Raw genomic sequence first — 144,179 nt, 5'->3', positions numbered from 1 at the left:
ACACAATTCATCTTTCACAAAGTCAGGTTGTCTTTGCCTGATCACATTATGATTCAAGTACTATACTCTAACCTCCTTAATAATGGATTCCACCAGTTTCCCTACGACAGATGTTAGGCTGACTGGCTTGTAGTTTCCTGCTTACTGTCTCCCTCCTTTCTTGATTAAGGAGTGTTACATTAGCTATTTTCAAATTTGATTTGATTTATTGTCACATGTATTAACATTCAGTGAAAAGTATTGTTTCTTGTGCGCTATGCAAACAAAGCATACTGTTCATAAAGAAGGAAACGAGAGAGTGCAGAATGTAGTGTTACAGTCATAGCTAGGGTGTAGAGAAAGATCAACTTAATATAAGGTAAGTCCATTCAAAGTCTGACAGCAGCAGGGAAGAAGCTGTTCTTGAGTCGGTTGGTACGTGACCTCAGACTTTTGTACCTTTTTCCCAACGGAAGAAGGTGGGAGAGAGAATATCCGGGTGCATGGACTCCTTAATTATGCTGGCTGCTTTGCTGAGGCAGCGGGAAGTGTAGACAGAGTCAATGGATGGGAGGCTGGTTTGCGTGATGGATTGGGCTACATTCACGACCTTTTGTAGTTCCTTGCGGTCTTGGGCAGAGCAGGAGCCATACCAAGCTGTGATACAACCAGAAAGAATGCTTTCTATGGTGCATCTGTAAAAGTTGGTGAGTCGTAGCTGACATGCCACATTTCCTTAGTCTTCTGAGAAAGTAGAGGCATTGGTGGGCTTTCTTAACTATAGTGTCAGCATGGGGGGACCAGGACAGGTTTTTGGTGATCTGGACACCTAAAAGCTTGAAGCTCTCGACCCTTTCTACTTCGTCCCTGTTGATATAGACAGGGGCATGTTCTCCTTTACGCTTCCTGAAGTCAATGACAATCTCCTTCATTTTGTTGACATTGAGGGAGAGATTATTGTTGCCACACCAGTTCACCAGATTCTCTATCTCATTCCATACTCCGTCTCATTGTTGTTTGAGATCTGACCCACTACGGTGGTGTCATCAGCAAATTTGAAAATTAAATTGAAGGGGAATTTGGCTACACAGTCGTAGATGTATAAGGAGTATAGTAGGGGCTGAGAACACAGCCTAGTGGGACACCGGTGTTGAGGATGATCGTGGAGGAGATGTAGTTGCCTATCCTTACTGATTGTGGTCTGAGAGTCTGTTCAAATCCACTACATTGTAGAATCTAAGCAATTTTTGAAAATTATAACCAATGCTTCTACTATCTCTGCACCCACTTCTTTTAAGACCCTACAATGCAGGTCATCTGGTCCTGGGGACTTATCAGACTAAGTGATAATGATTATTTTAACTAAAGAACCATAGAAAAGTTATGGCACAGAAAGCAGCCATTCAGCCCTTTGTGTCTGTGTTGGCAGTTTCTCCCTCTTATCGATCTTTTGATTATCAAGTATCTTTGAGTAGTTTTCTAAGCCATCTAGGTGGCAGATGGTCATGGGTTTGGAAGGTATGGTCAAAAGAGACTTAGTGATTTGCCGGAGTGTTGTGCCACTGTGCTTCAGCGGAGGGAGTGAATATTTAAGATGGTGTATGGGTTGCGGATCAAGCAGACTGCTTTGTCCTGAATGGTGTTGAGCTTAGAGTGTTGTTGGAGCTACACTCAGCCAGTCAGGTGGGGAATACTCCCATCACATTCCTGACTTGTGCCTTGATGAACAAGCTTCGGGGAGTCAGAAGGGACATTATGTGCCACAGAATTCCTAACCTCTGATCTTATAACCATAGTACTTTTAAAAAATTCATTCACAGAATGTGGGTGTGCTGAATAGGTCAAGAGTCATTGTCTACCCCTAATTAACCTCGAGATGATGGTGACAAACCACCTTCTTGACCTCTGCAGTCCATGTGCTGTAGGTCCATCCACTTTGCTGATAGGGAGGGTGTTCCTAGATTTTGACCCAGTGACAGTCGAGGAATGGTGATATATTTCCAAATCAGGATGGTGAGTGGTGTGGAGATAAACTCCCAGATGATGTTCCCATGTATCTGCTGCCCTTGTTCTTCTAGGTGAACAGAGCTTGCGACCCCAAAATCTTGTTGCATGTCCAGGGTTTGAGACCCAAAGTTTGGAAACACCTGTCCTAGTGATGTCCTGGGGCAGAGATGATTGGCCATCAATAACCATCTTCCTTTGTGCTAGATAGAACTCCATCCAACCAGTGGAGAGTTTTCCCACTTATTCCCATTAATTTCAGTTTTGACACATTAGGTCAAATGTTTCTTGATGCCAAGGCCATTTACTCTCACCTCAAGTTCAATTCTTGTATCCAGATTTGGACCAAGCAACCAAGTGACCCTTGCGGATCCTGAACTGAGTATCAGTGAGCAGTCTGTTCACTTGATAGCACTGTTGAAACCACCTTACTTTGCTGATGACACAGAGTAGACCAGTGGGGTATTAAACTTCTGATTGGATTTATCCTTTTTTGTTGTGAACAGGACGTACCTGGGCATTTTTCCAAATTATTGGATAGATGTCTATGCTGTAACTGGAACAGCTTGGCTAAGGGCAGCTAGTTCTGGAGCAAAATTCTTCAATCCTACAGCTGAAACATTGTTGGGGTCAATAGTCTTTGCTGTGTCCAGTGACTTCAGCAATGAATTGATTTTAAAATTCTCATCCTTGTTCACAAATCCCTTCATAGCTTTCCACTATTTGTGACCTCGAGCGTCCCCAGTTTTAAATACTCTACCATGCGGCCATGCTTTCAGTTACATAGGGCCTAATTTCTGCCATATCCTTCATCTCTCTATCTCACTTTCCCTTTTAAGACACTCAACTAAAACAGGTACAAACATGTTCTTTGTGTGTGCAAAGAACAGGACTCTATTGCTCTAAAGCTAATGGTTTTGTGTTGTAGCAACACAAGTGGTATTCACCACTGACAGGATGCTGCCATAAAGCTAAAAAGACATTCTACCTATCACACAAATGAGTAATGTGGTAAATTGATTTCAGTGCCACTGTAATGCAAGGTGTGTAGGCCGTATGTCCCAAAGACTGGAGGATTGTATCAAACAGCACATCCCTACAACAGGCAAGGTAAAGATCATACCCAACTGGCTTGTGCTTGCAAATGATTGTCCAGAATGAGATGCGATTCTGCAATTGAACAACATTTGCTAAATAACCTTCATGTGTGCTAAAAATTACACTAACAAATTTAAGCTACAAATATTAATACACAGAGCCCTATTCTTAGCAGACAGAAAGAGCACGTACACACATTGTGCCTGTTTCAGCTAAACAAAATAAGTGATAGCCATTTACTGGTTCATTCCTCAGAGCACTGCCTTGACCAATCAGAGTCAAGCTCCCTGGTTTAAATTTCCAAACAATTCTTGGCAGACAGTGGTCAGTTACCGGTGTAATATCTCAACCAGAATCTACTCTTCAACCAATCAGCACTCTGTTCTCATACAGTATAAAGTTGTTTCTCCTAGTATTGATATTCTTATGATTGTCTGGATGAGTGCAAGACAAAAAGCTTCAACAAAAATGTATTTTTTCAGCAATATTTAAGACACTCCTTAAAAACTCCCTCTTTGACCAAATGTTTGGTCATCTGACCTAATACCTCTTTTTGTGGATTCATGTCATAATGCTCCTTTGAAGCACCTTGGAACTTTTCATTATGTTAAAGAATGTATAAGTTGCTGTTTTTGTTAATTGTAGTTATATACACAGCAGCATAACAATCAGATGTGCCACTCCATTTATTTAGAAATGTATATCTAAAAGGTATTGGCACTCAAGCTGTTTGTGGTAGTTTTTTGGGGAAAATAATAACCCAGGTTTTTAAAAAAATAAGCATAACCATAAGACATAGGAGAGGTAGGCCATTCAGCCCTTCAAGTCTGCTCTGCCATTCAATGAGATCATGACTGATCTGATGTGACAATCCTCAACTTCACTCTCCCACTTCATCCCCATAAACCTTAATTCTTCTACTGATTAAAAATCTGTCTATCTCAGCCTTGAACATTCTTAATGACTCAGCCTCTAAAGCCTTCTGCAGTAAGTAATTACACAGACTCACTCCCTCAGAGAAGAAATTCCTCGTATTTTCTGTCTTAAATTGGCCACCCCTTACTCTGAGATTATGCCCTCCGATCTTAGTCTCTTGCACATGAGGAAACTATCTCTCAGCATCAAGCCCCCTGAGAATCAGATACATCTCAATATGGTCACCTCTCATTCTTCTAAAGTCCAATGAGTACAGGCCTAACCTAATCACCCTCCCCTCATAAGAAAATCCCTCTATACCTAGGATCAATTTAGTGAACCTCGTTTGGACTTACTTATCTTATGGTTTTGCTACAGCAGGACATATAACAACATAGTTAGACTTGCCCTCCCACATTTAAATTTTTAATTTTCTGTGGGTTGTGCTCTGTCGTCCCCCCAGGAATCAATGTAGTCTGCATAGTGCTGCCTTATGTGGTTCTGAACAAACACATTTTTAGTCCAAAGAGTACAAGGGCAGAGAAAGAAATGTAAATTGAAGTCGGTGAATTCAAAAATCAGTACAAAAAAATAAGAGACTAGTTAATTTTCAATGTCAAAGAAGTTGATTGGCAGTAATTGATGCTTGTCACGCCAAAATGACAAGATTGAACCTTGTTGCAAGCTTAATGCACTAAGGTGCTTAAGATGTTAAACCAAGGCCCATCTGCCTGCTTGGATGATGCAATAGATCCAATGGTACCATTTTAATGATGACTAGGGGAGTGATGTCCTGGCCAATTTTCATCCCTCAAAACACCACAAATACAGATTATTTGATCATTATCACATTGTTGTTTGTGGGAAGGTTGTGGTGCACAAATTAACAGCTGCATTTCCTATGCTACAACAGTGAGTCCCATTCAAAAGTACTTCATTGGTTGTAAGGTGCTTTTAGAGATGAGAAAGGTGCCATATAGTAAATATTTCTTTCCATCTTGCAAGTACAGTAACTTTTATGATATTCAATGTATGTCAATGGTATGGGAGACAGCAAACTCATGTTTCCCAAAGCCAGTGCAATTAGGGCAACAACCACTGAATTTTAGTACTAACCTGCTATTTACCCAAGTTGCTATACCATTTATTCAGAAATAATGGTAAGCCCCATTAGCATCATTGCTATTTTGATTCAATAAAATTTTGTCAAAATACCATATTTCTTTGCCTCATATCAAAGCTCACCCAATAATGGATTTCTTACAAATTGCTTTTATATTTTTAAATGTTATTTTCCACTTTGTAGAGTAAACTTAAAGGAATTCCAAATTGCATGTATATTTAAAAAAACCTCATATCTATATTTCAACATTATCACTCACCTATTCCTAACATAAAATATATTAAAACAATGCTGAAATATAAAGGCTTCATGTGACTTGTCCCTTATCGCATTCTGATAAAGTCAATATCTTGATTCTGCATTGTATGTGCATTTACCAAAAAACAATTTACCATTGGCACAGATTTCAATCCAGATCATTGTCACCTCTGTATTTTTCACTTAATTTTGCCATCTTTTTTGCACGTTTACACTAGTGAAATACTTGTCACCTCCTTTTCAATCCATGCTTTTGAAATCTTCCCTTTTCTGTTTTCCCTTTCATCCTGTGGTAATTTACAAACGATTCCATCTGCCAGACCATAAATGCTTCTACTTTTCCATTTCTCTCCTTGGCCACTCTCTTATCCTCACGTTCAAAGTTGGATAAGAAGCATGTTGGTGACTAAGCTATTCATGTACTCAACATTTGTGCAGTTTATCCCCTTCAGTTGCTGCCACAGCAAAGCCAAGAGGTGTGGCAGCAGAAATGGGCACAGGGGAAATGAGGCCAGATCCTGGAAACACAAATCGGGGAAGAAATCACAAGACCCAGGTGTTGACACTCAGTAACATAATGTCATACCAGACAAGTAGAATTTTACCACTGATATTTCTTCATGGAAGTGAACTAAAACTTAAGTTCTATAATGCAAACTATATATTTTTAAATATTAACATGCAATTGGAATATATTTTCTGTTGAATTAAAATGGTATATATTAAAGATCGAAAGCATGCTAATTATTATGCATTAAACAATATTTTATAAATGTTTCATCTGAGATAAAACCATGCAGATATAATCATATGCACAGAATGGCTGTGAAAGACTGGTGCAACAGTAATACTTTAGACTACCTCCGAGGATCTGAAGAAATGTGTGAAGTGCATTCCATGACCAAAACAGATGGTCTTTAAAATGGCAACAGCTGAACATGAAACGGTTTCAAGAGCAAGAGCTGCTGTTTCAAGTGCCAATTACCAGAACCCAACATGCTGCAAGCTTGCACAGCTCCATGTTACTTTCATTCTTTGCACATGCAAATTAAGGACATAATAATTACTGTACCAGAATTACACATTAAATCTTTAGATATAGGAAGTGTTACATCATAATTCTGATGATTCTGCTTAGCTTAGCTTAATATGTCCCAACTATTCTGCACACATGGAAATGCCTTTGGTGAGGAATGTAACAGTCACTGCCAGAAACTATCTGTATTCAGTGAACCATTTATCAGGAGGATGGCATACAATCATTTAGTTGAATTACTAAACTGAATTCAGTATTAGGGTATAAAACAGCTAGCTGAAAAAAATATGTATACCAAACCTATCTTTGGAAAAATATTTCATGATAAAATGTATGGGAGTTTAACACAGTTCATCTCTAATGTATGCATTGACTCCAATACGCCTTCATCTAAACTTATAACCAACTGTTTAAAATTCCAATCAGAAGACGATTATAAATCTTGTAGACCAGATAGGTAATGTTATATGCTTCAAGGACCACTACTTAGCCAAGGCCAAATTTTAACCGTCTGTCTTCCATTTGTTATTTGAATCTGATGCCATTATTGAACACCAAGACATCATATTATCAGTGAACTCATCAGTTCTGGATACCCTCAAATATTTTGATCCCTCAATATTACAGTACTTTTTTCCACCTTCACTCAAAGATCCACAAAGTGTTTAACTAGTTCAATTGTTTGTACTTGCTTCTGTTCCACAAAGCTCTTTTCTCTTATCCCAACTCTATTCTCATTCTCTTTATCCTGTACCTACCTACCTTAATGACTTGTGTTAATTTCTAATTATATCCTGTTTCTCCACATTACAATCATTCTACGCCTCTGTCTTTCACCAGGAATGCTCTCAAAATCCTCTACTTTCTTCCTGAGTGCCATCCTGCTCCAATTGTCCAGTCCCCTTCTTCCACCAACCTCATCTGCTTAGCTTAACTTGTTTTCCTCCTGAATAAAGGTACTCATTTAACTCTGTACTCTATATTTCCTGATTAAAAGCATTTATGGATCCCATGCTCCAGACATGCTTGCTTTTGTGAACTATTGTTTTTTCCAGTCCTGCAGTCAAAGGCAGGACTGGAAAAAACAATAGTCGGTGGTTGTGTCTTCTTGATCCGATCTCGAGTTCATTGATGTTTTCTTCCAGTAAATCTATTCCTTTCATTCCTTTTCTTCATATCTGTAGTTTAGACCCTGATAACTCAACATCCACACATGGTCATCTGTGATATAATTTTTCTTTCTAGGATTTTCCTCATGTGTTAAAGAAATCTTGATAGAAATCATCCAATATCCTGTGCCTCTTTTACATTTTCCCTTTCCTTCATAAAAAACCCAGTAAAGCAATGGCAAGCTATTTCACCAAAACAGTACAAGTAGAGTCAGAGGTCAGGGCATGCACTTAAAGGGGATGGGGGTAGCAAATGAAAAATTATGAACACAGTACCATATTGTGAATGAACACAATACCAGATGTCAATACCATCGTGAGTGTGGTCAATTTATGGATTTGACTCCCTCAAGGTATAATGGAACCAAATACAAATTAGAAATATTCGTATTAGATATAAGAAAATAACATTTTGGGATACAGTAACCCGCCTCTACCATTCTCCCAGGTAGTGCATTCCAGACAGTCACCACCCTCTGGGTAAAAAAGATTTTCTCACATTCCCCCCTAAACCTCTCGCCCCACCTTGAACTTATGTCCTCTTATGACTAACCCTTCAACGAAGAGGAACAGCTGCTCCTTATGCACTCTGTCCATGTCTCGCAATCTTGTACACCTCGATTAGGTCGCCCCTCAGCCTTCTCTGTGCCAACGAAAACAAACCAAGTCTTCGTAACTTAATTGTTCTATCCCAGGCAGAATCCTGGTGAATCTCCACTGCACCCCCTCCAGCGCAATCACATCCTTCCGATTGAATACTTCCTTGTCAAATTACTCCTTCCAGAGTGCATCACCTCACACTTTGCAGGGTTAAGTTCCATCTGCCACTTATCTGCCCATTTAACCATTCCATCTATATTTTCTTGTAGCCCAAGATACTCTTCCTCACTGTGAACCACCCATCCAATCTTTGTGCCGTCCACAAACTTACTAATCCTACTCCCCCACATAATCATCAATGTAATTTATATAAATAACAAATAATAGGGGCCCAACACATTTCCCAGGGATATGCCACTGGACACTGGCTTCCAGTCACTAAACCAGCCTTCTGTCATCACCTTCCGTCTCCTTCAACTGTGCCAATTTTGAATCTACTTTATCAAATTACCCTGTATCATGCGTGAATTTACCTTCTTTATAAGTCTCTCATGTGGGAGCTTGTCAAAGGCTTTGCTGAAATCCATATAAACTACATCGACTGCACTACTCTTGTCTACATACCTGATCATCTCCTCAAAAAATTCAATCAAATTTGTTAGGCATGACCTCCCTCTGATGGAGGGAATGGTTAGGAATGATGACTATCCCTGATCAAGCTTTGCCTTTCCAGATGGAGAAAGATGCACTCCTTCAGAAGTTTCTCTAATAGTTTCCCTACCACTGATGTGAGACTCACTAGTCTGTAATTCCCTGGTTTATCTCTACAACCCTTCTTAAATAGCGGAACTACATTAGCTGTTCCCCAGTCGTCTTGCACCACCACCGTGGCCAGAAAGGAATTGAAAATTTGTATCAGAGCCCCTGCAGTCTCCGTTCTTGCCTCCCACAGCAGACGAGGGCATAATTCATCTAGACCTGGAGATTTATCCACTTTTAAAGCTGCCAACACCTCCAATACCTTGTCTGTCCCTATGTCAATTTGCTCAAGAACCTCACAGTCTCTCTCTCCCCGAATTCCATACCATTGTCCTCATTTTCTTGGGTGAAGATGAATGTGAGGTATTTGTTCAACACTCTACCAATGTCCTCTGGATCCACCCATAGAATGCCCCCTTGGTCCCTATTGGGACCTACTCTTTCCCTGGTTATCCTCTTCTCATTGATAAACCTATAGAATATATTGGGATTTTCCCTACTTTTACCAGCCAGAGCTTTCTCATATTCCATTTTTGCATTCCAAATTGCTTGGAGTTGTATAGAAGTTTGGTGAGGCCACAGCTAGAGTACTGTGTGCAGTTGTGGTCGCCACATTATCGGAATGATGTGATTGTGCTGTAGGTGGTGCAGAGGAGATTCACCAGGATGCTGCCTGGGATGGAACATAAGTTATGAAGAGACGTTGCATAGGCTTGGTTTGTTTTCGTTGGAGCAGAGAAGACTGAGGGGCGACCTGATTGAGGCATACAAGATTGAGAGACATGGACAGAGTGCATAAAGAGGTTTAGGGGGGATGAGGGGAAAACATTTTTCACCCAGAGCATGGTGACAGTCTGGAATGCTATCTGGGAGGGTGATAGAGGCGGGTTGCCTCACATCCTTTAAAAAGTACCTGGATGAGCACCTGGCACATCATAACATTCAGGGCTATGGGCCAAATGCTGGCAAATGGGATTAGGTGGGAGTTCAGGTGTTTCTAATGATTACTTTAAGTGGAATTTTCCGATCCTGTTTATGGTGGGCGTGTTTGGCGGCATGAGTGGAAAATGTGATAGAATCATAGAAACCCTGCAGTGCAGAAGGCCATTTGGCCCATCGAGTCTGCACCGACAACAATCCCACCCAGGCCCTATCACTGTAAACCCACATATTTACCCCGCTAATCCCTCTAACCTACGCATCCTGGGACACTAAGGGGCAATTTAGCATGGCCAATCAACCTATCCCACACATCTTTTGGAGTGTGGGAGGAAGCCTACACAGACATAGGGAAAATGTGCAAAGACAGACAGACAGTGACCCAAGCTGGGAATCGAACCCGGGTCCCTGGAGGTGTGAGGCAGCAGTGCTAATCACTGTACCACCCAAAACGGCCCAAGTCGCATTTCCCTACAACGTAAATTCAGGATTTGTTCCCCTCCCACATCAGTGGTCAGCCATGCTTCCACTGTCCAATGTCAGGAACTTAATTTTAAGGTATTTGCATTTCATTATTGAGTCTGCATGCTGGAGTCATCCCCCCATATCAAATTTAATGCCTACGTCAGCAGAACTTCAGAACAGCATGATGTCCAATTGCCTTTAAAAGGATTGCACCTGGCCAACCAAAATGTGAGGGGAATTTGGAAGTAACTGCACACAATCTTACACAGTGCTTGCGAGGAACACCAATAGGGTAGCTCATCAAGGAAGAGGCACTGCGCAGTCAGACGGAGACACAGGCAAGTCGCATTTTCCCAGCTGGCTTTCAGTGCAATTCCACGGCAAGTGCTCTAGTATTGGATGGGGTTGAGTGGGGCAGGGGGTACAAGGCAGCACAGACTGGTGGAAGTACACAAGCACATGCTCAGGAGGAATGGTTAGGGATGAATTGAGCTGAATGGCAAGGGGCTGAACCATACTCACCTTCAGGGAAGCTACACACTTGGAAAAGCTTCTCAAAATGTGAGCATTCTTCTGCAGCTCCTACCATTCACCAGCAGCTCCATTGACGTGCTTGGAGTCATTTCTCTGAAACCTTTCTGCTGACTCAAGCAAGACAAAAGCATGGATGTCCCATCAAATGCTCCAGGAGCTTTCAACCGTTGGGCACAGAATGTAAATTAAAGGTTTTAAGGGCTGCAGAACAATTTGATGACTGGGCAAGTTGTAGAATCCCCTTGCGAAAGGTGAGCATGGTTCAGCCTCTTGCCATGTATTTATGAGGATCATAATCATGAGGATTACTGGTCTAAATTAGGATAATGCCTGCGCCTGAACTGAGAACACAGCATTCAGTCGAGTGGCCAAAGCTGCCGCCAATTGGTCAAGTGGAATGGGGAGGTGGTAGGTGGAACTTTGGACAGCATAAATGCACTCAAATACTTAAAGGGATAGATAGGGTACATACAGTAAGATGTTTTTCTTGGTTGAAAAGCCTAGAAACAATTTCAAAAGAAGAGAAAGCCACTTAGAACTAAGATGAGGAGATTCTTTTTTACCCAGAGGCTTGTGAATCTTTGGAATTCTCTTCCCCAGAGGACTGTGGAAGCTAAGTCACTGAGTATGTTTAAAGTAGAGATTGACAGATTTCTAAACACCAGTGACATAAAGGCATGTCGAAAGATATGCGGGTTAGGTTGATTGGCCATGCTCAATTGCCCCTTAGTATCAGGGAGATTAGCAGGGTAAACAGGTTGGGTTAAGTGGATAGGGTCTGGATGGGATTGTTGTTGGTGCAGAATGTCCTCTTTCTGCACTGTATGGATTCTATGATGTGGAAGTAGTATGGGAAAAGGCATTGAAATGGATGATCAGCCATGATCATACTGAATAGTGAACCAGGCTTGATGGGCTGAATGGCCTTCTTTTGCTCCTATGGGGCAGCACAGTGGCATAATGGTTAGCACTGCTGCCTCACAGTGCCAGGGACCCGGGTTCAATTCCCGGTTTGGGTCACTGTCTGTGTGGAGTTTGCACGTTCTCGCCATTTCTGCATGGATTTCCTCCGGGTACTCTGGTGTCCTTCCACAGTCTGAAAGACGTGTTGGTTAGGTGCATTGACCTGAACAGGCGCCGGAGTGTGGCGACTAGGAGAATTTCACAGTAACTTCATTGCAGTGTTAATGTAAGCCTTACTTGTGATTAATAAATAAACTTTAACTTTAATGTTCTACCCGGGCGACAGACACAGTTGAAGTCAAGCCTCACAACTTCACTAAAAAACATAGGTCAAGCAATGACCACATGTAAACAAATTATTTAATCTATAAATGATTTAAAGCAAGAAATATGCTCACCTCTTTGGATGTCTAAAATCGCAAAGGACATCCAGAGAAAAAGTTAACTTCGGTAGGATTTGAATTGAGCCTTTGTTTTGACAAGATCAAATGACCCAGTGAAGTCAATGAACATAAACAGTCGAATACTGGCAGTCACCCCACCTCTGAAACCATTAGTATTCCACATGCGCTGGTTCCCCAGTTCCCCTCTCCCATACATCCACACATGCATGGCCACAACTGCTGCTGACTCTGGTGTGATCTGTGTGCCAGGCCAGCAGCAGGAGGCGATTTGAACAGCAAAGACGTTTGAGCCCGAGCCTCTCTGGGGTACAAGTGTGGTGATTTCCACCTTCAGCACCTATCTCTCCCATCCCGTGCATCCCATGATTTGATTTATTGTTGTCACGTGTATTGGGATACAGTGAAAAGTATTGTTTCTTGCACGCTATACAGACAAAACATACCGTTCATGGAGTACATAGGGGAGAAGGAAAGGAGAGGGTGTAGAATATAGTGTTATAAAGAACAAAGAACAAAGAAAATTACAGCACTGACCATGCTGTCCGACCTAACTAAAACCCCCTACCCTTCCGGGGACCATATCCCTCTATTCCCATCCTATTCATGTACTTGTCAAGACGCCCCTTAAAAGTCACTACCGTATCCGCTTCCACCACCTCCCCCGGCAACGAGTTCCAGGCACCCATCACCCTCTGTGTAAAAAATCTGCCTCGTACATCTCCTTTAAACCTTGCCCCTCGCATCTTAAACCTGTGCCCCCTAGTAATTGACTCTTCCACCCTGGGAAAAAGCTTCTGACTATCCACTCTGTCCATGCCTCTCAATCTTGTAGACTTCCATCAGGTCTCCCCTCAACCTCCGTCCTCCACTGAGAACAAACCAAGTTTCTCCAACCTCTCCTCATAGCTAATGCCCTCCATACCAGGCAACATCCTAGTAAATCTTTTCTGTACCCTCTCCAAAGCCTCCACATCCTTCTGGTAGTGTGGCGACCAGAATTGAACACTATATTCCAAGTGCGGCCTAACTAAGGTTCTATAAAGCTGCAACATGACTTGCCAATTTTTAAACTCGATACCCCGGCCAATGAAGGCAAGCGTGCCGTATGCCTTCTTGACTACCTTCTCCACCTGCATTGCCACTTTCAGTGATCTGTGTACCTGTACACCCAGATCCTTTTGCCTATCAATACTCTTCAGGGTTCTGCCATTTACTGTATATTTCCTATCTGTATTGCACCTTCCAAAATACATTAACCTCACATTTGTCCGGATTAGGCTCCATCTGCCATCTCTCCGCCCAAGTCTCCAACTGATCTATATCCTGCTGTATCCTCTGATAGTCCTCATCGCTATCCACAAATCCAACAACCTTTGTGTCATCCGCAAACTTACTAATCAATCCAGTTACATTTTCCTCCAAATCATTTATATATATTACAAACAGCAAACGTCCCAGCACTGATCCCCGAGGAACACCACTTATCACAGCCGTCCATTCAGAAACACACCCTTCCACTGCTACCCTCTGTCTTCTTTGACTGAGCCAGTTTTGTATTCACCTTGCTAGCTCACCTCTGATCCCATGCGACTTCACCTTCTGCACCAGTCTGCCATGAGGGACCTTGTCAAAGGCCTTACTGAAGTCCATGTAGACAACGTCTATTGCCCTACCCTCAATCATCTTCGTCACTTCCTCGAAAAACCCGATCAAGTTCGTGAGACACGACCTCCCCTTTGTAAAACCATGTTGCCTCTCACTAATACGTCCACTTATTTCCAAGTGGGAATAAATCCTGACTCGAAGAATCCTCTCCAATAATTTCCCTACCACTGATGTAAGGCTCACCGGCCTGTAATTACCTGGATTATTCTTGCTACCCTTCTTAAACAAAGGAACAACATTGGCTATTCTCCAATCCTCTGGGACCTCCCCTGTAGCCAGTGAGGATACAAAGATTTCTCTCAAGGCCCCAGCAATTTCCTCCCTTGCCTCTCTCAGTATTCTGGGGTATATCCCAACAGGCTCTAGGGACTTGTCTACCTTCATGCTTCTCAAGAACCCCAATACCAACTCCTTTTTGATCTCAACACGACTCAAACTATCTGCACATCCTTTCCCAGACTCATCATCCACCAAGTCCTTCTCTTTGGTGAATACTGACGCAAAGTACTCATTTAATACCTCACCCATTTCCTCTGGCTCCACGCATAGATTCCCTCCCTTGTCCTCGAGTGGGCCAACCCTCTCCTTGACTACCCTCTTGCTCGTTATGTACAAAAAGCTTTGGGATTTTCCTGAACCCCGCTGGCCAATGCTTTTTCATGACCCCTTTTAGCCCTTCTTACTCCTTGCTTAAGTTTCTTTCTACTTTCCTTGTATTCCACATTTGCTTAGTGTGTTCCCAGCCTCCTAACTTTGACAAATGCTTCCTTTTTCTCTTTCATAGAAACCCTACAGTCCAGAAAGAGGCCATTCGGCCCATCGAGTCTGCACCGACCACAATTCCACCCAGGCCCTACCCCTGTATCCCTACATATTTACCCACTAATCTCTCTAATCTACGCATTTCAGGACACTAAGGGCAATTATTTTTTAGCATAGCCAATCAACCTAATTCGCACATCTTTGGACTGTGGGAGGAAACCGGAGCACCCGGGAGGAAACCCATGCAGACACGAGGAGAATGTGCAAACTCCACACAGACAGTGACCCAAACCGGGAATCGAACCCAGGTCCCTGGAGCCGTGAAGCAGCAGTGCTAACCTCTGTGCTACTGTGCCGCCTAGGCTCACAATATCACTCGTTATCCAAGGTTCCCAAAACTTGCCATACTTATCTTTCATCCTTACAGGAATGTGCCAGTCCTGAATCCCTATCAACTTACACTGGAAAGCCTCCCACATGCCAGATGTTGATTTGCCCTCAAACATCTGCCCCCAATCTATATTCTTCAGTTCCTGCCTAATATTGTTGTAATTAGCCTTCCCTCAATTTAGCACCTTAACTTGTTCTTACCTGGGGTATAGAGAAAGATCAGCTTAAATGGTAGGTTCATTCAAAAGTCTGATGGCACTAGGGAAGAAGCTGTTCTCGAGCTGGTTGGTACATGATCTCAGACTTTTGTATCTTTTTCCCGACCGAAGAAAGCGCAAGACAGTACGTTTATGGTGCGTGGGGTCCTTGATTCTGCTGGCTACTTCTCCGAATCGGTGGGAAGTACTAACAGAGTCAATGGATGGCCGGCTGGTTTGCATGATGGATTGGGCTACGTTCACAACCTTTGTAGTTTCTTGCGGTGTTGGTCAGAGGAGGAGCCATACCAAACTATGATACAACTAGAAAGACTGCTTTCTATGGTGCATCTCTAAAAGCTGGTGAAAGTCATAGCGGACATGCCAAATTTCCTTACCCTCCTGAGAAAGTAGAAGCATTGGTGGGTTTTCTTAACTATAGCATCAGCGTGGAGGGACCAGGACAGGTTGTTGGTGATCTGGACACCTAGAAACTTGAAGATCTCGACCATTTCCACTTCATCACCGTTGATGTAGACAGGGGCACGTCCTCCACTATGCTTCCTGAAGTCTATGACTATCTCCTTTGTTTTACTGACATTGAGAGAGAGATTGTTATCGCCACACCATTTCACCAGATTCTTTATCTCTCCCCTGTACTCCGTCTTGTCATTGTTTAAGATCTGACCCACTACGGTGGTGCCATTAGCAAACTTGAAAATGGAATGTATGCAGCCACGTTCTGACTGCATGGTGAAATCTTTCAAACTGAACAGGAATTGGCATTTTAAAATGTATTCATGGGATAGAGGCATCATGAACAAGATCACCATTTATTGCCCATCTTTAATTTGCAGAGTGGGCAGTGGTGAACTGCTCTGAACTGGAAGTGTTCTCATGCACTGCTGCCCTAGTCATTTTTGATGGTCGAGGTCACCTGTTTGGAAGTCTTGAGGCATTGCTGCAGCATATCTTCTAAAATGGTACACATTTTTTAAAAAAATGCATTCTTTCACAGTGTCCGCCAAGGCAGCATTTGTTATCCATATCTAAATGCCTCCAAGAAGGTGATGGTGAGCCATTTCCTTGAACCACTGCAATAATTTTAATCCAGTAGTGAAGGAACAACAATATAATTTCAAGTCAGGATGTATGTGACTTGGAAAGGAGCTTACTGGTGGTGGTGTTCCCATGCATGGGTGGAATGTCATGTCAGGAAGTAAATTATTCATCACAGAATTTGCAACCTGTGATCTGCTCTTGTAGCTACAAATTTATACGACTGATATAGTTTAAGTTTCTGGTCAAAGGCAATCCGGCAATGTTGATAGTGAGGCATTCAGCAATGGGATTGTTGTTGAATACAGTTAGATTCTATCCTATTGGAAGTTATCATTGACTGGGCAAATGTTACTTGCCACACACCAGTCTTATAGAACATAGAACAGTACAGCACAGAACAGGCCCTTCGGCCCACGATGTTGTGCCGAGCTTTATCTGAAACCAAGATCAAGCTATCCCACTCCCTATCATCCTGGTGTGCTCCATGTGCCTATCCAATAACCGCTTAAATGTTCCTAAAGTGTCTGACTCCACTACCACTGCAGGCAGTCCATTCCACATCCCAACCACTCTCTGCGTAAAGAACCTTCCTCTGATATCCTTCCTATATCTCCCACCATGAACCCTATAGTTATGCCCCCTTCTAATAGCCCCATCCACCCGAGGAAATAGTCTTTGAACGTTCACTCTATCTATCCCCTTCATCATTTTATAAACCTCTATTAAGTCTCCCCTCAGCCTCCTCCGCTCCAGAGAGAACAGCCCTAGCTCCTTCAACCTTTCCTCATAAGACCTACCCTCCAAACCAGGCAGCATCCTGGTAAATCTCCTCTGCACTCCTTCCAGCGCTTCCACATCCTTCTTATAGTGAGGTGACCAGAACTGCACACAATATTCCAAATGTGGTCTCACCAAGGTCCTATACAGTTGCAGCATAACCCCACGGCTCTTAAACTCCAACCCCCTGTTAATAAAAGCTAACACACTACAGGCCTTCTTCACAGCTCTATCCACTTGAGTGGCAACCTTTAGAGATCTGTGGATATGGACCCCAAGATCTCTCTGTTCCTCCACAGTCTTCAGAACCCTACCTTTGACCCTGTAATCCACCTTTAAATTAGTCCTACCAAAATGAATCACCTCACATTTATCAGGGTTAAACTCCATTTGCCATTTTTCAGCCCAGCTTTGCATCCTATCTATGTCTCTTTGCAGCCTACAACAGCCCTCCACCTCATCCACTACTCCACCAATCTTGGTGTCATCAGCAAATTTACTGATCCACCCTTCAGCCCCCTCCTCTAAGTTATTAATAAAAATCACAAAGAGCAAAGGACCAAGCACTGATCCCTGTGGCACTCCGCTAGCAACCTGCCTCCAATCCGAAAATTTTCCATCCACCACCACCCTCTGTCTTCGATCAGACAGCCAGTTACCTATCCAATCGGCCAACTTTCCCTCTATCCCACACCTCCTTACTTTCATCATAAGCCGACCATGGGGGACCTTATCAAACGCCTTACTAAAATCCATGTATATGACATCAACTGCCCTACCTTCATCAACACCTGAAAGTTGCCCAGGTCTTGCTGCACGTGGGCACAGACTGCTTCATTATCTTACAAGTCACAAATGGGACTGGACATTGCACAATTACCAACCCGCAGACCTACTTCTTATCTTATGATCAAGGAAAGATCAGTCATGAAGAAGCTGAAGATGGTTGAGCTTAGGACATTGCCTTGAGAACATTCTGCAGTGACATTCTAGGGCAGAGAGGATTGGCCTCTGTTGTCCAGAACCAGCTTCCTTTATGCAAGGCATGATTCCACGGTGGAGAGTTTGCACCCACTCTGCATCCCTCAACCATGCTAATTCCATCCACTTCAGATTTACTAAGTCTTCTTGATGCCACACTCAGTCAAGGCTGCCTTGATGTCAAGGGCAATCACACAACTCACTGCTAGAATTCAGCTCTTTTAACCATGTTTGAATAAAGGCTGTATTGTACTGGAGACATAGGGTCCTGGCAGAACCAAGGGTGGAATTCTCCCATTTTGCCCATGTCAGGTTTGGTGGCAGCCAGGAGTGGAGAATCCAGCAGGAGACAAAAAGTCAGAAAGCTGCCAGCATAAAAACCGTTTGAAATTCTCCTAATGGCAGCTTAATGGTGGTTGGTTCCTCCAATGCCTAGGGGCGTGAATGCCATTTACATTAATTTAGATCTGATGAATGTTATTAAAACAGCTGTTCACCAGAATCTTGTCAGGCCTTCCAACCTCATGTCACACCAGTGGGAAATCAAGCCAGCCTCGAACCCATTTGAAAAAGAGTGCTGTGCACAAGATGGACCTCAGTTCACTTAAGATACCCAGGTGAATGCAACATACGTCATCAATCTGCCATAGCACTGCGCTGCTTCTGTTGCACTGAATGGTACTCGGCTGGGGCAGACTTGTTAGTGCTCTCCAGCTCAACACTTTATAGACAAGACTGTGCTGAGGGCTCATGGGTCCTCCTCTCCAACGGACCAAAGTTCAACCATGGGTGGAGCATGAGGTGAGGGGCTGACGAAAGACAAGGGAGGCCTGGTGGAATGAGGGATGTGCAAGCAGGGCAGGAAAGGGAGAAGGGCTGCAATGATAGGCACATGTGTTTTAGGATGGCAAACATTAGATGGCAGAGAAAAGACTGAGGGGAGGGATGTATTTCATGCAATCCCGATAAGGCTGCATGAAATGCTCACAAAGGGGGTCAAAAGGGATATCGCATCATTTAGTGGAAGAGGATGATCGCAGATTCCAGATGGGAGTGGGTAGAGATCCACATGGGGCCTGGGCTCAGGGGGAGGGTCATGTCCGCCACAACAAAGATTGGATCCAGAACATCTCCAGGGATGGTTGATGGAGGTCAGGGCTACCCACTTGGCTGATTGCTCCAATGCGACATCCTCAGATTTATGTTGAGGAGATGCAGAATGCTCCTAACAGCTCCACATGTTCTCTCAGAAAATACCATAGGACTTCTGAAGATGCAATTCAGATGCCTGGACCACACAGATGGCTCTCTGCAATACACACCAGAGAGGATTTCCTGCATAGAATCCCTACAGTACAGAACAGGCCATTCGGCCCATCGAGTCTGTACCGACCACAATCCCACCCAGACCCTATTCCAGTAACCCCACACATTTACCTTGCTCGTCCTCCTGACACTAAGAGTCAATTTAGCATGGCCAATCAACCTAACCCGCACGCACATCTTTGGACGGTGGGAGGAAACTGGTGCACCCAGAGGAAACACATGCAGACAAGGGAAGAAAGTGCAAAGTCCACACAGACAGTGACCCGAAGCCGGAATTGAACCTAGGTCTCTGGCGCTGCGAGGCAGCACTGCTAATTACTGTGCCACCCAAATGCAATTTGCTGTGCCCTTCACAATCTAGCTATGCAAAGAGACTAAGCCCTCCCCAGAAGGATCAGAGCATGGTGTGTGAGCATGACAGAAAGAATGGTGGCGATGTGAAAGAGTCCATGAGAGAATGAATGTTAATATATGTCCTCGTTAATGGATATGCGAGATCTGTGAAGAGAGTTGCTGTTTGAGTACATGATGCCATGTTGATAGTTTGATAGTGGAGGGAGCGGGAAAAGGACTTACTCTGACAGAGCGGATGAGATAATTCATCCGCTTCATGCGCCACATGGTACTTTTGGTGTGGTTGCCAGCCGCACTGATCTCATTTGCAACAGCCTCCCAGGCTGGATATGTGAAGTTGGTGTGCTTCCTGGAGTCATGCTCCTATGCCAAGGCTCCTCGAATCAAAGGCCTTGAGGGCATGGTGGTTGAATCAGGTGCAGATTTGAGACTGCAGGCCTTCTGCCTCTGGGTTACAGACATCCTGCAGAGTCTGGACTGGAGCGAGTGAAAAGAAAGCGCTGGACTGGCATTTACATATGGCACTCAGACCCTCAAACCCACTAGCTGATGGCAGATGGACGAATCTGCTCCCGACCCACCAGGTGATCTGGAGAGGTGCTCACTCATGGATAATTAATGAGGCTCCAAGCACAAAATCAGGCGCGACTTCACACCTTTGCAAGCAGTGGGGTCAATGGAACTGCCTGCCACTGCACCTGGAAAAAATGGAGAATTTGCCCCAAAATGGGGCATCAGGAAGCAGGTTGTGGTTGAGTAAATGCAGCTCAATAGCACTGTCTCTGTCACTTTCTATCACTTGCTGAGAGTAACTGGTTGAGAGTAATGGGACAGTAAGTTGGCTAGACTGGATTGTCCTATTTTTTTTTTTAACGGGGACAGGACACAACTGGGCAACTTTTCACATTATTGGGTAGATGCCAGTGTTGTCTGCCACTGAGATTTTCCTCCTGTGTTTTCTAGGTCTGTTATAGACTATTGATAATTGTTGATCACTATCACTAGTCAGTAAATCCATTATCATTGTATTATGTAATTGCTAACATGATAGAAGGACAAGATGGATCTTAGTCATTTTTTTTGTCTATTTTCCCAATTACAATATTACACTCATCGTGACTTTATATCCCACTCTTCATCTGCAAGATTATCTTTGGCAACTTTAACATTATAGTTATAGCAAGTACTTCTCCTCAATCCCTCTCTCTGCTTTACACTAAGTTACTGTCTTGCAAAGCACTCACTGCTGCATAAACCTAACTATTTTCCATGCAACTGTACCCGATGTAAATATCTACCGATACATCACAGAGTACTTCAGGAAGTGATCCTGGAAATAGTGGATGCATTGATGGTCATCTTCCAAGATTCTATAGACTCTGGAACAATTCCAACGATTGGAGGGTAGTTAATGTAACCCCACAATTTAAAAAGGGAGGTAGAGAGAAAAGGAATTATAGAGCAGTCAGGTAGTGGGAAAAATGCTAGAGTCCATCATAAAAGATTAAATAGCACAGCACTTGGAAAATAGTGGCAGGATTGGGCAGAATCATTGTTAAGCATGATTTCCCTTTTACGAAAGGGAAATCATGCTTAACAAATCTACTGGAATTCTTTGAGGATGTACCCAGTAGAGTTGATGAGGATTAGTTATTGAATGCGGTTTGTTTGTATTTTCAGAAGGCTTTCAACAGATCCCACATAAGATATTAGCATGTAAAATTAAAGCGCATGGGATTGAGGGCAGTGTATTGAAATGGATAGAAAACTGATTGTTCCTACTCTTTTGTTTCCTGTCAAACAGATTTTTTTTCCCCCAAGTGGCAGGCAGTGACTAACGGGGAGCTGCAGGGATCAGTGCGAGGACCCCACTTATTCACCATGTATATTAACGATTTAGATCAGGGAACTAAATGTAATATCTCCAAATTTGCAGATGAAACAAAGTTGTGTGGGAGGGTGAGCTGTGAGGAGGATGCAGAGATGTTTCAGTGTGATTTAGACAAATTGAGTGAGTGGGCAAATGCATGGTAGATGCAGTATAATGTGAATAAATTTGCTATCCACGTTGGTAGCAAAAACAAGGCGGCAGATTACCTGAATGGCTGTAGATTGAGAGGGGAATGTGCAATGAGATGTAGATGTCCTTGTACTCCATTTGTTGAAAGTAAGCATGCAGGTGCAGCAGGCAGTGAAAAAGGCAAATAGTATGTTGGCCTTCATAGCTAAAAGATTTGAGTACAGGAGCAGGGATGTCCTGCTGCAGTTATACAGGGCCTTGGTGAGATCACACCTGGAATATTGTGTGCAGTTTTGGTCTCCTTATCTGTGGAAGGATGTTCGTGCTATATAGAGGGAGTGCACCAAAGGGTTACCAGATTGACTCCTGGGATGATGGGACTGATGTATGAGGAGAGATTGAGTCGGTTGGCATTATATTCACTAGAGTTTAGCAAAATGAGGGGGAGGGGGGATGTCATAGAAACCTATAAAGTTCTAACAGGATTAGACAGGGTAGATGCAGGAAGGATGTTCCCAATGGCAGGGGAGTCCAGAACGAAGGGTCATAATCTGAGGATATGGGATAAACCTTTTAGGACTGAGATGAGGAGAAATTTCTTCACCCAGAGACTGGTAAGCCTGTGGAATTCTCAACCACAGAAAACAGGTGAGGGCAAAACATTGTTGTTTTCAAGGAGGAGTTAGATATAGCTCTTGGGGCTAAAAGGATATGGTGAGAAAGCAAGAACAGGTTACTGAATTGAATGATCAGCCATGATTATAATGAATGGTAGAGCAGGCTTGAAGGGCCGAATGACCGACTCCTGCTCCTATTTCCTATGTTTACACCAATCCCATATTCCTGAAGGCTACGGCAGTGCAAGTGAATATCTAAATATTTCTTAAATCTTGAGAGTTTCTGACTCAAACGACCCTTTCGGGAAGTGAGTTCTAGGCGGGTAGATAAAGGTTCTTAAGAATGGGCTACTTGTCTTTATTAGTTGTGGCCACCACCCTAAGTTAAGAAAATTCTCCTCACCTCCACTCTTCGCTTTCTAGCTCTTACCTTAAATCTATGCCCCTGGTTATTGACCCCTCTACTAATGGAAAAAGTACCTTCCTATCCACCATATCTAGTCCCTCATAATGGTATACACCTCAATCAGGTCCCCTCTTAACCTTCGCTGTTAAGGAAAACAGCCCTAGCCTATCCACTCTTTCCTCCTTCCTATGACCCTCCAGACCAGGGAGCGTCCTGGTAAATCTCCTTTGCATCCTCTCCAGTGCAATCACATCTTTCCTACAATGTGGTGATCAGAACGGCACTCATTACTCCAGTTATGACCTAAACAGTGTTTTATACGGTTCCAGCACGATCTCCTTGCTCTTGTATTCTATGCCATAGCTAATAAAGATAAGTAGCTCATATGCTTTCTTAACCACTTTATTCTGCCTGCCCTGCCACTTCCTGGATCTGTGGATATGCAGTCCAAGGTCCCTCTGATCTTCAGTACTTTCCAGGGTCCAACCATTCATCATGTAATCTTTTGCCTTGTTAGCCTTCCTCAAGTACTTTAACATACTTTTCCAGGTTAAATTCCATTTACCGCTGCTCTGCCTACCTGACCAGGCCATTGATATCCTGCAGTCTACTGCAATCCTCCTCACTATTTACCACCCAACCAATTTTTGTGTCATCCACAAACTTCTGAAGACCATAAGATGTAGAAGCAGAAGTTGGCCAAACAGCCCATTGAGTCTTCTCCGCCATTCAATGAGATCATGACTGATCTGACATGATAATCCTCAACTCCACTTTCCTGCCTTATCCCCATAACCCTAGATTCCTTTAATGATTAAACATCTGTCTATCTTAGCCTTGAACATTCTGAACAATCCAGCATCTACAGCCCTCTGCAGTATAGAATTCCACAGATTCACTACCCTCCAAGAAGAAATTCCTCCTCATTCTGGTCTTAAAAGGCGACGACTTACTCTTGAGATTATGCCCTCTGGTTCTAAACTTTGCCACAAGGGGAAACAATCCCACAGCACCTACCCTGTCAAGCCTCCTGAGAATCGTATGTATCTGAATAAGGTGGCCTCTCATTCTTCTGAACTCCAATGAGTACATCTCTCCATATCCAGGATCAACCAAGTCAGCAATTTTATTACTCAGCAATAGAAATGTCTCAGCCTCAAGTTTTTGCTAGTTTGACCACAGCAAATCATTGGAGACAGTATTTCCATGATCTTTAATCGTATTATTGGAAATCACTTTAATCTTTAATTAATACTATCATATTGGTGTCTAACTCCGACCACAAGACTAACCACACCACCAAATCGAAATAATAGTAATGGTGAGTCTCTATCAACTGTGTCTGTTTGTAACCATTTATGAAGGTTTTTATAAATAAGCTGGGACTTTGTGTTTTAAAAGACACAAAGGCACAGGAAAGTTCATTTTGAAAGTTAAGTCCTTGATCTGTAAATACAGAAACTGCTTTTTTAAAAAACTTCATTAATCTTTAGCACTGGAAGTCTGAGACCCGAGCTGGCATGAACCTCACTGACTACACCTGATCTTTATTATTTAGTGGTACATCTTACTTTTCTAGCTATTTACTTTAGACTATAGACAGCTGAGGCCATTTGTAATACAAATTGGCCTGTATATGGAATCCAAAAACCAAAATTATCTGAAACCCAAAATACAATTGGTCCCAAGGGTTTCAGATAAAGGTTACTCGACCTGCATTTAGTTTATTAAGAAACTGACTGCTGTTCACTAAGGAATTAGAACCATAGAATCCCTACAGTGCAGAAGGAGGCCATTCGGCCCATCGAACCTGCACTGATTCTCCGAAAGAACATCTTACCCATGCCCAAACCTGCCCACCACTCCTCCTCCCCCAAATCACCCTATTCCCGTAACCCCATGCATTTGCCATGACCAATCCACCTAACCTGCATATCTTTGGGCTGTGGGAGGAAACCGGAGTACCCAGAGAAAACCCATGCAGACATGGGGAGAATGTGCAAACTCCACACAGGCAGTCACCCAAGGCTGGAGTCGAACCCATTTCCTGGGGACTGAGAGGCAGCAGTGCTAACTAGTAAATGGTTCAGAATTCTACTTTTGTTCAAGTCCTCGAATGCCTGATTACTCAAATGGTGAACTCGGCATTCTCAACATATTTAATATTTTGTGATAAATCCATTTTCAACTTTGGGAATAAAGTTGCATCAAATTACTACTCTTAAATACAATGAGTTTGTAATCCGAAGAAAAAATACATTGCTTAATTGCACTGCTCTGTTTATTTTGCAAATGAACTTGAGCAGAAACTTGAACCACAACAATACTTTGAAAAACTAGTGTAATTTTAAATGCAGCTTAGACTTCAATTGGCAATCTGGGTGTAAGTGGAAACTCTATTCTCATATTCAAAATAAAGCTTTATTTGTATAAAAATTAAGATTTACCTCATTCACAATAGCATAAATAAACTTACCAATGCAGTTCATTATCTACATCTGAAAATTCTTCCACAATTTGAGAGATATTGTTTTTACCCTATTATATTTACATAATTTAATCAAGAACTTCATCATGGTCCATGAACGCATGATTCGTGTACTTTAGGTTGGTTTTGCTTTCATTTTTCCTTACACCTCAAACAATAGCTTACTTTGGCACAATTCAAAAATGCATAATTCACATACTATTATTGTTTTCTCTTTCATCTGTTACTCTGTGGAAAACCATTAACTCAACATGATGATTATTGACCTTGAATCTTGCAGACGAGAATGTAGATGAAAAGAGACCATGAGTGAAGGGTTAAGGTGTAGAGAAAGAAACAAAGCTAGGATAGCGTGACATGAGGAGAATAGCTGAGGAGTGGAATGGAAGAGGACACAAAAAGATGACCAACAGTCACATTGTGATGAAAGAGGAATAAAAGATCTGTTTCAGTATGAACTCACAACCATTATTCTTTATATCCATCTTAAAATAAGGATTTTATTCTGTTGTATGTAGTGTATTCTGTACTTGCAGATTAACTATATACATGAAATAGGATATAGCTATAGTTTGACATTTGGAATAGGCTTAGCATACAAAGATAATGCTTCTATCATATTGAGCAGTTTAACACCTGACTTAACTGAGAAATGCCACTAGATATCATGTATTTACCACTATATTTTGGCAGATTTGTTTGAGATCTGGTACAATATTACTATCTTCATTCATTCATTCCAGGATAGAAAGCTGAAGAATAATTTTACAGTTTCTCTGGCCAACCAGACCGCTTTACTTTGCTTTACACTGTAGTATTGTAGCAAAAACTTGAGTAAATTTGATGAAACAGCCAACTTCAAATGAAAATACAAACCAACCAAAACCCCTATTCTTATTTGTCCTGATGTTTATGTTTAATTCCAATTAATGCCTGTCTGTTATGATTCAGGATCTTGACATAAATTGTATGGATTATAGACTAAAACTCTTTTCATCATCAAGTAAAGCAGCATAATGGTTGAGAAAAAAATGTATAATCCATTTTCAGCTAACTAAAAAGATACTTAAATAGTTGTAATAACTACAATTTATATAATTATGAACTGCAGACTTGATAGCCACAAATTAGTTCATTTCATAAATTTTAGATATATGTTTGCACAGATCTGAACTTTCCTTTCATAACTCCAAATAAAGTGAGATATAATTTCAACATTAAGGAGAGTCAAGAGTCTCAAAACACTACATTAGGATATTAGAACTGTGTAGACATTTAGGCAGCTTAGTCGACTCAATCATAAGGAGCCTCACCAAATGACAATTTCAGAATAATATTCCTTGAGAATCTAATACTGATTATGGAAGCAAATAGCTGCAGATTATTTCATTTTCTCACTTCATGATGGTATAGCCATTAGCTGCATCCTGCTATTTTGCAATGGCTAAACTCCATTAGTAACTGCAGCATCCAGTGTTAGCACAGCATGCAAAACTTCATCACACACAGATCACAAAGCAGCTGCATACCATCACATTCGCCCACCTGGCCCATTTAATGAAGTAAGGCAAATGGTTGAGCAGATTGAATGTGTAAAAGGAATATCGGGTAATCTCTGTCACTGTCCATGTGACCAAGAAAAGAACGACGCTTTCCTCATTCTGTATCTGCAGATTATTCCATGAAAAAAAGGCAAGTTCAGAAACAAAACCTAATATCATTTACATGATTTAAGTCTAGATTTAGAAGTGCATTTGATTCCCCCTTCCTACTGTGTATACTATGCTCAGAGAAACAATTAAGCACAAATTAGACCACCACAAATACCTTGCAATGACAAATTAATAACATTTAACATATCAGAGTTATGTACATGATCTTTCCACATAAATGCAATGAAATAATGCTACGTGGAAGTAATGTCAATGCTGCTGAAATAGTTCTAGGTAAAAACAAATTTGTATTGCAGAATTCAGATTTGTTATAAATTACCAACTGATAAAACCAATGGGCATTTATATATGTAGTTACACTTTATCTTTTACGGGATGAGGGCATTGCTAACCAAGCTAGTATTTATTACCCATCTCTATCGAAGTCAATCTTAACAAGGCCATATAGTAGCCTTAGTGGAGTATACATTAATTGCGGATATACATGCATTCCAATTACACTGTACATGTAGATCTTATATCTGTGCTTTTCAACTGAACAGTTCAACTGAACTGGGACTAGCTTGGTAGTAAAAACTGGATGGCATGGACAAGTTGGGCTGAAGGGCCTGTTTCCATGCCTAAACCTCTATGACTCTAAAACGCAAGTAACGCCTATAACTAAACTATAGAGTTTCATTGCAGATTCTGCAAAGGTTACAAAATCCCACTCTGATTTGTAGTTCAGCTATTTGTCCAATGTGCTGTATGGCCCTTGAAATATAGTGACAACTATTATTTTCTATAAAAAGTGAAATAATGCTTTGCTACCTAGAATGTACCCAAGCTAAATTCTTAATTTCTGAATGCAAATTTACAAGCTGCAGAAATATTTTAATAGATATTTTCTGGCACTGCTAATTTGTTTCCTAACATTTGGAACTCAGTGTCACCCTCTTCTCTATTCTGGCAAGCAACCTATTTACAGGTTTCTGCCTATGTAAGAATACAGCAGACAGATTCTCCCTCCAAGAACCCCATGCTCAAATTCCTACACAGCTGAGAACAAGAACTCAAAACATTAAGACAGTTGAACAGTACATTATGCCAACACACTGCACATTCACAATTATTTAATTGAAACAAATCATCAAAAATCAGAATTTAGTTCAACAGTTTGCTTTCATTTTTTTTCCACCAAGAGTTTTCTTTTCGAACTTCAAGAAACAGTCAAGATGATATTTCACTAGCAGTATTGTGCAATAACACAAGTAGTATCAGCACACAATAAATAAATCAGGTCATTTCTATATTATTAGCATGCACTAATCTTCTTTAGTATAAAAATATCAGCTTGCTCCACTGGTAAAATTATCACATTTGAATCAAAGCAGACATTTCAGTGCAGTATTAAAGACCAGCTGCATCGTCAGAAATGCTCTCTTTCAACCATGGCCCCACCTGCTTATTTGGGCAGATATAAATGAGCCCATGGAATTATTCAAATAGGGGCAAGGGAAATCTGTGTCCTAGCTAAACATCTCCTCCTTCAACCAACACTACGACAAATAATTGATTTGAAGAGATTTTCCAAGAACATAAGGACATAGATTTAAATTAACTGGTAAAAGAAGCAAAAACAGCATGAGAAAATACTCTTCCACATAGCCAGTGATTAAGGGCTGGAATGCACTACCTGAGTGTGGTAGAGGCAGTTTCAATTGAAGTATTCAAAAGACTTATCTAAAAATATGCAGAGTTTTGGAGAGAAGGCAGGAGAATGGCACTAAGTGAATTGTTCATTTGGAGAGTCAGTGCAGACATTATGGGCTGAATGGTCTCCTTCTGCATTGTAAGAATTGTGATTTCATGATTCTAATTGGTTTTTGTGGGCTTGTTGTGTGAACATTGTTTGCTACATTTGCCTAAAGCAACAGCAGTAAGTTCACCTCAAAAATAATTCATTTGCTGTAGAGCATTTAGGATGCCCTGATGATGCAATAAATGGGCAAGTTATTTCCTTTACAACTGGCTAAGGTGTCTCATTAACATAGTGGGCGGAATTTTCCAATCACACCCACCCCAAGACCACAAATTCCAGCCAGAGGTCCATGTATCTTTAAATGGTCCGTCAAATTGTCATCCTGACCATGACGATTCCTGCAATGGGAGGGACTGGAAAATTTAGCTTTGTGTTTCTTATGTTATTGGCAAAATCATCTAAAAGGATCCTCTTTGGCATTTCAATAAAATTCCAATTTGAAGACATTTTTAAAGTTATATATGTACTGTTTGAAACCTGCAGTACTTGTTAGGTTTGATAGTCCCATGCATCCCAGGATACTGGAGACTTGAAACACACACATTGAAAACAGCCTACCTTTAGTAAACAACAGGACAGCATTGTGAGCAGTGCCATACGCTTCTTAAGGTTTCTTAACTATCATTTTAAGCTTAAACAGCAGGCAATGGAGCTAACTGTACAGTCTGTGCGATCAACAACAGTGTTAGCACCCCAGATATGATGATTTACCAGGTAGCTACAGAACTGCATGTTGGGGCCAAGGTTAGGATTTACGTACACAGTCAGCAGAAGTAGGGTTATACCACCAGGGATCCGGATTAGGAAGGGGAGAGCAGGCTAAAATAAAATTTGTATTACTAATTTTATATGCAGTTTTTTTCCATCCAGACAATAGCAATACTACCAGCAGCTTAGAGAAGATGAGCAAGGGCTTCAGAATTCATCAAAATATTGAATTAAACTTACCGGTCTTATACTGTGGATAACAAACCACACCATGAAAATTCTGGACATGACTTGGACCCCAGTAACGAGCACCGAAGTTCGTACTATCCCTTCAAAAAAAAAGAATTTACTCTGCAGTTAATAAAAAAATTCCACATTTAATACTGTGCTCAAAATCAATTACTCACCAACAGCACAGTGGATAATCTGTGGAGTATTAAAAGGAAGAAAAAATGAGCTATTGTAAATAAAAATTTACATTGCTAATTATATAATCAACAATTTTCACAAATGCAATAATAACGGCAAATCAGTCTTTTACCTCTAGTAATGCAAACGTCTGGAAAAATTTTAGTGTCTTTTGTATGCTTCTGTATAGTCCCTTGTGTGTTCTTTTCTGGTAAGAAAATCGGATCATAGCCACAGCTAGTACCAGCCACCTTCAGACAGAAATAAACTAATGTAAATATACACCACAGAGGCAAAGTGAGAAAAATGCAGTAATTTTATCATAAGCAGTCAATTCAGATGATTCAGCTCTGAAAGTAGTAATACCACGTTACAATATAAAAATAATGAAATGTGCATGCAATGAGAGAGTAATAAATAAGAAGCACACAGAAAATACTGACAGCACAGAGCAGGTTGATGAGCATAACCTCCAGTCGGTGCTGACGTCAGGAAGCATTGCTTCACACAAAGGGTAGTGGAAATCAAACTCCATGAACTCCCCCTCCCCGCCTTGACCTGCACAAAAAGCTAGTGAGGCTAGATCAGTTGAATAAAAAAGGTATTAAGGGATATGGAATAAAGACAGGTAAATGTAATTAAGGTACAGGCCAGCCATGAGCTAACTGAATTGCAGAACAGGCTGAAGGGGCTGAATGCTCTACTCCTGTCTCTATGGCATTCTTTGAAATTAATAAGAAACCACAATGTGTCCGTGAAAAAACAACAAGGCTCTATACTCCCATCTATAAAGTAACCAAATAACTATTGCCTACCCTCAGAATAACTGACCATTTTCAGAAAACTCTGTTGTAAATAGCTACTTGTTCAAATTATTTTGTTAAAGCAACAACCTGTTCAATGTGACTTTGCACAACAATGAAAATTAGATGTTTTTCCTCAATTGACAGAAAGAGCTGTTAAATGTTGCTTGCAATTATTCACTAATACCGATTTTTAATTTGCTGCCAGATGAACATAAAGTTTAAACTGCTATTGTGGGCAACGTTCTTTCTACTGTTTCAAAGTCACAATAAACCAGTAAGAACATGAATATTTCTGAAAAAAGACATTTTGTCAAAGCTTCTCGTCTTGCACTCATCAGGACAATCACAAGAATACCAATGCCAGGGGAAACATGAACTTTATACTTTATGAGAAGAGAATGCTGATTGGTAGGCAAGTGGACTCTGGCAGAGGCGTTGCCATAGAAAATGCACCAGTTAATGGTGAATGACAGTTTACTGCCAAGCATTGTTTGAAAATTTAAAATCGGGCAGCTCAACTGCAGGCGGCACAGTGGTTAGCACTGCTGACTCACAGCGCCAGGGTCCCAGGTTCAATTCCGGCCTCGGGTCACTGTCCGTGTGGAGTTTGCACAATGTCCCTGCGTGGGTTTCCTCTGGGTGCTCCGGTTTCCTCCCACAGTCCAAAAATGGGCAGGTTAGGTTGATTGGCCATGTTAAATTGCTCCTTAGTATCAGGGGGATTAGCAGGGTAAATACATCGGATTACAGGGATAGAGCCTGGGTGGGATTATTGTCGGTGCAGGTTCAATGGGCTGAATGGCCTCCTTCTGCACTGTAGGCATTCTATGATTCTATTCTATGAACTCTGATTGGTCAAGGAATGAACTGAGGAATGAACCGGCGAATGGCTATTACTTATCACAATGTGTGTACATATTCTTTCTGGCCCCAAAGAATACGTCCTGGTGTATAAATATGTGAAGCTTCCAGTACATCCAAATGTGCCACACTGCAAGCCTGACTGAATTGCATCTAATTTTGGACACTGTTTTGAGTTTTACAAGCACAGGCTGGTTAGGTATGATTTGTATTTAACCATTACAAACATATTGTTTGATACAATCCCTTAGTCTTTGGGATTTGCAGCCTACAAATGCTGCCTTGATGTTAAGAGCGGACATTCTCACCTCACCTTTGGAGTTCAGCTCTTTTCTCCATGTTTGGACTCAGGCTGTAATGAGGTCAAGAGTGGTGTGGCCCTGGCGAAACTCAACTCAGTCTGAGCATCAGTGAGCAGTTTATTGCAGAGAAAATGCATCTTGAACACACTGTTAAAAACCCCATTCGTCACTCTGCAGATGATTGAGAGCAGGATGATGGGCAGTAATTAGCCGAGTTGGATTTGTCCTGCTTTTTTATGGACAGGAAATACCAGACAATTTTCCACATTGCTAGTTAGATACCAGTGTTGGAGCTGTACTGGAACAGCTTGGCAATGGATGTGTATAGTTATGGAGTACAAGTGTTCAGTAATATTGAGAAATGTTGTCAAAGGCATTTGCATTGTCCAGCGCCTTCAGCTGTTTCTTGTGACTTTGCCACTATGCTACCAACACCCCTGTAAGCCATTCAGGCCTTTGAGCCTGCTCTGCCATTCAATATCGTTGTTGATCCTCTCCAACTATACCTTGCCAAATCATCCCCATCACTTAATTTCCTTATTATCCAAAAATCTTTGAACTATCTTGAATGTACTTCAGGACTAAGCATCCACAGCTCTCTTGGGTATCGAATTCCAAAATTTCACCTGTTTTTGTGAAGAAAGTTTTCTTCATTCAGTCCTTTACTCTCAGACTAGGATACCAGTACTAGATTCCACATCCAGGGAAGTTTCCTCCCAGCATCAACCTTACCGAGCCCCTTAAGAATTTTATATGTTTCAATGAGATCACCTCTCATTCCTCTAAACTCTAGAGGATAGGAGCCTAGTCAACCCCATCTTTCATCAGAAAACAAATGATCAGAAAATGTAAATAATGTAACTTATTCTTATACATTTGAAGATGCTTTCCAGACAGTTGTGATTCCCAAATAGACCAATAACTTTTTAAAAGATATTTGAATTCCCAGTAACCGATTTAAAGGTTTCAAATTTCAAATAAGATTTCAAATTTTAAGGCTTTTACTGTAACAAAAAAAATTGACTCAGCATCACTAATGTCTAGACAAATAATATTCTAAACTACAGAAAATATAACCTTTATTATTGTCTTAATGCGACCAATAAACCCACACCACAGAATCAACTTTATAGCACATTTTCCATAGCATTGCAGTCTTCACAAGTAGCCTAAAGTCACTCCCAATTTCCAATGAGTTCACAACTTCCTTTTTTGCCAAGCTTAACTTCCAGCAACCTTTGAAAATCCTCTCTCTCATCTTCTGAAAATTGCTGACCCATCTTTCAACAATAAAGCTCATTCCAATGATTTCTTCTTCCAGCCTCGCCAGACAAATCTTCCAGTGGCCTTAAATCGCTACAGGTTCCTTTTCTTCAACCAGCAGACAAGCTTTCCACAGCATTCTGTCTGGTAATTAACAAGGAAAACAGTCATTTCCCCTTGCAGCCACAATGGCTGCTATGCCCTTATCCTCGTCTTGCTCTCTCTTTGCCCAAGATTTGTCAATCGGACTGCCTGGGAGTCTGTAAACCCGATTGGTGTCTTAAACTGAATACCAGCTTCCAATTATAGGCTGCATCATGGATGATTTATTACCTCCACTTCAGAAAGAGGTCTGGTTTTAACCCTTGACTTCCAAGGAGCTACAAGCTACACAAGACCCAAAGCTGCTTAGCCAAACATTAACCAGTCTTGCCTGTTTGCTATGCCCTAACTGCATTCACAAAGATAAACTCAAAACAAAAAAAAGAATCCACCAATTTTCATGGTAATGTGACTTACATGACTTGTTCCCAGGTAGAAATGCAAATGGCTACCTTTTGATTCGAGAACTGTCGAGAAATTATTGAAATGTTTAATTACTAACAAGTTGAAACATAAAACCCTCATTTATCCAAAAATGTCAATATATTGATATTTTAAAAGAAAGTATGGATATTGTTTGGGAGGACAGAAGGATGTGACTTTACTTTCAACCTGGTTTCTACATTGCGAGCCAAATTGTGAGCTTTTGGACATTAGAATGTCTTGCAAATTCAAATCTTCTGCACAAATATATCCAGATATTTCTTTTGCCTTCCATCAGTAAAACACATTTAGTCTGATGTTCCAGTAATGCACAGTAATTAAATCTGCTCGGACTTCTGATGCTGCCATCAAAAAAAAGAGGGCAGATGCTTTGTTCCCATTGTTCTGCCAATATATGAACCTCAGGTGTGACCAATAGACATCCCAATTTAATTTCCCTTGCCTTCAGCAAAAAATATCAGTATGATAGAATGGTTGCTGTACAGAAGTAGGCCACAGCACAGAATGAGACCATTCAAACTCATTGAGCCCATGCTGGCTGTGCAAAAACAATTTAGTTAGTCCCACTCCCCTGCTCTTTCCCCATAGCCCTGTAATTTTTCCCCATCGCCCTGTAATTTTTCCCCATCAGGTGTTTATCCTATTCACTTTTGAAAACCATGATTGTATCTGTCTTCAACATCCTTTCAAGCAGTGCACGCAGATCATTCCTGGAACCATTCTTGTAAATCTTTCCTGCTCCCTCCCTCTTCATATCACCCTTAAAAAGTGTGGTACACGGAACTAGGTGCAAAACACCAGTTGAAGCCAAGTCAATGCTTCATAAAGGTTCATCATATTATTCTCCGGCTAACACATGCCACGGCTTGGACTGACAAAGAGCAAAGTGGGATTATACAAGCATCTTTCTACTCCAATTCTAAATATCAGAAGTCCAATGATGAATGAAACTCTCATTTTTTAAAAATCCCTTTATCTATTTGCTTTAATAGGAGCTGCTGTTCAGTCAAATTTAATTAAGAGAGCAAAATGATTGGACCCTGGAAATCAGTTCCACAGGCACTTATCCATTTGCAGCATGATAATTTGATTGTAAAAAAAAAATGGAGGGAAGTTTAATCCCTTCTCCCACCATACCTTTGGGTAGAATGGGTTAAAAATGAGAAAACGTTTGAAACCACCTTGAATACACTTATTTCCATTTTAAACACAGCACATTTGGTGGCCTCTGAATATCCAATGCTGGAGGTCCATAATTATAATAAATGTTAATGAGATTATATTCCAATTTGGCAGCCATTTGATGAGAATCCCCAAGGATCAGGTAATTTTGCATTTAAAGGGAGATCAGAACAGTTAGATCCAGCAGGCAAATGCTTTTTGGCTCAGGAAAAGCAGGAGTGCTTTCCCCCACCCCAGCCCTTCATGCAAATTTTCTGTAATGTACTGACTTCCCCCTCTGCAATCTACCCCCATCCTTGACATGCTTCATCCTTCTGTCTCTCTGTCTTTGCTGCTGTACTTAGAACATGAACCCCATGTCACCCTTCAATCCCACAGCCTTCCAAAATATTTTCCAATGGCCAAGAACTATTCCCAGCATATCCCAGCTGCAGACTTTCCCACTTGGCAGTCAGCCAAGAAGCAAAAAGGATAGCATTCCTGCCATTAAATTCAACAGGGCATCCCAATGTTCCTAGCTTTCCCTTCACAAATACATATCCCTACTTTCTCCACACCTTCCCAAAAATATCAGTGCCATTTTGCCAGAATTGTCTGACCCTGTTATAGGTCACCTGAGAACTAATGGATTTTGCTCCATAAATTTATATGTGAACACAAGTATGATAATAAAGTCTGATCTATCAAACATGCTTAACCGTTTATTTTGCAATGCCTTCTCATTGATTACGACATTTACATTTCTGTTGTGCAAACGTCCAAAGGTTATCTTTAGATAGAAAAGATAAAAAACACGCGTCCTTCCCTACTCCTAGTTACTCTTATGATCCCAGCTGATGTTACTACTGGGTAGTCAGGTTCCAGAATAGAACCCTGGCTCAACAGACCATATTTCTTTTTGTTTCGGTATGAGGATAAACAGAGTCACAGGACTGCTAATTAACTTTTAACAAATGAATGAAATATTTATTAAATATGTTGTAATAAACAGAAGTGTAACTACAATACTTCTTCACCTCACCAATACTGCACATATAGGATGCTGCAGCAACCAAGCATGGCAAGCTACTGGAGACCAGAACATAGCCGTCTACGCATATAAAACTAGGATAAGAACTTGGATAGGAATGGCAAGGAAAAAAATACAGGCATTGGACAGAGGAGTGGAGCCTACCAAACTCCCATATTATCTACAAAAAGTGTGGGGCAGGGGAGAGGGGGACGTGATGGACAGAAGGATGGAACAACTAAATCTTACGATTAGGACTGAAAGAGGGAAGGAGTGTAATGCAACTCTCGAGAGTGCTTCCCAGTCACCCTCCATTTCCCTTCAGTAGTCTCCATGTTTAAACGTCCTCAACTCAATCTCTGGCACCCGCTCTTCACAGCCTCTCTTCCACACCTTTCGCAATCCCTATTTACAGATTCATCCACCCTTTTCCATACTTTATTTTCTTGCTTTCTCTCTTCTCCCATCTTCCATGTATTTCACATGGAAGATGGGAGGAGAGAGAAAGTAAGAATGTATTCCATGTATTTCACATGGATGATGATGATAATCCCTTTCCTCAGCCTGGGATCAATTATCCATCTCTCTAATCCTGTTTGATCTGAATACTTCGTTTGGTGTGGGAAAACACCAAAAGAGACTGGAAATATTTGGTATGTGGGCTGCGCAGTTCTGACTGTTACTCCTGTAGATGATGCTTGAAACGCCTTTTTAACATTAAAGTGCAAAGCTTCATGCTGACAGTATCTCACTTTATGCGATCTTCACAACAGGCTAGATTTCCACAATTGCTCCAAATGCTTTGATAATTTTCTTCTACTAATTAAACAAAATACAAAATTACACATTCTGCCAAATTATCTTGTGCATCTTTTAATACAATTTTAACTTAAGATCTCGGGCTCTATCTTTTTCCAAAATTGTGACTGTGGGCACAATTGTGATTTCAGCATGCATCAGTAGCCATCATCTGAAATTCTTCTGGAATATTCTTTAACTTCCAATATTTACTATTATGTTCAAGTAGATTTTAATTTTGTTTCTACTTTTACTCTTCTATTACTACATTTTGTTTTGTCTCTTTTATTTCTTGTTCTTGTCAGTATCAGTGAAAAAATCAGTTAATTGGTAAAAAAGCTGTGCTATCTTCCATTCCCCCTCCCACCTTTGATGCAAGTTAGAACTTAAAACTGTTCCATTGCTTGCGTGCAGTAACTATCCTGGAATTTCCTTCTAAATGGAATGGTGGTTGTGTCTACACCATAGGACTGCTGCAGTTTCAAGATGGGAGCTAATCACCATCTCCTCAAGGGCAATTAGGGATAGACAACAAATTCTGGATTTGCCAGTGATGCTCACATCTCATGAACAAATTAAAGAATGCTTTTGATTATTATTTGATATATTTAAACCGTGCAGACATGTTGGCCCAGGTCTTCTGGTCAGTGTTGATGCTGTATGCATTGACACTGTGAAGATTTCTGTGACCTGACTCTTCTGCGATTTTTCAGCTGGGACTTCCGATCCTGGCTGAAGCATTAGTGGGTTAGTACAGACATCCATGGAGAAAACCTTTGAACATAAGAGGAGATGGAAGATGACAGACATGCCCCCTTTTCATGACGGTAGCTACCATATTCAGGCTAGTTTTTAAAAGGTCTCAAGCCTTTCTGTGAACGAGGGGGTTAATGAATAGATGAATGTGTTAGTGAATGGATGAGCGGGTAGAGGGTGGCGCAGTTCACGTCATGATTGGGACATTCAGTTATGGTAGTCAATTTAGTTACATTGACTAAATTGCTGAATTAAACCAGATATTAACCAGCATAACATTTTCAGGGTAAGTATTTTTATTCATTCATTCATTGGACATGGATGCCACTGACTGGCCAGTATTTATTGCCCATCCCTTGTTGCTCTTGAGAACATGGTGTTGAGTTGCCCTCTTGAGTGATTGACACAACTGAATGGCTTACTAGGCCATTTCAGAGGGCAGTTGAGAGTCAACCACATTGCTGTGGCTCTGGAGTCACATGTAGGCCAGACTAGGTAAGGATGGCAGATTTCCTTCTCTAAAGGACATTAGTGAAACAGATGGGTTCACGAACAGCATGCAGGTAAGTCCCATGGCCTAAATCTCTGACATAGAGCTCAGAGTCAGATACATTTGTGGAGTGCCCCCGACAGCGGTATTAGCCCATCAGGAGTTTAAACTTCCTCGGAAATTTCAGCATACACCAACGCCTCTACTTTCTCAAAAGACTAAGGAAATTTGGCATGTCAGCTATGACTCTCACCAACTTTTACAGATGCACCATAGAAAGCATTCTTTCTGGTTGTATCACAGCTTGGTATGGCTCCTGCTCTGCCCAAGACCGCAAGAAACGACAAAAGGTCGTGAATGTAGCTCAATCCATCACGCAAACCAGCCTCCCATCCATTGACTCTGTCTACACTTCCCGCTGCCTCGGCAAAGCAGCCAGCATAATTAAGGAGTCCATGCACCCCGGATATTTTCTCTCCCACCTTCTTCCGTTGGGAAAAAGGTACAAAAGTCTGAGGTCACGTACCAACTGACTCAAGAACAGCTTCTTCCCTGCTGCTGTCAGACTTTTGAATGGACTTGCCTTACATTAAGTTGATCTTTCTCTACACCCTAGCTATGACTATAACACTACATTCTGCACTCTCTCATTTCCTTCTCTATGAATGCAATTTTTGTCTGTATAGTGCGCAACAAACAATACTTTTCACTGTATGTTAATACATGTGACAATAATAAATCAAATCAATAAATAAAAAAATAAATAATAAATCAGGACTTCCAGGAGGAACTTGCGTCCAATTTCTGGCAATCCTGATATTGGAAGATTTAGATCAATCAAAACTGCTGATTTGAAATGAACAGTAAGCATTCTGCTGGTCTCTACAACAGCTTGCATTTATAAATCACCATTAATGTGTAATAAAACACCCCAATGCACTTTACCAGAGCATTATTAAAATTTGAAACCAAGCTACATAAGAATTATTAGGACAAATGCCTGATCAAAGAAGTAAAATATAAGCAGTGTCTTAAAGCAGGATAGAGAGGTGCTAAAGCGTAAAAGCTTATGGAAGGAAATCAAAAGCTTTTCAGCTGATGGCACAGTCAATGGTGGAACTATAAAAATCAGGCATTAGCAAGTTAGAATTGATGGAGTGCAGAGTTCTTAGAGGATTGCACGGCTGAAGAAAATTGGAGATATGGAACGACAAGATCTCAGAGGGACTTGAAAATAAGGGTGACAATTAAGAGGCATTGCCTCACCGGGAGCCAATACAAGTTCACAAACACTGGGTGATGAGTGAACAGAACTTGGTGAGATTTAGGATAAGGCCAGTAGAGTTTTGGGTGGGTGTGCGCAAGTTTATGGAGGGTGCGAAATTGGCCGTGAGGGCATTGAATTAATTGAGGCTAGAGGTAAGAGGCATGGATGAGGATTTCAGAAACAGCTAAGGTGAGCTACGGCAGAGATGGGTGATGTTAGAGAGGTGCAAATAGGCGGTCTTGGTGATGGAGATATCATGTTGTTAGATCAGTTTAGCATTACAAACAGTCTGGTTCAGCCTCAGACAGTGACCAAGATAGGGATGGAGTTGTGGCTGGTGGACAGAATTTGCGGTGAGGGCCTTAAATATAGGCTGTGGTCTTAATAATATTGGGGGAAATTTCTGCTCATACAAGACTGGATGTCAGATAAGAAGTCTGACAAATAAGAGACAGTCGACTGGTCAGAAAAGATGGTGGTCAGGTAGAGCCGTGTTGTCCTGGTTTTGGATGTTGTTGCTGAGGGATAGTCTCTTGATGAAAAATTAAGGGGGGGGTGGATGCAGGGATAAGTCCTTGGGGGAATTCCAGGACGTATTGGTACAGGAATGGGAAAAGAACCAATTACAGGTGTTTCTCTGGCTACGACTGGATGGATAGGAATGGAACCATCTGTGGACAGCCCCCTCAGCTGGAAAACAGAGGAGAAGCATTGGAGGGGGATGGTGTGGTCAACTGTTCCAAAAGCTGCAACAGGATGAGGCGGGCTAGTACTCAATCATTATGTTCCATGTTACATATGCACATCAATAACAAACCCTGGAGGGTTTGTGTCTACCCATTTTAGAGAAAACCGTGGGACATAGGAGCAGAAGTAGGCCATTCAGCCCAATGAGTCTGCTCCTCCATTCAATAAGATCATGGCTGATCTGATATAATCCTTAACTCCACTTTCCCACCTTATCCCCACAACCTTTGATTCCCCTACTGAGTAAAAATCTGTCTATCTCAGCCTTCAGCAGACTTAATCACCCAGCCCTCAATGGTAAAAAAAATTCCACAGATTCACTACCTTAAGAGAAGAAATTACTCATCTCAGTCTTAAATGGGCAATCCTTTACTCTGAGATTATGCCCTCTCATCTTTGTTTCCCCTTGGCGGAGAGTCTATCTCTCAGCATCTACCCTGCCAAGCCCCGAGAATCCTATTTGTCTCAATAATGTTCTCTCTCATTCTTTTAAACTCCAGTGAGTCCAGGCCCAACCTCTCCTCATAAGAAAATCCCTCCATACCAGGATCAACCCAGTGAACCTTCTCTGGACTGCCTCCAATTCCAGTATATCTTTCCTTAGATAAGGGGACAAAAATGTTCACAGTATTCCAGGCGTGGTCTAACTAGTGCCTTATATAGTTTTAACAAAACTTCCTTATTTTTATACTCCATTCCCTTTGAAATAAAGGCCAACATCCCATTTGCCTTATTTGCTAAACTTGCATGCTAGTTTTTTGTGACGCATGTACAAGGAACCCCAAGAGCCCTCTGTGCTGCAGTCTTCTGCAGTCTTTCTCCATTTAAATTGTATTCAGCTCCTTTATTCTTCCTACCAAAGTGCATAACTTCATATTTTCCTACATTATATTCCATCTGCCAAGAAGCTTGACACCACGCAGGACAAAGCAGCCTGCTTGCTACCCCTTCTGCAAACATTCAATCCCTTCACCACTGACAAACAGTGGCAGCCATGTGTACCATTTGCAAGATCCATGATAGGAACTCACCAACATTCCTTTGGCAGCACCTTCCAAACCCACAACTACCATCCAGATGAACAAGGTCAGTAGATACCAGGGAACACCACCACTTGGAAGTTCCCTTCCAAGTCACTCACCATCCTGACTTGGAAATATATCACTGTTCCTTCACTGTCACTGGGTCAAAATATTGGAATTCCCTCCCTAACAGCACAGTGGGTGTACCTACACCTCAGAGTAACTAGGGATGGGCAATAAATGCTGGCTTAGCCAGCGACGCCCATGTCCCATAAATGAATAAAAAGATGAGCACAATTTTTTCTACACAGCACAACTTTATTACAACATCCAAGTGATTTCCACATGCAATCATTTTTTGCAGCAAATGTTAATGATTTTAAGAAAGGAAATACAGGTATTTTTCAAAGTCCATGTACAGCTTTTTCACAGTACGTACAGCAGGATATATTGTCACATTTAGGATTATTGAATGATTGTGCATCTAAGTCAAGGATTTGAGATAAGTTGTTAAGTTCAAGAATCCTGCCTAAAAAATCAAGTGCGTGAATGTATTAACAAAAGTGATCCCAACATTGCAAATGGAATTAAAAACTACCCAGATCATTCCTGGTACACACTAAAGCAAACACGTAAGCTGCACTAAGATGCTGTTGCCTTGCTACAGCTTCCAAACTAATGTATTGGAAAGTTTAGCATTTGTCTGTTGGTACAAAACACTGCCACATTATTTCTTGTAAGCAGTCGCAAGTAAATAAGGCAGTTATCTCCCTTTTCTTTTACAAACTAAACTGTTAATTCTGTTCTGTTTACATATATGACAATATTTATATAGTATCCGAATTATAAACGGGTATAGTTCGGGGATTTTCACAATAATTCCATTGCAGTGTTAATGTAATGTGACACTAATAAATAAACTTTAAAGTTAAGAAAGGTGTCCTAATTAAACTGATGAAGTCATCCTAAACAGATCAATCTCCATTGTCTTACAATTCGTAGCACATGTGCAGTTTCTGCTGGTCCTGCAACTACACATGCTCAAAATTTTGTGACAGCTCAAAGTATTTGCACTTGAGCTGATTTTGCAGTCACCTTTCTGGGCTTATGAATAACAGCCTGAGTTTTGAGCATTCTATTATAAGACTTAATTTTACTTAGAAATCGCACCTCTTGTGGTAAATCCACAAAAGCTGGCATAGTTTGATGTTTGTGGGGCGTTGCATGCCTCATAGACTATCCAGAGGAATTGGATCTACTCCTTATTCCTTTGGAAGATGTTGGGCAGCGAAACAGGGTTTGCTTTGTCGATGGAGAACTGGACTTGTACAGGTGAAAATACATTTTTAAAAATCAGGCAAAGGGGTCCTACTACCAGGTCTTGCACAGAATTTTTTTTTAATCTTCTTTCCTGCTGAGTGCTCTGTTGCATGTAAATGACAGCAGGAAAGGAAAGCCCAGATAGCTGGTTAACTTCCTGTTTCACCACTGCTGCTAATACCCTTCAATGAATCATCGAGAGAGCAGTAGTGGTGAATGATGCGACTGTGATAATATGTCTGGTTCTGGAGGAAGATGTCCTCATCCCGAAGATTACCAGACCTGTATTCAGCTATTATCAGAATTATGAAAATAAATCTTTGGGAACAACAGCTGGAAATGCAAATTTTTAAAAAAGGTTGTTGCAAGCAGAACTCTGATGAGTGTTACCAACATTTTCTGTTGGGCACTTGTTGCTACAAGGTAAGCATTAGGAGTTCCCCCATCTCCTACTTGAAATATTTAGACTTGGTGCATTTTAATAAGTTTTAGCTCTTACCGACAATAGGTACTGCTGAGCTGGCATCAGTGCTCATCAGCACTTTCTAATGGTGGGCTTCTAATACTGCTATCCATTTATTCTAAGTCTCTCTGACTTTGTAATGCTTTGTACTTCGCACAAAGGCAATGATATGGGTAACAAGAACTGCCTTTCCATATCTCCATTCTCTTGGCAAATGCAGACATAGATGACGAAATTCACCACCGCCTCCAATGTGCCAGCTCGGCCTTCAGCCAACTGAGGAAAAGAGTATTTGAAGACCAGCATCTCAAACACAGATCCCGTCGCTATCACATGCCTCAGAGATTTGGACAACCTACTGAAGGCACCTTAAAGTACTGGACGAATACCACTAGTAGTGCCTTTGCAACATCCCCCAAAATCTGTGATAAGAAAGTTATTTTAACCGCAGTGTCCTCTCCTAAGCCAACATGCCCAGTATCAAGGCACTAATCATGCAAAACCAACTCTGGACAAGATATATCTTTCATATGTCTGACATCAGACTCCGAAAGCAACTGCTCTATTTAGAATATGGCTATGACGGGATACTCCCGGGAGGACAACAAAAACTCATGAAAGGTGTGCTCAAAATATCCATGAAGAGCTCAAACATCCCAATCACCTCATGGGAGTCCCTGGCTTATGACCAACCAAAATGGAAAATGTTAATTCAGAAAGGCAGCAAAGACAGAGAGACTTCGTCAGGAACACAAAAAAGCAAAGTTGAGGGAGAAAATACACAAACCCAACAACTTATCTGCAGATTGCACATTGGCCATATTAGCCAACTCAGAATCTTTGGAACTGGAGTGGAAGCAAGTCATCCTCAATTCCAAGGGACTCCTTGAAGAGAAGAGCTGTCTGTCAGTACCGTAGAGTTGGGGTTGTGCTCTTGATTTCCCTTTTTCAGGTTATGTAATGGGAAGGATTTGCCCATTAGAAGAACATGAAACCTGAGGCACCAAGTGGTGTTTAGGTGTCAGTATTGGAGTGGAACAGTAGGTTTTGAGGGCAAAGTACAGCACGGGAACAGGTCTTTCAGTCCTCCAAGCCTGCGCTGATAAATGGTAAGTTGGAGGCTGATCCGCAGTCATGGATGGCTATGGGCTCCATTTAGCTAAAGAGTCAATTCTGAATATATTTTATGAGAGTGAGTTTGAAGAGAAGGTGGAAAGGGAACTGGGAATGTATGGATTTAGACATTTGCGTTCAAAACCAGCTCAGACTGTCGAAATTTTCCTCTGTCTGCTGGTTGTAAAGGTTATGATAGCACAAAACTGTCTTTACTTTGGCAATAATTCATAATCTTGCTCAGAAATCACAGAATACTTTCAATGAGGCAAACAATTCCATGGCACACCCACTTTTGTTCAGCTGAATCAATTGCTCATAAACATCACATTTACTTAGGTTATGGTCTTACCAGAGGTCTGCAACATAGATTTGAAATTCAATGGATCAGAGCAAAATGCAAAATTGAGTAAACAGCAACTTACTGCCGGTGTGTACAGAGTCTTTTGATCCAGGGAGGAATGGACAAGATGCATCTTAATAAAAGTTCAAACTGCTCTTTTCCCCCCCCAAACATAAAAAATAAAGTCAGAGCTCGGAGTCTTCTCCATACAAAAATGTAGAAAATAGGAGCAGGTGTAGGCCATTCGGCCCTTTAAGCCTGCTCCACCATTCATTATCATGGCTGATTATCCAACTCAATAGCCTGATTTCACTCTCCCTCCAGATCCTTCAGCCCCATTCCACTATCTGGGTGAAGAAATTTCTCCTCATCTCAGGACTAAATGTTTTACTCTGTATCCCAGACTATGATCCCTGGTTCTGGACTCCCCCACCATCGAGAACATCTTTCCTGCATCTACCCTGTCTAATCCTGTTAGAATTTTATGGGTTTCTATGAGATCCCCACTCATTCTTCTGAACTCTAGTGAATATAGTTCCAACCAACTCAATCTCTCCTCATACTTCAATCCTGCCATCCCAAGAATCAGTCTGGTAAATCTATGCTGCACTTGCTCTATAGCAAGAACATCCTTTCTCAGATAAGGAGACCAAAGCTGCACACAATATTCCTGGTATGGTCTCACCAAGGCCTGCTACAACTGCAGCAAGACATTCCTGCTTCTGTACTTGGATTCCTCCCACTATGAAGGCCAACATACCATTTGCCTTCTTTACCACCTGCTGCATCTACATGCTTACCTTCAGTGAATGGTGCACAACCACAGCCGTTACACACTTGCACACTGGTTGAAGACACTGATGTACAGAGATCCCTGTGGGGATTCACTTGTCCTCTGCTCCACAACCGTGCCATTAGTTGCTGCCAATTGTGATGCCGGGGGAACTTGTCTGTTTTATATTTCATAGAACATAGAACATTACAGCGCAGAACAGGCCCTTCGGCCCACGATGTTGCACCGACCAGTTAAAAAAAAACTGTGACCCTCCAACCTAAACCAATTTCTTTTCGTCCATGAACCTATCTACGGATCTCTTAAACGCCCCCAAACTAGGCGCATTTACTACTGATGCTGGCAGGGCATTCCAATCCCTCACCACCCTCTGGGTAAAGAACCTACCCCTGACATCGGTTCTATAACTACCCCCCCTCAATTTAAAGCCATGCCCCCTCGTGCTGGATTTCTCCATCAGAGGAAAAAGGCTATCACTATCCACCCTATCTAAACCTCTAATCATCTTATATGTTTCAATAAGATCCCCTCTTAGCCGCCGCCTTTCCAGCGAAAACAATCCCAAATCCCTCAGCCTCTCCTCATAGGATCTCCCCTCCATACCGGGCAACATCCTGGTAAACCTCCTCTGCACCCTCTCCAAAGCCTCCACATCCTTCCTGTAATGTGGGGACCAGAACTGCACACAGTACTCCAAGTGCGGCCGCACCAGAGTTGTGTACAGTTGCAACATAACGCTACGACTCCTAAATTCAATCCCCCTACCAATAAACGCCAAGACACCATATGCCTTCTTAACAACCTTATCTACTTGATTCCCAACTTTCAGGGATCTATGCACACATACACCTAGATCCCTCTGCTCCTCCACACTATTCAAAGTCCTCCCGTTAGCCCTATACTCAACACATCTGTTATTCCTACCAAAGTGAATTACCTCACACTTCTCCGCATTAAACTCCATCCGCCACCTCTCGGCCCAACTTTGCAACCTGTCTAAGTCTTCCTGCAAACTACGACACCCTTCCTCACTGTCTACCACACCACCGACTTTGGTGTCATCAGCAAATTTGCTAATCCACCCAACTATACCCTCATCCAGATCATTAATAAATATTACAAACAGCAGTGGCCCCAAAACAGATCCCTGAGGTACACCACTTGTAACCGCACTCCATGATGAATATTTACTATCAACCACCACCCTCTGTTTCCTATCCGCTAGCCAATTCCTGATCCAATTTCCTAGATCACCCCCAATCCCATACATCTGCATTTTCTGCAGAAGCCTACCATGGTGAACCTTATCAAACGCCTTACTAAAATCCATATATACCACGTCCACTGCCTTGCCCCCATCCACCTCCTTGGTCACTTTCTCAAAAAACTCAAGATAGCTTTGACAGAAACTGGGCTCATTTTACCACCTTTGTTTTACACAATGGATTGCATGTGACAGCAAGCGTGGCAAACCAGCACTTTAACACCCTTCATTTGTTGCAGCAGCATGCACACCACTTTGCTTTTCTGTCTGGTGGGTGATGTAATCTGATTCAGTTGGATCTTAAAAATAACTAATTTACTTGGAGATGGGGCAAAGTTGGATTGTGGAACAAAACTGACAGCTCTTTCCAAGAGTCTGCATAGACTGAATGGTGTGGAGATGCCGGCATTGGACTGGGGTAAACACAGTGAGAGTTTTAACAACACCAGGTTAAAGCCCAACAGGTTTATTTGGTAGCAAATGCCATTAGCTTTCGGAGCGCTGCTCCTTCGTCAGATGGAGTGGAAATCTGCTCTCAAACAGATTTTCTGTATTGACATCTCTTTAACCTGTGCTTTATGCTCCCTCCACTCATGTTGTCTGTATCTTTAAGACCTGGTTGGCTGTAGAGATTCGCATTCTAATCAGTAGTCTGTAACTTGATTGTGTGTCTCTATATGCCCTGTTTGAGAGCAGATATCCACTCCATTTGAAAAAGGAGCAGCGCTCCGAAAGCTAATGGCATTTGCTACCAAATAAACCTGTTGGACTTTAACCTGGTGTTGTTAAAACTCTTACTGGACTGAATGGGCCAACTAGCCTCCTTCTGAACAGCTGAATTCTATAATTCCACGAGTTTACTTATTGCAAGGACTTGGAGGTTAAAACAGCTCAAGACCTGAAAATGACGAAGGAATGATTCCATGCAACTGTCTGATATTTTGTAGAGATCATTTAATCCATGTAGCAAAGCTGCATTTGTTTCGCTGTGGTGAGCAAGTGGTTAAGGTCTTGTACATGAGATTTGGTGTGAACATTCAAACACTGCTTGCAGCCTCTGTGATTGAAATGATTATCTTCTTCCATAAAGTTGTTAAGAAGGCATATGGTGTCTTGGCGTTTATTGGTAGGGGGATTGAATTTAGGAGTCGTAGCGTTATGTTGCAACTGTACACAACTCTGGTGCGGCCGCACTTGGAGTACTGTGTGCAGTTCTGGTCCCCACATTACAGGAAGGATGTGGAGGCTTTGGAGAGGGTGCAGAGGAGGTTTACCAGGATGTTGCCTGGTATGGAGGGGAGATCCTATGAGGAGAGGCTGAGGGATTTGGGATTGTTTTCGCTGGAAAGGCGGCGGCTAAGAGGGGATCTTATTGAAACATATAAGATGATTAGAGGTTTAGATAGGGTGGATAGTGATAGCCTTTTTCCTCTGATGGAGAAATCCAGCACGAGGGGGCATGGCTTTAAATTGAGGGGGGGTAGTTATAGAACCGATGTCAGGGGTAGGTTCTTTACCCAGAGGGTGGTGAGGGATTGGAATGCCCTGCCAGCATCAGTAGTAAATGCGCCTAGTTTGGGGGCGTTTAAGAGATCCGTAGATAGGTTCATGGACGAAAAGAAATTGGTTTAGGTTGGAGGGTCACAGTTTTTTTTTAACTGGTCGGTGCAACATCGTGGGCCGAAGGGCCTGTTCTGCGCTGTAATGTTCTATGTTCTATGTTCTATGTTCTATCAGCACCCCAACTTAAAAATGTTTTAAACTTAATCCATTGACTCAAAGCTTGGAAACATAAATAATTTATCCAAATCAATTACATAATGTTGATTTATTGGAAACTGACACCACACTCTTTCCTAGGAATGTCTCTGTTTTGTTTCTAACTATTTCTTCATGGAAGTCCACCCATTGTTAAATGACTATTTAACCTACCAATGTACTTTTGGCGAGCTCCCATTTAATCTCCCTGAACTTCACTCCTACAAATCGATATTTTCCCTAATCTTGTATTCTAAACCCACCAGACTCTGACTATTCTTCCTGGAATAATCCCTTACCGCTCCCAACTTCTGGGTAAAACATTTTCCACTCACTCCACGTCGATGTAGCGTCTTTTCATTCTCATTGAGCCAGAGCCACCAAGGTCAACAAACAGTTTTTATTGGTGAGAAAGGACTGTACCAAAGGGATTGTCTATCAAGGAAGGAATCTAGACATCGAGTTATTACCACGAGACAGGTGGTGGACAGGATTGGGCAGGAGTGTGGTAAAATACTGTCACAAATGCCTAATATGCACAGCACAACCCCACAAAATCTATCAGATAAGAATGTGGTATCAAGAGCATCCCAAGAAACCATGGGAAAATATCCAGATTTCAGAGGACCCTTACCAAATAGTCGGGCAGAAACATACTGTCTTGTGGTGATAGACAAATTTACACGGAGGCATTCCCAGAATGGGACTGTACTGCGTCCTGTACTGCCGACAGCAGCGCTGATCTTTAGACAAGGAAACTTGAGTTTGCCCACCTGCATGTTTCTCATAGCAGACTGGTTTAGTGTATTAGTTGCCTAAGTAACATTTAGCCTCTATTAATTTTAGTGTTATAGTAAACGTCTTAAAATGTGAAGTCTTTTCTTGTGAACCTTTGAGCCAGTGACTGGGAAATTCATATCGCTTAAACGTTATCAGTTTCTGAGGGTCATAACATGACTATCACTTTGGGTCCTGTCATAACTCACATTAACACAATACCTAACAAATTTATGCACTCAAACACAAAAGTTCTACCACCAACTTGCTTCAGCTTATCTAGTTGTGTTGAATCATGCACAGATCTGATCCAAATGCTTGAGCTACTCATTGGATAAATTCAGCAAAATGGGGAGATGGTGGTGTAGTTGTCACCGGACTCATAATTCAAAGGTCCTGGCAAATGTTCTGGGAACATGGGTTCAAATCCCATCATACAGCTGGTGGAATTCAGTTAATAAATCTGGAACATCAAGCTAGTCTCAGTCATGGTGAGTTATCTCTGATTGTTGTGAAAACCCATCTGGTTCCTTAATACGCTAAAGGGAAGGAAACGTGCCATCTTGGTCTGGCTGACATGTGAATCCCACACAACGTGGCTGACTCTAAATTTCCCTTGAATGGCCCAGCAAAGGGATTTAGGAATTAAGTTTTGGAGCACAAGTCTTCAGGACTACTGCCGGAATATTGTCAGGGCCCATAGCCAGTATCTTCAGCCTTTTTTTATAACACACGGAATGAATCGAATTGACTGAAGACTGACAACTGTGATGCTGGGGACCTCCGGAGGTGGTTCTACCTGATCAGAAAAAACTAACCTCTAGAAACTCAAAACTTGTGTGAAAAGCTTTCAATACAGTATCTGTTTTTTTAATTATACGTCACAGACGTAACTAAGACCTCTGACACAGAAACACCACTTGTGCAGACCTCAGATTGTTACGGTCAAATGAAGTTATTCTGCATGAAATGAAGCTCATGCCGTTTCAAACATTTAAATTTAAACAGTTCGTAAAAATATCACATTACTTCATTTCAAAACAAAAATATAAAATTGAATTACAATTTAAGTAGAAACAGTTGGCATGCGAATTTATAATTAAAATGCATTTTGATAACATTTGTTCTGAAGTAAATATGTTAAAGTTGTTTTTTGTGAAGAAAATGACAACGGGTGTAGCTCAGTTACTTATTTCCCAGTGATATCCAGCTACTGCAACCACAACGAACGATAAATAGATTCATATTTAGTGTCCTTTTTTAGATCTGGTGTACAAATGAATGTCCTGCTCTCCAGAGAACTATATTCTAAAGTACTCGGGGAAATGTGCCTATGAAAGCAGAACGACCTCCCTCACGGCATTCCTCTCGAGATAGTGTCAATCTATACTTAACAACAGTTGTGAAGAAAGATGACGCAGCTTCTGTAATCAACCTAATAAGGAAATACAAGACTAACCAGGCACTCCTCCATTCAAGACACACGGACAGTGTGTCATATGAATTTCTTTTGCTAAAACTGACCGAACTAAAATAATCACTGGAATAAAACACGTTAATCACCGCCTCGGGTGCAAGTTTGCACCTATTCTTGCACTCAAATACACGGGTTAAGATGAATTCACTCAAAGCGAAGGTTGCTCCAGACTAGCAGAGCCAAGCTTGAACAAAAAGGAAAAAAAAACACAAGGATTTGACAGTGTGACACTGCACCAGCAAAGTGACCAGACTGTCCTACCCGGCCGTCATGGTAATATTGTAGAATGTGAGCCAAGCGGTAGCGAAGGGACTGAGGGGCTTCTTCTTGCTCTCTTTCTCTTCCAGCGAGCCATCCTCTTCACTAGGCGCCATGGTACCGGCTGACTAAATTAAGAAAGTCCAGGCAGGCTGGAGAGCAACGAACAGCTGAAGCCGACCGCGCGCCTCGCTCCCTCCCAGGAGACCAGCGGCCGCGCGCCCGAGGTCTCCGGGCGCGCGCATCGTGCCCCCAAATACCCCAAACTTGATAAGCGCACAAAAAAATCCATTCACAGAACGGCTGTGTCTTTTTGTATTTGATGAGATTCCTATGTTTAATGTAAAATGCGTTATATAATGTCAATAGGAATGTTATACAGTAACACTTCTTAGAATAAACACCCCTCCGCCATGATGTGTTAATTCAATGTTATTACAATTATGCAGTTCTTCCTTGAGGCTTATCCTTGCCTGGTTAATACTGTTTAAACAGATTTTAAAGAATATTTTCATTAAGAGCTTCCACCAAACTGAGGAGGTTTCACGCCAAGGACAAGCCACATTCAACAACCTGCAGTGAAAACTTATTCACATTTTGACAGCTGTGACAGATTCCACCACAGTTGCTGAGGCAATCCAAAACATTTTTTGGATTGGGAGAGGGCGGATTTTAGTAAAATAAAGCAAGATCTGGCCAAGGTAGCCTGCAAACAGCTACTTGTGGGACAATCTACAGAAGAGCAGTGGGGGGTGTTCGAAAAGGAAATGGTGTACAGGCCCCACATGTTCCCTCTTTAGGGTGATATGAAGGAGTAACAAGCCCAGAAAGCCATGGATGATCAGAGATTGTCAGGATACGTTGAGAAGGAAAATAAAGGCTTTTAAAAAGTACAAGAAGAGCAAGTCAGCTGAAGCATTAGTGGATTCCAGAAAGTGCAAGGTGGAGCTTAAGAAAGCGTGCCGCAGGGATTGCTACTGGGGCCTCAACTATTTACCATTTATATAGACGATCTGGAGGAGGGGACTGAGTGTAGGTTAACAAAGCTTGCAGACGACACAAAGATAAGTGGAAATGTGAATCGTGTGGAGGGCGTAGAAGGTCTGCAGAGAGATTTGGACAGGCTGAGTGAGTGGGCGAGGATCTGGCAGATGGAGTATAACGTTAACAAATGCGAGGTTATTCACTTTGGAAGAAATAATAGCAAATTGGATTATTATCTAAATGGAAATAAATTACAACATGCTGCTGTGCAGAGGGACCTGGGGGTCCTTGTGCATGAGACGCAAAAACCCAGTCTGCAGGTGCAACAGGTGATCAAGAAGGCAAATGGGATGTTGGCCTATATCGCAAGGGGGATAGAATATAAAAGCAGAGATGTCTTGCTGCATCTGTACAGGGCATTGGTGAGGCCGCAGCTGGAATACTGTGTGCAGTATTGGTCCCCTTATTTACGGAAGGATATATTGGCCTTGGAGGGAGTGCAGAGAAGGTTCACCAGGTTGATACCAGAGATGAGGGGTGTTGATTATAAGGAGAGACTGAGCAGATTGGGTTTGTACTTGTTGGAATTTAGAAGGCTGAGGGGGGATCTTATAGAGACCTATAAGATAATGAAGGGGCTGGATAGGGTAGAGGTGGAGAGATTCTTTCCACTTAGAAAGGAAGCTAGAACTAGAGGGCACAGCCTCAAAATAAAGGGGGGTCAGTTTAGGACAGAGTTGAGGAGGAACTTCTTCTCTCAGAGGGTGGTGAATCACTGGAATTCTCTGCCCACTGAAGTGGTGGAGGCTACCCCGTTGAATATGTTTAAATCACGGATAGATGGATTCCTGATCGGTAAGGGAATTAGGGGTTATAGGGATCAGGCGGGTAAGTGGAACTGATCCACTTCAGATCAGCCATGATCTTATTGAATGGCGGGGCAGGCTCGAGGGGCTAGATGGCCTACTCCTGCTCCTATTTCTTATGTTCTTATGTTCTTATGTAATTAGGAAAGCAAAAAGGGGATATGAGAAAGCTCTGGCTGGTAAAAGGGAAAATCCCAAGGTATTCTATAAGTAAATCAATGGGAAGAGGATAACCACGAAAAGAGTAGGTCCATTAGGGACTAAGGGGACAATCTATGGGTGGAGCCAGAGGACATTGGTAAAGTGTTGAACATCATCTTCACCCAAGAAAATGAGGATGAAGGTATGGAACTCGGGGAGAGAGACTGCGAGAGTTTTGAGCAAATTGACATGGGGAGTAACCAGGTATTGGAGGTGTTGGCAGGCTTAAAGTGGACAAATCTCTAGGTCTGGGTGAATTCTGTCCCAGGCTGCTGTGGGAGGCAAAAGAGGAGATTGCAGGGGTTCTGATCCAAATTTTTAATTTTTCTCTGGCAACGGCGGAGGTGCCAGAGGATTGGAGAACAGCTAATGTGTTTCCGCTATTTGAGAAGAGATAAGCCAGGGAACTACGGACCAGTGAGTCTCACGTCAATGGTAGGGAAACTATTGGAGAAAATTCTAAAGGAGAAAACCTATCTCCATCCACTTGGAGAGGCAAGGTTTGACCAGGCTTAGTCAGCGGGAGGTCATGCCCAACAAATTTGATTGAATTTTATGAGGAGGTGACCAGGTGTTTAGATGAGGGTAGTGCAGTTGATGTAGTCTATATAGATTTCAGCAAAGCCTTTGACAAGGTCCTACATGGAAGACTTATAAAGAAGGCAAATGCACATGGGATGCAGGATAATTTGATAAAGCGAATTCAAAATTGGCTCAGTTGAAGGAGACAGAGTGTGATGACAGAAGGCTGCTTTAGTGACTGGAAGTCAGTGTCCAGTGGTGTACCTTATTATTTGTCATTTATGTAAGTGACAGAGATGACTAAGTTGGGGGTAGAATTAGTAAGTTTGCAGATGACACAAAGTTTGACTGGGTGGTTAACAATGAGGGTGAGTGTCTTAGGCTGCAGGAAAATATAGACCGGATGGGCAAATGAGTGGCTGATGGAATTTAACCCTGAAAAGTGTGAGATGATACACTTTGGAAAGAGTAATTTGACAAAGATAGTATTCCATGAATGGCATGACACTAAGAAGTTCTGAGGAACAAAGGGACCTTTGCGTGTTTGTCCATAGATCTCTGAAGGCAGAAGGGCATGTTAGTAGGGTGGCAAAAAAGGCATATGGAACACTTGCCTTTATTAATTAAGGCATCGATTACAAAAGCAAGGAGGTCATGGAGTTATATAGAACTTTGGTGAGGCCACAGTGAGAGTACTTGTCGTCACAGTATAGGAAGAATGTAATTGCACTGGATGGGTGCAGAAGAGATTCACCAGGATGTTGCCTAGCATGGAACATTTAAGTTATGAAGAAAGGTCGGATAAACTTGGGTTGTTTTCGTCTGAGCAGAGAAGACTGAGGGGTGACCTGATTGAGGTGTACAAGATTATGAGGTGCATGAACAGGGTAGTAGGGATTCCCCTTAAGTTGAAGGGTCAGTCATGTGGAGACACAAGTTCAAGATGAGGGACAGGAGGTTTAGGGGGGATGTGAGGAAAAACCTTTTTACCCAGAGGCTGGTGATGGTCTGGAATGCGCTGCCTGGGAAGGTGGTAGAGATGAGTTGCTTCACATCCTTTAAAAAGTCCCTGGATGAGCACTTGGCATGTCACAACATTAAAGGCAATGGGTCAAGTGCTAGTAAATGGGATTAGGTAGCTAAGCTATGTGCTTCTCACCTATTGGTGCAAACTTGATGGGCCAAAGGGCCTCTTCTGCACTGTATGATTCTGTGATTCTATATGTGAATCAACCACATTTTAACTAAAACACCCATAACATTCTAAAAACAAAACACACAACATTCTTAAAAAACAATAAATTCACTCTATCGCCCAATGTTAACAGATCCTTTAATAAATTTCAGGATTTGGATCCCCATAAGTGTCAAAAACAGTTCTTCCTTTGGCCAACCTTTGTGCAGCTGAGGTAATTATCTGAGCCAAAACAAAACACCAGGTAATCAACCAAAACAGGTGCAGCCAAGATATCAGTATGTTCAGCCTAGAAAGTGCACTGTGCCCATATTGGGTGATCAAGACACTTCAAAGGGATGCAGACACTGGTGCTGCCTTCAGAAATCACTTTGTGCAACTGGTGCTTCCAGTGCATTCCATTGGCTGCATGCTGGGGCTACTCAAATGCAGTCTGCATCTCCTGCGAACAGGATCACTTGACATAATAGCTCAAGCGGTATTGAGGGGTGACTCTTTACAAAATCCAATGCTACTTTGGATAAGTTGATTATTATGGTGGAGAATTGAATCCTATTAATCCCGAGGGAATAGAATCATAAAATCAGAGGATGGCTGTAGCACCAAAGGAGGCCATTCTGCCTGTCATGTCGATGTGGCTTTCAACAAGAGAATTCCAACTTGGTCTGTTGCCCTGCCTTTTCCCCATAGCTCTGTAAATCATAGAATCCTACAGTGCAGAAAGAGGCCATTCGGCCCATCGAGTCTGCACCAACCACAATCCCGCCCAGGCCCTATCCACATATCCCTACATATTTACCCACTAACCTATGCATCCCGGACACTAAGGGGCAATTTAGAATGGCCAATCAACCTAGCCCGCACATCTTTGGACTGTGGGAGGAAACCGGAGCACCCGGAGGAAACCCACGCAGACACAGGGAGAATGTGCAAACTCCACACAGACAGCGACCCGAGCCAGGATTCGAACCCAGGTCGCTGGAGCTGTGAAGCAGCAGTGCTAACCACTGTGCTACCGTGCCACCCAAATGTTGAGAAATTCAGAAAAAGAAAGCCTTCCAGGCACACACTTGCTGACCATAGGAGAAGTTAACCAAGGCTGTAAATGTGAGAAGCACGGCACCATAGTCTTAGTTACAAACACCTGCCCTTATTAATTGCAACAATCTGATATATAATTGAACTACCCTTCCCTACTTTACTCACTCTACACGTACATTTCTCTCTCAACTGGGACCTCTCTTCATGCCTCACAGTAATTGAGGAAGATGAACATCCAGAAGACGTTGCATTGCTCAGTCTGACCCACCCAAATACTGGAAGTACATGGACTCTAGGTAAGTAGCAAATGTACCAAAGTGGCATGAAAAAAATGTTTTTACACAGTGAATGGTTAGGATCTGGGATGCACTGCCTGAGAGTTTGATGGAGGCAGATGTAAACATGACTTTCAAAAGTGAATTGAATGGTTATGTCAAAAGAAGAAATTTGCAATGTTGTGCGAAAAAGACATGGAAGTGGGATTAGCTGAGTTGTGCTTGCAGAGAGCTTGTACAAATACAATGGGCCAAATGGTCTCTTTCTATGCTGGGACTGGAGTACAAGAATAAGGAATCTTGCTGCAATATAGGGCTTTGATGTGACCAAAACTGTAATACTTTGTAAAGTTCTGGCTCCGCGAAGGGTTCTGACGAAGGGTCATCCTGACTTGAAACATTGGCTCTATTCTCTCCACGGATACTGTCAGATCTGCTGAGATTTTCCAGCATTTTCTGTTTTTGTGCTGTGTGCAGTTTTGGTCTCTATACCTAAGGAATCTTAGGGGTAGTGTGACAGAGATTATCCATGCTAATTATTGGGATAAGAGGATTGCCCTATGAAGAGAGATTGTGTAAAATTGACTTCACCATTCTGTCACTAACAAGAATGAGATGCAATTTCATTGAAACATGCAAGATTCTGAAAGGGTCTAACAGATGCTGAAAGGCTGTTTCCTCTGGCTAGATAATCTAGAACTAGGGTCATGATTGCAGGATGAAGAGTTGGCCATTTATGACTGAGAAAGTGAAATATTTTTTCACTCAGAGGGTTGTGAATCTTTGGAATTCTTTATCTTAGACAGCTGTGGGTGCTAGCTGTTGAGAACATTTAAGACTGAGAGGAGATATTTTGTCCCTGAGGGAATCAGAGGATTTGGGGATTCTATGGTAGAATGGAGTTTAAGTTGAAATTCAGCCATGAGATTATTGAATGGCAGAGCAGGCCTGAGGGTGATTTGGTCTACCCCTGATCCTTTTTCAATGTGATTGACTCTTAACTTCCCTTTAAAATAGTTTAGCAAGCCACTCAGATTTGTATCAAATCACTACAAAGTCAAAAGAAAATGAAATTGGACAGATCAACCACATCAGCCGAGGCGCCAGAAATACCCGGCTCTGTCGATCCTTTAGAGTCCTCTCTACTAACACGCTTGTGTCAAAATTGGGAGAACTATCCCATAGACTAGTCAAGGAACAGTCTGGAATCATACCTTGCAGACAATGTCCCAAACACAACCATCACTATCCACAGAAAATGCTGGAAAATCTCAGCAGGTCTGACAGCATCTGTTGGGAGAGAATAGAGCCAATGTTTTGAGTCTAGATGACCCTTTGTCAGAGCTCTGTTGAAGGGTAATCTAGACTCAAAACATTGGCCCTATTCTCTCCCCACAGATGCTGTCAGACCTGCTGAGATTTTCCAGCATTTTCTGTTTTTGCTTCAGATTCCAGCATCTGCAGTATTTTGCTTTTATTACAACCATCACTATCCTTAGGTAAGTCCTGTGCCACCAACAGGACAGACCCACCAGAGATGGCGCCTCAGAGGTATACAGTCAGAAGAAGTTGCCCTTGAAGTCCTCAACATTGATTCTGGATGCCATGAAGTATCATGGCAGCAGATAAAACATGGGCAAGAAAGCCTGCTGATTACCACTGTCCACCTTCCTTCAGCTGATGGGTACTTCTTCGAGTTGAACACAAATTGGAAGAAAACATTGAAGGTTACAAAGGCATAGAATGCACTGTGAGGGGAGACTTCATTGTGCATCACCAAGAGGGGCTCAGTAGCACTCTACTGACCCAACTTTCTGAGTCCTAATGGACATAACTACTAGAGTAGATCTAGATGTGGCAGGTAGTGAAGGAACCAACAAAAGGGAAAAACCTACTTAACCTTGTCCTCACCAATCTACCTGCTGCAGATGTATCTATTATTGACAGTATTGGTACGAGTGACCAACACACAGTCCTTATGGAGACAATGTCTCATATTCACATCAAGGACACCCTCCATCATGTTGTGTGGCATTACCACCAAGGCAAATGAGATTGATTTTCAACAGATGTAGTAACTGAAGACTGGATATCCATGAGACGTTTTGGGCCATCAACAGCAACAGAATTTTATTCAACCACGATCTGTAACTTCCTGGTCAGAAATATTCCCCACTCTACCATTACCATCAATCTGGAGGATCAGTGCTGGTTCAAAGAAAAGTTGGGATCACCACCAGGCATACCCAAAAATGAGGTGTCAAACTGGTGAAGCTACAACACTGAATTAGCTATGTGCGAAGCAGTGGAAGCAGTAATATTAGACAAAGCAAAGCAATCCACAATCAACAGATCAGATCTAAGCTCTGCAATCATAGAAACCCTACAGTGCAGATGGAGGCCATTCGGCCCATCAAGTCTGCATCGACCACCATCCCACCCAGACCCTATCCCCGTAACTCCACATATTTACCCCGCTAATCCCTCTAACCTACATATCCCAGGATACTAAGGGGCAATTTAGCATGGCCAATCAACCTAACCCGCACATCTTTGGACTGTGGGAGGAAACCCACGCAGACACGGGGAGAATGTGCAAACTCTACACAGACAGTGACCCAAGCCGGAAATCGAAACTCGTCCCTAACCACTGTGCACTCGTGTCACCCCTGTCCTGCCACATCCATTCATGAATGGTGGTGGACAATTTACAACCACCCTGAAAGGGGAGGCTCCACAAATAATCCTCAATGATGGGTGAGAGCAGCACATCAGTGCAAGAGACAAGGCTGAAGAATTACAACCATCTTCAGCTAGAAGCAATGAGTGGATGATCCACCTTGACTTCCTCCTGCAACTCCCAGCAACACAGATGCCAATCTTCAGCCAATATGATTCACTCCATGTGATATCAAGAAACTGTTGCAGGCACTGAATACTGCAAAAGACTATGGGCCCTGACAATATTCCAGCAGTAGTATTGAGAACTCGTGCTCCAAAACTAGACATGCCATTATCCATACCATTCCAGTACAGCTACAACACTGACATCTACCTGGCAATGTGGAAAACTGCCCAGATATATCCTGTCCACATGGAAATCTGTGCCTGTGACTCACCAATCTTATTTACTAAACTCCTGCGTTTGCATACAGGCACACAAACTTTGATTTAGACTTTATTACTTTCTCCCTTACTTTGACCTCACCTAAGAACTATTACCAACTCTAGTTCTATCTAACTTTCCCAGTATTCTGTGCTCCTTTTAATTCCTCTCTGATATAACCTCCTAGTTCTGACACCCCTGACAAATTAGTTTAAACTTGGGTTTGAATCCCACCACAGCAGATGATGAAATTTGAAATTTGAATTCAATTTTTAAAAATCTGGAATTTAAAAAAAATCCAAACACTCTCCGGTAGCACTAGCAAATTCACCCCATCAGGAACTCAGTTCTGGCTCTATTTTGTTGCAACCCATCTGGCTTGTACAGGTCCCAACTTCCCCAGAGTTGAATCCAATGTCCCGAGAATCTAATGCCCTCCCTCCTGCACCATCTTCCCAGCTATGCCTTCATCATTATAGTTTTATCTCTATACTCACGTATGCATGTAAGCATGATTATGGATGTAATCTGGGAAATATTACTTATGAGGTTCTGTTTGCTAATTTCCTACATAGCTCTCTAAATACTGAGGGTAGACCACATTGCTCTTTGCCTGTATTGTTTGTGCCTATATATACCATGACTGCTGTCTATTCACCCTCCCTCTTCAAGGTACTCCACAGTCATTTAGTGATATCTTTGACTTTGGCATTAGGGACAATACACATTTTCTCAGAAAAGTACTGAACCCAGCTGATGCAATTATTAGCATGAGAAACTAAACAACTAAAGGATTTGTAAATCAGTTAAAAAATAACTTTAATATATTTTCAGAATATTTTTGAATAATTTTAAGTCCTGTGTGCTGATGACTTTGTGGAATTGATGTAGATTACCTATGAATCTTGGTAGCATAATGGAGCTGAATTAATGTAAGCCATTAACTCAGAGTGCTTCAGTATCTGTATAATTTAAACACTGCTTATCAAAGCAGTTAATTACTACCCAAGATTTATTAGGTAGAGTACTTCTACATCCACAGTGGATACTCCAGGTTTGTTCTAGATATTTGAATGTGCTCATTATGTGTGCCATGTAAACATTTGCGATTATAGACTGTAGCTTCAAAATCTTTACTTGTATTTAGCTCAGAGGTATTGAGAATTAGTAGTTGAATGATTCCAAATTTATGAGCACTCAATTTGTGGAAAACATCTACAAATTGTTACAGACCTCAGCATAATGTGGCAGAATTGTTAATGAGGAGGATAATTCTTCTCCTCCTCTCTTATTGAATCCACTGCTTCATTGTCAACTGTGGTTCAGCTCAGTCACATTCTCACCTCTGAGTCAGCAGGTGGTAGGTTCAAATTTCAGTCCAGAGATTTGAGCACAAACTCACTTCAATGCATTACTGAGTGTGTGCAGCACTGTTGGAGGTGCAATCTTTTAGATGGGATGTTAAGATGGATGCAAAAGATCCCATGTCACTCCTTGAAGAAAAGCAAGACAATTTCTCCAGTTTTCTGTCCATCTTTTATTCCTCAACAAATAGCTAAAATAGATGATCTGATCATTAATCTCATTGCTCTTTATGGCACCTTGAGCACAAGTTGGTTGCTGTGCTTCCTACAACTGTGACTGCACTTCAAAGAGTACTCCATTGGTTGTAAAGCTCATTGCAATAGTCGAAAGTCACGAAAGGTACGACCTAAATGTATGATTTTTTCTTCCTGACCTGAAGTTTTTTGCTAGCTGCTATCATGAAGACAAGTTATAATATATGCACAGAAGTATTTAAGGTTTCACACTAGTTATGAATCATAAAGACGCATAAAGACCCATAAAGCCACTCACCTGATGAAGGAGCAGTGCTCCGAAAGCTCGTGATACCAAATAAACCTGTTGGACTTTAACCTGGTGTTGTGAGACTTCTTACTGTGCCCACCCCAGTCCAATGGTGGCATTGTGGCCTATAAAGAGAATTTAATAACTTTTTAAAAGAGATATGAATTTTCCAGTGACTGGCAGAAAGGATTGCACGAGATTTCATATATTAAGATTTTTACTGTAACAGACAAATAGTCTCATAACACCAGGTTAAAGTCCAACAGCTTTATTTGATAGCTCGAGCTTTCGGAGCGCTGCTTCTTCATCAGGTGAGTGGAGGATTTGGTTCACAAACAAATTACTGTAAGAAACAAACTAAAATCAACATAGATGGAACTTTACTTAATAGGCAATTAATATACCAAGCTAAAGAAAAAGTACTTAACTCAACCAAAAATACTCATTTGTGCATTACACTATGCTCTCAACGGATATGTAGCCTTGAAGATTAGATCCAAAACTCCTTGCGGCTTTTTAATTGACTCTTTTCACTCTGCTGTGCCAGGATGAGTCTTCCAATGTCCTTCTGAATCTCCTTGAATCGACAGCAGCAATGTCTACTTTGGCAACTCCTTTCTTTGTGATATATATAAATGATTTGGAAGAAGGTGTAACTGGTGTAATCAGCAAGTTTGCGGATGACACGAAGATGGCTGGACTTGCGGATAGCGAAGAGCATTGTCGGGCAATACAGCAGGATATAGATAGGCTGGAAAATTGGGCGGAGAGGTGGCAGATGGAGTTTAATCCAGATAAATGCGAAGTGATGCATTTTGGAAGAAATAATGTAGGGAGGAGTTATACAATAAATGGCAGAGTCATCAGGAGTATAGAAACACAGAGGGACCTAGGTGTGCAAGTCCACAAATCCTTGAAGGTGGCAACACAGGTAGAGAAGGTGGTGAAGAAGGCATATGGTATGCTTGCCTTTATAGGACGGGGTATAGAGTATAAAAGCTGGAGTCTGATGATGCAGCTGTATAGAACGCTGGTTAGGCCACATTTGGAGTACTGCGTCCAGTTCTGGTCGCCGCACTACCAGAAGGGCGTGGAGGCATTAGAGAGAGTGCAGAGAAGGTTTACCAGGATGTTGCCTGGTATGGAGGGTCTTAGCTATGAGGAGAGATTGGATAAACTAGGGTTGTTCTCCCTGGAAAACGGCGAATGAGGGGAGATCTAATAGAGGTATACAAGATTATGAAGGGTATAGATAGGGTGAACAGTGGGAAGCTTTTTCCCAGGTCGGAGGTGACGATCACGAGGGGTCACGGGCTCAAGGTGAGAGGGGCGAAGTATAACTCAGATATCAGAGGGACGTTTTTTTTTACACAGAGGGTGGTGGGGGCCTGGAATGCGCTGCCAAGTAGGGTGGTGGATGCAGGCACGCTGACATCGTTTAAGACTTACCTGGATAGTCACATGAGCAGCCTGGGAATGGAGGGATACAAACGATTGGTCTAGTTGGACCAAGGAGCGGCACAGGCTTGGAGGGCCGAAGGGCCTGTTTCCTGTGCTGTACTGTTCTTTGTTCTTCTTTCTAAGATTTAAATCTTACAAAGTCCCTTTGGTTCTGTCTTCTTCCTTCTGAACAGATAATTGACTCTGAAAAGCATCTTGCTCTTGCAGCCGTAAATTCTTTGCTTCTTTAACCAATAGCATTTCTATCTTTCTCTCTCTATATTTCTGAGTCTGAGAGCCTGTGTCCAGAAAGAACAGCCACGCCTCTTTTATGTCAAGGTGTGAAAACAAGCAGTTGACTTTCTATGGGTTCGGGCCTGAGCTTCACTTTATATAACAACCAAATCACATACGCCTGTCTCTGAACAGGGATGAGTACGATTTCACCACCTTCGATTTAAATTAATTTAAATTAAAAGAGATAGTCTAAAACATAACTGCCTTATAAGATCTCACATTCATTACATGCTGCAGAATGAGCTGCTATTGAAACTCCATAATAGTTGTTTGAGATTCATGGAATCATAGAATTTACAGTGCAGAAGGAGGCCATTTGGCCCATTGAGCCTGCACTGACAACAATTCCTGTCCTATTCCTGTAACCCCACATATTTACCCGTCTAATCCCTCTGACATTAAGGGGCAATTTATCTTGGCCAATCAACCTAACCCGCACATATTTGGACTGTGGGAGGAAACCACAACACCCGGAAGAAACCCATGCAGACACAGGGAGAATGTGCAAACTCCACCCAGACAGTCACCCGAGGCTGGAATTGAACCCAGATCCCTGGCATTACGAGGCAGCAGTGCTAACCACTGTGCCACTCCATTTGTTGATATTGTTACAATTCTGTATTTAGTTACTTGCCTGCTATCTAGCAGAGAAACAGTTTTACTTGACTTTTAAAATATAAAATTTGTTGGATAAAGATTTAGTTGATCAGAGAAACATTATAATGCACTTTTTAAATTCTCACAGAATGGGGTATTGTTGACTAGGCTAGCATTTATTGCCCATCCCTAATTGCCCTTGAGAAGGTGGTGGTGAGCCGCCTTCTTGAACACTGCAGACCATGTGGTATAGATATACCCACAGTATTGTTCGGAAAGAAGTTTTGAGTAACTATTCCACTGCAACATATTTCTCCATTGCTTTTGGTAATAAGGACATTCCAGATGTTATCCTTGCTTGCTATTTGCTCCAACTGAATGAGCCACTGATACTATCCATGTCAGCATTCTTCATACTGTCCTTTTTCCCATTTTCCTCAGTTGGGGCTCTTTGCAATGTACAAGGAAAGGTTATCTTTGCTTATTAAAATAGATGCTAAAATTACTGAACTCATAGCAAACAGAAAGGAATACTGCTGCCAATCAGATTAAAGTAGCATGTGAATGCGTAATATTCTATTCCGTAGTACCATCTAGCTCTAAAGGTTGAAGCACTTGAAAAGAACCTCAGGTACCATGCCATAGAACAGACTGCAAAAGTTTACAGTTTATGCTAACCAATTGTGAACCAAGCAAATATGCACACCAACGTAATGTTGAGAAAGCTTTTGCTTTCATGTGTAAACATGTGGCTCAAAAAACTGAAAAAAATGTTCCAGACACCTACATTGCTACAATGGTTGCTATTTCTGAATGTATATTCATCATTCACCGTGCCTGAAGGTAGAACAGCAGTATAAATAAATCAAAACCATGAAAAGCTCTTTTTACATCCTTGTGCTGTTTATACTGTATTGGATGCTCAGTTGAAGAAGCTTTCATATCTGTTTAATGATGCATTAATTTGTAATACACCTAAAGTTGCAGCAGGCTCCACATTATTATCTGCATTATTTAAAAAATAAACTACTGTAATATTTATTTCATTTAAAAATTGATAAAACATTAATGAAAAACTGGCCACAAACAGCACAAATTAATGGATTTAGATATGAACATAACTTGTATTTGGAAGGGAGATGTTATGCTTATCCTAAATTGAGTTGAAAAACTCGAGAAATTAGCATGATCTATAGTGACGTGATTCAGAAATATTTGTAAACGTAGTTATGGTTTGTTTGATTCAGTTGTGTATATCCTACTCGTTAATTTTACAAATTATTTGCAGGAATGGTACAAATGTGAAGGACTTTTAACCAAATGTAATTGGGTGGGTTGAAGCTATCCCCTGAGAGTGACTGAGAAATATCCTCATGTTTTTCTTTGCAAACAAAGAATAACTAACCAACATTTGTAGTTTCCTTAACAATCAATTTACAAACAGACTCTTCCAGTTTTCTAAACTCCTGAAATTAACCTGTGTGATTAAGATTCAATTACATTGTTTGGTTATTATTGTTTATCACTCAAATTCTTTGGGCATTGTCAAATACCTTAGCTTTCAACATTTTGATGGACAGTTGCCATCTCTTGACGGACTTGTCAGGATACAGCAGTACCTTTCACAGGGCACAATTAACTTTTGATGTTAATAAAAGCTATTCGGAATTTGTTTTAATTTGAAAAGTAAAATAACAAAAGCATTCTTCCAGGAAACTGGAACACTCACAACAGTATTTATTATTGTCCCTTAAGTATTTGCACAAATATAATGAAGGATGCATCTTTGGGTATGTTTAACCATTTTAGTTTTTTCCGCATATTTCTGATTGATTTATCAGGTAGGGCTCCCTCCACTTGCATATAATAAACCTCTGCTTTATCCATTTCCATATCTTTTACAAATAGATCAAATGCAATAAATAATCTTTAAAAGTCGCTCCCTCTGGCTCAGTAAAATTGTTCAGTGAACGGTTCACTTTACAGACAAGGGAGCGTAATAAGTTATAAATATATTCCTTATTTCATTTATGAAGATATTCTAATTAATATATTGTTTGTGTTACATATGGAATACCTCTGAGTTATTATAGTGATTGATTTTACACTTTGTACTTAATGAGGGAGCTAAAAGGTTAATGAAAAAAAACATGCACTTCCCACAGAAAGCTGCTGCCTGCTGGTTTGGCACCAAACATGGAACCCAATATCACATGGTTGGCAAATGATGTGAAAGTCTGGCGTTAGATGGCCAGGCCACATGTCAACAAAGGTCAGGTAGTCAGGTCACACAGGAGGCTATGTGTAAAACTACACATAGACGGAACTGGGGAGTGTAAGAAAGTAGGGACCTCAATATATTGGAGGACGGGCCATAAAAGAGAAGACATCACTAGTGTCCAGTCAGCTTCGAGGAAGGATTAAAAGCAACGTGTCAACTATTGCCTATTGTTAAGTATTTTTGTTCAATTGCTTAATAAATTGTTGCATCAAAATCATTGTTGCTTTTCTGTCTTGCTTCAAGAACTCAGACAAGTTCAAGGGACCTTACGGAAGAAACAGGCATGGTCTTGGTCTGTGCAAAGTATCTAATCTTCGCCAGGGCAACAGTAGAAGCAACGCAATTTGCACCAGCAATCCAAGTTTGAGGTGGTGGAAATTGCCAGGAATTGCTCGGTCTTTTGGCTAAGATCAAGTGTAGTATCGACATGCTATACTTGGTTGAAGTCATAAGGTTACATTGTGGCTTCATTTGAAGCAATTTTTAAAAGCGGCATCTCGGCCTTTTGGCTAAGATGCAAATGAGATCAAGCCTTGGAGGAGGTGCAATGCCTACTCTAATCAGCTTGGATCATGTAGATCAAGCCCAAAACAGAAGGCGAGAGCCCTGTCTTGTCAGCTTGGATCGGGAATGTCTCACTTGATGAGACTCTGAATTGGATTGAATTGGATATAAACAAAAATAAATTGCCAGGAATTGTTATCCAAATGACCTCATCATTGCCACTGCAAGACATGAGCATGTGCATGTGTTGAGGAAGATAGCATGTACTTGGCTGTGATGTTCCTTGCAGTCAGTGGGCTTGCCTGCAGTCAACTGGCTTGCCAACAGCCAAATAATGGCAATTTGGAAGATGTACTTGATGACAGCTAGTGGGCATGCAACCACAGCCTCAAGAAGTCTATACCTTTGGAAAGGCATGGTTTGTGTGCTTTGGTTCAGCCTGAGCTGAATGGTGATGCTTTACCATTGCCTTCCACTCTCAGATCGGGTGAGGAGACAGGTCACCCAACCTCTACTGCTGGCATTATTCTGAATCATATGCTGGCCATCTAGCTGAGTTAACATGCTTCAGTGAAGGAAGAGAGAACAAATTGGATAGAAGAGAAAAATGTGAAATTTTCTAAAAATGTTCTTGAAAACTGAAAACAACTCAATTTGCAAAGAAGAGGTCACTGCCAAAATGATTGGTTGAAATCTTGGTCACAATTCAGTTCCGTGGCTGCAAATGTTAAACAGTGGAAGAAATTTGAAAATGAGAAGTCACAACTTTAACTTGATGAAAGGTCTGTCATTCAACAACTGAAAGCAGCACAAATAAATTTTAAATAATGCATTACACTTGTTTGTTTTTAAATGTTATAAAGCTATTAATCAATGATTATAGATATATGACCTAAGTATTCTGATTTTGTAAGATAAAACTTGGGATATCACTGTCACTAACTGTTGTCGCCAAACTGTTCCCAAGTAACTACCTTGAATGCAATCCATGAACTTGTCCTGCATGCATTTACTGCAAATTTTGTTGGCCCAATCTATGTGAAGATTCAAATCCCTCATGATTATTGTATGACTATAATTGCATGCATCTTTATTTTCCTGTTTTGTACATTACCTGATACTATCATAGCAATTAAGGGGTTTAGAAACTACTTCTACCATTCTTTTCAGTCCCTTGTTATATCTTAGGTTCACATATTTTGATTCTAAGATCCTTTCTTTCGATTGAATTTATCTATTCCTTTAATATTGGGGTCTCAGCAGAGTTTAAGATTACAGGGAAACAGATACTTTTGGGTTTTCAGTCTTTGAGGGACTAATCTTCCAAAACTCAAGTATCCTGGAATATTTAACAACCATTCTTGTTCGATTTGCAACCACACCTCTACAATAGCGATTTTGGATCAAACCCAATCATTTCTATCTGTGTCGTTAGTTAACTTACTTTATTGTGAATGCTTTCTATATATTAGATATAAGGTATTAAGTTAAAAATTTCATCTTTATTCCTATTTTTCTATGATTGCACCAATGTCCTATTATTTTTGTAAAGATACCTGTCCCTTCCTGATTCACTCAACTTACTTTGACCCATTTTGGTCAGCCAATTTGTGTACTGTTACGAAACCCCACTGATGTTATGTGCGAGAGTGTTCCAACCTGAAACACTGGTTTCCCGTGGTGTTTTTCTTTTAAATATTAGCAAGAAACATTTGTGGAAACAGTGAGGACTCAGACCTCTCTTTTTTAAACAAACAATAAAATATATTTATTAAAGGAAAGATAATTAAACACTACAAAAAACAATCTTATACTTTGGCAAATTAACAGTAAGCACTTAGTCCCTCAAAAACTGAAAATCCAAAATTATCTGTTTCCCTGTAATCTTAAACTCTGCTGAGACCCCGATTTCCCAAACAACAACCATAAGTCAATTGGTCAAATCTAGCCAGTGGTGATCATACTGTACAGTTTATGTGACCAGGACTTGAGAATGGTCTTTGGTTCAGCAAAGAAAACAATCTTTTGCTCAAATTGGCTTTTGCCTTCAGCACTTCATCTCAAGCTGAGCTGTTTCCTGAGAATGGCTGCCCCTCTTCCGTGCTCTTCTGCTACCTTCAGCCCTTAATCTCTGGCTGAACTGGTTCCTGGGGATGGCTCTCTCTGTTGTTGCTGCGTCATCAACACCTTCTCCACATCTTCAACACCTCACCAGTGTCTAAAATGCTTCCCGGCTCACAGCACTCTGACTACTAACTGTATCAACTGTAAATTACACTCTGTTCCCTATTCTTTCCTTTCTCTTAGTTGCTGCCCAGGCATGGTTTACAAAATACAGTTTGATTTTACTTGTGCAAAAAAAAATCATTTTAATAGCATTTTGTGCCATTTTGTGACAGTACAGCAAATTAAGTTTTGATTACAGGTACAGCAAGATGGCAGGCCCTGAGTCTATATTAACCACAATAGGAATCGAACCCCATGCTGTTGGTATTAATCTAAATCAAATACTAGCTGTGGTAAACCACTGTTAGCTTATTACCTGTATATGTGACATGCCTGGCCACATCCCTGCCGGCCCTACCCGAGACTCCTCCCCCCCCCCTGGTCCAGGTATAAAGGCGACTGCTCCCCACCCCCCTGCCTCAGTCTGGACCAGTTCATCGGCATGGGTGTGCTCCAAGTCTTTTGCTAATAAAAGCCTATTTGTTCTTGCATACAAACTAGTCTTTGCTCGATTGATGGTGCATCAATTTTACGAGCAAAAGTTTTGGGATGGAGCAGATACTAAAACCCGACAAACTCGAACTGGACCCTCAAGCTGTAGGAGCCTCTAACAGCTTCGATCACTGGCTGCACTGTTTCGAAACTTTCCTCACCTCCTCCTCCGTCGTCCGGACCAAAACCGACAAGCTACACGTGCTCCACGCCCGGGTAAGCGATCAAGTATTCTCGATGTTTAGAGACGCTGAAACTTACAAGGATGCGATCGAATTTTTAAAAGGCCAGTACAACAAACAGTCTAATGAAATCTGCGCCAGACATCTTCTGGCTACTCGCAGACAACAGCCAGGAGAATCGGGTGATCAATTCCTGCGTGCGTTGCAAGCACGTGGCAGGGCCTGCAACTGCAAGACCATAACAGCCGCCCAAAACACTGAGGACTTAATCAGAGATGCCTATGTCACGGGTATCAGGTCAAACTATATCTGACAACGACTGCTGGAACAGGGTGGGCTGGACCTACAAAAGACTGTGGCGCTTGCCGACTCGTTAGAGGTGGCCTTCCGTAATCTCGAGGCCTACACCCCCGACCACGGGAGCGCATCGTGGACACCGCGGCCACCGCCAACTCTGTACTCGGGAGGGCCGCAGGCCTACGCCATGCCACGTCCCACCAATGATCCGACCACTGCGGCAGTCTCCGGAGGCCCGAAGTGCTACTTCTGCGGCCTGGGGAAGCACCCCCGACAACGCTGCCTGGCGAAGGACGCGATCTGCTCCGGGTGTGGAAAGATGGGCTATTACGTGAAGGTATGCAGAGCGAAATCGACCTCCAAGCCCCGTAGCGCCGCGTGCAACCCGTGGGGGCCGCCATCTTGGGCGCCAGTAGCCGTGTGTGAGCCGTTGCGGGCCACCATCTTGGACGCCATCAGCCGCGTGTGGGCCATGCGGGCCACCATCTTGGATGCCGTCAGCCGCGTGCGACTACTCGCAAAATCCAACGGTGGCTTCGATTATGCTGGACCAATCCAGGCCTCACCAACTCGCCAAGTCCATGATGGACATCGAGGTAAATGGTTGCATTACAAACTGTTTGTTTGACTGTGGGAGTACGGAGAGCTTTATTCACCCTAACACAGTGAGTCGCTACGCCCTTTCAGTACTGCCAGTGAAGCAAACGATCTCCATGGCTTCAAAGTCCCACTCGGTGGATGTCCTCGGGTACTGCGTGGCGACACTGTACACTGTACGGGGCACAGTGTACAAAAATTTCAGGCTCCTCGTGCTGCCACAACTCTGCGCTGCCATACTCCTGGGGCTAGATTTCCTGAGTCACCTTAAGAGCGTCACCATGGAGTATAATGGGCCTTTTCCCCTGCCCCGTACAGTGTACAGTGTCGCCACGCAGTACCCGAGGACATCCACCGAGTGGGACTTTGAAGCCATGGAGATCGTTTGCTTCACTGGCAGTACTGAAAGGGCGTAGCGACTCACTGTGTTAGGGTGAATAAAGCTCTCCGTACTCCCACAGTCAAACAAACAGTTTGTAATGCGACCATTTACCTCGATGTCCATCATGCAATCAGCAGTTCTTAGATCGCCCACCACGCACCACCTGCAGCCTCTCGACCCTTAAAGTCGCCCCTCCCTCACTGTTTGAAAATCTCACCCCTGATTGCAAGCCCATCGCCACCAAGAGCAGATGGTACAGTGCTGGAGACAGAGCTTTTATCAGGTCCAAAGTGCAACGGCTCCTAGGGGAGGGGATCATTGAGGCCAGTACCAGCCCCTGGAGAGCCCAAGTAGTAGTTGTTAAAACTGGGGAGAAACATCGCATGGTCATTGACTACAGTCAGACCATTAACCGATACACGCAGCTGGACGCGTACCCCCTTCCCCGCATATCTGACATGGTTAATCAGATTGTGCAATATCGGGTGTTCTCCACCATCGACTTAAAATCTGCATACCACCAGCTCCCTATCCGCCTGGAGGACCGCTAATATACTGCCTTCGAGGCGGATGGCCGCCTCTATCACTTCCCTAGGGCCCCCTTCGGCGTCACCAACGGGGTCTCGGTTTTCCAGCGTGAGATGGACCAAATGGTAGACCAGAACGGGCTGCGGGCCACCTTCCCGTACCTGGATAACGTCACCATCTGCGGCCATGATCAGCAGGACCACGACGCCAACCTCCACAAATTCCTCCACATCGCCACACTCCTAAATCTGACCTATTATAAGGAGAAGTGCGTATTCCGCACACACCGCCTCGCCATCCTTGGTTGTGTTGTGGAAAACAGGATCATCGGTCCCGATCCCGACCGCAAGCGTCCCCTCCTGGAACTCCCCCTCCCCACCAGCCTCAAAGCACTGAGGAGATGCCTGGGCTTCTTCTCGTATTACGCCCAGTGGGTCCCCAATTATGCGGATAAAGTCTGTCCGCTCATCAAATCCACCTCTTTTCCCCTGACGGCAGAGGCCCGCCTGGCCTTTGACCGCATCAAAGCAGACATCGCGAAGGCCACGATGCACGTTGTAGACGAATCCACCCCGTTCCAGGTGGAGAGCGATGCGTCTGACTTCGCCCTAGCCACCACCCTTAACCAGGCGGGCAGACCCATGGCCTTCTTCTCACGAACCCTCCAAGGCCCTGAAATTCGACACTCCTCTGTCGAAAAGGAGGCCCAAGCCATAGTGGAAGCTGTACGGCACTGGCGCCACTACTTAGCTGGTAAACGATTCACGCTACTCACGGACCAACGGTCAGTTGCATTCATGTTTAATAACATGCAGCGGGGCAAGATCAAAAACGATAAAATATTGAGGTGGAGAATCGAGCTCTCCGCCTACAATTACGACATCTTTTACCGGCCCGGGAAGCTCAATGAGCCCCCAGTTGCCCTGTCCTGGGGAATATGCGCCAGTGCACAAATAGACCAATTGCAGACTCTCCACAACGACCTCTGCCACCTGGGGGTCACCAGGTTTTTTCATTTCATTAAAGCCCGTAACCTGCCCTACTCCATTGAGGAAGTCAGATCTATAACCAGACACTGCCAAGTCTGCGCAGAGTGCAAGCCGCACTTCTATCGGCCAGACAGAGCACACCTCATAAAAGCCACCCGCCCTTTCGAACGCCTAAATGTCGACTTCAAAGGCCCCCTCCCCTCTTATGACCGCAACATATACTTCCTCAACGTCATTGACGAATATTCACGTTTCCCCTTCGCTATTCCCTGCCTGGATATGACCTCGGCCACGGTCGTCAGGGCCCTGCACAGCCTCTTCACCCTGTTCGGTTTCCCTAGCTATATCCATAGCGACCGGGGATCCTCCTTTATGAGTGATGAGCTGCGACAGTACCTGCTCTCCAAAGGCATAGCCTCGAGTAGGACCACCAGCTACAACCCCAGGGGAAATGGACAGGTAGAGAGGGAGAACGCGACAGTCAGTTTTACTAGCTCCGAGATCTAAAGGTCTTCCAGTCACCCGCTGGCAAGAGGTCCTCCCTGATGGACTACACTCGATTAGATCACTCCTTTGCACAGCTACCAATGCAACCCCTCATGAAAGAATATTTGTTTCCCCCAGAAAGTCCTCCTCGGGGACCTCACTACCATTGTGGCTGATGTCCCTAGGCCCTGTCCTGCTCCGGAAGCACGTGAGGACCCGTAAGTCGGACCCCCTGGTCGAAAGGGTCCAACTCCTCCATGCCAACCCCCAATACGCCTATGTGGCGTACCCCGACGGGCGGGAGGACATGGTCTCTATTCGAGACCTGGCACCCGCAGGTGCCCCAGGGACCACTACGACCCACAACCCCACACCCCAAACCCCCAACGTTGTCCATACAGCACCAGGGCCACAGCATGCTCCCCTAGCCCCCGTATACAGCACACCTGAGCCCCAGGAGCCGCCACCACGCACACGACAATCTGGAGGGACTACAGACGACTCGAGCAACTACGACCTGGCGCCTGAACCAACACCGTGGCCACCTGAACCGACACCACAACCGGCACTACGGCGGTCGCAGCGGCAGATCAAGCCCCCAGAGAGACTAAATTTGTAATTCTGTAAATATCGTTCCACCCACCTCACCCCCGCCAGACTCTTTTTTAAACAGGGGGTGAATGTGGTAGACCACTGTTAGCTTATTACCTGTATATGTGACATGCCTGGACACATCCCTGCCGGCCCACTCGAAACTCCTCTCCCCCCTGGTCCAGGTATAAAGGCGACTGCTCCCCACCCCCCTGCCTCAGTCTGGACCAGTTCATCGGCATGGGTGTGCTCCAAGTCTTTTGCTAATAAAAGCCTATTTGTTCTTGCATACAAACTAGTTTTTGCTCGATTGATGGTGCATCACTAGCCATTTAAGCTAATCAGCCCCAACAGCAAGTGAATTTGTGGTCAGATAATCTGTTTTCGTGATGTTGGTTGGGGAATAGTTATTGGTCAAAACACCAAAGAATTTGAAAGCAGAAAATGCTGGCAAAACTCAGGTCTGGCAGCATCTGTGGAACAAGCAACAAAGATTAAGTCCAATATGTGTTGCAACAAAGCTATCTTGTCGCCTCGAAATGTAAACTCTTGTTTCTCTCTCTCCAGGTGTTGTCAGACCTGCAGAGTTTTCCCAGCATTTTCTATTTTTATTTCAGATCTCCAGCGTCTGCAGTATTTTATTTTTAGTACACCAGAGAAAATTCTTCTGCCAGGCTGCAACTGATGGAATATAAAATATTCAGTAAAATATTGTTCGAAGGGAGGAAAGCAACAGGCTAAAATGAAGGAATAGAGAAATACATGTGTCAGCAGAAACTGCGAACTGGGGACAATAATGTCTACGAGAAAGTGACTGGTGAGGTAGCCTTTGTCAAAAACAATGGGTTGGTTGCTGTTGAAAATACAATTTTCATTTTTTTGAAATAAAAATGTAAAATAATCACCTCGTAAACTAAAGCAATATGCATTAATTTTAATATAACAATTAAACATTTCGAATGTAAATGAAGATTGTGAGAGATGTAAAACGGGCAAATACTGGGCAATTGATTTCCAAAAACTAGTCTTAGGCTTCTGGGGCTGTACCATCTGCTTTTAAAATGTTATTCATTGTTTTTATTCGCGGGGTTGGCATTTATTTTAAAAAGTACAACACTCCATTTGTTTCAATGCGTTTGCAATCTGAGCAATCTTTGGCATCATGCATAAATGTCACCCCTGAACGTTAAGGGGTCCGTTGTTGACCACTGTTGTACTGGCAGGTGGAATAAAGACAGCAGTGTATTTCCACACCACTGGAGTTTCTGAGCTGTGTCGCGCGATTACGTTGCAAAATCTCCGGGACTTGGATTAGAGCTTGCAAATGCCAAAAGGGGGGGGGGGGCATGAAATGAAATAAATTGAACTCATCCGATTTTTCTTTATGCGTGCAAGATATCAATGCAATGTAGCAATCATTTTGTCTGTGTGTCTCCCCGATGTTTAGTTCAATGATTTATTATGACGATTTTGTGCTCCGGTCTGGCTGCTTCTCAGGCAGTGGTGCAGGCGCCCTGATTTCCCAACATGCTGTGTTTTGCATGTGAGACACAGAGCGGCTCTTGGCAGCCCGATACAGCCAGAATTTGGAGCCGGAGCGCTGGGCAGAGAGAGAGAAAGAGAGCGCGGGCCGGGGGGGCTCGTGCCTGCCAGGGAACGCGGGCCCGGAGCGCGCGCTGCCATTGGAACTCTTTCCCGTCTCCGGTCGCAGAGTGAGTCAGGGTGTGTGTGAGGGAGACATCGGAGCGCTGGAAAGGGACACAAGCCATTACTAGGGGCGAGTGCGACTGTAGGGAGGCACACATACAAATACACACTTCGGAGATGCCGCTTTTTGCCGCCAATCCATTCGATCAAGATGTTGGTAAGTCCTGGGGGTGGAAATAAATCCAACGATTTAATGGCTTGTCGGGTCAATGTGTACAGACGATATAAAGGTGTGCGATGTCCTCCAGCCTTTTGTTGGGAGAGGAATCCGGGCAGCGTCAATGCTGGTAGATGTGGGCCTTTTGTTTGCGAAAGGTCGGAGTTACAAATCATATTGTTGCAGCCCGGTTGGATTTTGATCAAGTTTTTGTTTCCCCTAATAATTTATCATTCGGCGCCATAAATCATTCTTGAGGCTCAAGAATATCTTATCTGAAATCAAATGTTTCGCACGAAACCCAGCGCTTCAAATACAACATGGAACTTTTTCTTTAATGCATTCTCGATTTTTAAAGCCTCGGTTAAATTAAAACCCAACTGCCCTGCCACCGTAAATGTCCAAATGAAATATTGACCTTAAAATCACAACGCTTCAGGTTCCTTGTTGGTGGAGCGTATAAACAATGCAGACGACAAAGGATTGAACGGAAAAAATAGTTGATTGTGTCAGGTGAATTGAGCATTTGCAAATGATATTTTACTTATTGGGGTATGTAAATAGAGTTTGTATATGGAGTTCGAAAAACTAAAATTGTGTGGTGCCCACTACCTTAATTTTGCCAGTAGTTGACAAAGCAAATTTGCGATTATTCCCCCCCAAAAAATAATGGCAAGAGTGAGAGAAATGAACCATGAACCCCAATGAGCTCATTTTGTCAAATCATGTAGCAGATTAAATTACATGATTCAGGCATGGGGTATGAAAGTTGGTAATTTTGTCCAAGTAAAATCACTTTCCCTAAACTTATGCCAAATAAGAACAACTGTTTTCAAGCTGAATGCTTTTATTTCAGGACAAATGGGGAGAAAAGAATATGAAACAAATATTTAAAAACTTTGTCCAAACAGAAATGTGCTGGTAATGCACAGGCCAGTTGGCATCTGTGGCAAGGGGAAAACTACAAATGAACACAATATAGAAAGGAACAGAACAAAGGGAAGGGGAACAAAACGCACAGTTCTAAACTGGGCTGTTTACTGGCCTTTCCTTTACAACAATTTTCCTGATCATTTCCTTTATTTCTTTTCTCTGATTGTAATATGCTTAGTTAGAAAAAAATTAGTTCCACTGTTTGGATGTCATATTTTTTGACTTGTCAATGGACATTTTGGAGATGACCGAGGGGGACAGAATAATTTGTGCCAGATTAGCATTACGAGTCAGAAGTTCCTAGACAGGGTGGCAAGCTGCATTAAGAATTTGAAAATGTGAGTGATGTCTATGACTTTTGGTTTTTGCACTCTCGCCTCTGAATGCGAATGTTGTGGGTTCAAATTTCATATCAGAGACTTGAACGTAACATCTAGGGTGATACTCCAGTGCAGTGTTGAATGTGTGTTGCATATCTTTGATTTGATTTATTATTGTCACATGTATTAACATACAGTGAAAAGTATTGTTTCTTGCGTGCTATACAGACAAAGCATACCATTCATAGAGAAGGAAATGAGAGAGTGCAGAATGTAGTGTTACAGTCATAGCTAGGGTGTAGAGAAAGATCAGCTTAATGCAAGGTAAGTCCATTCGAAAGTCTGACAACAGCAGGGAAGAAGCTGTTCTTGAGTCGGTTGGTACGTGACCTCAGACTTTTGGATCTTTTTCCCGACGGAAGAAGGTGGAAGAGAAAATGTCCGGGGTGCATGGGGTCCTTAATTATGCTGGCTGCTTTGCCAAGGCAGCGGGAAGTGTAGACAGAATCAATGGATGGGAGGCTGGCTTGCGTGATGGATTGGGCTACATTCACGACCTTTTGTAGTTCTTGCGGCGTTGCGCAGAGCAGGAGCCATACCAAGCTGTGATACAACCAGAAAGAATGCTTTCTATGGTGCATTTGTAAAGGTTGGTGAGAGTCGTAGCTGACATGCCAAATTTCCTTCGTTTTCTGAGAAAGTAGAGGCATTGGTGGGCTTTCTTAACTATAGTGTCGGCATGGAGGGACCAGGACAGATTGTTGGTGATCTGGACACCTAAAAACTTGAAGCTGGATTTGGATGTGCATGAGATGTTAAACTGAGGCCCTGTCTATCCCCCAGGTTAGGACAGATCCAATGACAGTATTTCAAAGAAGAACAGGTAGTTTATCCCTGGTGGCCTGGGCAATATTTATCCCTCAACTAGCATGACTAAATAATTAATTCTTGTCATGCTGTGTGCAATTTGGTTGAAATTTAAGAAAGGTGAGTGAAACTGGAGAATTGTAGACCAGTATGTTATCAGGAAATTGGTAGAGTCTATGCTTGAGAGGGTGACTGAACAGCTTAAACATTTTCAGCTAATCAGAGGGAGGTGATATAGATTGTTTAATGAGTAGGTTACACCTGACAAATCGAAAACATAGAAAAACTACAGCACAAAACAGGCCCTTCGGCCCCACAAGTTGTGCCGAACATATCCCTACCTTCGAGGTCTACCTATAACCCTCCATCCTATTAAGTCCCATGTACTCATCCAGGAGTCTCTTAAAAGACCCTATTGAGTTTGCCTCCACCACCACTCGCCCACCACCCTCTGTGTGAAAAACTTCCCCCTAAAATTTCCCCTGTACCTACCCCCCAGCACCTTAAACCTGTGTCCTCTTGTAGCAGCCATTTCCACCCTGGGAAAAAGCCTCTGAGAGTCCACCCGATCTATGCCTCTCAACATCTTATATACCTCTATTAGGTCTCCTCTCATCCTACGTCTCTCCAAGGAGAAAAGACCGAGCTCCCTCAGTCTGTCCTCATAAGGCATGCCACTCAATCCAGGCAACATCCTTGTAAATCTCCTCTGCACCTTTTAAATCTTTTCCACATCCTTCCTGTAATGAGGCGACCAGAACTGAGCACAGTACTCCAAGTGGGGTCTGACGAGGGTCTTATATAGCTGCATCATTATCCCCGGACTCCTAAACTCAATCCCTCGATTGATAAAGGCCAGCACACCATACGCCTTCTTAACCACCTCCTCCACCCGCGGGGCTGATTTTAGAGTCCTATGGACCCGGACCCCAAGGTCCTTCTGATCCTCTACACTACTAAGTCTTTCCCTTTATATTGTACTCCTTCATCCCATTTGACCTGCCAAAATGGACCACTACGCATTTATCTGGGTTGAAGTCCATCTGCCACTTCTCCGCCCAGACTTGCATCCTATCAATGCCCCTCTGTAACTTCTGACATCCCTCCAGACTATCCACAACCCCACCAACCTTTGTGTCGTCGGCAAACTTACCAACCCATCCCTCCACCTCTTCATCCAGGTCATTTATGAAAATGACAAACAGCAAGGGTCCCAGAACAGATCCCTGGGGCACACCACTGGTGACGGACCTCCATTTAGAAAAAGACCCATCTATACCCACTCTCTGCCTCCTTTGGGCAAGCCAGTTCTGGATCCACAGGGCAGCAGCCCCTTGGATCCCATGCCCTCTCACTTTTTCCAGAAGCCTTGCATAGGGGACCTTATTGAACGCCTTGCTACAATCCATATAAACCACATCTACCGCTTTCCCTTCGTCAATGTGTTTTGTCACATTATCGAAGAACTCCACCAGGCTCGTAAGGCACGATCTGCCTTTGACAAAGCCATGCTGAGTATTCTTGAGCATACTAAACCTCTTTAAATGCTCTTAAATCTTGCCCCTCAGGATCTTCTCCATCAGCTTACCAACCACTGAGGTTAGACTCACCGGTCGGTAATTTCCTGGGCTATCCCTATTCCCCTTCTTGAAAATAGGAACCACATCCGCAATCCTCCAATCCTCCGGCACCTCTCCCGTCTCCATCGGCGACGCAAAGAGCATCGCCAGAGTTCTCTGCAATCTCTTCTCTCGCCTCCCACAGTAACCTGGGGCACGTCCCATCCGGACCCGGCGACTTATCTATCTTGATGCCATTCAAAGACTCCAGCACAATCTTTTTCTTAAAGTCCACATACTCAATCTTTTCAGTCCACCGTCAGCCCACAGTACATCCACCCAGGTCCTTCTCCTCTGTGAAAACCGAGGCGAAATACTCATTAAGCACCTCTGCCATTTCTACTGGTTCCGTACAGACTTTCCCGCCTTCACCTTTTATAGGCCCTATTCCTTCACGTCTCATCCTTTTACTCTTCACATATTTATAAAACGCCTTAGGGTTTTCCTTAATCCTACCTGCCAAGGCCTTCTTGTGACCCCTTCTGGCTCTCCTAATTTCCTCCTTTAGTCCCTTCCTACAAGCCATATACTCATCTAGATCCCTATCTTCGCCAAGCTCTCTGAACCTTTTGCATGCTTTGCTTTTCTTTTCGACTAGGTCCCGCACAGCTTTCGTGCACCACAGTTCCTTTAACCTACCAACACCTCCCTGTCGGCTCGGAACGTTGTCCTGTAGAACTCTAGACAGACATTCCTTGAAAAACTGCCACCTCTCTTCAGTACATTTCCCCGAGAATACCTCCTTCCAATTTACTCCTCTAATTTGCTGCCTTATGTCTTCATATTTCCTCTTACTTCATATAAACGCTTTCCTAGCTTGTCTGATCCTCTCTTTTTCCAATGCAAGCATAAAGGAGATAGAGTTATGATCGCTATCCCCAAGATGCCCAAGAATGTAATTTTCTATGGTTCTATAAGTGCAGGTCAGTGGGACTAGGCATAAAATGGTTCGGCACAGACAAGAAGGGCTAAAAGGCCTGTTTCTGAGCTGTAATTTTCTATGGTTCTATGCTCTCCCACTGAGAGATCTGACACCTGTCCAGGTTCATTGGTCAGTATCAGATCAAGTACAGCCTCTCCTCATGTAGGCTTGTCCACATGCTGTGTTAGGAAACCACCTAACGAACTCCTCCCCATCCAATCCCCTTACCCTCGGGATATTCCAATCTACGTTTGGGAAATTAAAGTCTCCCATCACAACAACTCTGCTATTACTGCATCTCTCCAGGATCTGTTTCCAGGATCTAATTGAAAATTTTAAAGATGCGATTAAAATAGTGTTCAGGGCAATATCTATGTATGTTGTTTATATGGACTTCTAGAAGGCATTTGATGATGTCCCTTCATAAGTTCCTTTATTAGTTCAACTTGAAGTTCTTGGGATTGAAGGTAAATTATGGACCTGGTTAGGAAATGGACTTTGCAGGAAAAGACAGAGAACAGGGGCAATTGGCAAATGCTTCAATTGGCAGATGTGATTAGTGGTACTCCACATCTGCCTGTGTTGGAGCTTCAATTTTTCACTATTTATCAATGACTTAAATGATGGGATGGAAAGCCACATATTTAATTTTGCTGGTCACAAAAAAGATAGGCGGTATAGTCAGCAGAGCAGATGGAAATGTAACATCACAGAGATGTTGATAAAGTAAATGGCCAAAGTTGTGGCAAATGTATCCCCGTAAGTAAATATGATGCTATCTACTTTGGACCTAAAAAGAGTAGAACAGGGTGTTTTCAAAATGGTGAAACGCTGAAAGTATTGGTAGTCCAAGGAAACTTGGGGGTCCAGTTACATGGACCATTAAAATATAATGAGCAGCTCCAGAAAGTAATCAAAAAGGCTAATGGAACACTGGCCTTTATATTTAGACCATAAGATTTAGGAGCAGAATTAGGCCACTTGGCCCATCGAGTCTGCTCCGCTATTCAATCATGACTGATAAGTTTCTTAACCCCATTCTCTTGCTTTTGCCCTGTAACCTTTGCTCCCTTTACCAATCAAGAACCTGGCCTCCACAGCTTTCTATGGCAATGAATTCCAGGGTCATCCATTTAAAGTTTATTGATTAGTCACAAATAGGCTTACATTCACACTGCAATGAAGTTACTGTGAAAATCCCCTAGTCGCCACACTCCGGCGCCTGTTCGGATACATTGAGGGGGAATTTAGCATAGCCAATTCACCTAACCTGCACATCTTTGGACTCTGAGGTTGTGCCCTTGGCTCCTAGTCTCTTCTACTAATGGAAATATCTTCCCATGTCCACTCTATTTGGAGGAATAGAATTCAAAGGGATAGAAGTCATGCTTCAGCGATACAAAGCCTTGGTTAGACCACATCTGGAATATTGTGAGCTGCTCTGGGCAATACACCATAGCAAAGGTGTATTGACCTTGGAGGACGCGGAGTGTATATATACCAGAATGAAACCTGGATTCCAAGGATTAATTTATGAGGAGAGATGACACAAACTAGGATTGTATTTGTTGAAGTTTAGAAGATTAATGGGTGATTTGATCAAAGCATTCAACATATTAAGGGGAACAGATAGGATAGAGGAAAATATTTTCATTTATTGAGGCGTTTGGTACTTCAGGGGCAGAGTCAAAAAGTTAGAGCCAAACCTTTCAGGCATGAAATTAGGAAACACTTCTATGTGCAAAAGATTATAGAAGTTTGACACTCTTTTCCACAAATGACAATTGGTGCTAGATAAATTATTACATTTAACGCTGAAATTGATAGATTTTTGACACTTAGCATTAAGGGATATAGGGCAAATGCAGATGTATTGGATAGGATTTTCATGTATTGGATAGGATTTTCCGGCTGCATTTGCCCCAAAACTGGAAAATCCTGCTCTAGCTCAGTGGACCTTTCCATGGTCCGCCCCTTGCCCGTGTCGTTTCCCATGGTGGGTGGAATGGGAAAATTTGCCCCATGGTGTTAGCTAGCCATGATCTCATTGACTGGTTGAACAGGCGCAAGGGACTAAACAGCCTCCTTCTATTCCTATAAATGTGTTGACTGCTTGGCACACAATAAGATCCCACATTTAACAGTGATCTGATATGATAAGTTTGTAGAGGATTGGTTGTAGAAGCAACGTTGGACAGAAAACCGGGAGATCTCCTGCTCTCAAAGTAGTGCCGTGGGATGGTTAACTATTGTTTGAACCAAAGGAGTGGGAAGACAGGCTTCTGTCTAACATTACCATGGCCAACATCTTCTTATAAATTCAGTGAGGAGGTGAACCAGGTCGATGCTGATGGAAGGGAATTGTCTGATATTTCAGCTATCCCCTACCTGATGAAAGGTGTATGGATTTTTGTTGCCATTTTCTAAATGACAGATTTACTGTCTGAAAACATGTCAGTGTTGAATTGTTGACTTTGAGAATTAACCTCACTTAGGCCAGATAGTTACCTTGGATCGTAAATTAATGTAGAGTTATTGAGTTGAACCCTGCGACTTTCATGTTGTTCTGATACTTAAAATTCAGTGCCTTGAATCATGTTTAAGAAACTGAAAGCAAGAAGTCACATTTTATATTGTGCATTTCTCTTGACCTCAGTGCTTTATAGACAATGAAGTATCTTTGAAGTTTAATCACTACTGTAATGTAGGGAAATGTGATAACATATTTGCACATAACAAGATCCCAGAAACAGTAATGAGATAAATAGCCACATAACATAAACACAGAACATGCTGGAATTATTCAGCAGGTCAGGCAGCACCTCTGTAGAGAAGCAAGTCTGTGACCATCAGAACTGGGAAAAGTTCGCAGGTTGTGAGGAAGTGAAAGGAGGGAGGGTGGGAAGAACAACAAACTGGAAGGTCACTGATTGCTTTTGGACGGCAGCTGTTCAGGATCCTGTTATTCAGAGCACCTGTAGACACACTTTTTTGTTTATTTACTTCCCACTTATTTTGGCCTTACACTATTGAAACCTTTTGTCATTTAATCTATCCTACCTTCACCTTATCATAGACTTTCCCTTTTATTTCTTCCGCCAACCATCGCTAAGAGAATGAATCAATAGCCAATGTCCAGAGGAGCAAACCAGTACCTTATAGCAGTCTGCTGAAACATTAGCACTGCTACATACATAGATGTGGATGGCATGTTGGGAGGAACACAAAGTAAGTCATAGTACAAGAGTGAGGAAGAACAAGACCAGGTACATGCTGAGCAGAATCCAGGATGGTCACAGGCTTTGGAGGCATCCTCTAAAGTAGACATAAATTATCATTAGTAGGAACTTTTTCTAGTGCCTCTGATTGATGTACTGTAGTTGTACGTATAAATAGCTGCTCATGATGCTAAACTTGGGTCCACCATTTCAGGTCTGATCACGGGTGGTCTGAGAGGCTGATCCACCCGAACAGGTGAGTGATGTACTTTCGGTGGGTACAATTATCTTGCTGAATCTTGTTGCAATAGAAATGGAGCAAAATTAGTAGCAACTGAATTAGGCCATATTACAGAACTGCTTTTTGGAATACAATTTGCAATCTTTGGACTAGAGAACAAAATAGCAAAGCACAAGCATGATGAGAAACTTAGATTTTTAAAAAACACGTGGAATGGTACTTGAACAGACTCTATTCAGAAAAGGCCAAGAACATGTGTTGAAGGATTAGAATAAAGTTTATTGAAACAACACATCCATTTATAAGATGTCTTTAATGTAACAGTTACTGTTCTAATATAGGAAACACAGCAACCAACTTGTACACAATAAGGTCCTATAAACAACAATGTGATAATGACAACATAATCTATGTTTTTGAATGGTGTGAATTAAGCCTTAATTATTAAGGGATAAATCATGGCCAGGATATTAGTGAGAACAATCCTGCTTTTCATTTAAATAAGTAGCAAGGGAACTTTTACATCCACCTGCGAGGGCAGATGAAGTGTCAGCAAAGCAACTTCGACTTGTGCATTGTTAGGAGAAATTAACTTCTTCACGTGATTACAATGGAAACAAAGGTTTAGAAAGCAATTGTGTCAACCCACCTAATGGGCGGGATCTTCCGGCCGCCCCAAAACCAGAAAATCCTGCCTGAGGTCAACGGACCTTTGCATGGTCCTGCCCGTTATGATTCCTGTGGTGGGTGGGATGGGAAAGTTCTGCCCAAAATGTTTAAATTACTTCTGAATGCTTAGTTTCCTGAGGTATGTGTAATCTAGACACCTTCCTGCAATTAAAAAATATGAAGCATGAGAAATCCATTTTTGTAGGTTAGTCAAATGTTTATTTCCTCAGTGGATGTTAGCTTGGGTTCATACTCTGTGAACCTAAACTGTGAAAGGAGAGAGAAAAGTGCTCTGAAAATTTACTTAGTCGTCTCACCAAATGTAATCAGGGACATTTTTTAACTTGCTGTCAAATATGTTTATTCAACTAAAAATCCCTGGGCTTAATGGCTCATTTCTATCCAAATAAGACATGAGCAGCTTTCAGTTTATGAAGTAAAGATAGCCAAAACATTTTTTGAATTGGAGCTTGTTAACAAGTTCATCCTGCAGGTCAGCTGCTTATGGAAAAATAGTGCTGACTTAAAAAAAAGTTATTGAAAGCACTGTATAATTCTGTGGAAAAAATTACTTGTAATCAAAGCAGATCTGTACTGTCAACAAATACTCACTATGGCTGAGCCAAATAGTTAGTTGGGACCACACATTCAATGCTGCTTAACTGCTATCCGTCAACCGTGATGACACATTAGTTCCAAATGCACCTTTTGGCGTAGTAGCATTTCTGTTTATATCTTTATCTGACACTGGGTGATTGTTCACCAGTTGTTGGTAGTGGATAGTTGTTATCTGGAGAAATAAATTCAGTACTGTTATGTTGCAGTATTTGGTTGCGGAAGCTACTGGATAAAACTGTCGTCTTAGCTTTTCAGTGTTGCACTTGATGGCTTGTCCTCTTGTCTCTTTCCAGTAACACAGGTATCCTTGTATCTCTCCTATTAATGGCAATACCTGAGGAAGGGTCTCAAGATCTTGGAGAAGGTACAGAGGAAATTTACAGGAATGGTACTAGGGATGAGGGACTTCAGTTATGTAGAAAGATTAGATTTCCTTTACAAGAGTCATTATCTGGAATGCATTGCCTAACAGGATGGTGGAAGCAGATTTGTAATTTCAAAATGGAATTGGACAGATTGTTGAAAAGAAAAATATCAGGGTTATGGGGTAAGAGCAGGGGAGTGTGATTAATGTCTAATTCTTTTAAATTCCACTCTTCTGCCTAATCCCCACATTCCTTGATTCCTTTAGCATCCAAAATCAGCCAGTCTCAGCTTGAATGGACGCAACACATGAGTATTCACAGCACCCAGGTGAGGTGAATTCCAAGAATTCTGAACCCTTTGATGAAATAACTTCTCATCTCACTCTTAACATGGAAGGCACCTTATTCTGAGACTAATGATCTTAATAGACTCTCCAGCCAGTGGAAATACCCTCTCTGCATCAACCCTCTAAAGCCTTCACAGATCTTGCATGTTTCAATTGGATAAACAGAAAATAGGAGCAGGAGGAAGCCATTCAGCCCTTCAAGCCTGCTCCGCCGTTCATTATGATAATGATTGATCATCCAACTCAGTAGCCTGATCCCACCTTCCCCCCACATCCTATGATCTCCTTCACCTCAAGTGCTACATCTAACTGCTTCTTGAAAACATAAAATGTTTTGGCCTTAACTACTCTCTGTAGCAGCGAATTCTATGGACTGACCACCTTGGCAGAAGAAATTTTTTCTTATCTCTGTCCTAAACAGTCTACCCTGTATCTTCAGATTTTGACTCCGAGTTCTTGGCACCACCATCGGGAACATCCTTCCTGCATCTACCCTGTCTAGGCCTGGTAGAAGTTTAAACGTTTCTATGAGACCCCCCCCTTATCCTTCTGAACTCCAGGAAATACAATCCTAACTGACTCAATTTCTCCTCATATGTCAGTTCTGCCATCCCAGGAATCAGTCTGGTGTACCTTCTCTACATTCCCTCTCGAGCAAAAAACATCCCTCCTCAGGTAAGAAGCCCAAAACTGCACACAATATTCCAGATGTGACCTCACCAAGGCCCTGTAAAATTGCATCATGACATCCCTGCTCCTATACTTGCTTCCTCTCGCTGTGAAGACCAACATATGATCTCTTTCACCTCAAGTGCTACATCTAACTGCTTCTTGATTGGGAGAGGCTGTTCGGGAGTAAGTCCACGTCTGGCATGTGGGAGTCTTTTAAGGAACAGTTGATAAGGCTGCAGGACAGGCATGTGCCTGTAAAAAGGAAGGATAGGAAAGGTAGGATTCGAGAGCCGTGGATAACCAGGGAAATTGAGGATCTGATCAAAAAGAAAAGAGAGGCGTACGTTAGGTCCAGGTAACTGAAAACAGATGGAGCTCTGGAGGAATACAGAGAGAGTAGGAAAGAACTCAAACGGGGAGTTAGAAGGGCAAAAAGAGGTCACGAAATGTTTTTGGCAGGCAGGATTAAGGAGAATCCTAAGGCATTTTATTCATATGTCAGGAACAAAAGAGTTGTCAGGGAAAATGTCAGACCTCTCGGGGACAAAGGAGGGGAATTATGCTTAGAACCCAAGGGAATAGGGGAGATCCTAAATGAATACTTTGCATCGGTATTCACAAAGGAGAGGGATTGTTGACTGGGAGTGTCTCAGAGGGCGGTGTTGACCCGTTAGAGAGAATCTCCATTACAAGGGAGGAAGTGTTAGGTTTTTTAGGTAACATTAAAACTGACAAATCCCCAGGGCCTGATGGCATCTATCCTAGACTGCTCAGGGAGACAAGAGATGTAATTGTTGGGCCTCTGACGGAAATCTTTGTCTCTTCATTGGACACAGGTGAGGTCCCTGAGGATTGGAGGATAGTGAATGTAGTACCGTTATTTAAGAAGGGTAGCAGGGTTAACCCGGGTAATTATAGGCCAGTGAGCTTGACGTCCGTGGTAGGGAAGTTGTTGGAAAGGATTCTTAGAGACAGGATGTATGCGCATTTAGAACGGAACAATCTCATTAGTGACAGACAGCATGGTTTTGTAAGAGGGAGGTCGTGCCTTACAAATTTGGTGGAGTTTTTTGAGAAAGTGACAAAAACAGTTGACGAAGGAAGGGCCGTGGATGTCGCCTGTATGGATTTCAGTAAGGCATTTGACAAAGTCCCACATGGCAGGTTGGTTAAGAAGGTTAAGGCTCATGGGATACAAGGAGAGGTGGCTAGATGGGTAGAGAACTGGCTTGGCTACAGGAGACAGAGGGTAACAGTCGAAGGGTCTTTTTCCGGCTGGAGGTCTGTGACCAATGGTGTTCCGCAGAGCTCTGTACAGGGACCTCTGCTATTTGTGATATATATAAATGATTTGGAAGAAGGTGTAACTGGTGTTATCGGCAAGTTTGCGGATGACACGAAGTTGGCTGGACTTGTGGATAGCGATGAACATTGTCGGACAATACAGCAGGATATAGATAGGCTGGAAAATTGGGCGCAGAAATGGCAGATGGAATTTAATCCAGATGAATGCGAAGTGATGCATTTTGGAAGAACTAATGTCGGGGGGAGTTATACAATAAATGGCAGAGCCATCAAGAGTATAGAAACACAGAGGGACCTAGGTGTGCAAGTCCACAAATCCTTGAAGGTGGCAGCACAGGTGGAGAAGGTGGTGAAGAAGGCATATGGTATGCTTGCCTTTATAGGACGGGGTATAGAGTATAATAGCTGGAGTCTGATGTTGCAGCTGTATAGAACGCTTGTTCGGCCACATTTGGAGTACTGCATCCAGTTCTGGTCGCCGCACTACCAGAAGGACGTGGAGGCTTTAGAGAGAGTGCAGAGAAGGTTTACCAGGATGTTGCCTGGTATGGAGGGTCTTAGCTATGAGGAGAGATTGGGTAAACTGGGCTTGTTCTCCCTGGAAAGACGGAGAATGAGGGGAGACCTAATAGAGGTGTACAAAATTATGAAGGGTATAGGTAGGGTGAACAGTGGGAAGCTTTTTCCCAGGTCGGAGGTGACGATCACGAGGGGTCACGGGCTCAAGGTGAGAGGGGCGAAGTATAACTCAGATATCAGAGGGACGTATTTTACACAGAGTGATGGGGGCCTGGAATGCGCTGCCAAGTAGGGTGGTGGAGGCAGACACGCTGGCATCGTTTAAGACTTACCTGGATAGCCACATGAGCAATCTGGGAATGGAGGGATACAAACGAATGGTCTAGTTGGACCAATGAGCGGCACAGGCTTGGAGGGCCGAAGGGCTTGTTTCCTGTGCTGTACTGTTCTATGTTCTTTTATACCATTTGCCTTTTTTACTGCCTGCTGCATCTGCAAGCTTACCTTCAGATTATCATGCATTCTTCTAAACACCAAAGAGCATAGGTGTATCCTGCTCAATCTCTTCTCGCAGGATAACCCTTTCTCTGAGTAATCAGTTAATCTTGGGAACTTCTGTTGCACCACCTCTGAGGCAAGTACATCCTTCCTTGGGTATGGCGACCAAAAATATATATAGTACATCAGACACGGTCTCACCAGGGACCTGCATCACGGTTCATTTACTCCAGTACTCCAACCTCCTTATTTCTAATTGCTGTATATGTTAACTTTGTTAAAGGACACTGTTATGAAATCCATTGATCTGTGTGTCCTGGGGTGTTAAATTAGCAGACTGTGGAGATTGTAACATTTAAGATACAGAATGTTCAAATGTTTGTTACATTGGTTCCTATCTAAGGTGGCACCTTTTGAAAGTGTTTTGTTAGGTCACCAGATCAGTTTAAGTGTCAGTGAACAGCTCTTCTTAAGGCAGTCTGCCAGTCAGAAGTGTCACAGGCACAGGGACAGGAACAGGTCACGTTAAGTAAGTTAAAAGAAGGGAGTAAAGAAGTAGACTCCAAATTCAAGAAAGAGCTGCAATGAACAGACTGACTTGGTACTGTGTGCCATTGGGGAAAAGGTAACCCTTTAGAGCAGTGGTGTAACGCTTGCCATGGCCATAGACCTGAAAGTGTGCTTGTGAGCTACTCTAGAATCCAGAAGAAGGAATCTTGAAAGGTGAGATTGAAACGCTGTTATGTGGACCATTATTAGAGCCATTGGAATGGGAGCGACCTTTGGAGAGAATTCCAAGACAGGACCGTCAGAGGTGGATATTGGAAACCCTCGTGAGAAAAACAAAATTTCAGTGAGATCGGTTGGCTCACAATCCTGCTGAAGAGGCTGGCATCAGACTGCTCAGGGGGGCACTGGGCATGCGCTGATCTCCCAGTATACTGACAGGTCGCACCAGTGAGACCATCACATCAGGCCTTGATCGCTGGGGACCATCTGTGATCCCTGCTGATGTGGACCTCCAACTACAAGGTCGGGAACACAAGTGAGCCCGGACAATTGCGTCCCAGGCTTGCTAAAGAGATTTAAGTTAGACTCTGAATATTTGAACCAGCCTCGTGCCATTTCCCAGCGAAAGGCTGATCACATCATAAATAATGGCCTGGGGAGATCGACCGGCATATACACTGGGAACATTATAAGCCTCTTCTTTTAATATAATACCAAATTTCAAAGGGAGCAACAGTTTATACTGCATGAGAAAAGCTGCTGATTGATTGGCAAGTTGACACTGATTGAAGGAGGGGTTGTCATGGAGAATGCACCAGGAAACTATTGTCCCTCAAGCTTCTGTTTAATTCAAAAAAGGCACAATGTTTGGGCATGTTCCTTTTGCCTGCAGAGGTTTCTATGTATGAATCAATGCAGCTTCTGGCAAGCGTAAGCGAGCCCTACTGATAATCTTAAATTGGTTGTAAATATAATTCTTAGCACGCTTGGGATTATTCAATTATGGAGTCACATCTAGTGTTTGACGTTATTGCTGGAATTTTACCACCTCGCCCGCCCAAGGCTCGTAAGATCCTGTCTGAGGCCAACAGAGAATGCTGTTCTGCGAGCCTCGCCTGCCCTGGAATCAGTGCCGGTAAAATTCTGGCATATGTTTGGAGCTTTGCAAGCATATGCTGGCTGACTGCAGTCAGTACTCTGCCTATTGCGAACCGTCGAAGGCATGTGCCATTTGATCTAATCGGGCAGGCATTCGGATGTATGGCCTATGTAGCTGGCATTGTACTAACACTGAAATTCATGTACCATACTATTCATTTGTGTGGTAGGAAAGTTTTGTTTTTGGCTTGACGGCAGCATCGTGTTAGTAGAAAATACCACTTGTGTTGCTACTGCATAACAGCAGCATGAAATGGCTAGCTTCACCTGTTGCTCACATTTTGTGAAACCTTACCTTCCCAGGGTAATTTTGAGGTAGACTGGGCACTTTTCCGATTTGAAAGTGCTGCCTTAGGCCCATTCATAAGTATGTGTAATACACAATGAGCAATGATCTAAACATGGTAGCCATTATCCCTCAGGATAGATAAAAGCTCTGACGAAGAGTCATCCTGACTTAAAACATTGGCTCTATTCTCTCTCCCACAGACGCTGTCAGACCTGCTGAGATTTTCCAGCATTTTCTGTTTTTGTATCCCTCAGGATAGCTTTGAAACACCCTTTTCTGGCTTTAAGCTTTTCCAACTCGTTTGAACTTCCTGAATTGACCTCCATGGCTTAAAAGGTTGCACTCTTGCTGCTGAGTCAGAAGGTTGTGGATTGAAATTTAATTTCAAAATCTAGGCAAGCACTCCTGTTGCAGTACTGAGGGTGTGTTGCTCTATCAAAGTTGCTGTCTTTTGATGCGATGATGAGGCCTTGTCTGCCTTCTCAGGTGGATGTAAAAGACCCCTGTAAGGGGAAGAAATCCTAATAGGTTAGTGAAGATTTTTAAACCATTAGACGTTTAAGACACTGACAGAATTACCAGCATTGAGTTAAATTACTTTAAAAACAGACTTATAAGCTAACAAGAAAGCAGTTTACACATATGAATTGCAGTAAGAGATTTAAACAAGTGATTATAATTTAAAACACATGCTGGTATTTTTACGAATCATTGTTCACTTTAGCCAAAAACAGATTGCTGCAAAGCATCATGGTAAAGAGCATTAGGGCAAAGCCATATTCTAAGAAAATACTGAAACCTTGGAGTTTCTAATGATAGAACATTCAGAACACTTAATCAAACTTCATGACTAGTGAATTCACTGTCCAGATAAAATGGATGCATGCCCAGATGTGGAATCATATATTGATCTGCTTTGGCAGTGACCTGTAGGGGAATTTATGGGAATGTTCACTTTGAACTTTGTGACTATTGTCTGAGGAAGCGGAGTTAGCCAAAAGGGGGGGGATCATCTGGATTCTAAGGACTAATGAAATGCCATTATGCCAGAGGGTGTGATGCGATTGGCTAAAATATATGACCAGTATTATTATTGATTTATGTATATTGATGATTTATTTAAAGTTAATGAGAGGTGGGAGTAATTGATAAGAAAATCTATAATTGATCTGTTTTGAATTGTACATGTTAGAATTCATTGGAGCGGTCTAATTGCTCCATCTTAGGAGCAGCTCCGACCCTTTGATGATTTCTCATAGTGGCCACTGGTCAAAATAAAAGTTACGTCTTTAAACTGAGACACTGGCATCGTAAGTCTTGTATTGTCTGAAATTTCTGACGGTACCCAGCCACCTTGAAAATTCCACCAACAACCCCATTGGCAGTTTTCTGACAAATAGGAGTGGAGTTATTCTTGTTGTGCCAGCCAACATTTATTCCTCACCCTGCAACAGTAAAAGCAGAGTGTTTTGATTAAGTCAATCATGTTACTGTGTGCATTTTGGGCTACTCATTAGAGAAAGTATATTAAAGCCATAGTGAGTGTACAGCGAAGATTCACCAGATATCAGGGATCTAAAACTGTAGTTACAGACCAGAGAAACTGGGATTATTTCCACTGGCTCAGCAAAGCCTAAATGCAATTTAATGGGGGTTTCAAAATTTTGAAGGGTTTTGCTAGAATGAAAACTAAAATACTAATTGGAGCACCATCAGTTGAAAATAGTCTCCAAGAGAATAAGATTAGCAGAATTCAATGGAAAATACTTTCCATCTGCCTTTATGGCAAAAACCTAAAAAGCAATTCTGGAAATAGTGAGGAATGATGGTCTCATGAAAATGAGGAACTTCACAGAATTAGTGTAAGTCAAGAAACAGTACTGGAGACATTAATGGGATAAAAACCAACAAATCCTTGAGATATGATGGTCTACTTCTTAGAGTTTTACATAAGGTGTCTGTAGATATATGGAGGCATTGGTTTTGATATGCCAGAATTCCCTAGATTGTAGAATGGTTCCCTTCCCATGGCAGGTGGCAAGCATAACTGCTATTCAAGAAAGGAGGGAAAGACAAAATGGGGAACTTTAGGCCAGTTAGCCTGGCTTTGGTAAAGAAATGCTCAAATCTTATGATTAGGGGCCAGCTGACACATTTAGAACATTCTCAAATGATTGATCAGAGTCATGATATGAAGAGAGGTTGGATAGGCTTGGGTTGTTTTCGTTGGAGCAGAGAAGACTGAGGGGTGACCTGATTGAGGTGTTCAAGATTATGAGGGGCATGTACAGGGTGGATAGGGAGCAGATGTTCCCCTTAGTTGAAGGGTCAGTTGCGAGGAGACACAAGTTAAAAGTGAGGGGTGGGAGGTTTAGGGGGGATTTGAGGAAAAACATTTTTACCCAGAGGGTGGTGACAGTCTGAATGCACTGTCTGGGAAGGTGATGGAAGTGGGATGCCTCACATTCTTTAAAAAGTACGGGGATGAGTACTTGGCACGCCAAAACATTCAACGTTATGGACCAAGTGCTAGCTAGTGGATTAGGTGGGCAAGCCAGGGCATTTCATGCGTCACTGCAGACTCGATGGGCCGAGGGACCTCTTCTGCACTGTCGTAATCTGTAATTCTGGGCCCTATTTTCACATTTTGATTCCATGTGCTGGGCGGACTTGAAACTGGGAGTATTTCAGATCCGACTTTTAGATCCGGTCTGCGGCGCTCCCATACGCACTCTGCCTGCAAAAATATCAGCAAGTCCAAATCACACTGCACAAGCCTGTGGGCAGGGCTTAACACGCCCGAAATTCGGCAGTTTCAATCAACGCCTCCAACTGCGCATGTGCAGGAAAAAAAATGATAGAATGCTGCTCCCCTGCTGCATCCCTCCTGGGCCGGATAATGCCTCCCCCTGACCCCCTCAGATATTGCCCCCCCACCACTGATCTCAGGCAGAGGAAACCCCCCCCCATTGATCTCAGGCAGAGTGGTAGAGATCCGTCGGATGCTGGGCACCTACCTCCTCACTAACCTGAATCGGACTTGTGTGGAACATGTCTGTTTTGCGCCAATTCTGGATAGGCGAACGCGGTAGTAAAGGGGGAAGTGCTGGTAAAGTTGGGTGTGCAACCAATTAGTCAATTTAAATACATGCAAATACATTTAAATGGCCATTGTGCCCATTTTGGGTGCGGTCCCAATTGCGGCTTTTTTCTGGCCTGTGTAAAGGGGGAACCAGGGGACATCCATTTCCCCTGGCTTCTGTTACATGATAAATGTCAGAAAACCACATATTGGAGGAGCACTAGTCAGGGTGGAGAGAGTAAGTGACCTTTAGCGGAGGCGGGCGTGGATCGCATTACTCGCCTCACGCCTAGCTTTACAAAGTTTTCGCACCAGAAAATGGGTGCAACTTGATGGTAAAATCGAGCCCTCTGAGTTAGCCTGGATTTATGAATGGCAAATCATATTTGCCAAATCTATTGAGAGTTTTTTGAAGTTACAGCTCGCCGGGCAAGTAAGGGAGAACCAATGGATATCGTGTATTTGGATTTTTAAAAAGCATGTGATAAGCTGCCACACAAAATTAGAGATTGGGGGGGTAATGTAAAAGCATCAATTGAGGATTGATTAATACAGACAGAAAAGAAAGTAGGAATAAATGGGTAATTTCTGTTTGGCAAGTTATAATTGGTGGAATCAACAAGTTTGCGATCAGTACAAAGCTAACTGGGAAGGTAAGCTGTGAAAAGGGTGCACAGGAATGTATTCAGAGGAATCTAAGTGTCCTTGTATATAAATAACAGCATTAACATGTAGATGTAGCAGGTAGTTAGGAAAACCTTTATTGCAAAGGGATCGAGTATGTATCTTGCTGTAATTATTTAGTTTCTTGGTTTTTAAAATTCATTTTACAGGCTAGGCCAGCATTTATTTCCCATTCCGAAAGTATTCCATCTGCCGGTCGAAACCACCTTATCGAGCTGTCCTGTTACCCTCAGGAATCAGTGGACACTCACTCTAAGATCCCTCTATTCACACACAGGGAGATCATATTAGAGAGAGAGGGGGGGGGTGGAATTGTATGGGAGATTAAAAGGCCCAATGTGTCATATGATCTCAATCTGATGTCTCTCTGTCTCAAAATTATTCAATACCGGCTCGGAGTGTGTGCATCACCAGAATCAAACACACGCCGCTGTTCTTTACATCCAACAGTAGTGGGGAGTTGTGCGTGGAGTCTGAAGAGATAGGAGAGGCACTAAATGAATATTTTTCATCGGTATTCACACTGGAGAGGGACAGTGTTGTCGAGGGGAGTACTGAGATGCAGACTGTTGGACTGGACGGGATTCAGGTTCATAAGGAGGAGGTGTTAGCAATTCTGGAAAGGGTAAAAATAGATAAGTCCCCTGGGCCGGATGGGATTTATCCTAGGATTCTCTGGGAGGCCAGAGAGGAGATTGCAAAGAACAAAGAACCGTACAGCACAGGAAACAGGCCCTTCGGCCCTCCAAGCCTGTGCCGCTCCTTGGTCCAACTAGACCAATCGTTTGTATCCCTCCATTCCCAGGTAAGTCTTAAACGATGTCAACGTGCCTGCCTCCACCACCCTACTTAGAACATAGAACATTACAGCGCAGAACAGGCCCTTCGGCCCACGATGTTGCACCGACCAGTTAAAAAAAAAAACTGTGACCCTCCAACCTAAACCAATTTCTTTTCGTCCATGAACCTATCTACGGATCTCTTAAACGCCCCCAAACTAGGCGCATTTACTACTGATGCTGGCAGGGCATTCCAATCCCTCACCACCCTCTGGGTAAAGAACCTACCCCTGACATCGGTTCTATAACTACCCCCCCTCAATTTAAAGCCATGCCCCCTCGTGCTGGATTTCTCCATCAGAGGAAAAAGGCTATCACTATCCACCCTATCTAAACCTCTAATCATCTTATATGTTTCAATAAGATCCCCTCTTAGCCGCCGCCTTTCCAGCGAAAACAATCCCAAATCCCTCAGCCTCTCCTCATACTTGGCAGCGCATTCCAGGCCCCCACCACCCTCTGTGTAAAAAACATCCCTCTAATATCTGAGTTATACTTTGCCCCTCTCACCTTGAGCCCGTGACCCCTCGTGAACGTCACTTCTGATCTGGGAAAAAGCTTCCCACCGTTCACCCTATCTCTCCCCTTCATAATCTTGTACACCTCTATTAGATCTCCCCTCATTCTCCGTCTTTCCAGGGAGAACAAGCCCAGTTTACCCAATCTCTCCTCATAGCTAAGACCCTCCATACCAGGCAACATCCTGGTAAACCTTCTCTGCACTCTCTCTAACGCCTCCACGTCCTTCTGGTAGTGCGGCGACCAGAACTGGACGCAGTACTCCAAATGTGGCCTAACCAGCGTTCTATACAGCTGCATCATCAGACTCCAGCTTTTATACTCTATACCCCGTCCTATAAAGGCAAGCATACCATATGCCTTCTTCACCACCTTCTCCACCTGTGTTGCCACCTTCAAGGATTTGTGGACTTGCACACCTAGGTCCCTCTGTGTTTCTATACTCCTGATGACTCTGCCATTTATTGTATAACTCCTCCCTACATTATTTCTTCCAAAATGCATCACTTCGCATTTATCCGGATTAAACTCCATCTGCCACCTCTCCGTCCAATTTTCCAGCCTATCTATATCCTGCTGTATTGCCCGACAATGCTCTTCGCTATCCGCAAGTCCAGCCACCTTCGTGTCATCTGCAAACTTTCTGATTACACCAGTTACACCTTCTTCCAAATCATTTATATATATCACAAATAGCAGAGGTTCCAGTACAGAGCCCTGCGGAACACCACTGGTCACAGACCTCCAGCTGGAAAAAGTCTCTTCGACCACTACCCTCTGTCTCCTATGGCCAAGCCAGTTCTCCACCCATCTAGCCACTTCTCCTTGTATCCCATGAGCCTTAACCTTCTTAACCAACCTGCCATGTGGGACTTTGTCAAATGCCTTACTGAAATCCATATAGACGACATCCACGGCCCTTCCAAAGCCTTTGGCTTTGATCTTTGTGTCGTCGCTGTCTACAGGAACAGTGCCAGAAGACTGGAGGATAGCAAATGTCGTCCCCTTGTTCAAGAAGGGGAGTAGGGACAACCCTGTGAGCCTTACTTCTGTTGTGGGCAAAGTATTGGAAAGGATTATAAGAGATAGGATTTATAATCACCTGGAAAGGAATAATTTGATTAGGGATAGTCAGCACGGTTTTGTGAAGGGTAGGTTGTGCCTCAGAAACCTTATTGAGTTCTTTGAGAAGGTAACCAAGAGGTGGATGAGAGTAAAGCGGTTGATGTGGTGCATATGGATTTCAGCAAAGCATTTGAAAATACGGACACGTAGGATTGAGGGTGATTTAGTGGTTTGGATCAGAAATTGGCTAGCTGTAAGAATGATGTGGAGATGCCGACTTTAACCTGGTGTCGTGAGAGACTTCTTAAGAGCTGTAAGAAAACAGAGGGTGGTGGTTGATGGGAAATATTCATCCTGGAGTTCAGTTACTAGTGGTGTACCGCAAGGATCTGTTTTGGGGCCACTGCTGTTTGTCATTTTTATTATAATGACCTAGATGAGGGCGTAGAAGGACGGATTAGTAAATTTGCAGCTGACACTAAAGTCGGTGGAGTTGTAGACAGTGCGGAGGGAAGTGGCAGGTTACAGAGGGACATAGATAAGCTGCAGAGCTGGGCTGAGAGGTGGCAAATGGAGTTTAATGCAGAAAAGTGTGAGGTGATTCACTTTGGAAGGAGTAACAGGAATACAGAGTACTGGGCTAATGGTAAGATACTTGGTAGTGTTGATGAACAGAGGGATCTGGGTGTGCATGTGCATAGATCCCTGAAAGTTGGCACCCAGGTTGATAGGGTTGTTAAGAAGGCGTACTGTGTGTTAGCTTTTATTGGTAGAGGGATCGAGTTTCGGAGCCAGGAGGTCATGCTGCAACTGTACAAAACTCTGGTGTGGCCGCACTTGGAGTATTGCGTACAGTGCTGGTCGCCGCATTATAGGAAAGATGTGGAAGTGTTGGAAAAGGTGCAGAGGAGATTTACCAGGATGTTGCCTGGTCTGGTGGGAAAATCGTATGAGGAAAAGCTGAGGGACTTGAGGTTGTTTTTGTTAGAGAGAAGAAGGTTAAGAGGTGACTTAATAGGGTGGATAGTGAGAGCCTTTTTCCTCGGATGGTGATGGCTAACACGAGGGGACATAGCTTTAAATTGAGGGGTGAGAGATATAGGACAGATTTTAGAGGTAGGTTTTTTACTCAGAGAGTAGTAAGGGCGTGGAATGCCCTGCCTGCCGCAGTAGTGGACTCATCAACATTAAGAACATTCAAATGGTTATTGGATAAACATATGGATGATATTGGAATAGTGTAGATTAGGGGGGCTTTAGATTGGTTTCACTGGTCGGCGCAACATCGAGGGCCGAAGGGCCTGTACTGCACTGTAATGTTCTATGTTCTAATTGCCTTTGTTCAGAGGTATTTAATAGTCAACCATATTGCTGTGGGTCTGGAGTCACATGTAGGCCAGACCAGGTGAGGATGGCAGATTTCTTTTCCTGAAGTGAATTAGTGAATCAGATGGGTTTTTATGGATTCTTGGTCATCATTGGACTTTTACTTCCAGATATTTTTCTTTTACATTTCAAATTCCAACATCTGCTGTGGTGGGATTACTATGCCACCGCCTCACCCTCCACAGTACTTGAAGTGATCTGTACAATTTTTATTTGCATGAGGAAACTTGAAAGCAGTGCAAAGAAGATTCACTGGACTGATTCCTTGGCTGGGAGACGATGAAGAGAGGAGTAGACTTAAGCTCTTTTCGCTCGAGTTTAGAAGGAGCAGAGATAATTTCATTGAAATATGCAAGATTCTGAGAAGGCTTACCAGGGTAGACACATAGAGGTTGCTTCCCCTGCCTTTCTTCAGAATGCAGAGCTAGTGGGGAAAGTCACAGAATAAGGTATCAGCTATTTAGGATGGAGTTGACGAGAAATTTCTTAGAAGAAGTGGTACAGTGGTTAGCACTACTGCCTCACAGCACTAGACCTGGGTTCGATTCCCGGTTTAGGTCACTGTCTGTGCAGAGTTTGCACGTTCTCCCCGTGTCTGTGTGGGTTTCCTCTGGATGTTCTGGTTTCCTCTCTCAGTCCAAAAGACGTGTTGGTTAGGTGCATTGGCCATGCTAAATTCTCCCTCAGTGTACCCAAACAGGTGCTTGAGTGTGATGACTAGGGGATTTTCACAGTAACTTCATTGCAGTGTTGATGTGAGCCTACTTGTGACACTAATAAATAAACTAACCTAAAGAAACCCTCCAGTGCAGAAGCAGGCCATTTGGCTCATCAAGTCTACATCAGACAGAACATTCCACCCATACCCTATCCCTGTAACCTCACATGTTTAAATCTCTGATCCCCTCTACACATCTTGGGACGCTAATCAACCTAACCTGCACATCTTTGGACTGTGGGAGGAAACCGGAGCACCCAGAGAAAACTTACAAGGATATAGAACAGTACAGCACAGAACAGGCCCTTCGGCCCACGATGTTGTGCCGAGCTTTATCTGAAACCAAGATCAAGCTATCCCACTTCCTATCATCCTGGTGTGCTCCATGTGCCCATCCAATAACCGCTTAAATGTTCCTAAAGTGTCTGACTCCACTATCACTGCAGGCAGTCCATTCCACACCCCAACCACTCTCTGCGTAAAGAACCTACCTCTGATATCCTTCCTATATCTCCCACCACGAACTCTATAGTTATGCCCCCTTGTAATAGCTCCATCCACCCGAGGAAATAGTCTTTGAACGTTCACTCTATCTATCCCCTTCATCATTTTATAAACCTCTATTAAGTCTCCTCTCAGCCTCCTCCGCTCCAGAGAGAACAGCCCTAGCTCCCTCAACCTTTCCTCATAAGACCTACCCTCCAAACCAGGCAGCATCCTGGTAAATCTCCTCTGCACTCTTTCCAGCGCTTCCACATCCTTCTTATAGTGAGGTGACCAGAACTGCACACAATATTCCAAATGTGGTCTCACCAAGGTCCTGTACAGTTGCAGCATAACCCCACGGCTCTTAAACTCCAACCCCCTGTTAATAAAAACTAACACACTATAGGCCTTCTTCACATCTCTATCCACTTGAGTGGCAACCTTTAGAGATCTGTGGATATGGGGAGAGTGTGCAAACTCCACACTGTCACCTGAGGTTGGAATTGATCCCAGGTCCCTGGTGCTGTGAGGCAGCAGTGCTAACCACTGTGTCACCATGGTCACTTGGAGAGTTGTGGATTTTTGGGATTCATTACTCGTGAGAGCTGTGGATGCCTTATTATTTTATTTATTAGTGTCACAAGTAGGCTTACATTAACAATGCAATGAAGTTGGAGTTTAGAAGGCTGAGGGGTGATCTTATAGAGACATATAAGATAATGAAGGGGCTGGATAGGGTAGAGGTAGAGTGATTCCTTCCACTTAGAAAGGAAACCAGAACTAGAGGGCACAGCCTCAAAATAAGTGGGGGCCAGTTCAGAACAGAGTTTAGGGGGAGCTTCTTCTCTCAGAGGGTAGTGAATCTCTGGAATTCTCTGTCCATTGAAGTGGTGGAGGCTACCTCATTGAATATGTTCAAATCATGGGTAGATAGATTTCTGATCGATAAGGGAATTAAGGGATATGGGGAGCAGGTAAGTGGAACTGATTCGCTTCAGATCAGCCATGATCTTGTTGAATGGCAGGGCAGGCTCGAGGGGCTCGATGGCCTACTCCTGCTCCTATTTCTTATGTTCTTATGTTGCTGTGAAAAACCCCAAGTCACCACACTCCGGCGCCTATTCGGGTACACTGAGGGAGAATTTAGCATGACCAATGCACCTAACCAGCACGTCTTTTGGACTGTGGAAGGAAATAGGAGCACCCGGAGGAAACCCACGCAAGCATGGGGAGAACGTGCAAACTCCGCACACAGTGACCCAAATCACAAATCGAACCCGGCTCCCTGGTGCTGTGAGGCAGCAGTGCTAACCAATGTGCCACCGTGCAGCCCAGTCATCAAGTAAATATATATAATAGAGATTGATTGATTTCTATATTTAAGGTAGTAAGGGATTTGGGGATAGTGTGGGAAGATAGAACTAAGTTCATTAATCATGAATGACAGAGCAGATTCGAAAGACAGAATGACTTACTTCTGCTCCTCCTAATATTCCTATGGGGGGGCGGGGGGAAATCAAAGCCAAAAGCAAATGGATGAGGTCACACTCAAAGGGACATCGTTTTTAGATTAGATCCAAATGAAGAATTCTGGATGTGAGAATTTCTCATCAGTACCTTCCAAACAAACTATTTGTTCATGTTAACAATTACAACAATTGGATTGTAACAATTACAATCCATGTAATTGTTACACTTGGGTCAGCTTTAACCCTCTTGCCTCTGAGTCAAAAAGTCATGGGCTTAAAACCCACGACAGGGACATCAGTAAGTAGTCTAATTTTGACATTTGAGCACAGTACTGGGAGAGGACAGCAGTGTGAAAGATCATGTTTTTCAAATGAGGCATTGAACAGAGGCTGTCTCCAGTGGGGATGAAGGATTCCATGAAACCTTTCAAAGAAGATCAGGGCAGCACAAAGACTTTTTGTAAATACATACTATTCTTTGTGCTCAAACCTTGAGAGCAGGATTGACATTGGAAAAATGCTTTCAAAGCTTCAGCAAGAAATCTTCACTTCTGACCTTACTGAATGCAATGCGAAGGAGGTAGATTGTAGAGCAATACAATTTTTAAAAAAACTTTGTCCAGATCATCTAGCAGGTGGTGCTAAATAGAACAGCAGATAAAATATTTGTAATTGTGAAACTTGAGAATAGTGTATTGAACAATTGAATAAAAATCTTCTACTTTGGCTTAGTATCTCTTTTTTGCATCCATATACCTCTCTTAATCTTTTAAAATGGTAATTACTCTCTCAATGCAATTTCTTTTTCAATTAATGACTTCCAGAAAATGTAACAGGAAGAATTTTGAAATTTATATTTCAAATTGAGAACATTTGAAATATTTTGTTGATTTGGGACATGTCATCATGCTGGAAAGACATTACGTTTCTGTATTATGGAAATAATTAAAATTATATGTTGGTATTGTATCTGACCGTTTTATTTAAAAAAATTAATTTAATTTATATTTTTTGGCTAAGGTGCAGTTTTATGTATGTTAGAAAAGGAGATTCTAAGAATTACAATACTGTGCACACATGTTTTATGATTGTGTTTTTTGGTGTATGTGCCTGCCTTTTGTCATGTTACAATCTTTGTTTTTAAATTCAACAGAGAAAGCAACCAGTGAGATGAACACCGCAGAGGACTGGGGTCTCATACTAGATATCTGTGACAAAGTAGGACAGTCTCGTACTGGGTGAGCAAGTATTTTTTTTTAATGCTGCTACTGAATTATGTACAGTTTGCATTTGCCCTGCAGAGAGTTAAATCAGAATTAGCTATGTAAGTAGAGCATTCATCATCTGTTTCCAAATTAAGCACTTCTATATCAAAACAGGAGTTTGTAGATCTTAGGGATAGCCAAATATAGTTCAGTAGTACAGTTAAATTTGACTTTTTTATGCAGTGAATTCTGATCTGCAATACACTATTAGAAAAGGAAGGAGGGATGTGAGAAGATAGACAAGTAGGAAAGAAAGATGAAAATAAGTCTTGAAGCCCATTTTGTTACCCAGTTCGCAGATTCCGCTGCAATTTTCAAAAAGGAATTGGATATATAGCTAAAAAGGAAAAGATTGCAAAGAGCAGGGGAGTGGAACAAATTTGGTGGCTCTTTCAAAGAGCTGACACAGATATGATGGGCTAAACGTCTTTCTCTGTTGTGTGATTCTTGAATAAGGCAGCCTTGTTGGGATCTGCATCCATTTTGCAATGTTTGAATTTTTCATTTTGCAACTGACCTTTTATTCCTTTTGCTAACTTTCTTTCACATGCATTATTAATTTTTTTTCTCCTTGCCTGTTGCTGCTCTATTCTGCTTGCTAAAGCTATGAGCAGGGTTCAAGTCAACTAAGAAACCGCTAACCAGGGCTTCCTTAAACCCAGCTCAATTTACTTAAATAGAGAAGATGGTAGCATAGTAACTGGACTAGTAATTTAGAGAACCAGGCTAATGCTCTGGAGAATGGGTTCAAATCCACCGTGACAGTGGAAATTGAATTTAGTTAATAAATCTGTATTTGAAAGCTAATTTCAGTAATGGTGACCATGAAACTATCATCAATTGTTGTAAAAACCCATCTGGTTCATTAATGTCCTTTTGGGGAAGAAAGTCTGCCAATCTTAGCTGGTCTGGCCTCGATGTGACTCCAGACCCACAGCAATATGGTTGACTGTTAACTGCCCTCTGAAATAGCCTTGCAAACCACTCAGTTAGGGATGGGCAACAAATGCTAACCTTGTCAGCGACACTCGTATCTCATGAAAGAGAGAAAAAAAATTGGTTTGCAACTTGTTTTGCATGTACTAAATGCAGCTCATAACACCTCTCTGCAATTGACAGTTCTGCCTTACAGTTGCTTTAATTGTAATGCATAGCAGACACATCAGGTCTGAATTATATTGTGTATTTTTTAGTTACTTGAGTATACCTCCCTAGATGGGCTGAGTTTGCATCTTGCAGTTGGTGAGTATTCCAAGTAACAGCATATCTGAGCAGAACAAGGTATTTCTCTTATTATGCAGTTGCTTGTCCCAGCAAGGGCATGTGGTGTTGAACCATTCACCTTGCAGCTTGGCAGTTCCACGATGGAGGCACTTATCTTTTCTGTTTCTTTATTTTGTTTTGTCTCCTTTCATTCTGCAAAAATTATATCTGGTGAAAACATGCAGCTGTCCCAAAAATAGTGCTGGGCACTGAGTAGGAATGAAATAACATACAAGGGTGGAGGGTTGTCCAAGGGGGTTCTAATGTTTTTGAATCCTCTGACTGATATTCACAATTGATATCATTGCCGGGCAAGGTGGTGGAGGCGGACACACTGGGAACGTTTAAGACTTATCTCGACAGCTATATGAACGGAGTGGGAATGGAGGGATACAAAAGAGTGGTCTAGTTTGGACCAGGGAGCGGCGCGGGCTAATTGTTCCTGGTTTCTCGTTTCAAGGCTTCATTCTATGATCATCTTGCTGGTGCCAGTACAGAGTGAGACTGCGGATAGTTGGGAACCTGTCTCGGGGGCAGGGAATTCATATGGTGTTCGTGGAAGTGGAAATGACTAGGGTTGGGAAGCATTTTCCGATCGGGGCCATTGTGATCTCCTGGACTCGTTTCGATCGCCTCAGGGGGTCGGAGAGGAATTTCCCAGATTTTTTTTCCCCATATTGGCCCTGGGGTTTTTCACTCTGGGTTTTCGCCTCTCCCTGGAGATCACATGGTCTGGAATGGGGGGGTGGGGGTAAGTTAATAGGTTGTAATGAACAAAGCATCGTAGCTGTGAGGGACAGCTCGGTGGATAGGATATTGGTATGTAGATAGGCTGGAAAATTGGGCGGGGATCCTGGATTCAGGATTCAATCCTGGACCGGGGAGCGGCGCGGGCTTGGAGGGCCGAAGGGCCTGTTCCTGTGCTGTATTGTTCTTTGTTCTTTGATAGCTATTGTGTTAAGCTGCCCGATCGCTGAATAGATGTGGTTCTTTTGTCACCAAAGTTTTAATGTTTTTGTTTGGCCATGTGCACCACATGGATTGTTTTGTCTTTGTTCAGACTGGTACCTGATTTAACATGAGAAATTTCTCAATTCCATATATGACCAGTGCTGTTACCATTGCCAAGTGTTCTTGTGGGCCAATCCGTTTCTGATATGTATAAATCTCAAATGAGCAATAAAGGGCTCCCTTCCCTTTCCCTATCCACTGACGAGCAAAACAGGCCTCAACTTAATTTCTGTCCTCTTTACTCTTCTATTTTCTGCCTTCTCTCGCCTGTGTTTTCCCTCCTCTGATGTAGAATTCCACAAAGATTATCTAACCCAGTACACTTCAGATTAACTTTTTTGATGTACTGTGTTTAAGATTGCCAGCTGTGATTAAATGTATTCCTGGAGGTTTCATCACATGTCTTGTCCCTATGCTCCAGCCATTAGTCGGCCAATACATCCATCCTTGTGACACACTGCCTTCCTACACGAATTGGAAAGCAAAAACACTTTTTACTCAATTAGATAGTGCTTGACCGTCAGCCAGGCAGCCAGTTTTCCCATTCAATATTTTTCATTAGTAAAGAGAAATGTCAAAGAAAATTAACAATCAAACCCAATCTTTTGTACTGTCTTGATGAATTTTCTCCAGGGTTGTACACAGCAGTGTTCTTGAGATTGGTCTTCAATTCCTGAAGACTCCAGGATAATCCTGGAGGGTTATCAACTCTTATCTGTGTTCTTTTATATAAATAGTTGCTTGGTAGTATTGAACTTAAATATTGCGGAAAAAGGAGGCCTGTTGTTGGCGTTTTTCACCTTGCACTCATCAGGACAAATAAAAGAATGCCAAATTTCAAAGGGAGCAACAGGGGATGCTGATTGGTTGGCAAGCTTCCTCTGATTGAAGGAGATGTTGCCATGAAGAATGCACCAAGAAACCATTGTCCCTCATGTTTTTGTTTAATTCAAAAGAGGTATACTGGGTAGACATGTTCCTTTTGCCTGCAGAGGACAGGTCCCTGCTTATGAATATGTATCATATTGCAAGTGTAATTGAGCCACATTGCAAGCCTGACTGATAATAAATTGGTTGTTACAGCAATTCTTAACACTCTCGGGATTCTGCAGCAATTGCAGAATCACATCTAGCCCTAGAAGTTATATTCTGAGTTTTGCAAGCACAGGCAGATTGAATACTGTCAATACTTTGTTTATTGCGAACAACCAAAGGGACGTGCTGCTTGATAAGATCCTCCAGTCACACCTCACACCAACATTGAAATTCATATACAGCACTACTCATTTTTGTGATAGGCAGAATGCCTTTTTTGTCCTGATGGTAGAATCCTGTTAGTAGAAAATGCCATTCGTTGCTACTGCATTGTTGCAGCATAAAATGGTTATTTTTACCTATTGCTCAAAATTGTGAGAGACCTGACCCTTCCAGAGTAATTTGAAGGAAACTGGGTACTTTTCAGATCCAAAAGTGACAGCCTTAGGCCCATTTGCTGTGCGTGATACACAGTGGACAATGATTTGATTGGGTCGTTATTATCTCTCAGGATAGCTTTGATGCAACCTATTTCGGCATCAAGCTTGTATGATGAGGAAATGGCTTGGGTCCTATTTATGAGACTGCTGATGAGGTCAATATTACAGCGCATGGAGCTGTAGGAATCCCAATGCATGTATTGATCAACGAAGGTAGGTTTCTAGTGGACAGCAGTAAAGTAACCCTTTGGTGGATTTCTCAACTAACACATTGAGGAAAGGGAATTCATTTGGCTGCTCCATTTCAAAGGTAATTTTGAGTCCAGGCAGAGCACATTGAGTCATGTGTGCAGCTGTAGATTCAAATATAGTAAATGTATCATTTACATATCAGAAATATACAAAGGGTTAGGGGTCATTACCACTAATAACTAACTTAAGATTAATAATGTGGGCTCACAACTTGGCCCATTTTTGCATGCTGGAAGCTGCATATGCTCATAAGCAGGGACCTGTCTTTTTCATAATTTGTTCTCGTCTTTTTTTCTCCCACAAAGTCAGAAAGACCAGATTTTTGTAGTTGCTGAGTTCTTTGAATCTTATAGTCCTTTACTCAACTGTCTCCAGGACTTGAATTGTATTTTGGTGGCAAGAACTACAGTATAGTATTCAAGACTGTTTAAGTATGACTGGAGCATTATACAGTTCAAGCTTCTGTTCATTAGATTAAGCATTCTATTTGTTAATTGCTGCTCTGCAGTGATTGGACATTTTAGGCACTGAGTCTACTAATGCCTCTCAATCGCTTGTCGTTCCACCCACCATGTTGTGTGTGGACTATGTATCATGCCCTTTTCTTTCTATATCTAATACTTCTCACCTGTCTGAATCTCATTGAACTATCATATTGCTAAGCCAGTTTGGATTGGACTGAGTCAGTTGTTAAGTTAGAAACATCTATATTATTTTTCTTAAAAAACAGAGGTGTAACAAGTTTTGTTTTAATCATTAGGCCAAAAGACTGCTTGAGATCTATTATGAAAAGAGTGAATCACAAGGATCCTCATGTTGCTATGCAGGCACTAACTGTAAGTAGTATTTATTTCCAAGAGATATGTTATTTGTAGTTTTCTGTGCAACAGGTGCACCAAACCTTCACAGTTTCTCTGGTACGAAGCAGTATTATCTACATTTTAGGGCCATTGAACTATAACTGTCCCTATCCTTTTGACATTCTGTGCTATAGTGAGATACTATTTATTCCCAGCGTGGTACTGTAGCCTATTTCACTGTTCATCTTCGTCAAAGTTATGAAATATGTTCATGATTGAATTCTTTCTTTAAAGCTGCTAGGAGCATGTGTATCAAACTGTGGCAAAATCTTTCACCTTGAAGTTTGCTCCAGAGACTTTGCAAGTGAAGTAAGCAATGTCTTAAATAAGGTAAATATTTTTGTATTTCTTGATGTAATTTTTTGTTATTAACCATGCCATATAAATTTTGCAGTAGCTTATTTCAATTATACCAGGAAAAAGTAAGGGATTATGGTGTGCCTTCGCCAATAACTCATTTTCATTACACTTTGATTAAGCTGTTCTTGCAATTGCCATGCATTTCAGGATCTTTATTTGAATAATTTTAAAAAGAGTGTTTTCTTGTAATTAAGAGCTTTGTTCATTTCTGTTATGGTTGCTGCCTTGGATTTGTTAAATTAAGAGTCCGGACTGAAAATTTGCACTTTTCCGAATGTCCTTTGAATCTGGGGTGCGCTTTGTATTCTGTTGCAAATGAATTCCTGAATGTGAAGATTCATTTTATTTTGATTTGAAAGAAAGCTTTTGAGCAGAGGAATTTCCAGAAATTATCTACATAGTCAAGGAGGTAGCATGAAGTAATTTACTTGAGCTCAATTGTGACAATGTTAGTTAATAGATTCACTATTTGAGATTTGACCTAATTATGAAAATGCTCCCAAGAGTTTATTTTTAATGTTTGGGGTTGTTAGATTTCTTTTAAAAATGTTCATTTTTCTTCTCCTGCACTATTCCCTGCCCCCATGTAGCCCTTTCCATCATACACATCCATTCTTCAGATTGTAGAGAGGAATGCAGCCCATTTCCAAGCTGCAATGAGTGTTGCTCTGAGGCACTTACTAGAGGTTTAGCAGTGGTGTATGACTTCAAAGAACAAAAACGTTTGGCCCTCCAAGCCTGCGCCAATCATGATGCCTGCCATCCATCGACTCTGTCTACACTTCCCGTTGCCTCGACAAAGCAGCCAGCATAATTAAGGATCCCACGCACCCCGGACATTCTCTCTTTCACCTTCTTCCGTCGGGAAAAAGGTACAAAAGTCTGAGGTCACGTACCAACTGACTCGAGAACAGCTTCTTCCCTGCTGCTGTCAGACTTTTGAATAGACTTACCTGCATTAAGTTGATCTTTCTCTACAACCTAGCTATGACTGTAACACGACATTCTGCACTCTCCATATCCTTCTCTCTGAACGGTATGCTTTGTCTACACAGCGTGCAAGAAACAATACTTTTCACTATGTTAATACATGTGACAATAATAGATCAAATCAAACTAAAACTTTGCACTTACGGAGTTCGTATCCTTCCATTTCCATCCTATTCATGTATTCATCTAGTTGCCCCTTAAATGCCCTATTCCCACCACCTCCCCGGGCAGTATGTTCCAGACATTCATCATCCTCTGTGTAAAAAATACTTGCCTCACACATCTCCTCTAAACTTTTTCCCACACCTTAAACCTCTGTCCCCTAGTACTTGACTTTTCTACCCTAGAAAAGAGCATCTGACTATCCACTCTGTCCATGCCACTCATAATCTTGTAAACCTCTATTAGGTCACCCCCTCAACCTCCGTCACTCCAGTGAAAACAAACTGAGTTTATCCAACCTCTCCTCACAGCTAATACCCTCCAGACCAGGCAACATCCTGGCAAACCTCTTCTGTACCCTCTCCAAAGCATCCACATCCTTCTGGTAGTGTAGTGGCCAGAATTGTAGACAATATTCTAAATGAGGCCTAACTAAGGTTTTGTCCAGCTGCAGCATGACCTGTGAATTTTTATACTCAATGCTCCGATGAAGGCAAGCATGCCGTATGCCTTCTTGACTACCTTATCCATCTGCATTGCCACTTTTAGTGATCGGTGGACATGTATGCCCAGATCTCTCTGCCTGTCAATACGCCGAAGTGTTTTACAATTTACTGCACTGATGATGTTTCATACTTTTGGGTATGGGACAAGAAATAATGAAATAAAGCCTTGTTTCATATGGCTCTTGAGGTGGCAGATGTATAGGAAATGAAAATAATGTTTTGTAAAAAGTATCTTTCCTATGTTTGGCCCTAACAGCAAGTTAGCATTGTGTGAACTCAACAGTGATTTTTGTATGACCAATTGGCCCACCTGCTTTCTGCTTTCATTATCTGTTGAGGTTTCCAAACTAGCACTCTGATCCACAAATAAATCATGAGATATTTGTGAAGTCATCTAACTAATGTTATCTGGAACTTAGCATGCTGTGTCTGGAAAAAAAAAGATATTCTATGGATTTTACAGTATTTGTGGGATTCGGATAAACTTGGGCCAAAATTTCTGAGGAGGGGCAATCAGTTAGATGATCACTCCACTCCCTTTATTTACCTTAGTTGAGAACTGCACATTTCCCAACCAACGTTCTAACTTGGGCTGGGTGAGAAATATGCAGTATATTAAGTTCCTGAGGCCTTCTGTTCAGGGCATCAGAGTCAGAGGAAAGGACTAGCCGTAAAGCAGGTAAATTTAAAAGTCCCAACCACTTTGAGAAGCCAGAAGGTAAGTGTGCAAGCTAAGTGGGTAGGATCAGTCTGGGCTGAGGAATATAGTTGCAGGGGTATATCGATCGGGTGGTCAGTCAGGGATGGGGAATAGTTGGGTGGTTAGTCAAGGCAGCTGGGCAGGTGGTTGGGGGGTAGTCAGAGGCCAGGAAAGTAGTCTCAAAGTAGTCAGGGAAGTGTGGAATGAGCAGTTGGGGCTTGGGGAGCAGTTGGAGTTCGGGAATTGGGAGAAGTGGGGGACGTGGGAGATTGGTGGTCAGTTAGGAGTGAGGGAATAATCTGGGGGGTTAGCATAATCGAGGATGTGGGGGGGGTTTGTGGAAGGCATGATCGGGTGTTCAGGAGCGTAGTTTGTGGGGTCGGGAGTAGGGATGTACTAGGGAGTGCAGTCAGGGTGAGGGAGTAGTGGGCAGGTTGGGAGGATAGTCAGACAGAGTGGGAAGGTAGTCGGGGTGGTGGGGGCTATAATAAGGGTTTAGTGGCTGGTTCAGTACTACAAAGAACAATACAGCACAGGAACAGGCCCTTCGGCCGTCCAAGCCTGCGCCGCTCATGTGCCCAACTAGACCATTCGTTTGTATCCCTCTATTCCCAGTCTGTTCATGTGGCTATCTAGATGAGTCTTAAACGATCCAGTGTGTCCACCTCAATCACCTTGCTTGGCAGTGCATTCCAGGCCCCCCACCACCCTCTGTGTAAAATACGTCCCCCTGACATCTGTGTTGTCCCCCTCACCTTGAACCCGTGACCCCTTGTGTTCGTCACCTCCGACCTGGGAAAAAGCTTCCCACTGTTCACCCTATCTATGCTCTTCATAATTTTATACACCTCTATTAGGTCGCCCCTCATCCTCCGTCTTTCCAGGGAGAACATCCCCAGTTTACCCAATCTCTCCTCCATAGCTAAGACCCTCCATACCAGGCAACATCCTGGTAAACCTTTTCTGTACTCTCTCCAAAGCCTCCACGTCCTTCTGGTAGTGTGGCGACCAGAACTGGACGCAGTATTCCAAATGTGGTCTAACCAATGTTCTATACAGCTGCAACATCATATGCCAACTTTTATATTCTATGCCCCGTCCTATAAAGGCAAGCATGCCATGTGACTTCTTGACCACCCTCTCCACCTGTGCTGCCACCTTTAAGGATCTGTGGACTTGCACACCCAGGTCCCTCTGTGTGTCTATACTCCTGATGGTTCTGCCATTTATTGTATAGCTCCCCCATACATTAGAACTACCGAAATGCATCACTTCAAATTTATCTGGATTAAATTCCATCTGCCATTTCTCCGCCCAATGTTCCAGCCTATCTATATCCTGCTGTATTCTCTGACAATGTTCATCACTATCCGCAACTCCAGCAATCTTTGTGTCGTCTGCAAACTTACTGATCACACCAGCTACATCTTCCTCCAAATCATTTATATATATCACAAACAGCAGAGGTCCCAGTACAGAGCCCTGCAGAACACCACTAGTACAGTAAGAAGTCTCACAACACCAGGTTAAAGTCCAACAGGATTATTTGGTAGCAAATACCATAAGCTTTCGGAGCAGAGCTCCTTCGTCAGATGGAGTGGATATCCGTTCTCAAACAGTACACAGACACAGAAATCAAATTACAGAATACTGATTAGAATGCAAATCTCTACAGCCAGCCAGGTCTTAAATGTACAGACAATGTGGGTGGAGGGAGCATTCAACACAGGTTAAAGAGATGTGTATTGTCTCCAGACAGAACAGCTTGTGGAATTCTGCAAGTCCAGAACACCACTAGTCACAGACCTCCAACCGGAAAAAGACCCCTCCACTGCTACCCTCTGTCTTCTATGGCTAACCCAGTTCTCCACCCATCTAGCTTTCATCCCGTGAAATTTAACCTTTTGCACCAGCCTGCTATGAGGGACCTTGTCAAAAGCTTTACTAAAATCCATACAGACGACATCCACGGCCCTTCCCTCGTCAATCGTTTTTGTCACCTCCTCAAAAAACTCAACCAAATTTGTGAGGCATGACCTCCCTCGTACAAAACCATGCTGTCTATCGCTAATGAGATTATTTAGTTCTAAATGCGCATATATCCTATCTCTAAGAATCTTCTCCAACAATTTCCCTACCACGGACGTCAAGCTCACCGGCCTATAATTACCCGGGTTATCCTTGCTACTCTTCTTAAATAACGGCACCACATTTGCTATCCTCTAATCCTCTGGGATCTCACCTGTGTCCAGTGAAGAGACAAAGATTTCTGTTAGAGGCCCAGCAATTTCATCTCTTGCCTCCCTGAGGAGTCTAGGATAGATGCCATCTGGCCCTGGGGATTTGTCTGTCTTAATGTTTCCTAAAAAACCTAACACTTACTATAGTTACCCAGGAGTTAGAAGTGGTTTTAATTCTTCTAACTTTTCCCAGGTTACTATTTCTGATAAGCCAGTTGGAACTATCAAAAGTGACCGATTTAAATTGGAGCATCAGATGATCCTCAGTTCAGCGTAATTGCCCAATGGAAATTGGAAATTCCTGGGGAACTCCCATGCTGTCCTTGTGTGGGATTGGAAGTTCTGGGCTGTCAATTTTTCTTGCTACATATGATTAAGACAATTCCTGGGCTAATGCTGTTGTCTCTGGATTTGTATTGATATCTACAGGCTGAGGGATGTCTTCTTGTAGAACTTGAAAACCTTGAGTTAGTCCATAATGCTGTCTAAATTTCCAACATTGCTGGGAGCCCCCTAGTAGTTCAAAAATACAAAATTCCTCATGTTGGAACAGTGGTATTATTTGTATTAGAAATAAAATAAATCTCTGTGCCTTCAACTGTATGGTCTAGATTTCCCTTAATATTGTTTACATTGTTGGTGGTTATTACGATTATCTGCTTCTGTTATGTGTATTTCCAGTGTCACGACCCCGTTTTCTCAAAGTGGCCTGCGAGCTAAGAATTTGTGTGTATGTCTGTAGCCCTTTTATGAGTGGATCAATTTGAGAATAACCTAGCAGATAAGCTTTAGTTTTAAACAAGATAAAAGTTCGTTTATTTTATAAACTACTACTGAAAGTTATTTAGGTGAAAGTGATAAAGTTATTAACTAAAATACAGATACAAAGGTTAAAAGCGAATAAAAATAAAAAGATACTTAAAGATGATATTGCAAATAAATCTGAGATATTGCAGCATGCATGAGTTCCTTCTTTCCGCAGTGGAAGTGTTGAAACGTGAAGTTCAGCGTAGCAGCTACAATGGCTTCTGTAATTGATGAGTCAGTATTTGCCTTTTTCAGGTGGACTCAGAGCAAGCAGGTTTTGGGAAAGATAATTTTTTTTTGTTCTGTGGTTACGGCACTTGAAGATTGCCTGAACCTTTTTGGCAGGACACAGTTGGTTTGTTAACACTTTCCTCTTTGATTCTTGTGGCAGAGAGAAAACTCCTCTAAATTCTAAATGCTAAATTCTTCCTGAGTGTACCCGAACAGGCACTGGAATGTGGCGACTAATGGATTTTTACAGTAACTTCATTGCAGTGTTAATGTAAGCCTACTTGTGACACTAACAGAATAAACTTTAAACTTTTTGATTTGATTTCTTTTTGTTACATATGTTGGGATACAGTGAAAAGTATTGTTCCTTGCGTGCGATACAGTCAAAACATACCGTTCATTGTATACATAGGGAAGAAGGAAAGGAGAGGATACAGAATATAGTGTTACAGTCATAGCTAGAATGTAGATAAACTTCAGCTTAATATATGGTAGGTCCATTGAAAAGTCTGATGGCAAGTTTGCGGATGACACGAAGATGGCTGGACTTGCGGATAGCGAAGAGCATTGTCGGGCAATACAGCAGGATATAGATAGGCTGGAAAATTGGGCGGAGAGGTGGCAGATGGAGTTTAATCCGGATAAATGCGAAGTGATGCATTTTGGAAGAAATAATGTCGGGGGGAGTTATACAATAAATGGCAGAGTCATCAGGAGTATAGAAACACAGAGGGACCTAGGTGTGCAAGCCCACAAATCCTTGAAGGTGGCAACACAGGTGGAGAAGGTGGTGAAGAAGGCATATGGTATGCTTGCCTTTATAGGACGGGGTATAGAGTATAAAAGCTGGAGTCTGATGATGCAGCTGTATAGAACGCTGGTTAGGCCACATTTGGAGTACTGCGTCCAGTTCTGGTCGCCGCACTACCAGAAGGACGTGGAGGCGTTAGAGAGAGTGCAGAGAAGGTTTACCAGGATGTTGCCTGGTATGGAGGGTCTTAGCTATGAGGAGAGATTGGGTAAACTGGGCTTGTTCTCCCTGGAAAGACGGAGAATGAGGGGAGATCTAATAGAGGTGTACAAGATTATGAAGGGGATAGATAGGGTGAACGGTGGGAAGCTTTTTCCCAGGTCGGAGGTGACGTTCACGAGGGGTCACGGGCTCAAGGTGAGAGGGGCGAAGTATAACTCAGATATTAGAGGGATGTTTTTTACACAGAGGGTGGTGGGGGCCTGGAATGCGCTGCCAAGTAGGGTGGTGGAGGCAGGCACGCTGACATCGTTTAAGACTTACCTGGATAGTCACATGAGCAGCCTGGGAATGGAGGGCTACAAACGATTGGTCTAGTTGGACCAAGGAGCGGCACAGGCTTGGAGGGCCGAAGGGCCTGTTTCCTGTGCTGTACTGTTCTTTGTTCTTTGTTGGCAGCAGGGAAGAAGATATTCTTGCGTCATTTGGTACGTGATCACAAACTTATGTATCTTTTACCCGTCGGTAAAAGGTGGAAGAGAGTATGCCCAGATGCATGGGGTCCTTGATTATACTGGCTGCTTTTCCGAGGCAACGGGAAGTGTAGACAGAGTCAATGGATGGGAGGCTGGTTTAAATGATGGACTGGGCTTCGTTTACAACCTTTGCAGTTTCTTGCGGTCTTGGCTGGAGCAGGAGCCATACTAAGCCGTGATATAACCAGAAAGGATGCTTTCTATGGTGCATCTGTAAAAATTGGTGAGAGTTGTAGTGGACTTGCTGAATTTCCATAGCCTCCTGAGAAAAGGCGAGATGTGGGTGGGCTTTCTGAGCTGTAGAGTCGGCGTGGAGGGACCAGGACAGGTTCTTGGTGATCTGGACACCTGAAGCTTGAAGCTCTTGACCATTTCCACTTCAACACTGTTGATGTAGACAGGGCCATGTCGTCCACTATGCTTCCTGAAGTTGATGACTATCTCCTTCGTTTTACTGACATTGAGGAAGAGGTTATTGTTGTTGTATTATTTCACCAGATTCTCTTATCTCTTTTCTGTACTCTGTCTTAGCATTGTTTGAGATCCTGTCTCTGAGTTCTTGGGGGTTCCTGGCTGTTTCAGCTGAGAGCTGTGTGCTGCTCTTGTCTCTGGCACTGGTGTTTGCTTCTTGCAATCTCCTGTGTACAGTTCAAAAACACAAAAATGGCTATGTTAATTTCCAAGGAGTAATTGTTTCACCAGGAGTTAATTATGTTGAGGTTCTTTGAAGTCCCTAGCTCTCTGTCTCCTGTTCCCTCAGAAGCAAAAGTGTTTTCTCACATTTTAGAATTTAATGGGTATCCCTGTCTTTGCCTTTTTAATTACTCTTAATAACTAGCTATAGAGTCTGACAAGATTTGCCATGTTGTCTGTCCATACTTTTTGAAAAACGTTTTTAAACTTGATGTAAAGACTTGAAAACAGAAATGTGCCTTTAAAACCCAGTTGTCCTTGAAATCTGCAATATGTATAATTATGTATTTGTGATACCAGTAAGACACTATAATGTGTATTTTTTTTAAAAATAACTGCAGAGCTGCTTAATCCAAGCAGGACTGACATTTTTGTGTCAGTGAGAATAGTATACTTGAACAGTGAGTATTTTTGCAAACATTAGAAATAGTTCAGAGTTAAAATTCCTTTATTTTCAAATGAGCCTTTGACTTTCTCTACTCTCAAATTCCTGATACCCCGTACTTCCTTCTATTTTGGTCCAAATTCTTCATTTTTAAAACTCAGGTTTCATAGTGGATGAGTGGTTTTGCAATTATTCTTCATTTATGATTTAAGTGGATTGAAGAATTGCATTCCAGCAAAGAAGTCAAACAGCAAGTTCCACGATGGGATCTATTCAGTCACTGGACTTGATCTGGGAGTGTCAGTCTGTTTACGCTAACCAGGCCAGATCTTCTGCTTTTCTCTGTTAGTGAGTTCTTGATTGTTATAAATGAACGGAACTCATGATTGAAGGGATATTGAAGCAGAAAAGTAATCCTACACATACTGCTTTAATGATAGACCGTATATGAAGGCTAGAAGTTCGCTGGAATTAGTTGTATATTCCCTGCACTCACCATCTTCAAATATTATACTGGAGGTGTAAAAGGTAAAATTAAGATCTCTTGCCCCCATGACCGTGGCTAAAATGCAATTACGCTTGAAAATACCAAGAAAACGAATGCAGAATTTCAGTACCTGCTCTTTGTTACGCTCGTTTTTAATGTGTGTTTGAGTATGTTTAAGCAAAAGTTTGGGACAATATTGCATTTTTTTAAAAATTGAAAATAATCATGAACATTAAGGAAGAATTATTATTGGTGTTCCCCTTTCAAATTTAGCTAGTAAGTTATCTTGTCCATGTTAAAATTATGGCTGGTTGAAAGGATTGATTGAATTGATATACAATGCTAGTCACCTTTATAGTGAACTGGTTTGTATTTAGATCATTTTTCTATTGTAAGCTGTTGTCTGTTATATTCTTTAGAGATTAATGAGTTTGAAAACGGAATTTGAATTAACAATAAGAAAAAATAATTAAAGCAGTTCAAGTGCTTCCATGAATTGTGCTGCATTTTAAAATCATTACAAAACTTCCCAACACAACCCAAATGTGCCTGTTTAAACACACTGCTGTGCCACTGAGTGGTGTATGTGTTGAAGATGAGTATTTTTGCTTAGATTATGTCTGGATTGTGCTCATCAACTCTGAGTCACCGCCGATTGTAAGGTTTCATTCAACAGCTGTTGCGCCCAGAGACACAGGAGTAATTTATAAAGGCAAATTTCGCCTGCGTTGGAAAGCTCTGCAATGATCTTAAATTGGAATATTATTTTGATTCATTAGAAGGATTTTGCCCATCAAGGCTCTGTTGGATCTTTTAGAGAAAACTTATCCCAGTGATCCAACTCCAGAGAAATCTTGCTTTTTTATTCTTTAATGGGATGTGGTCATTGCTGACTGCGCCAACATTTATTGCCCACCCCTGATTTCCCTTGAGAAGGCCGCCTTTTGATGCTGCTGTAGTTCATGCGGTGTAGGTACACTCCCGGGCGCGAGACTGATCACGTAATTAAAAAATGGCCCTTGGAAGATCGTGACCTGCTGGACACCGTGCGTGAATCTGATTTTTTTTTTGGATCCCGCTAAAATTTCCCGGCCCGCTACGCTACTGGACCAGCGCGGCGGGCCGGGAAAATCATATCCTTAATTTTTTATCATGTCCTCTATTACTGACACACAGAGGCAGCAGTGTGTATTGCACATAACATCCATTACAGCAACTCACCAAGGCTCCTTTGACAACACCTGCCAAACCTGGAATCTCTTAACACCTCGAAGGATAAGGATAGCAGGTGCATGTGAACGCCACCTGCAAGTTCCCCTCCAAGAAGCACACCATCCTGACTTAGAACTATATCCTCATTCCTCCACTGTTGCTGAGGATTTGCAGGGTTTCCAGGATAGGCCTTTACTTCAGAGCACCTTGGGCACTTGTGTTGGGAAACCCAACTGATAAAATGGCAACCATTAGGAAACCAGAATGACCTTTGCTGTGTAATCAAAGTACGAGGCTGGGCTATAACTACTATAAACACAAGCTAACTAGCATTAGCAGACAATCTGGGAAATCATTTTGAGACATAAGGGAGCTCTTTTTTCCCTTTTCATGAGATTGGGTAATTAAGGCAAAGAGAAAAATCTGCCCTATGCTCTATTTTCACTGTGTGTCCTTCAGTGGTCTATTTGATCAAACCACTGCAATGAGTTTGTGCTGCTGAGAGTATCTCATGGGTATCTCCTATTTTTTTCTTGCTCCATTGTTTGCTGCTAAAGTTGTGATTCAGAGCAAGATTTTATGTATAACTGAGTGGACAGGAACAGCTGATTTATGCCTGCAAAGTCGTCTTCAGGGTGGTGATTTAAATTCCCCTATCCTCCCCAGCTTTTTTTCTTGTAAAATGCAAACCATTATTCCTATTTTGAAGTTGAGTAACATTGAGAGACCATATTTCTTGATAATTGTTGGTAATCTGACTTAGATTAACTTCTAGCTAATGTTAACAGTTTCATGAATAGCAATTTAATATGGCTTCTTAGGATGTTCTATAATATTGATTTTTACTTCAGGGTCACCCAAAAGTCTGTGAAAAACTCAAAGCTCTCATGGTAGAATGGGCAGAAGAATTTAAGAATGACCCTCAACTTAGTCTTATATCTGCTATGATAAAAAATCTGAAGGAACAAGGAGTTACATTCCCTGCTGCAGGTTCTCAGGTAGCTTTTTTCTTGATGCTCGTATTGTCTGTATGAATTGCCTACTATGTAGTTCAAGCTTACTACTCGTAAGTCACTGCTGTGAAATTTTTGAAGATGCAAATTTGAGTTCTTCGTTTAAATTAGCTGTTTGTTAATAGTGCTGTTTATCTCTAACCATGTTGTTGAGATAGGCTGCAGAACAGGCAAAGGCAAGCCCTGCTTTGGTGGCGAAGGACCCAAATGTAACAGCAATTAAAAAAGAAGAGGAGGACTTAGCAAAAGGTGAGCTTCTTCTATATCCACATGCTGCATCAACCAACATCCAAATGTAACAATGGAAAGCATTTAAAAGAATATACAATTTGCGGTACATTGGTAGGTTAGAAATTGACAGCATAGTATATACATTGAAGCACCCCAAAATGTCTCTCAGAGTGATTGTGGAAATTGATACCAAGTAATAAATGGAAGAGGAACGTTGCAGGAAGATATGAGATGGGGCTAAAGACATTGGTTTTGTGGATGCTTTTGAAATGGGGAAGATATAGCAAGCTGGAGGAGGGTATGAAGAACATTCCAACCTATAAAGAGGTGAAGGTTCATGTTTATGCCATAAATGCTGAAGGGCATAGGTTGTTCACTTGAAGCATTAAAGGTTGAAACTGGGAAATAGAGCTGGAAGAACTTAGGAGTATGGCCATGGAACAATTTGTTAGCAGGATTCTGAAGTCAAAATGCTGAAGGTGATGCAGGGTATCTAGAGAAGATAACTGATGAGTGAGCGGGATTTAGCATGCATAAAAGTGGTTACATAGGCGTATGGTGGCACAGTGGTTAGCACGGCTGCCTCACAGTGCCAGGGACCTGGGTTCAATTCTGGCTTTGGTCACTACCTGAGCAGAGTTTGCACATTCTCCGTGTCTGAGTGGGTTTCCTCCGGGTGCTCTGGTTTCCTCCCACAGTCCGAAAGACGTGCTGGTTTGGTGCATTGGCCATGCTAAATTCCTCTTCAGTGCACCCGAACAGGTGCCGGAGTGTGGCGACTGGGGGATTTTCGCAGTAACTTCATTGCAGTATTAATGTAAGCCTAAAGAGAAAATGCTGGAAAATCTCAGCAAGTCTGGCAGCATCTGTAAGCACTTGAAAGAATATGCAATTTGAGGTACGTTGGTAGGTTAGAAATTGACAACATCGTATACATTGAAGTACCTTTTTGGTTTCAGACTCTTTTGGTTTCAGATTCCAGCATCCGCAGCAATTTGCTTTTATTTAATGTAAGCCTACTTGTGACACTAATAAATAAATTTTAAACATAGCAATTGCTAGGCTAGCAAAAGCCAAATTCTTTTCACCTTGTGGTTTGCCATATAACATTTTGGCAGTTGCACAATACAAACATTGTGGAGATGTTAATTAAATCATGGCACTCCATTTCTATCATAGGCTACAGGAGACCCAGACATGAAAATCTGCCCGCGGTGGAAAGTTTTGGAATCCATAAAAATCTGTAGTGACTTCTATAGTCCCGGGACACACAAAACACTTTACAATGAAATACTTAAAACACAACAACTTACTTGTACACTGTAAACTCTCACAACAGCAATGTGATAATGACAAAGTGATAAGTAAAGGATAAGTATTAATCAAGATATCAGGGAAAGTGCTCCTCCTTTTCTTCAAAATAATGTCATGGGATATTTTATGCCCACCTAAAGGGGAGAGATGAGGTATAACATTGCAACCAAAAGAGGCCACACCAACAGTACCTTCAGTGTTGCAATGGAGTGTCAGCTTAATTTTGTTTTTGTAAGTCTCTGGGATGGACTTGAACGCACAATCTTCTGACTCAGGCAAGTATGCTGCTGACTGAGCCATGGCTGACTCTGCTCCAATACAAAGTCCACAGTCACCTATTCCTTCCAAGCATACTCCACCTAGCATATGCCATAAATTACTCACATATTGTTTTACACATGGTATTTTCTGAAAGAAATCAACCTAATCTTGTTCCATCATGTCATGAGGCTTCATGGATTCATCAATTGCTTACTGAAATAATCTCTTGACAGATTTACTTTATTATTTTGCTGCTGGTAAGGTTGGCATATTTTGCTCATCTCTAATTGCCCTGAGAAGGTGCTGGTGAATCGCCTTTTTGAACCGCTGCAGTGCATGTGGTGTATGTACACCCACAGCTCCGTAAGTGTAGCGGGATCCCCTTTTTAACTCCACTGGGCTTATTTTAGGTTTGGTTCTCCGTTACCCAAACCCCAACAATGCCCGAGTGATTCTCTCTCTCGCCGATGGAACAACGGCCACCTTGCGTCTACTTCACGAGAGTAGCGCTCCCAAGAGAGAGAAAAGGAAACTGCTGCCTATCCACTACCTGGCAGCCTTTCCTGAGTGGGCGGTTTCGAAGCGCCCAGAGTACCCTCAGTTCTAGACTCCGGAATTATGGTAAGGGATATTTAATATTGTGACTTGGTCAGAGATCGTTGGTGAGAAATTGAAAAGATCAAAACGGACTCCAGTGGAAGTCAAAGATATATATATATATATAATATATATATTTGTTAAAACATCAAGGTCAAGATCACCAAACACCAGGAAAACAACACACAATGCCTTATGCTCTATAAGACTATAGCTATGGAAGGAATACTAAAACGGGCACAACGGGAATGCTTACTTTACACAAGTTTACCAGTGTCTTAAACTATGAAAGGTGCATGCAAAAAGCCCCCCCCCCCCCCGCCCCCCCTTTCCCCAAAGCCTCATCCACTATGATGATCTCGGGAACTTCGCGAATTACCGGAGGATACTCACAATCCTCGTTTAAATTGCTCAGTGGGCTTCGGGCTGCGTGCTGGAGACGGAACGAGAGGCAGGCAGGAACAGGAGAAGAGAGTGGAGAGAGACCAGAGCTTGCTTGTCCCTTTTTAAAACCTGAACCAGTGATTCTCTCACACAAAACAGTCTCTGATCATTGATAGTTTCGATTGACTAGAACAAAAAGGGCCGGAACTGTCGGGACTGCCCTTAATTGATATTTTAATGTCTTTTAAATGTTCTCTGAGTCATCCTGATTGGAATCCCATCAGCGAGCTGAGTCTTGGTATTGTCTGTGGATGGAATGATCTCTGTTCTCATTGTCTTGCTGCTGGGCTATTTACTCCTTGTCTGCTGGCCATGGTTTCTCCTTTGTTTCCTGTTGATTAGATTATCCCTGTCTCGACCTTCTCGTTATTCCCAGCCTCTTACATATTCATGTGGTTGTAAAGGTTCCTGACAGCCAGTCGGCCATTTTCCTTATCCCTGGGTTCTTTAATCATGGAGGATTTGCCCTAAAACTTACGGTAAGGAAGGGAGTTCAGCCAGTGTCACTGAAGGAACTGCAATTTAGTTCCAAGTTGGATACATGTGGATTGACTAAGAAGAGCCAGCATGGATTTCTTGAGGGAAAATTGTGTTTGACTAACTTACTGGAGGATTTTGAGGAGGTAACAGAAAGGATTGATGCGGGTAATGTTGTTGATGTAGTATACATGGACTTCTAAAAGAAATTTGATATAAAGCAATTGTACAGCAGTGTGAGAAAAGTTGTAGCTCGTGGAATAAAAGGGACAGTATGAATGTGGGCACAGTAAGGAGTCTCACAACACCAAGTTAAAGTCCAAAAGGCTTATTTGGTATCACGAGCTTTCGGAGCGCTGCTCCTTCATCAGCTGAGTGGAGAGGTGAGTATATATAGACAGAGACACAATTGCAAGATTGTTGGAATGCGAGTCTTTACAGGTCGTCAAGTTTTTACGGGCACAGACAATGCAAGTGGAGAGAGGGAAAGCACAGGTTAAAGAGGTGTGAATTGTCTCAAACCAGAACAGTTAGTAGGATTTTGCAAGCCCAGGCCAAATGGTGGGGGTTACATGTAATTTGACATGAACCCAAGATCCCGGTTGAGGTTGCCCTCATGCGTGCGGAACTTGGCTATCAGTTTCAGCTCGGTGATTCTGCGTTGTCATGTGCCTTGAAGGCTGCCTTGGAGAGCGCTTACTGCCATCACACGTGAGAACACCGCCCACTAGGTACATGGCGCATACTCATGCGACTCGGCCAATGTTGACTACCTCATATGCTGCAGGCAAGGATGGTCCCGAAGCGTGGAACATCGGCGAGACCATGCAGACGCTATGACAACAAATGAACGGACACCGCGCAGCACTCACCAGGCAGGAGTGTCCCCTTCCCGTCGGGGAACACTTCAGCAGTCAAGGGCATTCAGCCTCTGATCTTCGGGTAAGCATTCTCCAAGACGGCCTTCAAGATACACGATAATGCAGAATCGCCAAGCAGAAACTGATAGCCAAGTTCCGCACGCATGAGGACGGCCTCGACCGGGATCTTGGGTTCATGTCGCACTGCATGTAACCCCCATCATTTGGCCTGGGCTTGCAAAATCTTACTTACTGCCCCGACTTGAGACAATTCACACCTCTTTAACCTGTGATTATCCCTCTCTCCACTCGCATTGTCTGTACCTGGTAAAGACTTGATTATCTGTAAAGATTCGCATTCCAACCATTATCTTGCAATTGTGTCTCTGCCGATATGTATGCTGTGTTTGTGAACCCATCTCTCCACTCACCTGATGAAGGAGCAGCGCTCCAAAAGCTCGTGATACCACATAAACCTGTTGGACTTTAACCTGGTGCTGTGAGACTTCTTAATGTGCCCACCCCAGTCCAATGCTGGCATCTCCACATCACAGTAAGAATGTGGATACAGAATTGAGTAATAGGAAACAGTGAGTAATAGTTAATGGTTACTTTTCAGGTTGCAGAAAGATTTGGAGTTCCTCAGGGATCAATATGAGACCTTTGCTTTTTCTGATATATGTTAGCAATCTGGATCTTCGTGTGTAAGGGACAATTTCAAAGTTTGTGGATGATACGAAACTTGAGTGAAAGGGACAATGTAGAACCTCAGAAGCACAGCGACAAGTCGGTGGAATGGGCAGATAGGTGGCAGATGAAGTTCAATATGGAGAAGTGTGAGGTGATTCATTTTGTTAGGAAGAAAATGGAGAAACACTATAAAAAAAGGCTACAACTCTAAAGGGTGTGCAAGAGCAGAGTGACCTGGGTGCTCGTGCATAATTCAATAAAGGTGGACAGATGGAGAGAACAGTTAATAAAGCTTAGGATATTATATGCTTTATTCATGGTGTCATGGAGTACAAGAGTAAGAATGTTATGCTGAGCTTTTATAAGACACGATTTCGAACTCAGCTGGAATATTGTGTACACTCCTGGGCATCGCGCTTTAAGAAAGATGTGAATGGATTGGAGAGAATACAAAAAAGGTTTAGAAGAATGGTTCCAAGGATGAAAATCTTCAATTATGAAAATAGATGGGAGAAGTTGGGACTAGTCTCCTTTGAGAGGAGAAGGCTAAGAGGAGATTTAAAAGAGGTGTACAAAATCATCAGGAGGCTGGACAGAGTAGACAGTGACAAACTGTCCTTGCCCTTAAAAAGATTAAGAATGAGCGGGCACAGTTTAAAGTAATTTGCAAAAGAAGCAAATGTGATGTGAGAAAAAACCTTTTCACAGCATGAGTGGTTCGGGTCTGGAATACACTGCCTGAAAACTGTTGTTAATGCAGAGGAACTTGGTGCATCATTAGGGAGAAGGTATTGAATAAACTAATGGGAACAAGGCAGAAAAGTCTCGGACCTGATGGCCTGAACCCTGGGGTATTAAAGGAAGTGGCAGCAAAGATAGTGGATGCATTGATTGTGATATTTCAAAATTCCTTGGATTCTGGTAAGGTCCCAGTGGATTGGCTATACATTAATGTGATGCCCTGATTCAAAAAGGGATAGAGGCAAAAAGTAGGAAACCATAGACCGGTTAGCTTGATCTCTGTGGTGGAGTAATTGCTGGAATCTTTCATTAAGGAGGAGATGAATGAGCATTTTGAAAGGAAAAGGTCAATCTACCATTATCAGCATGGTTTTATGAAGGGTAAGTCATGCTTGACAAGCTTGCTTGAGTTCTTTGAAGACGTAACCAGTAAGGTGAATAGTGGGGAATCTGTGGATGTGGTATATCTAGTCTCCCAGAAGGCATTTGACATAAAAGATTGATCCAGTAGGTGAGATTGCAGTGGATTGGAGGTAGAGTACTGGATTGGATTGAGAATTGGCTGACTGACAGAAAGCAGAGGGTCGGGATAAATGGGTCCTCCTCTGGCTAGTGAAATGTAACTAGCAGGGTGCCACAGGGGTCAGTCCTCGGATCTCAACCGTTTACAATCTATATAAATGATCTGGAAGCAGGGATAGAGTGTAACATAGCAAACTTTGCAGATGATACTAAAATAGATGGGAAAACAGGCAGTGAAGAGGATATGAAGGTTTAACAGACTGATACAGATAGGCTAGGAGAATGGGCCAAAATTTGGCAAACGGACTTTAATGTGGATAAGTGTGAAGTTGTCTATTTTGGCAGAAAAAATAGAAAGGCAAATTATTACCTAAATGGAAAGCAGATTCAAAATGTGTTCTGGCAGAGGAACCTGGGTGTCTATGTTCATGAAAGTTGGTATGCAGGTGTAGCATGAAATGAAAAAGGTAAATGGGATGTTGGTATTTATTGCAAAGGGGCTGGAGTATAAGAGTAGAGAAGTGTTGTTTCAATTGTATAGGGTATTGGTGAGACCACATCTGGAGTTTTATGTCCAGTTTGGCCTCCTTATGAGGAAGGATGTGGTGGCATTGGTGGCATTTCAGAGGGTGTTGACCAGATTGATTCTGAGGACAAAAGGTTGATGTATGAAGAGAGTTTAGAAGGATGAGAGGGGATCTAATTGAGGTATATAACATTTTGAAAGGGATTGATAAAATAAATGTAGACCAAATGCTTCCTCTTATGGGGCAATCTAGAACAAGAGGTCACAGGAGGAGATTGAAGGTGGTAGATTTAAAACTGTGTTGAGATGGAACTGCTCACAGAGGATGGTGAATTTGTGGAACTCACTGTCCCATAGCACGGTGGAGTTTGAATTGTTGAATGGTTTCAAGAAGGAGATAGATATATTTCTAATAACAAAAGGGATAAGGGGGTACGGGGAACAGATGGGGAGATGGATTTGAGACCAGGGAGAGATCAGCCATGATCTGATTGAATGGTGGAGCAGGCTCGAAGGGCTGAATTTGCCTACTTCTGTTCCTAATTCCTTTGTTCCTATGAAGTGTGGTGGAGACAGGTTCAATTGAGGCATTCATTACCTTCTGTTCAGAGATCCAGAAAAAGTTGTGACAGATTGATTGGTGAGAACTACTAGAAAAGGGCTTTCTAACAGTAACTCTGGTAATTGTTTTTATTCCTGCCTGTGAACAAATTGCAAAGTAGTGACATGTATCTCAAACCGTGGTGGTACAGTGCAATCATGAAGACAATAGAAGCGGGTCCAAAATCCTGGCTTGGACTTACTGCAAAAGTGGAGTCGAAGTTCTGATCAACCGGGTCTTTGGATCACTACCTAAAAGTGTTGTTATGAGAGAAGATTTTAAAGCCTAATTCTGGGAGTGGAATTTAGATCCCCTCACATGACAATCATCTGGAGGTTTTTGAAGAGAAATCTACGAATATTGACTTTTGGATGTCGATGTGACGATTATGGTTTCAAATGTTATCTGTAGTAACCTTAAACCTGTGTGTAATTGTTAAGCTAAAGGAGGAGTAGTGGAGTTTTGTATTATAATCCTTTTTTTTAAATGTTCAATAAATATTTTCTTTGATAACAAGTAATTAGCTCCTATGACTCTGTTTCCTCCATGTTTGAAAGAACCAAAAATAAAAATTACTGTCATGATCTCTTGAGCTAGAGTTCCATTCTAGGGTCTTCCTGTCCAGTTATAACACCAACTGGGATTGTAACAGGCACCATGTCTTAATGCTTAAAGCAGAGAGTGTGTATAGATGGGTCTTTTTCTAAATGGAGGTCCGTCACCAGTGGTGTGCCCCAGGGATCTGTTCTGGGACCCTTGCTGTTTGTCATTTTCATAAATGACCTGGATGAGGAAGTGGAGGGATGGGTCGGTAAGTTTGCCGACGACACAAAGGTTGGTGGGGTTGTGGATAGTCTGGAGGGATGTCAGGAGTTACAGAGGGACATAGATAGGATGCAAGACTGGGCGGAGAAGTGGCAGATGGACTTCAACCCAGATAAATGCATAGTGGTCCATTTTGGCAGGTCAAATGGGATGAAGGAGTACGATATAAAGGGAAAGACTCTTAGTACGGTAGAGGATCAGAAGGACCTTGGGGTCCGGGTCCATAGGACTCTAAAATCGGCCCCGCAGGTGGAGGAGGTGGTTAAGAAGGCGTATGGTGTGCTGTCCTTTATCAATCGAGGGATTGAGTTTAGGAGTCCGGGGATAATGATGCAGCTATATAAGACCCTCGTCCGACCCCAGTTGGAGTACTGTGCTCAGTTCTGGTCGCCTCATTACAGGAAGGATGTGGAAAAGATTGAAAGGGTGCAGAGGCGATTTACAAGGATGTTGCCTGGATTGAGTGGCATGCCTTATGAGGATAGGCTGAGGGAGCTCGGTCTTTTCTCCTTGGAGAGACGAAGGATGAGAGGAGACCTAATAGAGGTATATAAGATGTTGAGAGGCATAGATCGGGTGGACTCTCAGAGGCTTTTTCCCAGGATGGAAATGGCTGCTATGAGACGACACAGGTTTAAGGTGCTGGGGGGTAGGTACAGGGGAAATTTTAGGGGGAAGTTTTTCACACAGAGGGTGGTGGGCGAGTGGAATCGGCTGCTGTCAGTGGTGGTGGAGGCAAACTCAATAGGGTCTTTTAAGAGACTCCTGGATGAGTACATAGGACTTAATAGGATGGAGGGTTATAGGTAGGCCTAAAAGGTAGGGATGTGTTCGGCACAACTTGTGGGGCCGAAGGGCCTGTTTTGTGCTGTAGTTTTTCTATGTTTCTATGCTCATTTGGAAAACTGCATTGGATGCGATGGGCCAAATGGCCACCTTCTGCACTGTAGCTGTTCTGTTTTTCTGTGAAGTTAGGATAGTGTGTAGCTTGGAGAGGAGCTTGCAGGTGATGGTGTTCCCATGTATTTGGTGCCCCTGTTCTTCTTGTATATTGTATATGATACCAACAGCTACCATTGTGTGTCGGTGCTGGAGGGAGTGAATGTTGAGGTTGGTGTTTGAGGTGTAGATTAAACAGGCTCCTGTGTACGAGATGGTGTCGAGCTTCTTGAGTCTTGTTGGACCAGCAGTCATCAGGCAAGTGCCAATGTCTAGGTATATTTATGAAACCTGAACATCAGCTTACTGGAATATTACACTGGATCATCTTCACTTTGGGAGGCATAAGTGACTTATGGTTCAAACCACCAGACAGATTTCTTGAACAGTTGAATGACCAGTGCTAAGTAGATTTACAGTAATGGCATGTGTTATGTGGAATGTAAAACATAAAAGAAGCTCCTTATCAATGTGGTTAGTCACCACAATGGAATTTGTGATTAATCTTGTATGCCTCATGAGCTGGTGAGATAATTTAATGGAAACCAACGTACAGCTTCAATTTTCTTTCAAGAAATTGTAAGCATTTTGTTTACAATTTCAGTCCCTGATAACTACAGTAAGAAGTCAAAAGATGTTTGTATTTAAATTGAATGGATTAACTCCATGCCCAACTGAAAACTCCATTGATCTGTTCCATTTCAACTTTGTGATGGGCATTTTTAACAACTGTTAGTGCCTACCAGTATACAATGAGCATGGCTAACAGGTAAAGGTTTGCATCTCAGTACCTTCTGAAATGCCTTTTTGCAAACCAGAGCATATTGTGTACTGTGTTTGAAGAAGCAATATCTCATTAGAACCCTATATGTACTGACACCAGCAAAAAGAATGCATTAAATAAGGCCTTTTAGATAAACGGTCATAATTTTTGTTACCTTGGAGACTATCTACTAATTCATCATATGACTGATATCCTTGCTTTGTCCTCAAAAACCTTGTACCTTCAAATATGTGAAACAGTGATGCAATAGGCTGCCTTTTAGCAGCTTTGTGGGCTGAAAGTAAGAACAAAGTATGCTTATAATTTGAAAGTTTTACTTACAAGTGGCATTTTTGCAGAGACATGATAATTTACTGATCATGTGGAGAGATCAAATATGAAGAATAGAATATTTACAATTTTAACACTGTATATTTTGATATCTGTATATTTTCTAGCCATTGAATTGTCATTGAAAGAGCAACGACAGCAGCAGACCACAGTCTCTAATCTGTATCCAAGCACTCCAAGCCTTATGGCCAGCAAATCTGAAGGACGGAAGGTGCGAGCCATCTATGACTTTGAAGCTGCAGAAGATAATGAGCTTACCTTTAAAGCTGGAGAGATCATTACTGTACTAGATGACAGGTATATGGAAGCAGAGAGATAATAAATAGGGAAGGAAAATTCCATTTAAGTAAAGCAACCTTATAAATATACCTTAAAGCTTGCAGTATGGTTTTGTTCAAATCAAACGCAGCAAAGATCAGGGCCGGAATTTTCCGGCCGTTTATGGCCTGCCGCCACTGCACTCAAGGACGGAGGATTTGGCACTCAGCCAAATCTCCGTTCACTGCAGCGAGACCAGAAAATCTCGCTGGCGTGAACAGCCAGAAAATTCCACCCTTGGTGTTTGGTCAGCAAATACAGGTTATGCTTAAAAATAAATGATCAAGAAACTAATTGAAGTTTTTGGGATATAACATGCAACAGAGTAATGGCTTGAGGTAGTTGTATTTTGAATGATCAAAATATTGAACAGCGTCACCCTTCATCTGCCTTCAATAGTGATCCAAATTGGTGGAAAGGTGAAACATACCAAGGGATTGGATTGTTTCCGTCAAATTTTGTGACAGCTGACCTAACAGCAGAACCAGAGCTATGTGAGTAACGAGCATTCGAGTAAATTCAATTGTAGCTTTTGTATTTGAAAACCAGTGACTTTTTAAATTTACCATTACAAACTTTGATAACAAATTGTTCAATTATTAAGAGCTAAACTTGAAAATGTGTATTCAGTTTGTTAAGCTCAACTACAAAGCTCACAGTTGCTGTATGTTTTACATAATTGTACATTTTGGTTATCTCTAATGTTTATCCTTCACAGTGAAAATTGAGAAGAAAACTGTACAATTTAGTGATGAGGTTCAAGTTGAGACACTGGAGCCAGAACCCGAACCTGTTTATGTTGATGAAGTAAGGACATACTATGCTTTACCATTATGTAGATGATAGTAATGCATAACAGCAATTTGTATGTAATAGCACATTAAATGTTGTAAAATGTTGCAAGGTGCTTCACAGGAATGTTATAAAACAATATTTTACTTTAAGCCACACACACAGATGTTAGGGCAGATGAAATGGACAGAAAGGAGGACAGAGAGTGGAGATATTTGGGGAGGGAATTCCAAAGTTTTGGGTTGTTGCAGTTGAAGGCACATCTGCCAATGACAGAGCAATTAAAATTGTGGGTGTGCAAGCATTAGACCAGCATAGATATATTGATGGACTTGGGACTGGTAGAGATTGGATATTGTCCAATTGGGAAAATCAGGAAAAATCTGAAGTTGCTTTCCTACTATTCAGAAAAATGAATGTTATGCCTTCAACAAGAAAACGGTAAACTTATTTCTTAAGTGTTATGAACCACGGTTGGAGTAACCATGACTCCCATAGAACCTGAACTTAGATTTTGTAACCTGCCATGGAATTATAGATATGTATAATATATGTTTTAGTCCAAAGGAAACTTGTGGATTATTACAGAATTTTCCTTGGACAACTGCGCTATAATTCACTGAGCATTTCTATTTGGCCTGAGATCTCTTTGCACAATTAACCTTAGTTTGCAGAGCATATTATTAGGATAATTATAAGTATGTGTTGTAAGTGCTGAACTTAATTGTCTTCAATATTTTTCTCCATCTGTCTTCTCTATTTACAAACTAATTATGCTAGGAAACTGTCCTTTGAAGAATTTCCTGCACACCTGAGACATCCATTTAGGTCTATAAACAATCTCATGCTTTCTCAGCAATCTTGACAGTTGCTCAGCACGTGGAATGTCTTGAGTATTAACACGAATTATAATGTTTTAGTCCAACAAGGAAAATACTCTGGTTCTCGTTCTGTGAAATCATTGAGGGTGAATACGTAAATAGTTAAAAACAGCTGGTTAGATTCAATAATTCAGTTCAATGTAAAAGTAGAGAAGGAAAGGGAATGATAAAAGTAGCTGACCAAGAAAAAAAAATGCTAGAAATATTAGGACCTAATGCAGAAAATTTCAAACAACAGAAGCTTGAATTCTTTGCTTGCTTAGTTGTTAAAATTCAAAGAATTCAAAACAGAAATGAATGCTGCATGTAAAGTTAATTCAAAACAAAATTAAATGCTGCATCATGTCAATCCTGGCTGCCTCAGTCAGGCGTTCTATGTTCAAGTCTGTTTTCGGGCTTCACTCCCTCATTACTGCATTGAAGTTCTGTATTATCAGGGGTGCCAATTACTGGTTGGTACAAGGTTATAGTAAGGGCCAGTTTTCCCCCCAAGATTCTGAAATTAAAATGAGGCAAAGCAATAGCACCAGTCAGATGTGAGCTTCCTTGAAACTGAACAAGATTTATAATTTGCAACAACCTTCTCTAACAAACGAGGTACAGACAAGATTGCATAGACTTGTTCACAAAACTGACGAGGAGAAAAAGGTTCCTTTTCAGTACGCCTGGTCATCAGACTGTCTCATGTACTTACCTCTATTTACAAGGCAAGCAGACCCGATTGAAATATTATGCAACGAGGCATTGTATGTTCTTTGATTTCCTTCCTCCCTTGCAAAGGGCCTTACCAACTGCATTCCTATTTCTCTTTCCAGAACTAAATACTACTATAGTGCAGATTTGTATTATGATTTACCTCTCAAGGTTGATTGGACAGATCACATACTAGGTTGCAAACTGTTGAAGTAAATCTTCACTGAAGTGGTGCACAGCACAATCATGGTCTGGCCAACTGATTACATGACAAAGATCCAAACATAGTTTTGATGCTGGCTTCAGAGTTGACACTAGCATTCACCGCTTAAATATTCCATTAGTTATGGAAAAATGTAGCAGTAACATTGAACCTCACATGCAAGCTGTTCTCAAAACAAACTGCCCCTCCCAGTTTGCCACTGAATGGCATTACAATCCAGCATCATAAACACCGCCAAAATGTTGGATATATTTATCCAGGCAGATCTAAATGGGATGCACATGTCACTTCTATTATTACAAGCTAACAGCCGTCTGTAGATGTTTGGGAAGCTGAAATACCATTCCTGTCAAGCAATGATCTTGTAACCATTTCCATGTCATTTATTTGCCTTGTATGGGTGAGCAGATGTGGTTGAGTGGAATCATAAAGCAGCAATATAAAGCCACTGAAATGCTCAGGAAAGGATAGGCAAAGTCATTCTTGGCCCTAATTGCCATAGTTACTCAAATGCATTGCACAATCGCGGTCTGAAATCAAAGCTGGTGGCGTGACCATCCCAGTGATCTTTGGAAAGCAGATTTTTGTTGGGTTCAGGAGCAGGCCCAGTAGGGAACTCCCTGCTTTTCTCATGTGCACACTGTGTGGTGAGCAAAAATGAGCACCGTTTGGGAGAAATGCAATCAAAAATCGACAAGCCCCATTAAATTGAACCTGGAAGTTTGTTTCCTAGCAACTTCTTTCATCCCAAAAAAGGGGGCCTAAAAACAGAATTCTTGCTGTGCATGGCTTGCAAGCTTGTTTCAAAGTCATCTAACATGTCAAGGATAAGAATATTCCACCCAGAACACTGCAATATTTTACTCTGAATACAATTCACTGCTAAATCTTGCACAATTATTAGATAAATTACAAATTATTAAAGCTGAGATGCATTCATTCTGCTTTATGCTAATTCTAACCACATTAGTATTGCTAGATACATTTAATCATTTTCCCGAAAGTGAAATAACTGCTAATGCTATATTTCCATATATAATTGAACCATATATTTTACATTCCACTGAAAGAAAATGCATACCTCGGTGTCAGTAGCATCAACATATCAATGAAGCCTATCCTCCAAACACCTTTACTTGAGCTGTTCAATTTGTGGAGGGATTCCACTTTCACTATGTAGGTAACCCTGTGTAAGGCTTCATTACTTAGAACATTGAAGGTTAAAACTGTAGATTGCCTGAAGAACCAGAAGTTGCGTTTATTTATTAGTGTTGCAAATAAGCTTACGTTAACACTGCAATGAAGATGCTGTGAAAATCTCCGGGTCGCCATACTCCAATGCCTGTTTGGGTACACTGAGGGAAAATTTAGCATGGCCAATGCGCCTAACCAGCACCTCTTTTGGACTGTGGGAGGAAACCGGAGCACTCGGAGGAAACCCACACAGACACGGGGAGTACATGCAGACTCTGCACAGACAGTGACCCAAGCGGGGAATCGAACCCGGGTCCCTGGCGCTGTGAGGCAGCAGTGCTAATCCATGTGCTGCTCAGTTTTTGCAGAGAGAATTATGTGGTCATGGAATAAAAGCTTTTCAGGCTCACATCTTTCCCCTTGAACTAGGAAGTGGACTAGGCCATTCGGTTATACAATTGGTTCTTGCTGATCCGTACTTACATTTTTGCTCCATATCCCTTGAAACCAATACCTAAAGCAAACCTATCAGTCTCAGTTATGCAAAGTTGACCCAGCATCCATAGCCATTTAGGGGCAAGAGTTCTATGTTTTTGCTGCCTTTTATTTAAAAGTGACAGGTCTATAGTTAAAGAGTTTTCTGTCCCATTCTTCAATAATTGGGTGGTGATTGTATCTTTTGAATCTAAGGGCACAATTCCTAAATCTGGAGATTTGTAAAATGATGACTAATGCAGCTGTAATGTCCAGACTTATTTGTATCTGGGGTAGAAACCATTAGGGAATTTGTCCATCTTCAGTTCTATTATTTATTACTGTCATTTAAAAAAAATCTAATCTACTTTACTAGGAAAAGATGGATCAACTATTACAGATGTTGCAAAGTGCTAACCCCACAGATGGTCAACCAGATTCGCCAGAACTACTTCATCTAGAAGGTGAGATAGCTGTATGATTTCTCTTGTGCTCTGTCCCATAGTTCATTAGTGTCCTAGTATAATAAAATGGCAATGTATGAATACAACAGTTACAAATGATTGTGCCAATGATGTAAGTGTGTTTTTTGTATATTAAACATTACATTTGATGTAGAATTTAAACAGTGGATCAAATCGAACCACAAAAGCAGATATTATGACAGGTGACCAAATGCTGGAAGAAAGAGTCTTGCGGCCTAGACTTTTCAAGGCATGGTGACAAATGCTGGAGCAATTAAAATCAGGGATAGGCAAGAGGCCTAAATTGTAAGAGTTCAGAGATCTCAGTGGCAGAGTGATTATTGGGGCTGAAAGAAGCTACAGCAAAGGGAGAGGAGATGCCACAAGGGAATTGAGAGAATGAGAATTTTTAAATTATGTTCTCTGCTCGACAGCCATTGAAGCTCAAGAAGCACTGGGACGGTGGGTGAATAGGACCTATTGCGGTTCAGAATATGGGCAGTAAAATCAGCTCAAAGTTTATGAAGGCCAGAAAATGGGAGGTTAGTTAGGAAAGAATTGGAATAGATGGGTTTAGAGGTAAAATAAATAGGTGACAATTTCCAAAGCAGCTAAAGTGAAGGAAGGAGATTGGTAATGTTATTGAGGTGAATGTAGATGCGCTTGGTGATGGAGCAGATATAGGATGATCTGTTTCAACTTCAAATAATGTCTGGGGAGAATGATAGAGTTTGGGGGGCTAGGGAACACAGCTTGTGGAGGGGATCAAAGTCAATGACTTTGGTCTCCCCTGTATATTAGTTGGAGTAAAATGTTAGGCATTCAGTACTGATGTCAGACCAGCAATATAACAAATCAAAGGAAGTCAAGAGAGATGGGTAATGATATAGAACTGCATGTCATCAGCTTCTATATGGAAATTAATGTTGTCTTTTTGGATGATGTCACCAGGGGGCAGCAGGTAGATGAAAAATAACTATGCAGCCAAATGAAGATCTTTGACACCCTAGCACAAGCTTTGCTTGCGTTTAGTGTACCTAGCAACAAGTGTAGTCATCTGTTGATATAAGAATGATCAGTGTAATCAGTTACTTTTTAACTTTTACATTTGCCTATGTAATCCCAGGCAGATCTATAAAATGCACTTCTCTACCCCACTCCACTTCGCTAAAAACAAACGAAAAAATTTAAACTTTTTGTGTCTCTAAAATTTCCTCAGGTATCTGTCACCAAATGGGACCACTCATAGATCAGAAGTTGGAAGAGATTGACAGGTAAAAGTCCTATTTTCCGATTTTCTTCATAATGCACCTTTTAGTGCGTACCTGTCATACAGGCTCTAGAATTCTTGGAGCCATGAGCTACAACTAAACAAACAGGGTAGGAAACATGAGTTTCGGATAAGATCAATTTCCGCAGAATTTCAGAGCTTAGTTTTTTTAATTTAACACATGAACATTTTTTGACTTGCCTGAGATGAGAACCAACATCTGAAGAGAAGGCAAGACTGCCAATGTGACCTTGGCCTGCCAGAAATCTCAAGTTCTGCTTCCTGTGTCCCCTTGCATTGTTCACTTATCATCCTGATGGCAGTGGGCTACTCGCAAGACAAGCCTTCCTTAATGATAGTCAATTGAAAAAAAGTAGTAATATAATCATTTAGGACTGAGATAAGAAGAAATTACTTTACTCAAAGGATTGTAAATTTTTGGAATTCTTTGTCATAGAGGGTTGTGGACGCTCTATCGTTGAATACTTCCAAGGCTGTGATGAACAGATTTTTGGTATCACAGGAAATCAAGGAATATGTGGAGCATGCGGGAAAATGGAGTTGAAGCCTAAGCTTAGCCATTATTGTGGTGCATGGTGGAGCAGGTTTCATAGGCCATATGATCTGCCGCATTTATTTCATATGTTTTTATGTCTAGGCTGGAGCACATTACTATTAGGGAATCCCAACCCACCACACTTCTGGCAATGGAAAAGAGCGCAAGGAATTTCAAACCCACCAAATTTTCATTTGTATGTTCTGATGTACCCAGTACAACCCCTTAAACCTGTTCACTTCATTGTTGTTTTAGGAAGCATTCTGAGCTGTCAGATCTAAATGTGAAGGTGATGGAGGCTCTATCCTTGTATGCTAAGTTGATGAATGACGATCCGATGTATTCCATGTATGCTAAACTCCAGAGCCAACAGTATTACATGCAGCCATCCTCTATAGCAGTTTCTCAGGTGTGTCTCAAGTTATTTATTGTAACAAAATAATTATTGTGACGGTGCTTCTCAAATAAGAATTTTTGATAAATTTTTTCATCTTCTCTTAATGTTTTATTTTAACTTGGAAAGAAGTTACTATATTTAAATACCATATAAGATCAGTTGACATTGTGCTTTTGCAATACAGACTGTCATACATTGATGCATAGAGTAATTCAGGTTATTCTTTTGAAAGCTTGTTGATATTGAGGATAATAATTAACTTAAACCATCAACCATAAAACTCAATGTTTGGATGTGTTTTTATGTGATCTTGTTTGTATCTATGCCGTAAAAGTAAAATGGCTGTAAGAGATTGGGAGTGGACATTTTGTGGTGCAATGGGTAGTGTCCCTGTCTCTGAATCAGAAACTTCAGGTTTGAGTCCCAACCCCAGAACTTGATGAGCAAGTAAGTTATGTTCATAAAGCAACCAAACAGGTTGGACATCAATCTGCAAATCCTTGCTAAGAACTGGAGAGACTCCTGGTCAGCCATGTGATGGAAAGCGTTGGAGACTCTACCATCACTAATAGTTCCAGGTATAAATGTAAAAGTGTATGTTGGCACAGCAGCTTGGATTCCTTAGGTGAACTGTAACACAGAGATTGGGCATTAGTGGATCATTTATTCAGCATTTTGTTCAGCAGCTGAAAGGCCTAGTAACTGTTGAGTGATAAAAGTTAAGAAATTATAATGACATTTTTCAGCAATTGTTCCAGTTTCCTCTGATGTATTCTGCGTGCTTGCACTCTTAACAGAACTGTTCCTTTTTGTAGAACACTTTCTTAATATGCTGATAGCAATTGGGCAGGCTGTTTTTATTATGTTCTTTGTAGTCACCTTTGAAGTTATCATTTACATAGCCTCACTGATCTCTGGTAAACAGTTTTTCTGATGTGGCAATTCGTACCTCCATTTCTCTAGATGCTTGCTAATCTTGTTACTGGGCAAATTACATCTCATTATTCCTTTAATACTTGCTGATCTTGTTACTTGTTTGTTATTTTTTCCCAACATTCGCCACAGATATGGCCAGACTTTTGTTGAGTTTTCCCATTTTAAAAAAAAATTGCCTCATTTTAGCTGCCTGGAACCTATTAACAGCAGCATCTTTTCAGTATAGCCTTTTCCCCTCCTGCAGAACACACATTACCCCAGCATACACACAGATAAATTGAAACTCTAGAACTTTCTTAAGCTCCACCAAACTCCATGATGATATAGCCTTCCAGGGCTCACTGTATGCTTTTAAATTAATTATAGCTTTGACTCCAAAAACAGTCCCCCAGGCTGCATTTTTTTAAACAATTGGTTTAGACACCACGCGTGGAATTTTCCCCCAAAATATTAAGTGACATAATGGTGAGAATAATGGAGCGATCCACGCCGGTCTCTCGGGCATGCTCCACATCGCAATCATCCCTCCCTCAGTTACTTATTTGGAGAATTGGGAGTTTTGAGCCAGTTTTTGGGGGCATGCCAGTGAGCCTGGCTTAACAGCGGTCGGGCGCCATTTCACAATATTAAGTGCTTCGCACATTGTTGACAAATGTGGCAGCAAATTTGTGCACAGAAAGATTCCACATTTCAAAAATTATTGTTTTTTAATCTGATGCTGAGGGTAGAATGTTTGCCAGAACACCAGGAAAGCACTCTACTCTTAGAATAGCAACATGACAGCCATCTGAAGGGACAGATTAATTTAATTTCTTATTTGAAAGACTGTACCTCCACCAATGCAGTACTCCTTAAATACAGCACTGAAGTATGAGCCTAGATTGTGTGCTTCAGTTCTGGCGTGGGCAATGACCCCCTACTCTCCTGACTAAGGTGAGAATTCTGCCAACTCTATTAAACTGACTCTAATTTTATTTTCCTTTCTTTGCACAGTAATTATTTGTGTTCAGCTGTTTCTTTTTATAATAATGGCATTTGAACCAAAGAGGCACATCTGGCACCAACACTTGTAGCCTAATCGTATTTGATGACTTGTGTCCTTTCTGCATAAATATTCTCCGAACAGAGTAGAAATTATTAGTATTCAGAACTCGAGAAACTATAACTTATCTGAGAACATGGCACTCTTGCAAAATGAACTGCTCCTTCTCTTGGTAAATTTGAACACGACAAACGCATTTTAAACCATAATGTTGTTTAATTATACTTAACTCCTCTGTTACAGGTATATTCAGGACAGCCTCCCAGTGGAGCATATGTAATATCTGGTACACCTCAGATGGCTTCAGTGCAGGGGTACAGTATTCCATCAGATCAGATTCCATCGCTCAACCAAGCTGGTTTACCACCAACAGTAAGCTCAGCACTGTCCAGCCAACAAGCTCCAACATCTTATACTAAGTAAGTACTGATTATTGTACACCACTTGTAGTAACACATTTCTTGATGGTTATTGCAGAATGAAATGATCTAGACTACTTTCAACAGTTGCATATGTTAGCTGCTAACTAGAAACTAGTGTGCAGTAATAGGTAGATATAATTAATTGCACTTTGTAAACTCACTTTTGTTTTGGATTTGAAAGGAAAAGTCTAAATACACATGGTTGATCTAATGAAAAAAATTCCAAGTCCAGAACGAGTGTGAAAATGGAAGAGTTTCGGATTCATTTTTTTGGCAAGTCTCAATCTGGAATCTTGGAGCATAAAAAATCCTGAAATTGGAGTGGGTGGGGCTTAAATTGCCAGAAAGCTGGCTGATAGCAGCAGAGGCTGCTGTTGCACATGTGCAGCTCTCTCTGCTCTGAGCAGCAGAGAGACCTGTCAGATAGGGGGGCGATTCTCCCATCGCGCCACACTAATTTTCTAGTGCAGTGTGGTGGGAGAATCTTGCGTCCGGGTATGCGCGGGATTTGCGCATGCGTTCTGCCACGCGCATCTCCCAGCGCTGGATTTCAGGGGCCATCAGATCTGTGCTGGAAACTGGCGGGAACACCAGGTAGGTTATTTGCATCTATTTTTACTGACATTTTAATGTGATTAGCGGGCTCGGGACTGAATTCTCCAGGCCCGCTATCCTCTCCCACCCCGCCAGAGTATTTCACTTTAGAAGGTTTCTACAGTAGGTCCCCACTTTCTGGGAACTATCAGGATGAACCCACTGGGGTAAAGGGGGGGGCAATCGGGGGCCCCCCAGGAATCCGGGGGGTGGGGCCCCTGGGCATTGGCACCCTGGCAGTGCCAGCCTGTGCCTTATGACACTGCCGAAGGGACAAAATGCCAATGCTCAGGGGCACTGTGGCACTGCCCATTGGGCATGGTGTAGTGCCAAGGGTGCAGGACTTATAGGGGTGGGGCCTGGTGGGGGAAGGGCTTAAGGGGCAATTGGTGGGTGTGGCTGGTCTCAGTGCCATTCTGCATGGGGATCGATGGGGGCAGGAGGGATGCCAGCAATTGGTGGGGGGGAGGGGTGGTATTGGCACTGTGGGTGGGGGGGGTGCTGGAGGTCAGGGCAGGTTGGGACAGGGAGGGTCAGGGCTGGCCTGGGAATGGTCGGTGGAGGCTGCAATCAGGCTGTGTGGGGGGTTGGGAGGGAAAATACTGTAGGGGTCTCAGGCTGGCCAGCGATCAGAAAGCTGACAGTGCGAGGGCACTGTGCATGCACAGAGGCCCACTGGTTTCAGCCTCCCATCCCCTGAAATCTAATGATATTCGTGCTGGTGGCCTCTGCAGTGCACAGAGTGGAGATTCTAGTCTGAAGTCACACTGAAAAAACAGCATGAATTACTCCAGTTTCCCCATGAATTTGACACTTAGAATTTGTTTGGGAGAATGGCCCCATAGTCACTGCTACGTATAGCCAGCCTCCATGGCCTAATCCCAGCACGCCCTCCCAACCCCTCCTCCGCACTGCTGCAAACCCCATGGCCGATTGTGATTGCCCCACCCCCTCAGGCCCCATCCCTTTGGCATTATCCAGTGCCCAGTGGGGAGTGCCAGGATGTCTGGTTGACAGTGCCCAAAGGCCATCATCTCCTTGCCCCTGACCTGCAGGGGAGTGGGGGGTGTGCTTCAGGGGTCTCCCTGAAGCCATCACGTCTAGACCCCGTTGCTGGGGACCAGTCGTGATTCTTGCCGGAGGGAACCTCCCCCGGTGAGGCCATAAGGCAAGTGAGTCTGGGCAATTGACTCCCGGGATCGCTAATTGAAATGATATTTAAATTATATTTATTTTATTCAGCCTTGCGCCAGAAGCCAGGAATGGGCACAAGGCTGATCATGTCAGATATCCGTTGCCGTTAAAATTGAGAGAGGCGAGAAATCACGCTCAAACCTGATTTCTTGGCCCTCTCGTGATCTTATCGGCTTCCCGTGTCCATTGGCCGGTGGGCGCAGTGGTAAGATCGCCCCCACGGTGTCTCAAATTTGGATGGTCTTGTACCTAAATATCTTCAACTGAGATTATAGGGCTTGGATCTATTTTCTCAGATTAGTTGTTCTGATTGTGAAAGTTATACTGTAAATTTCAGGCACTATGCATTTAAGTTGATCAACAAAGAATTTCTGGATTCCAAAAGGAAAAATGGGTTTGAATAACACAACTGGTATGAGTAAAATTTACTACTGATCTGAAATAGCAGCTTATGGGTGCTAGTAAAGAAATTACAAATGCAAACAAAAGTCAATGAAAACTTATAAACTATACCAATTGCTGTAAAACCTTTTGGGTTGACAGAGACGGTGCAGACTCGATGGATTGAATTGGCTCCTTCTGCGCTGTAGGGATTCTATGACAGAAAATGTATAACTTCAATTAATTGTATATCTTTTTGGGTTTAGCTTTCTTATCAAACATCAGTATCATATGCTACCTCACAAAATAAAAAGTATTTGTTTCATTATTCCATTTGAATTTTCCTCAACTACTTTGCTTCTAAGTATGCATCTTGAAATGTATAATATGCACATATATATTGCTGGATCTTGTATTTTTCGCGTAATGTTATGTGCTCTGTAGTAATTCTTGCACTAAAATGTTCGGAGTTCCTAAAAATAGTTTAAATAGTAGATGGCATCCAAGAAAATTTGAATTGTATTAAATTCTACCTGCCCTTCATTACACCACCTCAGATTGTAAACATCTCTGGTAGAGGGTTAACAATTTATTTAGCCAAGAGGGTCACCTAGCCCGACCCCAAAATTACCTTTTAAGATTGGGAAGTAATGAAGGAAATGATGGAGCCATCCTTAGGGGTACAGTGAAACTTCAATTGCTGAGTCAATCTCCTCATGAATAAGCTGTTTTAACTATTTACTTATATGTTAAATAGAATCCAAATATTTTAACATGATGCAGAGACAGATTAATTGTTTTTTTCTCTCTTTCAGTGCTATGGACAGTTCTGTGTCTGCAAATACATACTTAAATCAAGCATCTGTCTGTAATCAACCTGCCCCTTCAAATGTTGAAATCCCTAGTTATCAGAGTACTGGCCTAAATGGACAGCAGATGCCAAACTACAGTGTTGCCTCTACAACCCATGGCCAACAGACCAGCAGTCAACAACAATCCCCTTACTCACAGAAAGCACTTCTATAGAAAATGTGATCTCTGTCATCCGTCTTATCCTTGACATTGGCCAGGAACAAGTAGGCAGTAGTGCAATTTACAGGAATAAAAATGTCGTCAATTTGCGCAGACTGCACTGAACCTTTTTTTAAACAGAACCACCTATGCGAAAGGAGTACATACAAATGGTTGCCTACCCCTGAATAAGCGTTATGTTCTCATAGTGACTACAGCTATTTATGCCGAACATAATCTCCTATTTTGTGGGAAAACATGGGACTGATCATTCTTTCTGTGTACATATATAGATTTGCTGCATTAGTACTGAATTTGATAGCTATAAGTAAAGATGTGAACATAATTTGTTGCAGGTGGTATATAAATTAACTCATGGTGGTTTTAAAACTAGATTATCAAATTTTTGTAGTAATTTTAAGTTATATATATATATATATATTAAAAAATAGATAAAGTTACATCAGCCCTAATGATGTGAAGAATGAAATCTACATAGCCTCATTTTGCACTCTGTCAAAAATGACCTCCCAGATGCCTGCAATGATCTTTCTCCTTTGGACAAGAACAACTACTCAAGTAAATAAGCTGTTGCAGTACTTCTTATGCATTTATTTTGCTGCCTTTTTACCTCCAGTGAGTCTGCTTTAGTGTTCAAAATAGGAGCTAACAGCAGTATTATGAAGTAACTTTGTATGCAGTATACATTTTTTTAAGAAGTAAAAGTTGAGATTTAATTTTCAGATGAAGGGCCAGATGACTTATTTATGAACCACTTTGCAACTATATGCATTTAAAGTTCAGCAATACTTTTCTGATGTCCTCATTCCGTTGTTTCCTCAGGGTTCAGGCAGCAAATTACTGTTGTGATTAGAAAGCGTTTTTTTTTCTAGAAGGAAGAAACCGTTCTACTCCAAGGTAAAATTAACGTGACAAAGTTCAAAATGAAAACTGGAATCCAACCTTTGGCTTGTGAAACCCCCTGTCAAACTTTTTCTTGATATTTTTGGCGTTACTGTGGTGGTGCATGGACTTTTTTACATATCTCTGAGTACTACCGCCCAGCCACTAAAGACACAGCTTTGAAACAAAAGCTGCTGTTGATCTCTGGTCATAATTGGTGTGAACTATGTTAAATTAAATGTTTTCATTGAGATTGGGAGATCTGAAGGCTTCTGTATTGATGGTTGAAAAAGTTGTGAGTACAAGTTTAGAATTTAGTTGGCAACATTTGGGTCCTTTTTCTTGATCCAACTGATGAAAATGTTCAGTAAGTTAAAGGAGTAGGAGTACTTTGGCTGTGAAGAGCTAAAAAGATCTTTACAGCCGGTCACCATTGTGTGAGGGAGACTCTTCCACAGGGTGGCATGTGGTTGTTGCTCAATCTAGGCAAGCAAGAAGGGTTTCAAAGCTTGCCCGAAGCCCTTGCTCCTCCACCTCAACCAAAACTATGTGGCCAAGAGGCTGCCTCCCGGCAACTGCACTGTCATTCCATGTCTGTTGGGACATGGAGACCGATGAGCAAATCACTGTGCCCCTTCCCCTTCCCCTTCCAGTCGGCCTCCTTAACAGGCATTTAACCCAGTTAGTTGGCTGAATGCCATTTGTGGGCAAGCAGTCCCACAGCCTTCCATTCCTCTAGGAGAATGGCTCAGTGTGGGTGACAGAGCCAGGAAATAGACACCAACCAGCGATACAAAATTCCATGCTTGCCCACCTCTGCCCCCATCCCTAGTGAGGGCTCAAAGTTGAATATAATTCTCATTTACAGGTCTTCACTGGAGGTATTATATGTATCTATTTTTGGTGCATTCGTGGAATTGCTGGGTAATGTGAGCAGAACACTCAGATGTGTATATTGGTTCAGTGAGATCAATCTGGAGATGTTTTTTAAAAGGTTGTTGCTTGTCATAGTCCTTGACTCTCCAGTTTCTCTCCTTAAAGATTACTATCTTCATGAAAAAAAACTTGCTTAGACCTTTGTTTCATAAAGGACAAAAGCAGTGCATTTATGCAAAAATATTGCAGTCAAGTGACACAATTTCATTTCCAACATCGTTCGTCATTCTGTTTGCAAGTAAATTTGGACAGGTGTTGTTGTGCAAACTTTCATGAAGATGGTGCTCCTTTAATTTAGTACCTAGAGCTGGAGGTGTGAAATTTGTAAATGTTTATTGTATTTAAGCTTTTTAAATGTCTTGAAGTAAATATTTTGTTCGTTTTGAACATTACAAAATCAATCACTTTGCTCAATGCAATGCCGTACAATATCAAATGTAATTTAGTTGAAATGTGTGTTGGTTAATATGCAGGTTAACAGGTGTGAACATCGAGGTTTTCTTTGTTACAATTCAATTCACAAAAACTATACACAAATGGTCCATAATTTGACGAATTGAGCTGAATGTTTACTAAACACTAATTGTAGAACACTATAACACTAATTAAATTGTGCTTGGTTTCCCATTTGCACAAATCATTTTGGAGGGGCCTTGTTCGAAAACAAGGATGCGATCTGCGTGTAAAATGTTAAAACTATTGTGCTGAAGAATGATGAAGTATGTTTCAACAACATTTTAAACCAAGAAAAAGCTGTAAAATGACTTTAAATTCTCATTTGTATTAACTTGGACTTGTTAGCGTTTAAATAACTTGTAACAAAATGGCTGAATTCAATGCAAAAATTCTAAGACCGTGTCATTAGATTTATTATTCTACTGCATGTCATGAGTTTAAAAAAGACAAGAAAATACTGGTAATCTTCATTGGAAGATAATTTCACAGTTGACCTGTGATCAGTTAAGAATGGTTTGAATAAATAGTGCATCACAAACAATACTGTCGTCAATGAATTCAAATTGTTTTATAGGTCAATTTTTTTAATTAAAGGGCGGAATTCTCCCATTTTGAGACCAAGTATGGTGGCAGGTGGCTCCGGCGGCACCTCTCCTGGCCAGAATGATGGGATCCCACGCCAGATTCAGCATTTGAAACTTCGTTAACTATATATAGGCAAATTCCCCTCCGAATCTCCTGGTGGAATGGCAGTTGATTTGCCCTCTGCCTTCAGCTGACAGGTTTGAAGGTCCCAGAAATATAATTAAGTACAGGTTCATCAGTCTCGTATCACTCTCTCCAGCCCACCTGACTTCACCAGATCCTCCAACATGTCCGGAACACACATGCAAAAGGTTAGCTGCCTCAAGAAGAAGGCAGTGCTCGTGCCCTGAAGCCCTTACTTGGGGAGTGCTTCCAATTATTGCTCCTGTTGCTTGGATGCTGCTCTTCTGCATTGTCTCCTTTCCCTGTCTTCAAACTAGCGCCTGGATTGCCTATCATCTATAACTCCTTTCCATTTCGCAACAGAAATATATGCACTCTGTGACTCCTATCTGCCAGCCCTGAACTTAAATGGGAGACTTGACATAGTTCTCATTTCCAAAGAGGGCGCGAGACAACAGTGACCTTCACAAAGAACTGCAGCCTGACCTGTTTAGTGTTCATGTGAACCATCCTTGATGTGGCACACTAACACGCATCCACCCCATAACCTGCTGTCTGCATGTATCCCCTTCCAGTAATACATGTATAGCCCTATAGACCCCTTTGTTTGTCTGCATGTCAGGCAGCCTTGTCGGCGTCCAGCTTCCCTTCCCTGGGTCTTCCTTCTGCCTTCCGTTGTTCATCCTCTTTATCCTCTCTGCTCATCCTTGTGAGCCTTGCCGTTCCCTCACCGCCCCCCCCCCCTGCACTGTCCTCCTTCCACATAACCCCTACTCTTTGACCTCCCCTGACCACACTAACCGCACGGCCCTCCTTTTACATGCCCCTCCTTGTCTTTGCCCAACTCCAGTCCCACCCCCACCTTGCAACCTACCCCCAAATTAACTTCAGACCTTTGCTGCGGTGGCTGCATAAGTCCCACAATATGGTGCTGCCAGATAGAAACTGATGCTTTGACCTGAGGAAAGAATACTGCTATACTCCCCGACCTCAGGCGCAGTACTGATCTGAGGTGGTGACACAGGAGGGTCCAGCAGCATGGTGCTGTCCATGAAGACCAGCTCTGCATGATGACAGAGGTTAGGAACCGGTCTGCCCCGGCAAGTTGGAGTACAGCACATCAGGAGCAGCGCAGCACTTTGGCAGATAGACTTTGCATGTTGCACTCA

At 42.3% G+C, this 144,179-nt stretch overlaps 2 protein-coding genes across 8 annotated transcripts in view; one reads left to right on the top strand and one right to left on the bottom strand.

The window, feature by feature from the left end:
- hacd1 (3-hydroxyacyl-CoA dehydratase 1) overlaps positions 1–50,729 on the bottom strand; it is a 63,868-nt gene extending 13,139 nt beyond the window's left edge. Inside the window, exons 1-5 of one of the 3 annotated variants that reach the window (XM_078234746.1) lie at positions 50,500–50,720; positions 30,015–30,132; positions 29,881–29,899; positions 29,714–29,802; positions 26,837–26,958 (exon numbers count right to left, since the gene is read on the bottom strand). In XM_078234746.1, coding sequence (XP_078090872.1) covers positions 26,837–26,958; positions 29,714–29,802; positions 29,881–29,899; positions 30,015–30,132; positions 50,500–50,612 — 461 coding nt within the window. In that variant the 5' untranslated portion in view covers positions 50,613–50,720. Of the gene's footprint in view, positions 1–4,733; positions 5,896–26,820; positions 26,959–29,713; positions 29,825–29,880; positions 29,900–30,014; positions 30,133–50,499 lie in introns of those variants that run through there. The other 2 variants (XM_078234754.1, XM_078234741.1) reach the window with 2 other exon arrangements.
- Positions 50,730–73,807: 23,078 nt separating this feature from the next.
- LOC144507491 (signal transducing adapter molecule 1-like) lies at positions 73,808–142,843 on the top strand. Of its 5 annotated transcripts, none has more exons than XM_078234648.1 (14): positions 73,974–74,135; positions 100,759–100,843; positions 105,632–105,707; positions 105,966–106,061; positions 116,862–117,008; positions 117,182–117,272; positions 127,273–127,462; positions 127,883–127,977; positions 128,202–128,290; positions 132,117–132,204; positions 133,424–133,478; positions 134,286–134,439; positions 136,649–136,824; positions 139,812–142,843. In XM_078234648.1, the coding sequence occupies exons 2-14, from the start codon at positions 100,776–100,778 to the stop codon at positions 140,020–140,022; spliced, it is 1,536 nt and encodes a 511-aa protein (XP_078090774.1). In that variant the 5' UTR covers positions 73,974–74,135; positions 100,759–100,775; the 3' UTR covers positions 140,023–142,843. The 5 variants fall into 5 exon arrangements, with proteins under 5 accessions (XP_078090767.1, XP_078090774.1, XP_078090752.1 ...); XM_078234626.1 differs by having other exon boundaries at positions 73,998–74,287; XM_078234633.1 differs by lacking the exon at positions 73,974–74,135 and adding an exon at positions 74,782–74,800.
- The last annotated feature ends 1,336 nt before the right edge of the window (positions 142,844–144,179 follow it).

This window comes from Mustelus asterias, chromosome 2 (assembly GCF_964213995.1).
Source record: "Mustelus asterias chromosome 2, sMusAst1.hap1.1, whole genome shotgun sequence".
Lineage (NCBI taxonomy): Eukaryota > Metazoa > Chordata > Chondrichthyes > Carcharhiniformes > Triakidae > Mustelus > Mustelus asterias.
Note: the sequence above shows the minus strand (reverse complement) of the source record. Positions and strands in the feature narration are given on the sequence as shown.

What these genes read in the sequence shown, in the direction of transcription:
- LOC144507491 (XM_078234626.1), top strand. Translation starts at nt 74,248, where the DNA reads ATGCCGCTTTTTGCCGCCAATCCATTCGATCAAGATGTTG. An exon ending in AACAGCAGAACCAGAGCTAT is followed by an intron (nt 127,978 to 128,201) that starts GTGAGTAACGAG and finishes TATCCTTCACAG; the next exon opens with TGAAAATTGAGAAGAAAACT. An exon ending in AAGTTGGAAGAGATTGACAG is followed by an intron (nt 133,479 to 134,285) that starts GTAAAAGTCCTA and finishes TTGTTGTTTTAG; the next exon opens with GAAGCATTCTGAGCTGTCAG.